Here is a 132,130-nt window from a genome sequence, read left to right as displayed (position 1 = left end):
CACATATGCATGGTCCCCAGATGATAAATCCTACCGACTTTGGTGATCCCTGACTTTTCCTCTAGCGCCACCAGCAGGTCACAGTTTTCACATATTAAGTGAAATATCTCGTCTACTCAGTAACATTATTCTTCGTACACAGAGGATGTACCCTACTGTCTTATGTGGAACTTCTGAGTCTTCCTCAGCACCATCATCAGGTCAGAAATAGTTCGTTCAATACGTTATGTTTTTTGGACAAATACAAGCAAAACTAAAGACATTCCCATCAGCTTCAGCTGTGCTAATTAGAAAATATTAGCATGCTAACACACTAAACTCAGATGGTGAACATGGTAAACAGCAGACCCTGCACTGTTAAACATCAGCTTGTTAGCATTGCGAGCGTGTTAGCGTGCTGACGTTAAGCTCAAGGCGCCGCGTTATTATGAATCCCACTGCGCTTCTGGGCCTGACTCGCCCTGTGCAGCATTCAAGCGCTAGGATTGGCCGGGCGTCCATGCCATGCATAACCTGATATGTTCGGGTCTTTATGCCCTTATCAATACCTAACCTTAACCAACCGTCTCTTCCTTAACCAGCTACACAGGGCAGGTCTTGCTAAGAAGAGCAGTGGGATTCATAATTACGCCAAAGCACCACCTGTGCATTGAGTACAGTTTCACAGAGACACCAGCATGACTGCAGACTCTCAGAATTCAAATTTGTAAAAACTGTGTGGGGGTCGATTCTTCTTTTGGCCTGTGTTTACTGATGAAGAATATTTGAGGTCTTCATCAATCATAGGCTAATTGCCCGCTTCCAGCCGTTGTCTCTGGTTTAATGCACACAATGTAAGAGTTAACAGGAGCATTGTGCCAGTCTGAATTCTACTGTTAGTGGTTTTTAGGGCTGATACAAAGTAAAGGGCAGAAGAAGTTTCAGACTTGGAGACTGGGTTTGATGTTTGTGTGTGTGCTTAGATGTGAGTGCCAGTCACTTCCATCGTGACCTCTCGTGTGTGTGTGTGTGTGTGTGTGTGTGTGTGCGCGTGTGAGTGTTATGGGGGTGGTGTGGGTTCCAGCTCTGCCAGCTTCCTGTCACACAGTGTCACCCAAATCAGATCGACACAGGCAGACACACTGCCACGGGCCCAACATTTCCTATTCCCTTTCCACCCATCCATCAATCTGTATGTGTCAACGGTTGTCTTGCTGGCGTTCGCTGCCGCTCTGTATTTCACTGTCACGTTATGTCTTTCACTCTCTTGCACACATTAATAAATGCAAATGTCTGCATGTGCATCCAAACACGCACCGACTCAGCTGCACGTTGTGTTTCATCGCCATCTGGTCCGCTCTGGTCAGGTACACGCCATAATTGGATGTCGTTCATGTTGATATTACAATCAAAATGCTGTGTTTTTGCGACCATGCATTATAGCTTACACAACATCTCCGGTGTCACACATCTTATACTATGCTGCACTACACAGCGCATGTGATACATGTCAGTGTTGATCTTCAGGAGTTGCATCGAAAAGTCAGGACCTCGTCAGGGAGAGTTCTCATTAAAGCAGCGATTTCCCATTATTATTTTCTGCCATCGTGCCGCTGTGTTATGACACCATTATTTTTGAAATGAGGAAGACCTGGATGAGATTGGTTTGTTTATCACAAACTATTATTAGCCACCATTTCCATTCACTCTGCCTGAGGCGCCTGGTGGCACCGCTGACACGTGATGACACAGTGAACTTAATGGCCAACAGTAATAACGTGGCCTTCAAATCTGGCGGCTGCACTCAATTGACTTTGGTGCTACACTCTGGCAGTCGTCCACCATTGGTAGCGTTTATGATGTACACAGTGGGTGACCCATCCATCACCTCTGACTTCAAGTTGTGTAATGTGATGGAAGCATGAGGGTCTGTCCCGATATTCACATTTGCAGTATTTGCAAAGTAGTTAAGAGCCTACTCGAGTGATGTATTTTCACTATTAGTGCCAGTAACGATTACAAACGTCTGGGAGATTTTCTGAACACATTCGGACACACTTGGTTAATGAGGTCGTCTTATCACAATCTAAAATGACATACCCATGATCCTCAGCTGCATTGCTAATTCGCTAATGTTAGCATTTAACACACTGAAACAAGATGGTGGACATGGTAAATATTAAATCTGCTAAACATCAGCATGTTAGCATTGTTACTGGCTCTAGGTTCTTGATCTTATTAATACTGTACTGTGCATTCCTGCTGAATCCAACATGAATATCACATGTTCAGAAATGATTTGTGTTTGTTGATTGTTAGTTGACAAACCACCTTATAGGTGCATTATTATTCTAAATTATTTCAGAATTGGATTCAAGTAGAAATGTAGAAAAAAAAGAATGGTGTTTTAAATGATCTGCGGCTGTCATAGACATAGAAACAGAGGGAAATGTATAATGTGATGTGGCCTGACACGTGACCTTTGAACACATCCATCCTGGAAGGAATACTCTCTTCTTTTCCCACAAGCCGTGGCTCACAGCTTCCTTCTGTTTGGAAACTTCCACAGCTTGACACTTCACATCTCAATCTTTAATGTTTTTGCAATCTTTGCAGACTTCTTTTTTATTATCAAGTTACATGCAGTGGACTTTGTATGAATATTTCACCAAACTCCCTATTTCTTTTTAATTCCAAGAACTCTAATGGGTCAATGTAGCTTTTTTCAGGGCACATCTATCCGAACTCGAGCTTTGATGAATGAGATCAGACTTCTGCGAGCCGTCGTTGCACCATCCTTTACATCAAGAGACACAAAATGTGTTTTGATGGGTGAAAAACCCAACAGTGTCGTGCATATGCATGTGTGTAATCCTGTATGCAACCTGCAGGCCGCACATGTCCTCATATCATCTGTGGCGTGAGATCGTATTGACGCACCGTTTTGCACATCTGAAAGGCAGCTCGTGCATCATTCATAAGTCATTAAAACCAACTTTTTTATATCTGAGGTGCATCATAGCATAACTCCCCGAGTGGCCCCAGCATTGTATAACAAAAGCATTTCGCTCGAGTCATGTTCGCTGACCCGTGACTTATCTGTGCTCATCACTTAGTAAATGAGAAGGGTCATTTTTCTGCTTTAGATGTCACTTTAATCTACTTTACCTCTGTGCCCTGATAATGCCTCATTCATCATCATATCTACAGAGCATAGGGGAGAGAGAGAGAGAGAGAGAGAGAGAGAGAGAGAGAGAGAGAGAGAGAGAGAAAAAGAGAGAGAGAAAAAGAGAGAGAGAGAGAGAGAGAGAGAGAGAGAGAGAGGGAGAGAGAGAGAGAGAGAGAGAGAGAGAGAGAGAGAAAGAGAGAGAGAGAGAGAGAAGAGAGAGAGAGAGAGAGAGAGAGAGAGAGAGAGGGAAAAGAGTAAAATCCTTCTTTTAACTAAAGCAGCGCTGCAAAGCTCAGTGTTGCCCTGGAAGATTAGGGATGAATGGCTCGGCACAAAAAGGCCATCAGATTATGTGACTGGGTTACGGAGAGCTGTCACATCACAAGCAATGATGGGGGGGGGGGGGGCGGGGAGGGGGGGGGGGGGGCTCATAACTGGGACTAATGAGGTAAAGTTAGGACTCTATTCTACTGTAAGCTCAACTGTACTAAAACCCTCTAAATGTGCAGCAGGGGTGTGCAGCGGGGGGCTGGAGCTCTTTGGGCCAGGACAGGGGTGGGACACTGAGTGAATTATACATATTATTCAGCATATTTAACTGCCTAAATTCACGTCAGCACATTCTTAAAGCTGGCTTTGGTCCCAAGCAGTAAAACATCAGCTGGATCTGGATGCTGTGAATGTTTGGCTCAGAACAGCCTGCCCCCACCCTGCTCTCTTACTCTTTATCGATTCACAAAGATGTAAAGGGATATAAAATGTCATCTTTACGTTTACTTGTAGACAGAGACATTCACTTACTCGAATTTGGTATTCATATTAAATCCTATCCTCATACAAGAGGGAAGTATGTTTGTTACTGTTGCTATAACAAACACACCTCTGCTCAATCCCTCAGGTCTACACACTTGAGAAACATCAACAAATGAGCGCCATCTCCAACTCTCTGAACACAAGACCTTCACCGCCACCCCGCTGCGCTCGACACATCTCTCAGACGTGTGACGTATGGGTCACTGTGTCAGGAGCGCTCCGAGCTGCTCTCTAAAGCTCCTCCCGTCAGCAGGAACCCAGGGGGGATCATCTCCTTTTTTGGACTGGCAGCTGAGCGCAGCTAAGTATCGTTTTTATCTGCATTTCCAGAGCCTTAGGGAGGGGATTGACTGCCTTTGGATGAAGACTGGTAGACATTTGTTTACATAACAAGTGAGACGCTGTGCTTGTTGCCCTGGTTTTCCTTACATAGAAGCTTGCACATACCTACTTCCCAACAAGCCACTTTATTTCACTCTCTGCTTACACGAAAATGTAATTGTAAATGTAACATTTTGTAACATTTTGATGAACATCGATGTTGCATGCAGTTGCATTTATAAGCGTAACAGCATGCAATTACTTTGGAATGCAATAGCCACAAAAGTTATCTCCTCAAAAATGGGTAGCTTCTTAGAATCTGGAGCTTATAAAGGATCAAAACGCCACTTTTCAGCAAGCACTGTGTCATAGCTGATATATACGGACTGGAAATGGAAGCCAGAAATGTACATATTTAAAGCAGCTGTAGGGCAAACACTCAAATTACTCATTTGTAGGGGCAATTATCACCCGCCTTAGCAGTCCTCTCCTCAGCTCTTTAGCGACTTTTAGCGCGTTTGTTTTCGTTTTCTGGCCAGCAACTTTATTCGTTTTTTGACCTTTTGACTTCTTGCACTTTGCAGACACATCAGCAAACCAATGAATGATGACACTTTTGATGAGCTTTTGTTTCATATATGATATTGATAGTTTATTTTCGTATTTAAGCCAGTACATATGTTTCTGTTTGTAGCACACGCATTTAGTTAACTTCTGCACAGTCAACACTTTGTCAGAGCTAAAGCTATCTTAAGATGCTCTCATTTAGCTTATTTTGCGGGTGCTGATGCTGGAGGAACAGCTGCTGCTTGGCAGCCCTCCCGCCAAAGCAAAGCTGTTAAATACAAGGAGGGTTTAAAAAGCAAACGTCACGCGTCACATCATTGGGGTACAACACGTGCGCGGTAAAAACCGGTCTACATTTGCCAGAAGGCTCACCAGCTGGCAAACAAGCTAAAAAGTTCTGTCAGGACAAGCGCAACCAAAGAGCACCTGATTGGACTCCATCCCCTGTATTTCTAGTGCAGCTCCAGTTACACTGTGCATGTGCCAGACTGAGTAGCCCTACTCCTTGTCCCAGCTTTCATTCGAAGCCTCAGGTTAATATAGGAAGTGGACAATCGGACTATACCAGATGCCCGACATTATTTCTGGAGGGCATAATTAGATTTTTGATTGTTTCGATCGATTGTGAAAATATCTAAACGATTCTGTTGTATTTATAGTTCATATTAGAACTTTGTTTTGTGAATTGCTTTCTATAACATTTTGGTTGAATAAAACCCACCTGTGACTCCTCATGCCTGCCAGCTTGGTCCCTCCCTAAAAACACACTGCACACTACCTGCTCAGCATAAAATGACAGGCAGACAAAGTTTGCAACTAGCTAGTAAACATAGCGTAGCATTTAGTAGCTAAAAAAACACGTATTTTTCTCAGGAGTTGGACCAAATACAGAGCTAAAATGAGAGAGAAAATTTGCTAAACGGTCAGAAACTAGATTCCAAATGAAAGCTAATGCTGCTCCATGTCTGGTGTCTGATGTGTAAAGTGTTTGCTTTTATGTTCACCATTTGGACTTTAAAAGTTATATTATGTCAGTGCTCAAAGCATATTTTGGCTGTGCCCACTTCACTGTAAAAATAATCTGTTCCTACAGGTTTAAAGCAAAGAACAAATATCATTCTGACTCTGAAAACTAATTTCCATCCCCTTCTACCAAGACGTAATTATGCATTAAGACCAAGCTGTGCTCCTACTAGAGTTATAGAGCTTTCATCTCTGAATCTTTGGTTTTGAACATCTTAGTCGAGAAGACCCCGGAAAAGGAAGTAAAAAGGAAAGAGCAAAGAGAAGCAGAGATGATGATGATTCGTCATGATTAGCTGGGTACGACTGGGTTAGGTCACGTGTGCCATGCTAAAGCAAAACTGAATAATTCAAAGCAACACAACACAATGTCTGAACAGAGCGGGGGGGCTTTCTTAGTGCTCTTCTATAGACTCCCACGTCAGCTCCGCACCCACACTGCCTGGAATAAAACAGAAGCAAGTCAAGTGGACATTTTAGGGTTAGAGCCCAGCTGTACAAGCTGATGATGAACTCTACATGACAAGTTCCACGTTCTTCTGTGTTTTAAAGGGGAATTGGTGAGGAGCAACCTCAACCATATACTACTGTCATTTAAAAGAAAGTTTTCTGTCTCGTCTGTTAAGCGCCGTAAAAAAAAAACACCCCAAGAGGCATTAATTAATAAATAGACTAAATGAATGGATTGTGAAGAGGACAGTGTGCTGTATTCACAGATGGATGGTTCATGTTCGGACCATATGAACCGCCCAACTCACCCTCTTGCCTTGAGAAACTGCTTTGCGTTTCCTCCTGGTTTCAGTTGTGATAACTTGAAGATGCTCGGCCAGGACGCACGAGATGGCACTCGCTCTCCTCTCCACCTCTTCCCCCTCGCACTCGTTTCTCTGCCTCTTTCGCCATCTGCTCTACGTCGCAGTATGTTTCTATCGAAGCTGGAGAAGACCACGCAGAGAAACCAGGAATTCAGTCGGAAATAATTGAATCGCAAGAGTCGCATGAGCCAATATTTTCAAAGGGGCTGTGTAACATCATCCAATAAAGCGCATGGGTTTTTGTGTGATTACAATCAAAATAGTTTTAATAGATGTTTTCTTCGTCAACAAGGATATCAGTTGAAGTCCTTGGGATACAGTAAGGAAAAGTCTGATCATCACAAACAAAGTGAGAAAAAAAATAAAGTTTTGCACAAAAATGGCACGATTATGTGTCCAAAATATCTGCTGTTGGCCTGTACTTTAAGAAATCAAGTGTACAGATATAGACGTAGATTAGTCAAACAAATATTTGTGCGTTACAAATCAAATTTCACCAGACATTTTGGATATTCTAATATGGATTTTTGTCCACTGTTTGGGTTTACAATCCTGTTAACGTTATTTATTGTCCCATCTGCTAAAATTCTTCTCAGTAGCATGTTTGATTTTTGATTAAATAAGCAATTATCAAAGTTAAAGTTGTATGTATTATTTATTAAGTGTTTGGTACTCAAAACATCAGCTAATGTGCTTCATCATGACTGTGTGGGTGTGGTGAACTGATCGGGGATCATTGCCCTTTGCAGTTGATCATATGTGTAGAATAGAAATTACATTTTCAGTCCCATTTTAGTGTAACATTGGTTGCTGCTGTCACAATGACAGAGGAGGCAGACCATGGATGTGGTACGAAAATGAGTGACAGTGAGTGGCTGTTAGTTACACGAGAGACAGATGCATTTACACCTTTTCAACATCTGCTACGATGCATCTCAAACAATATCCAGAGTTGGTTTGAGCAGTCACATTTCAATCCGTCTTTAATGCGTCTTGCTGTGCATTCACACTTAGCTTTTTTGAGATCATATAGCTGTCTTTAGTGTAAATGCCAATTCACTTTGTAGAAGAAGTGTACTTAAAATGTTTACGGGAATCTCTGAGATTACTGTTGGGCGAGTTTAAATGTTCAGCAGAGGCCCACTTCCCACCCCACCCATCAGCACCGTTGGATGTGGTCAACCGCCAGGAACAGACTGAAACAAAAGGTCAGAGGTCAGAGAAACAATGGGTTTCCGCATGCCGATGAGAATCAAGAGCTTGTTTGATATAGAACTTGCAAATGTATTTACAGTTTTCACATGGGCTGCCAGTACTGACAGACTGTGGAGTAAAATCCCAGTGTCATTGACCTCAAAGCAGCTCTCCAGCAGCCCGTTCTCAGTGTCAGCCTTGAAATACCTGTCATGCTGTCACACAGTGGCTAACAAGGTGGCCATTGTGTCCAGGTGCTCCTTTGTTTGCTTGACCTGGCTGCTGGGTTGCTCGGCATGACGGAAGACCAAAGCACACAATGGGGGGAGAGGGGCGGGAGGTAGTGGCCTTGGCAAATTCCTCCTACTGACTACATTCCCCACCGCTGCTCTGTTTGAAGACGGTGGGAATCATGGGAACTGATAAACACCTTAAAATGCGTTCGCAACATTGTACACCTTTGTCGTCAAGACGTACAGTAACTGCTCTGCTAATTTGTGCTACATTTCTTGCAAAATGTACCCAATATCCTCCTTACGATGAATTTTTAAAATATAAATCTGCTGTTACTGCTGTCCTGTACCCTTTCCTATTTCGCCCAGCCAGTGGACCATTTTTAAAAAGACACGCAAGCACACACACACAAAGCTTTCTCCAGCATCCCTGCAGACCTAACTGGGAAACCAGTGGAATCTGACTGGGATCCTAAGCACACTAAACAGAATGGTCCTCATACGTTCTTCATACAGTATGTTGCTAATGGTAGTTTCCTGTGGCTGGATCCAGAGGCCTTGAATCAGAACTTTCATGGTGATCTGTGCTTGAAACTCGAATGGGGAAAACCTTTGGCTGACAACAATGACAGCAGATAGGCCCATTGTTGTTGTTGTTGTTTTTTATTAGAGTAGACTGATTGGCTGCAAGGACAGGCTCTCAAATGAAAACATTTGTTCTGCTTATAAGGATTCCTAAACTAGAGGGCACAAAGCAGGTTTGCCTGAGTGTGTATTAAACACTAGTGGATGAAGCAAGATATAAGCCCTTCTGTCTGAGTGCAGGTGGTTCCCCTCTCACTAACTCAAGCAGAATGGACCCGCTCCATCAAACAGCCAACAAAGAGCTTTGTTCCGCAGCAGCGGAAACTGATAAAGTCCGGCTACATCTGTTCTGTGCACTGTAAAAGTCACAGGGTTCCTGGTTGATCAGGTGTGCTCCATGTTGGAAGGGTTGATCACAATGTGAGAAGTGACACTGACACCGTGCGTGTCCTTTTTGCACAAAAGTCTTATGTGTATACTGTGAGATTGATTGCACAGTAAAATCACTGATGAATTGTCCCCATAAGATTAGCTAATATGAGATTTAAAGAAGCAGTGTGCAGGATTTAAGGAGATTTATTTGCAGAAATGGAATATAATACTATAACTATGTTTTTAATTAGTGTATAATCGCCTGAAATAAAGAATTGTTGTGTTTACTTTAGCTTAGAAAAAGTTTCTCGCCAGTCGCACGGAAACATGCACCCACTCGCTCGGTGTGAATTCTGCTGCAATGACCGGCTCTATCACCGCATGGGCTCAAACCAGTCCTTGTAGCTGGCAGGGTTTAGTCCGTTTAATGTCCGACCAACCGATTTGGGCATTTGCGTTCTCACATACTGCTCCTCCGGGTAATATCTAGATAAGATCGGGGTTGTATGTGTGAAAGTGACTCAACACACTGGTCCTTAAAGGTATGTGGCTTGTATGCACTCGTGCACTTTCATGCAAACACTTTCTTTAATTTATGGAAGACAATAAAATGAAACTTATGTCTTATTTTCGATTATTTAATGAAAACACAAAAGCACCAGCGGTATAGTCACATACGCCAACACACACATATACAAAAAAACACATAAAATCACACACACACTCATCTTTAAAAATGCTGTCCCTTTACTATCCAACCGGGACACTGACTACAACAGAGCAACACAGAAACGGGCGAGCGAATACACCAACATATTTGCAAACAATAACACACATGGTTAATAAGTGATGAGACAGGAAGCATAAACAGAGACGGACAGATGAACAAATGCATCAACAGACCGACTGGACCCTCGCTACACTCGCAGACAGCTGACCCGCCTGCAGCGGTGTATGGCCCTCTAACCATCCTCTGTCTGCAGTGCAGCACAGAGACCCGCTTTGTGCTTGAACAGAAGCTGATTAGAGGATGGTGGAGTCTCCGTTGTTGTCATGTGTTCACTGTCTAAAGCACAGTGTGTTTGTTGTTATGGCTGGTGATGATTATGAAGCTATGTACCGCTGTCTCTTATTATAATACAGTAAGTGTCTGGGACATGTGTGATGAGGCAGTGTTTTGATATAAGTCACAACAAAATGCTCAGACAGTTTCGGCAATCGGTATCATTTTTGAGTGACCCAAAACATGACCAAACATTAAAACATTGTGCCATACATGAGGAGCTGGACTAAATAACAGGCACATCTTACAACATAATACCGTCAAGCACAAGAGCCTTGTATGTTATCATACCGTAACTTTGTGAAGCATGGAGCTGTTTGTTGAGACTGCAGTAGAGCGGCGCTAATTCAACTCGACTGTTGTTATTTGTGAGGCTAGTTTGTGATTTCGTGAAGATGGTGATTGTCACCTGAAGCAGTTCAAAAATAGACTGTGGCTACGTCAGCAAATGTATACAATAAGTTGTCGTCAGTGAGTGTGCACCTATGTGTCTGTCCACTCCTTATCTCACATTCTGCTGATAATATTTTGGGTGGCCAGTTAAGGCTGCATGCTCAAAGACTTCTCGAGGTTGCGTTGACTCACACTTTCTCAAAACACCTTGTATTGCCTGTTTTTTATTGTTATTGACTCCCTGTTGACTGCTCACTCACGACTCTTAACCGGCACCCAACCGGTAGGAGCCCCTACTCCCAGTCGCTACTCTGCAGCCAGAGACACGGTGAGGGGGAAACCATAGAATGCATGTCTATGGGGAAAACAGTTTGCTCACTTTTATTGTTGTGGACGGTGTGTTTGGCTAACGGAACTACACACACAGCTGACAACATCGCCGTCACCCAACCGCTGCTCTGCAGCCAGAGACTTATTCCGTGCCTTTTTATTGAGACATGCATATTGTCATAAAAAAGACTTGAAGCCAAAACAAAAGTTTCAAGTCGGGGGTTGTGATTGCAGACACACCTGGCGGAGACCTGCACTCTACTGAATGCACCTCTCTAGAACATATTGTACTAGCATAGTTAGCCTAAAACACTACTAGCAAGTGTTGGCATGGATTTCCAGACTGTACAAAATGATATCTGTGTTTTTTGTCTTTTTGTCGTGTCACTTAATGGGTGAAACATGGCGGTCAATAAGTCCAATATTCACTCTCCTATTAGTCGTTTTCTGTTTTATTTTGTGTTCACAGTCTTCAACCTTTGCTCCTCTGTTCTGGTTTAAATCAGTACACGTCTTTCATTTCTGCAAACATATCCAGAGAGAGGTCATGTTTTCATCCGGTCCTTCCACACCAGTAACAGTTTGCCTCTTCTTCTATCCCCTTGTTGAATGAAGCCTTGGCAGAAGTCCAGGATATTTAGGGGGGAGATTGGGCGAATTGTCCCTCTGAGAGAGCGGCTGTGGGCCCATAGGGCGAGGGCCACGGGACCAGGGAGTGCCGTGTTGTTACTATGCTCCAGTTATGTATGTCGAGGCTGTATAAGGTTTCACATGGAGAGGCAGGGGACTAGCCTGGGAGAACATTCAACTGCAGGGAAGTGAGCAGTCAGGAAGTGAACAATAATTCAAAACAGAGCTCCCAACAAAAGGGGGCCCTCAAATGTGTTGACTTTAAACCATATCATATATCCATGCATTCGTGGTATCCCTGTGGAAAATATATAGGCACAAAAACAACATATAGCATGGTCATGCGTGAGGTTTGAGATGGAAACAGTGCACTTAACCATATTTTGAACAAGGAGCTGAGCAGTGGATTACGCTGTTGGAGTGGTTGGAGAAGTTTCTACAGACATTTTAATACTTTTTGTCATGGCGTGAGTAATTGATACTCAAAAGATGGATTATGAGTGAAGTGTCACTTCACACTGATAAAATATCATATCATATTACAGAGGTTCACCTGTTATGTAAATGGATGCGGTGTCTTATCTCACAAATCATTTCCTCCAACGTGGTTGCGTAGAGCATCCCTCTCATTCTCATGTTGGCGGATCAGCCCCTGATCAAATGGCACCGAAACCCCAATTGTTTGGAGCCCCTGACTATGGCAGCCCCATCCCTCCCACATCTCTCCACAACAACAACACATGTCTATAGGTGTGTATTTCAGGCCCTTGTATGTGTGTGTGCCCGTGCATGTAAAAAAACTGACTTTCCCAAAGAGGGGTTAGTAAAGTCTATCTTCATCTCCTTCTACTTTTCTCATGGCACAGTCAAACAACGGCACGAAGGGGCTGCAAGTCCATTCATGTCCACTTTGAGGCAGAGACGTTTGAATATTTCATGTTTTGTTATTTTCAAAAGCATCCAAGTTTATGAGGCTCTGAAATTCTAATCCCGAAACATGCACATGCACACTTGTAGGACCCGCGCGCACCCATAATAGCAAAGCTTGCACGCTAACGACACACACACACACACACACACACACACACAACCTTCTCGTTATGCTTTTTGTGTAACTCTGGAAACAAAGTGATCCATCTCAGCGAGCAGTCAGTTACATGTGAGCAGCTCTGTTGGTTGTTCTCTGTGCTGAGCGACATCCTCTGCGGTCCTCAGCTGGAAGCTGCCTCACTCACTCCGCCATGGGCTCCAAAGCTGCAGGTCATCATTGGCTTTTCATTCTGATCCAATGTGGCACTGCTGCTGCACTGACTCAGGCATATACAGTGTGTGTCTGTGTGTGTGTGTGTGTGTGCTGGTTTCATGGAAAAGGAGAGGATGGCGTGTCATTTCTCATGTGCACAAGGAGAAATTGGAGTCGTATGTGTACTTGCTTGAAAATAAATGTATGCACAGACAGGACGTGTGTGTCTGTGTGAGTGTAACGTGTGCTGATATGTGTGTGTTGCTTAGGTCAAGGTTCGTCTCCATTGCGATGAGAGAGACTGCATTTTCGCTGTGAGGCAAGTTGTCATGACTGTGTCTTTTCCTGGAGGAACGGCACTCTCATTATCAGTCCTTGGATCCTTCGGGGAAGAAGAGACTGGAGCCATGTCAGCCCCAGTGGCACACTAACCCAGAAGACGATGTAGACAATTAGAGTTTTGAAAGGGAAAATCCAAACTTTGATGCTGTCGATCTTTGGAGTTTAAATAGATTCAAATAAAAGTTGTGATTGAAATTTTGGCATGCTCACTTTCCGGGGAAGGGGAGTGAATTTGCTGAAGTCCAGTAAGGAAAAAGTGAGTTACTCAATTAAAGCACAGCGTCTATTGTGTCTGTCTTGTTCACACTACAGGCTTCTGTGAGAGAGGAGCTAGTATCTCTTCCTGTGAATCTTGTTATTTCGTCGGTGCAAAAATAATGAGGCCAGCAAAACGCCACAGCTCTTTGACCCAGAGGGAAGATGTTATGCTGCTAAAGTTCATTTGTAGTTGTGCTGAAAATATTTTTGACATGACCCGAGGTCATCTATGTTTGGCCTGTTATCATGGGGAGCAAGAGAAGTGCTTTATGTGGAATATCATTTATGTCTCACAACTATTGTGCATGCTATGCGAGATATGGAGTTGTCATGTGTGTTGGTAAGTACTCAAAACTGCCTCTGTTGTAGTTCACAAGGTGAAAAGAGTACAACAGTACGCTGTTGTGGCTGGTAAACATTTCTTTAAAAGATGCACTAATATATATATTATTTTATATTTATATTTTTATATCAACAATGGATCAAATAGGCAATTGTTTGCTAACACTTTTGCTATCACAAATTTATGAGGTGATTATATGGCAACGTTTTGTTTGGAGCTTGTTCCTCTGTGTGGCCAAAAAAAGAGAATAAAATACAGCTATTGCAGCTTTGAAGTACCATACGGAATAACTAACTATTAATAACAGCCAAGTGTTGGATAAAGAAAATGATCATATAATTACATGTTTTATTAAAGAGGTACACACAATTAACTGAATGACATGACTGCACTGTGATGAAACACCTCAATGCTGGTGCTGATATTGACATTTCTTACCAAAATTGATAAAAAAAATCTACATTTCATGGGTTCAAAATCAGCCCTGAACTTGCGAGGCCAATGCTGAGATAGAGTCCAGCAGATGGGACTTATCATGAAATATATATAAAAAAAAAAAAAGGAATCATTGAGCACCTGCCCCACCTCCTCAGCCTCTGCCGGCCGCATCCCACCTCCTCAAAAAAACAACAATCTCACTGATGCCTTTGAACTCGGTCCTCCACCACTGCAGCTTACACATATTGATCTCCATAAACATGCCCATAAACTATAGCTTTAACACCTCTCGTCCCCGAGGCTTACATATTGCCACTGGGGCTCAGGACTGGAGATAAGGTGGTTTATCTAATAACTTCTTGGCAGCATCCGTCCCATGTCTCTCTTTGTTTCTAGATGAGTGGTCAGTACTCACACCCCCATAGCGCCTCTTGTCTGATTTACTGCTTCTGTTTCTTCCTCTTTTGAGCCCCGTCCCTCAACATATGGGCAAATAAATGCTCTTTGACGCCATTAACAATATTAATCCCTCTGACACACACACACACACACACACACACACAAACCAACACGCCATCTCACGAACTCTACCCTTGAGTGAACAAGGCAGGGAGGAGTCAGCGAAACACAAACAACATGTAATGGATGTGTGTGTGAAAGGCTGACGTGTTCATTTTATGTCCCGCTGCAAATGTGTGCACCTGCTTTTATGTGTGTGGTGGCTCCCACAAAAGAAATACACCTGCTCACCTCTGAAGAAGCAAATGGAATGCTATGTGTTCTGTGGACTCTGTTCATTAAACTGAATTATTCCATTGGATAGCAGGCCTTAGAAGCGAGTGCAATTGATATTCCCAAAACTGAGTGGAAACTCTAGAGAAGCAGAGTAAATGAGATCCCCGAGGACTGAGTTTACTGTAAGACGGGTCATCTCTGTGGATGCGCACAGTGCAGAGCAATTCCTCTGTGACGTGGAGACGTTTTTAATACAAGGGTTGATAGTGTATCATTCTTTATATGTGGTCAGGTGGAAATGTGAGTGGAAAAAGTGAGGATTTTTACAAGATGTGGACGCCTTTATTCCACTTTATGAACAACCTGACTGTGTAGAGGCCTGAGATCAGACAGGGACCACTCTCACTCCGAGGTAACTTGTTATTTGCACTACAGCTAGTAACATGGTTAATAATAGGTGAGAATAGGATGATGACTGAATTGCATTTGAATAATGAACTGTAATATTTAAATGAGTTTGAGTGTTAAGTAGCGATTTACACATTACTGAATGAAAACGTCTTGCACCACACAGAATTTAACACTAAAAAAGTGAGTTTTTTATGAAATGTTTAAGTTACTAAACTCTTCACACACAAACTTAGGTATGGATTTGCAAATAGCCATTCCTGGTTGTTAAGTCAGTGCAAAATGAGATCCTGCCACACAAAGCACAGTGTGAGAGAGAGAGATATGCTAATATCCCAAAGAAATCACCTCTCTAGCTGAATAACTTTCCAATCCAATAGCTATTATGTTGCCTTATTTTGAAGACAAGTTATCCCAAAGCCCAACAGCACTCTCTCAAGTGGAAATACATTAGTGGATCTGCCTGGGACAATGCAGCTTGACAGATTGTTGAAAGAGGACTACTTTCTCCTCTTTGTTCGCAGCCTTTTGATAGGATTACAATGTGAACGAGGGAGGATCACTGCATATATTTACTATAGAAGTTGTTTAATAAGATTAGCTTTATTGTATCCTATCTGTCTCAGACGTAAAGCTTTACTGGCTCATTCTTTCTACAATCTGATTATCCGCAGATGCAATCTTAACGAGCCAAAGCCCTTGAAATCAAAAGGAGTGAACCATACGGCAAGAGAGCATGAGAAAGTTTTTACCAACACACTTCGCCTTTGAATATTCAAATTAGTTCTTGGAGCATGCAAACATGGATGACCTCGGCAATGAGGTGCTCTCCTCCGTGAGCAATTCCTCCACATGACAGAAGACAACAGTTTCGAAAAGCTACCGCGGAACTCTTCTTTGGATCAGGTTTAGGAAAGCTTTTAGGGATGTCAATGTCAGTCTCAACAACTGGATGGATTGCAATGGCATTTTATGCTGCCATTCAAGTTTCTGTTTGATGTATCCCTAATGACTTTGGTGATTTTTCTTCAGCCCTATCGTCTGGTCAAAACTTCTATTTGTCCAATACTTGCTATACTTACTTGAAAAACAAATTTAGCTAAGTGTTAATCATAGACTGTTTATCAGAAGTGGACGAAGTCACTGTGATGTCCCCCATCGATGTGTGGACTACGGTTTTGAAGCCTTGAGTTTGGCATTTTGTCTATCGCCATCTTGTTTTTTTGCTACCAGAAGTGACACGAGAAAGTGGGACGCAGTGCAACCGAACATTGAACAAAACATTTTGAGGTGGCCAATTAACGGGTCAATTAACTTTCATGAACACATTATGAAAGGGTTACAGTTTTAGGATGAAAACATGGACCATAACCTCGTGTTTACAATGTTTACTGAGTTAATACATCAAGTGAGAAGTAGGGTCATTTTCTCATAGACTTCTATACTGTTTATACTGACTTTCAAATGTTAGCATGCTAACTGGCTAAACTGAGATGGTGAACATGATAAATCTTATACCATAACCCTTTTCAATACCAGCATGTTAGCATTGTCACTGTGCGCACGCTAGCATGCTAACGTTAGCATTCAGCAGCTGTAGCCTGTCAAAGTAATGTTAAGGCCCCACAAAGCTGCTAGCATGGCTTCAGACTTTTGTTGCAAAATTAATGTTGTGGATATCAGCTATCTCAGTGTCCTCATTGGTAATGCTTGTAGCTCATTTTCTGATTTGGACCACAGTTCATAGCGGGCTACAGAGAGCTGCATTGCTTATTCCGGTCAACTGTCAAATGTAAAACAAAGTCCAGGGGTTATTTCAAATATATTTTTTTAAATGTCAGCTATTAAATCAAGCACATCAAACTGCATGACTTTCTTATTACCAAAAGAACAGAGACGTGGAATGCAGCTTAAATATATGAGATACTTTCCACTGAGCAGAACGCCTGAGAGGAAAGTGGATCAGAGATCTTATTAATCTCTTAATAAACTGAAAAATCGCCCAGAATTCATTAGTTTATATGCAGAAGAAAGGCGTGACTATTCCTTCAGTCTCAACATTTAAGCGAGTGCAACATGGAAGCTTTGTGGCTTTCAGGCTTTATTTCAGCGTGTGAACTCTCAAACTGACTCTAAAGCTCAGGAGCAGTATGGTGACCACTCTGTCATGCCGTCAAAAAAGCTTTCCACGTATCCATTCATCTCTCCCTCCTGTCTCTCATTCCTGTCTCTCTTTTACTGTGTCTCTGGGCAGGTAAAAAAAATAAAATAATCCTCATATCCAGCCTATTAGTCACAGAGGATTAGACCCATGGCAGAGATGGGAGGTGAGCTGAGAAAGAGAGACAGATTAAATGCCTACGGTGTTATGAGGAGATATTCAGGGGCCCCAAGGAAAAGTGTCATGCACGAAACTGCCGATACATATAGATACATTTTGATGAATGGAAAACGTTTCCAACACAAAGTTTGTTGCTTTACGCGCAATGAGACGCACTAATACTGCAGGGAAATGACCCTTGCAGTGATACTGTACGTGTTTTTGTTATGCATGCATTCGTATATGAGGCAGAAAGCACATGTTGTGTTTAGACTCCCTGATGAATTGCTGACTAGCGCCAACTTTATTATCAGCGTGGATAGAGATCTCTCCACCTCCAACCCTTTGAGAAGCTCATTTGAAAGTCAAGACTCATTTATCAGCGTTTGATCTAATTAAACAACTTGGAGCTGGGATGAAAAGCAGGGAGCAGCCGTTATCTGACTCCATTAGCTACAGGCACATCCTTCACATCTTAAGGCCTCACTATTCCTGCTCCTGCAGCAGCTATTAAGAAATGTGATTTCATCTCACCTTTTATTACGAGGCTGCTGGCCAGCTCTCCCACTGTTTTCTTCTTCTAACTCTTCTTTTATACCTTTCTCTCCTGAAACGTTTCAGGTTATCCTCACTGACATGTTAAGGCTTTCTTAATTCCTGCTACCTCAGGTCAATTTACGATTATAACATTATCTAGTCCCCTTATGTCAACATGGCAAAGGGCTGTAAATCCTCAGCTCTTATTTGTTACTTTTCCAAACCTTTGTGTGGGATCAGATCAGGGTTTGGCTCATCTCCTCAAACCAGAAAACTAGATCTTCCCACTTCCTACTCATTAGTGATATCATTAGCCTGAGGAAGAACAATTTAGCCTGATGTCAAAGATCCCTCTGTTTTCACATTGGAACAGAATGACATGTGCCTCCTCTGCTGGTAATTTGAGGTATTGCAACATGGCTCATCAAAATACTGAAAATGGATATCTTTTTCTTTTTTTTAAAAGTCCTTTTGCAATAGAAAAATGTCCATTAGTGTTTTACCAAATGACATGACTGCCAGCATTTGTTATTATTGCCACACGTAATTACCCTGCCAACAGCTTTTTCCAATATATTTATAGCCCCTTGTGTTGATTGCTCACATCCAACCACAGAGTGCCGAGCATATTCAGTAATCGTTGAACACATCACAGGAATCATTTCCAGCAGGCCTGCAGGCATCTGGGAACATTACCACTGGGAAAATTAGGGGGCAGCAGTTTCCTAAGATGAGAGAAGTTGAGCAGACCAATTAGGATGGAAAGACACATTCCCTCAGTGAGAAAAGATAACGCTGGAGATGCTGGTGGAGTGTAATTAGCCATGTTTACTGTCCAAGCTATTAACGCTAATTTGTGATGCTTGAAAACAAGGCATTTGAGGTAATGGGCCCTTGCCCTGCTCAGTAGAGTTAATAATACTAGCATCATGTAATTACATGCACAATTCAACAAACTGTGTCTTGACCCGACTCCATGGTTTCACTTTGTGGGAATCAATAACATGAAGAAAAAATAGACTGTCACATCTAGTCAATCCATCATCCGTCCGTTTGGCAGGTTGGTATAAGGTGCAGTGGTGAGAAGATAATTTACTTCAGCAAAAGTACCAATATAAAAGATTAAATGTACTCCATTACAAGTTAAAGTCCTGCACATTAAATCCCGGTTAAGTAAACATTTAGGGCTTGGTGGATAAGACACACAGATGTACCACGCTTACCGTGATCACTGTATTATGCAGACATGCGAGTGTCTTGCATGAATGCATAACGTACAATGATGCTGACAAATAAGAGGAAGGGGTTTACCCACAACGAGACAGTCAGCATGATCACTCTCTGGCTGGTGTTACGTGCAAAACCTGCCACTCCTCAGCTTTACTGATTTAAAACATCAATTAGTATGCAAAGTGCAGGTCAGTACATTTTCAGTGGTTCAGTTTGTCAGCAGAAATCGGATATTAGCCGGCTTCCTCGAATTGATCGCTGGTAATGAGTTGATTGCGAACGATCAAATACCTAAATGAGCTTGAACGGAAGACATGTGTGAGGCTTACCCTTTGTCATCATATTTAATCACTCAACAGATCTATCAGTTAACATGTTGCACGTCTACTAATGATACTGACATGATGGAGGCATGTTCACTACTTACTCAACTTATACTTACGTACCATTCCAGAAATAGATTCCAGATAATGAATTGAAATTATGAATTGAATTTTTCTCACCCTCAAGTGTTGACATCTTATAGCGATACGCAGCTGGGTGGAGGCTCAGACACATGCATCTTGAGTGGACTGCCTCCTTGGACAGCAAGGTTCAATTCCAGGATTTCTGCTCTGATAAGCTCCTGAGCTGCTCTGGAGCCCTCAGGGAGCTGCTCCCTCAACCTCCCTTTGCTCTGCATACTGAGGATTTCCAACACAGCACTGCCTCCATGTTACTGAAGGTACCAACGCTTGACATCCCACAGGTTTCGTTGATTCCAGCTTGTCGTCAGGGAGAGAGGGATTTTGATAATTCTGTTGCGGTGGTGGTGATCTTTCGTCTCTTCTGTAGCAGAGTTTATTGACAATAAAGGATATTTGGGAGTTTTGTCAAGAGGGTTTTGAAGATGTGATCTCAAAAAATCACGCAAAACGGTTGGGAAACTGTGGATGGCGGCTTTCCACTTTCTTTTTATCCATCATCCTGTGTCTTTCTACCTTCAAGTGGAGTTGGCCAGGATTGCATTAGAACAGCAGAAGTTGCAACATGCTTCAGCAAAAGCATGACGCTTTTATAATAATAGTTGTATAAGACTAAAGGCTAAGTTAAATCTCAATAAAGTGGCTGTTTTCATTGACTCTAAAGTGACTCGACTAGGAGACAGGAAGCAGTAATCAAAAAGACGTTGCTATCTAGTGAGGTTTGTTCTGTTCAGGTGCTGCGTGAATGTTGATGGAACAATTTAAAAGAAGTGATGCATACAGTGTATTGAAGCCGGTCAGAGATTATAGAAAAGCCGGCATGATCACTGATTCTCATGAGCTAACACGTGGTGATTAGAGGGGGAGGTCACGTAAACAGGAAAACAAGGAGGCAGAGGACAGCCAGACCTCTCTGTGGGTCACTGACATCCCCAGTGGGTTGCCAGTTATCTCCGCGATGGGTCAAAGATGGTTTATTGCCCCGTTGCTTTGCCATTAATGTAAGAAGCCAGGTCATATGAAAACCAGTCATCACTAATGAAAGCAGTCGTACATTCACACTCCCTCCAAAAAAGAACAAAGACAGTCACCTACATTATGCTGTTTTGCAAGCCACCACCTTTTGCCATCCACTATAAATCAAAATACGGCAGCCATTTAAAAGGTCCAAAACGATGTCCTACAAATGAAGGCTGCACGCTCTCGGTTTATATTGATGGAGGCAATTATGGCAAAGATGAATTGCCAAATTAGCATGTTAATTGGTTATCGTCACACAATCAAGTACATTGGTCCCAAAAGACCTTCTTCCTACCGGTGGCTTGATGGAAGCGTTCTCGAGTGTTGAAGAGGGAAAGGAACAATACGTAATGCTTGACAACTGATAAATTGAATTGAATAATATGAATTATGAATGCATGGTTAATGAAGCCACATACTATTGTCTATAAGACACTTTACTGTCATATTTGTTGTGCAATCACGTTTGCTTTCATATCATTATACAATTATTTTCTCAAAATTTGAGCTGCAATGTGTTCATGAGAGAATAAAATAATAACACAAACTACAGTATCAGTGTATCATTTGGCCACCAGGTGGCACTCTGACACTGCAGTAGAGCAGCTCAAACTGTCCAGATGTTATTCAAATCTAAAGGTTAGCTTTCTCCCCTTGTTCCCCTCTTTGCTGTTTGAAAGGTCAGCATTTTGCAAGCAGAGGACAGTCTGATGTAACATTTATGTGGCTGAATCATAATCGCGGCCTGTGACAGGGTGCGGAGTTGATCACAGTTTGGATGACACTCTAATTTCCAGACCCTCACAACGTTCTCCAACGCAACCTGAAGGTGAATGTGGCGAGAGGAGGGCCATACTAATGTCCACAGTGTCCTCTCTCCTGTTGTGCTCAGGTAATGGGGCGCCATTATTATTCGTTTTCCAACAGCATGAAGAACATTTTTCACATTCACGGGAACAATTTTTTCTTGCTTTCCTGTGACTAAAAGCATCACAAAGTGTCAGTGTGTCACACCGACGCCAGAATGGGGCCAGTGTACCAGCTCGTGAAGGGATGAATCAAATGTCAGTGCGACAGGGAACGCGCGAGACCAGATCCATATTTCTATTAGGCGCCACAGACTGATCAGATAGGACTGGATTGCCAAGCATGTTTGTGCATATTTCACTGTAATGCAGCTCCTCCATCTTTATTGACCTACAGCGAAGGTGATAGAGATGCCCTCATGGACACACACACACACACACACACACACACACACACACACACACACACACACACTCTATCCCCGTCCTCCTCTCCCATTTGATGTGCATGCCCTGAATCGATCCATACAAACCCAATAGATCTGTACATGCTTTTGCCACAAAAGCCACTCCAAGACTTCTCATTCTGTCTGTGACGGGGGGGGGGGGGGGGGGGGGGGGGGGGGTTATTGATCCATCTGCAGGTGCCTGAAGGGAACGACTGACAGCGAAGATGAAATCTACTTGTTCACATCTGGTCCCGGTGCTGCAGAGGCCTTTAGCACAGAGCGGGCTATTGGCAGGCCACACATCAACTGTGAGCTCTCCGGCCCGCATGACAGGTGGATATTGACTTGAGCCGTTCACTCGGAGGTTGTGGTAGTAGAAACTACATTTGGTGCACCAGGGGTGAAGTTTTACCGCTGTGTAGTTCAAAAGAAAAATTATAGGAGGATCATCAATACTGTAGAGTTTTGAGTCAGGGTGGGTTAGTTGAAAGGCAAGCAAGAGGATATGACGACCAAATGTTTCTATATCTGCATCTGGAAGGTTGCAGCGTAGAAAATAGATTAAGATGATGACCAAGCTCTAGTTGAGGACAGTTAACATGGTAATGAAACAGGGGGAGCAGTAGAGTAACAGTAATATAAACTGAATTATGCTTTTGTAGGAGTTTTTTTTATAGTTTTTTCACAATGTACCATGGGTGGGCATTGCACCCCAATATGGCCAATGGGAGATAAAAAAAAAAAAACTATAGCTGCGGTTCTCCCCAACTGGACTAATTGACGCACCTGTTTTACAAGAGAAAAGACTCCAAGATTGATGAGTCATGTTTGGCATTTGCACAGATGTTTAACCTCCACACTTCTGACAAAGTGCACAAACTGTGCATAGTCTCTTCCTGAGACCTTTCAGTGGGACACATTAGGGACTGTTCCAAGCTGTGGATGACAAAGACCCTAACGGGCCAAGTGAATGGTGGTGAAGTGACCCAGACTGAGTATATTTTGATTGGTTTGAAGTTGCATTAGTTTTCAGAGCAAAACATGGATCATGGAGTCATACTAGGCAAAAACAGGAAAGACAGTGTGTGCCAAGTGTTTGTATGAAAGACAAAGTCTTAAAAGAGACAAAGTCATGCATGCTGTTGCACAGGGCTTTGTCAGCGCTGAGGCATCAGCCACTAGGCAATCAGGCTTGGCAGGGACATCTGTCACCGAAGACACAAAGAGAGAAGGGCATTAGCGGAGTCAACGAACGAGGTGTGTGTGACTCACGTCACACAGAAATGTTGGGCATGCAATACAAAGTCAAAGGAAATTTAGATTTTAGTGTTCCAGCTTCATTTTTGTCCTTTAAATTATGTTGTTTTATCAGTCATGCATGAGAACATCCCCCATTCTTCCCCGTCAGACCATCACCTTCTGAATGCGTGTAATCAATAGGGTAGAAAAGTGTGTTTTTAAAATAAAAGGCATGTGGTGAATTATAAAGAAGTGAGACTTGGTGAAGTGATTTATCAAAGGGTACAGGATGCCGCGGACAAAGCTCCCATGATTCATTTTGCAGCTCTTTGTGAAGTGTTGTTGTTTGGGTGCTCTCACCTTCTTCTCCTCAGCACTTAGGCCATGACAAATGCAAGTGCCATCTGTGACTAGGAACCAAAGCAGCGAAAGGCCAGTCACATGATACCAGTGGAGGGAGGAAGTCAGCCACACTAGTTGTGATGAATAGATACCGTATCTCCTTTGAGATCATTTTGTGTAAGTTGCTTTCTGTAAGGAGACTGGCTGTTCATTTCTTCCTGCTTTTGCACCAGTCAGCGCATTTCTTCAGAGAGCATCTGGCCCGTTGGATTGTTTCCGTCTCGGATCACCCTTGCTTCCAGACATATTTTAAATGGAGAGGTTTTGTGAGGCTATAACATTGAGACTGTCACAAATTCCACTATACGTCTGAGATTGTTTTGATCCTGCCTGTTTCTCTAACTCTCCCGTCATTTCAGGTCCTGCCACTCACACCTTGTTATCACTCATTCCCCTCACCTGGTCTTCCCCTCCCCTTCTCACCTGCAGCCCATTCCCTCATTAGTCCCTCACTATTTATATCCCTTCACTTGCGCTTGATCCTCGTTTCCACATCTGATCTGCCTGTTCCGACCCGGCCTGCCGCTTTTTAGAATTGTTTGCCTCCAGTGCGCAAGTACTGGTAATCATTATACACATTAATAAGAAACCATACACACAACGTTAAAAGATTTAAGCAAACTCGTGATAAATCTAAGGCAGGCAGAAAGATCTCAAATCATAACTAATATGGTTAGTTAAACAATGTGTTAAACTTGTATGTAATTGGGACAAGAAAGTACCAAATGAAATGGTTTGGGGATGGCTGAATTCAACCTATGAACATAAGACACTGGGCCTTCACAATGACCATTAATATGTAATACAAGTAAATAAATACATAAATACTAGAATGTATCTAAATGAAATCGACATCTGCCCTGTGACGTATGATATTTAGAGCTTTACTCCAGCATGGGAAAGAGGATCTGACAGCTGATGCCTCTATTGTGGCCTCTGGGCAGCTATAACACAGGGGTGATTACACATGTCCTGACCAATCGGATGCCAACGCAGTTCATCATATGTGACAGCCCGTTCACTCAGCTCACCTGCTCTCACTGAGACGAATCCATCAGCGTGCATTGTGGTCAAATTGATCGCTGCGATCAATACCAAACCGGTGAAGCCATTGGCACGGCTGCTGCTGCTGCTGCAGAGGAGGAGGAGGCATCGGGAGTGCTTTGCCTTGTCTGTGATCTATCTATCTTTAGGCAGGATCCAGGCATGGGATCAATATGCTACAGGCAGCTCATATTTCACTGGTGGCCCAGCAGGGCTGAGAGGGCAGAGGGGGAGAAAGGGGAAGATGGGGATGATGACAAGGCTTCGCAAGGCTCTCGGGAGGTCAATCCAGAGAGCAGATAGCGTGGAGCAGAAACAGGTGATATGGATGCAACCGAAGGTGAGAAGAGGAGAGAAGACGTTCGGTCGTGACGTAGGAGTCAATAGTGCAGCGGAGGCTTATACGCTACATGGACGGCAGCGCAGCCTGACAGCTTGTCGATTCAGTGAATTTATAATGAATGTTCTTTTATTCTCCTCTTTCTCTCTAACCTTTCTCTTCTCCTTTACTCTCTTTATCGCACCCCCTCCCTCCTCCCTCTCCTCCTTCCTCTCCTCCTGTCACCTCCGTCCCCCTCTCTGCGTTTGGAGCATCACTCCCACCCTCCCTTCCCCTCCCTGTCACAGTCTCATGTAGCCTATCATCCTGAGAGTAAAAACAAAGAGTTGTATGAAAGGCGCTTAGTCGCATTTCCTCCCACCCCTGCTGTTGCGGTGTCCTAATGATGCAAATGTTAGGCCGGCTAATGAACGGAAGTTATGTTTCGGCTGAAGTTTACCGCGCTGCTCGACCACCCTGTCTCATGAATAACATCCCCGTGTCAGACTCAAGATGTGTGCTCCTCTCAGCTCACAATTAATGACCATTACAGATGGTGCTTTCTCAAGTTACTCACGAGGAAGAAAAAAAAAGTAAAGACAACTGTTGGTCCATAGCGGTGTCCAAAGGAGCAACTGGGCCTTTTAAAACGAAGATAATGAAAATTCATTTGAAGAATTTAAATGTATGCAATCTGCTCTGTCTGACGTAACACACACATCGTGTACATACACACACACACACACACACACACACACAAGCAAGAGAAAAGGTGTCTTAAAAGCTTCAGGAGGAACTCTGAACACCCTCTCACCTGCGCAAGTCACATGACCTTTTGCCTCTGGAGTTCATTCTGGCTGTCATCTAACACTCCTGCTTCTGAAGGATTGTGAAGCCGATAGATGCTGGCTTCTGTGTTATTACACTAACCCTTATGGCTGCTTACATTTCTCTCCCTCCCCACATCGCCGCTTAATCCGCCGCGCTTTTAACCTTCAGTTTTTCAAAGACAGCCTGCGGGCTAGAATTGCCCTTTGCTGACTTGTTGCTGACAGTGAATAAGTTCCCCTCTCGTCTCCTCCCTTTTATCTCTGATATCATACTCTGAGTGGGTCAAGATCAATGGTTTGCTCCCTGCAAATCTGCCCAGACTCCGGGTGCTTCTCATTGACCTCAAACAGAGCTAACTGAACGACTGCGACTCTCACCCAGCCAGCTTTTGCATTAACTTCTATGGATAACTGCACCCACGGCTCGCAGGGCCTTTCATCAAAAAGTCACAGACCACGTTGGTGCAGACCATTTATGTTCTTCTTGGCCACAAACTACAAGCTTCACTCCTGACACGTAACTGGTTGAAGTAGTGCAGGAACACATTGGGCAAAGCTGTCGAGCATCTTGTAAAAGATTTTCATCACCGCCGAAGAAATGGATAAATGGTTCAGAAGCAAAGGGTTTACCAACCTACTTTCTTATAAGCCCACAGAAGTCTTTCAGAAACATTGAAAAGCTGGGCCAGTCTTGTTCAGAAACTTCTGTGATTTGTACATTTTTAATGCCACCTTAAGGTTTGCGAACAGTCCATCGAGACTTACAGGAATAGAGCATTCGGAGCACAATTGAAAAAAAAAAAAAATCCCAATAACCCAAGGACGTGCGGTGACAGGGTGATGAATGGCTTTACATGATGGAACAGACAGGACTCTGGACGCTGCAAACTTCTCGACAACAACCGAAAGAGGAAGAAAAATCAATTTCAGGTATGGCATAGAATTAATGCGCTGTATTGACTGAACTGAGGGACACAGTCTTCCTTAGGGATGGACTGTAATGTAAAAGCACCAGCATAAAGACAGCGTCACGTTAAATAACCATATGTTCTGTGGAGTAACACATGACTTAATAACATGCCTTAAACTGAAAACAAGCAACAAAGAAATCCTTACACGCGGTGGAATATACTCTGAAGTCTATCAAGTGTCGCATCAAGACAATAAAAGCGTGAGAAGCAGTGTGCAAGTGATGCTACTGCCTTCCTCGGGCCTAACACAGATCAAGAAAACAGAGGCAGCAGCCCGGTCCAGATCCAGCTGGGGCTCTCATCCAATGGGATCCCTGAGAGACTCGCTTCAACAAGATGGATGACGGGCACCGAGCTTCAAACTGGGCGCACTCAGCCCAGACATCATCGGGTCCGGGCTGAATAAAGAGGTGGTGGCCCCTCGCCTGCTCTGCCCTAATAGGAGGCGCTGCCTGGCTGACAGCAGCCCATAAATAACCCAGTCGGCGTGTCACTGGAAAAGAACACACTCACCTGAGCACGCTCACTGGATCACGAGGGAGAGGTGAGACGCAAGAATATAAGGGGCTCACAGTTATGGGACAGCAGCACGAATGTGTGTTAACGTAGGTCACATAAGTACAAGTTTTGGAGTTTTACGCTTCTTTTTTTTCATTACACGAATCAGTAATATCATATTTGTGTTCAAATGAAAATACAAATTTAAGCCTAAATATTATAAGACTAAATATTTCTCTATGTTGACCTCTGAGCATGCTGCGACCACAGCTTAAGCCTTCTTCAGGCTTACTTCATCAACCGCTTTGGGCAATTCATTTTTATACATTTATTTGTTTTAAAGTCCATTTTTATTCGATCCTACATTAAATAACATACATACTGTGGTACATATGTCTTAATTAAACTGACAATCACTATATGACCAGAGCATAACGAGCATACTGTATATATATATATATATATATATATATATATATATATATATATATATATTACATTAGTTTTGGTAATTTCTTGGTTAACTATGTTTCTTTCAAGTGTCTACAATAAACCCCAAATATGCCGGCACGTTGATATCCGAAGTCTTGGTATCATTTAAGCCAGTGAAGCACAGAATTTAACCCGATTTAATGAAGCCACAGAAATCTCCTCTCGTGGCAGCTTTCGAGGTCATGTGATTCGTACGCGTCATGACGTAATGCGGAAGTAACCCAGCCAAGATGGCAGCGTCCTTGACAGGCATGTCGTGATTGTTGTCATCTGTTTAACATGGTCAACAGTTGCACATGTACGGGCTGTACAACTGGCAAGAGACGGTCTTGAGAGCGGAGCATGGAGAGACGAGAGTTCGTCGCGTCGCTGGTGGTAAGTTTGCTATTTTGTACGAATGCTACGTGTTAATATTTATATCAGGCAACCTTTAACGTTACTGTCATTACACATGTTGTCGGTTGCTGGCAGCTGAAGACCGATTTACCACGAGAGCTTACGGTGTGGACATGTCATGTTCGTGTTCTGCTTATAAGACACGAAAAAGTTCATCTTTTTTGCAACGTATAGTAACAGACAAGCCAGAAACATGGCGTACCCAAAGGGACGTGTGTGACCTACTGCAGCCACACAGCTTTTCATGTCATTACGGGAGGTAGTTAGTACTGAGTCATTACAGGCACGATCACAAATAAGATAAACAAAGTGCAGGTTGAACCAGCTCTATGCAACGTTATTTTTTTGTATAGAGTTATGCGTTATTTCTTGATGCCTGAGCTTAACTTTATATATAAAAAGCACAGAATGGAGTTTGTTCATCACAAACGTGCCCTTTTTCAATTGACACATCGATACTTCATTTGTAAGTTCTTCGATGAGGCGAGAGGCTTGTGAAGACAGACATGTGTGTTGGAAAATATTTGTTTGTGTGTGTGATGTGCCCTCTTTTGTTGCATTTATTGCGAATTTATTAAGCTGTTTTAAAATGAAATAAATTAGTAATTCATAGTAAGAACAAATATCCAAGTACTTTTGTTTAGTGTTACTTTAAACTCTGTGTGAAGTATCCACCGCACTCGGAGACATTGGTGGGTTATCCCTGTTATATCGACTAATGAGGTCGGTCACACTCAATGACGATAGGCCACTTTATTTATGTTCTCTTATGAATCATCAGTGTCTGTCCACTGATGGCCGAAAACACGTTGTTTTTGAGGGAAAAAGCTCTGATGAACCTGCTGTACACTACCTGCCCAGCACCAAACAGCAGGCACACCAACTCGGCAAATAGCTGGCGATCACAGTGTAGCCTTTAGAGGCTAGAGAGGCAGATGTGTCCCTCAGAAGTTGTAGAACAAAACACATTCATATGTCAGGAGACCAAAAACATGTCTCCAAATTATCCCTCATCTTACGCCGTGTCTGCAAAATGCGTGTATCCAGCCTGTTGAAAAATGGCCCCCAAAAAAAACCCATTAATTAATTATGTAGAAGATCTGAATATGTGTTCCACCACCGGTGTTACAGCGTGCGTAACGCTGCGTTATGTCTCACAGAGTAATTGTCTCTCCAGGCAGGCGGCTGTGCGGGGATGTGTGTGGATCTGACCCTCTACCCCCTGGACACCGTGAAGACAAGAATGCAGAGTCAGCAGGGCTTCCACAAGGCAGGGGGCTTCAGGGGCATCTACGCCGGAGTCCCATCTGCTGCCGTCGGCTCCTTCCCCAACGGTATGACGCTCGTAGTGAAAGCCGGATATATATGACGCGAAGGTCCACTGCTCATTGTTGTTTTGTAATTGATGTTCTTACTAAACATGGATTAATTTTGCTAGTTCACAGTCAAAGTAGTTTAGTTAATTTGCTTTGTATTGTAGTATAGTGTCAGGCAGGCATTCAGCTGGTAGTCGCATGAAACAATTACAAGCGGTGGCAGAGTCCCTGTTCGCTATTTAGTTCCTGATGAGATCATCCTCACTGGCTCTTTTGGCCGTTGAGGAAATTTACTTATGGTAATATACGATGACAAGAATAACGAGGAGCTGGATTTTTAAGATTGAGTTTTTTGAGGATATCATTTATTAGAGTCAGATTAATACGGTGGGACCTTAAAATGATTGATGTGCCGAGGCTCGTCTTTAAATGGTTTTAGTGTAGCTGCCTAACCGAGATTGCTTCGTGACTAACATGCTCAAAAGCAACATGTTGATGAGCCCTTTGGTGATGGAGCAGATCACCTGCAGGTCTGAAGGAAGCTGCAACACATCCAGCCCTCGAGTCTCAGTTTCTCAACAGCATTGCATCCATAAACCAACTGTTTCCATCTATACTATTGCAAATGCACCAAGTCAATCTTATCAAGTACATTTCCACGTTGACCCTTTGAATGGAAGAAGTTGTAAATACACAAATATTTGAACAAATCACTTTGGATTGATGCTACTCTAAGGCTGCGAATAGAAGCTCTGGTATTTGATAATCAATAGACCATCAATCAACATCTTTTGACTATTAAATGAGTCGGCGTCGCTAAGACCAAGCTCTTATGCTCTTATGATCATATGCATATCAGAGACAGAAGGATAAACATGAGCTGTTCAACTCATATGTTGTTGGTTTGAAAATAATACAATCTGTTTGCTGCAGTTTAAAAAATGAATTCAACACTTTTGCAGGATGAATGTATGAGACGAATGATCAAGAAAGAACTGAACTTTATCCGCAGGACAGACGCATAACTTTCTTCGCTTTTACCCCAATTGACATGCGCACACACACACACACACACACACACACACGCGGACACACACTCACGCCGCGGTTTCTCCCCTGTCAGTGGTAGTGAGGGATATTAATTGCTGTATGCTGGTTGACTAATGGGCCTTAAATGGCTGTGGTTCTGCTTGATTTCAGCCGCTGCTTTCTTTGTCACCTACGAATGCACTAAGTCCCTGCTCGGCGCCAGCGGAGCGCTGTCAGCACCGCACGTGGCACCTGTCACTCACATGCTGGCCGCCTCCCTGGGAGAAATAGTAAGTCCTTCTCCTCCCTCATTCTCCCAACTTTTGCCTCCTTTCATTCGGACTTTCAGTCTGCCAGCACACTGTGAACTCATGTATGTTTGTATTGGCCTAATTCATCCTTTGTTGTCCCAGTCCTAGAAGGCCGGCTGTCTTACGCACATGCCTTACGTCCCTCTTTGTTCCTTCACCACCTCCGGCATGTCCGGTAACGTTATTGCCTTTCACATTTCACAGACCGCTATTAAAGGGGGCAGTAGGAGGGGGGGGGGGGGGGGGGGGGGGGTTTGGCTGTAGGCCACGGGGTCCAGCATGGTGAGTTCAGGAGGCTTCCTCAGGACTGTCCCAGCATTTTCTCCCACTAGCCGGGTAAATAAGATCTCATTACTGCCTATTTACTCATCTACTTTCCCAGCTCAGGCCCACCAGACTGTGCCAGTTTAGTCCGGGGGAATTCAGGCTTGAAACCAACAAGGAGCAGCGCAATTTCCTCAGTCCATCCCGTCCCAATCACTCGCAGCGAGCCACAGAATCTGAGCCCTATGGGGGCCACGAGAACTCACTTTGGCATGAAGGGGGGTAGAGTGATGGGGGGGGTTGGAAAGAGGAATGCCCCCCCCCCCCCCCCCCCCCCCCCCCTGCTATATACCATCATGGCTATCTTCAAAATACTAGGTTTTTAGTATTCATGGCTTTTGGATGGATGTGATTTAGCCAAGTTTTGCATGTTTATGAAATGGGATCATTCCACACGGGAGGGTGTTCACTGGGCCTGACTTTATCCGCGTCTCGGTGTCTCACAGTGTTGAGAAGAGGACACATGTTACTCTTATATCAGCACAGATTCAATAAGAGTTGTATTCGTCAATGCAGATACTGTCGGAGTGCAGCTATTAACACGTTTCGTCTCTACGGCACAGTCGGTGTGAAAGGTGAGGCTGAGGTTGCGGCTTCCTTTAACCCCTTCCCCGCTGTTCTGGATTTGAGCACATCAAAGGCACAAATCCTCGGAGCGGAGGGGGGAGGGGGGGGGGTCGGTATCCCACTGCATCCTGGCAACTTGATACGTCTTGTTCAAATAGAGTAATCTTCAGGCTTAGCCATGAAAGGCCTAACCTAGTGCTGCCCCCGAGTGGTGTGCCGGGCCTAAACACCCGCACTCTGATGCAATCGCCCCCTCAGTCATCGCTAATGATATTTTTCATGAACTGACATCAGCTTGGCTGAGTTTTGACCAGGTTGGCAGCGACATACTTATGTCTAGTTCTGAAAACAAGTAGTTGATTCATTGATTCGTCTATTGATGGAAAAGGAATCGGAGCAGGATGTTCTGTTATATGTCATTATGAATTGAATAGTTTTTAACTTTGTACAGCACATCATGGATTCTGGAAGAAATTGTGGGAGCAATTCTAAAACTGTTTTCTTACATTTTATAGACAAATGATTCTCAAACAGTTGGTAGTTTTGTCTCTTCGTCATACATTTTGAGTCCTTTGTTTTCCTCCATTGTATGTTTTTTTTGTTTGTTTTTGATCGTTTATTAGTTCTGTGTAAGTAGGTTGCTTTATGCTAGAACGTGAATCTCTCATCATCCACATGATCAGCGCTGTAAAGGGCCTTTTAAAAAAAATGGCCACTCCATGCTGCTGAAGTTCAGCGGAGGTCTGACCCTCTATGTAAGGTACCTGCTCAGTTCAGTGTGTTTGTCCTCCAGGTTGAAGCCAACGTTATTCCTTTTAGTCCTTGAATAGCTAAACACAAACCACTTTGTCAACATGAATGCAAAACTCAAAACAGATTTTCATCGCCGTTATATTTCGTCTTCCGCTCTGCATCGTATGTTCCGTTCTGCCAGTGGAAGCTCTCTTGCTCTCTTGTTTTCATCGTGTTTCTCTGCAGCTCTTCCACCTGCGTGTCTCTCTCTTGCTGGGAGCAGCCTGGTGTGGGCACAAACAGGAACCTAAAGAGGAAGATGCAACGTGTTCTCTGGTCCTTGTCTGACTTGCCCGTTCCACCTCTTCATCAGCCCACCATCCTTTCCCCAGGAGTCCACTTAGTGGGGGTGTTTTACCAACTGTTTCCACTCGGCAACATGCACCGCAGAAGCTTTATGGTGCTTATTTCTTTGCTGATCCTATCCCCGAGCCTCCATCTAGCTATGATGTGCTCAACTTGGCACAAACTCACTAGATGTGGACTTCACTCAAAGTGTATTATGGTCGTTCCAGAGGGAGTTGTAGCTCAGCATTTAATACTGCAATAAGTAAGCGAGGGGAATTGAAAGAAAGAAAAGAAAACACTTCTACACACTTGAATCGAAGTAATATTTGTCTTTATAGTCGAGCCTTTGGTTTAACAGATGTTCATCCAGCGGAAGGAGGAATGGTTGAGCATATACAGTATGCTGATGCTCATAGGGAGAATCTCCATATGTGAGAATTATAACCTACAGGAATCATAATCTTTATAGTAAGTTTAAAGTTTAAGACCTAAATGAGTTCCTTCATTAGATTCAGGATCACAGGTGGTGGAAATATATATTTTTAAGAATACAGATATAAAGCAGAAACTGACTACAGCTGTTTGATGGTTACCCTCTTCATAAGAACCGAACTTAACAGGACAGACGGAGACGGGGAGGACAGAGAGGAGGACAGTCATAAGTTGTAGAGAGAAAGAACGAGAGAGGGTCAAGACAATGAGAGAACCCCCCCCCCCCCCCATTGCCAGAAGCATCCTGTTGTTTGTGCGAGTGCGGCGTTGGGACGCGCCCATAAAGAATGTGTAAGCTGATGGCATCTGTCAGGCTCTAGCAGGCTGTTATCCAGCCATTAGATCAGATTTATCTTCATTCCCATTCGCTCGACGTCTGCCCTGAAAGCTCATTTGTCAAGGCCAGGCGGCAGGTTTTTCTCCCATCTATAACCCCCCCCCCCCCCCCCCCCCCACCACCACCACCACTACCACCACCACACATCTGTAGGAGGATGTACTGGAAAATACAGTGTGACATGACAAGAGGGGGGGAGGGGGGGGGGGGGCAGCAGCAGCAGCTAGAAGGAGGGAGCAGGAGGGAGCAGGAGGGAGGGGTTTTGGGGGTAGAAACTGGCAGCCACTTAACTTGGCACTGAGAAATAATCCATGCATCGCCTTCGAGCAGCGCCACGCTCTGTGATTTATTGGCTGTTGTTTCAAAAGTTGGAGACACTCAGTGTCCTCATCTCTTGCCTTTTTCTTCATGACCTTTTTTTTTTTTTTTTCTTCCATCTCTTCCTTCCTTCCTTCCTTCCTTCCTTTTGTCGACCCGTATTTCAGTCGTTCTTGGTACTGTGATGTGTTTCCAGGACTGGGCGTGTGATCAAGAATCCAGAAAAGTCATGGGAATTAGTTCATGTGATGGTTCATACAGTACGGTCTTTCAAGGGCCGACGTGTAGATTTTACACAGGCTTCACTTTACTGTATTTGATATGACATTCAGTGGGAAGGCACTAAATGCAGATTTAACTGAGTTTCAGAGCACGTTTACTTCCACTTCTTGCATCATAATACAAGTTTAGGGACATTTTCTCTGCGTTTTCTTATTTTTTTTTCCTTACCTGCCGTCTCTTTATGGTGCCAAATAGTAATCATGTTCCTGATTGCCTGACCACTGTCATGTAAAATAAAGATGTGGGGGGGGGGGGATGTAATGACTCAATCTGCCGATTGATTGGCTGGAATCTCTGCTAATTTCCCGTTCCTTGCCGGGGTTTCGACCCATGATTGAGTGTCGTCTTCTTACCTTGTTGTTTGGCGGCCCGGTGCTGGAAATTGAAAACACGCTCCGTATTTTGGATTAACAACAACAGAGCGAGGGGAAAACGGAAAGGCTCCAATCACAGGCAGACAGCCTCCTAATTAACACTGCTTGACGAATCCAACAGCTTGTAAATAAAGATGAACGGTTGAAGGAATTTAAAAGACTGCCAGTGGGTTTATTATAAGTTTACTTGCCGAGAACCAGGCGTCTGCCCTAAACATGAGGACATGAGGGACATCTACTGTACCTAAATCTATAATTCTTTCTTTTGTTTTGCTCTTTCTTTTAAAATGTGATGACACACTACCTCTATCTCAACACAGGATATGACTCTATTATCCATTCTAAGCCCCGGTCATATTTTATCACGCACCCCTCAGATTCATCAACAAGTTTCCCCATTTTCTGCCGTTTTCAGAGATCTAAAATGGCCTCAGAGGCAGCACACTTTATCTTCCATCCACTCGACATCATTCTCCCCGCCTCCAGGCGCGCAAATTACTCCCAAATAAACAATGTCCCTAATTTATTTGGTATAATCTTTGGCTCATTCTGCCTTCCTCTCTGCAGTGACAGGAGAGGAAAAGCCGTCTCATCTCCAGGCCCCCCCATCCAATTACGTCAGTAATTACTTGTCATAGCCACTTTCTTTCCATTTAGCTGCTTTATTCTGGCCCTTTGGAGAATTGGTTTGGGGAAAACACGATGTACAATGTATTATAAATGGTAAGTTGACCAAAGGGAGGCAAACGAGATCTCTGAGATGGATGCAGCCAGCTTAGTGATCGCGGCGAGGCGATGCAGGTGGATGTCTGGCCACTTGGTGGTACTGTTGCACCACGGTGAGGTTGCAGCTATACTACGAGTGCTGCTCACCTGAAATACCAATAAGAATCGGCTTGAATTCTTCACAGGCACTCATTCAAGTCTCTTTGTTTTTGCTCTTATGTACAGATAATGAGGTTCATGTGCTCCTTGTGTATTGAAAATAGGAAGAACTGACATTTGCCTGCAGCAGAAGTGATACATTGAAGGTCAAGACAAAGCTGAGAAATGAAGCAAATAAAAAACGATATGAAATAGGAGTTTTAGATTCACAGAGCTAGAACTGTGCCTGTAAGTCTGTAAAGTCTTCTACAGCTCAGTCTGTCATTTCACTTGACTTCCAGGACTGCGGACGTATCTCTTCTCCTTTTGTGCTCCACATATTTTCATGTTCTTGCTCATAAGGTGTCCTTGGTGAGGAGACGAGTGGGTGACAGACATGAGCCCTCTAACAGCTGGCTACTCCCCCCCCCCCCCCCCTCACAGAATACGGCACTAGAGCCTTTACCTCCAGGGCCCAGCACATCTAAAACTCCGGAACGCTAAATCAGTATGGATAGCTGAATGGAGAAGCAGGCAAAACATGACAGGGGAGCATTTTATCTTTCTTGTGGTGCCGCCCCCCCCCCCCCCCCCCCCCCCCACACACACACACACACACACACACACACACACACACAGCGCTGCTGCGGCAGACTGGCATCTGTATGACCGAGGGGAGTCGCAGCAAGGGGGCGGCTCACCAATCGCTCTGTAAGATTGCTTGCCGTTAGCCGGTATTTCCGCTCCGATGCAGGATAAATGGGAAATCAAGTCACCAGGTGGGCAGCTGTGCCACCGCCTGCCTGCCTGCCTGCCTGCCTGCCTGCCTGCCTGCCTGCCTGCCTGCCTTTCAGGCGATGGGAGTTATGAAGCATAAATATTCATGTCTATCTTCACTAGCTGTTGGCAGTCCATATTTTTGTTGACATATGGTGGATGGGTTTGGAACTTGTAGCTGGGAGTGCGGTTACTGAGGTGTGCATGTGAGTCATGCCTGGATCTATCAGTGTGTTTGATGGAAGCGCGTGTTCTTCGGACACAGATACACAGTCAGCCTGCTGACCTTTTTTTTTTTTTACCTGTTGCTCAGGTGTCATGTCTGCCGTGTGTACTGGTTTGTTATTTGGCACCGATTGGACACTCATTGAAGCGCCCGTTAGCCCGCCAGCACCATGGCCACCTGCCACACATTGTGGATATCAAAAGCCCTTTGCAAATGCAGTACTGTAGATTGAGATTGTGCGTGAGGCGACACTGTTGACCCGTGCTCTTTCCGTCCTGTAGGTGGCGTGTCTGATCCGGGTGCCCACGGAGGTGGTCAAACAGAGGACCCAGGCCTCCCCGTCATCCACCACCTACCGCATGCTGCTGGCTACACTCAGAGCAGAGGTACACAGCAATCAGACGCACTTTGTTAGAGGATAAATCTGGTTTATTACCACTTTGATCTTTTTTTTGTTGTTGTTTCTCTGTGGTTTTGGCCATCACTCCTATCAGAAAGGCTTTAAAACCATCATGAGTAAAATGTTATCACGACCTGTAGAAATAAAGGCCGTGTCTATGAAAGTTTTAATAACATGGAATTATTTCTTTTCAAATATTTTGTTTCCCATATTGGGATTTCATGTGGTCGTTGTTGTGAAATATTGAACTCGGCACCATGTAAAATGAGTAAAGTAAATATTCATGATTTCTTACAGAAAAGCATTGTTCCGTTTATTGAATCGTAAAGTTTTGTCTGTGATTGTAATAAAAAGTGTGTTCTGTTCTCTCTGCTCAGGGTGTGCGAGGCTTGTACAGAGGATTCGGTTCGACGGTTCTCAGAGAGGTAGGATTACTTCAAATGTGTTTTTTCTCCCTCACCTCTTCATCCTTTTATCTCAGTTGGTCTGAGTGCCGTCCACCAGTGATATAAGATCGCACGCTTGTTATGTCTTTGGTGAAGTTTAGTTTTAGGTAATTGCGAAGCTCATCTTACAGCTACTGCATCCATTTCCAGAGTTTATTCTAAAGACAATTACTTATATATTGAGGCTTTCCACTCTTCTGACTGAAGACATTTTAATTTCTCTCGGGCTTTATTGAGGTAGGAAATATTGATTTAGTTCATCTCATTCAATTACGTATGCAAGATGCTCTGCCCCCTATTAGAAGTGCATCTGATTAATTAATGCAATTAGTTGCGTTATAAATGCAAAACAAAACGCGGATAAATGAGCATCGGGCTTCGCCCTCGATGGCCGCTCGCCTTTTTGTAAATGAAAAAGCCGCTCTTGTTCTTTGATTCATGATCTTCAGTTTAATTGCACCTGCAGTGCATGATAACACAAAATAATCGGAGCAAACGCCGCGTAGATCTCTGCCTTGTCTCGCCTCGCCTGATGAGTTTCAATAGAAGTGGAAAAGAAAATGAGAAAGGCGGGCAGAGATGGAGAAAGAAGTGTATGAAGGTGACACTTGTCTTTCCATCCTTTTTTCTTTTTTTGGGGGGGGGGGGGGAGGCGGGTGAGGGTGTAATCTAGTCTCCTCCGCTGTGCTAGCCTGTACTTATTTTCTGCCTCACTAAACTGATGTTATTCACGCAAATTCCATCTGGACAGCCGGGGAAAAAAAAAGGACAACAAGACACTGTGATTTCTCCGAGGGGCTCTGAATAAATGAATACATTTGGAGGCTGGCGCACGGCCTGTGTGCATACTAACACTGGCAGATGAAACGCAACGGTGGCGGCAGGGATTTGGGGGCGCGGGGACGGCAAGGGATGCTCCGCGGTGATTGGCTTTGACGTGTGTCAGGAAGGTAATTCATTTTCTCTCGGCCTCCTTCGCTATCCGCCTATCTCCCTGCTTTGGACAAGCGACCCTGTCGAGATAAGTTTATTTACGTGGGACGGCGTCGTGCCGCCCCTCCCTCACCGGCCCACTAATTGGGGTCCTCTCTGTGCTATACATTCATTAGGGCTCAGAAGGCATTTCTGATGGGCATGATATCACATTAGTGCAGGATGTGTGAGGATCGACCACGGCCAGAGAGGGCGGGGGGTGGGGGGGGGGGGGGGGGATCGGAGGCGTGACTGATTTGGTGATCTGGTTCACATCGTAGCAACAGCCCACGAACCCAGATCATCGAGAGCAAGTTATGGTGGATTTTACACGACACACTCCAACAATGCCCTACGTTTTATTTAGACACCAAATCTGAACTATTGACTAATTGACATTCAATTTCTTTTCTTTTCTTTTGCACCACATTAATCTCTGCTGTGGTCTATACCCTCTCCTTAAAATAAACTGTCAAGTCGTCTGCTGAGTCGGCACTTTTTGGGTTCCAGCTGAATAGAGCATGAAATCAATTAGATTCAGATTGCGGTGAATAAAATTGTGCCGTGAAAAATGACTTTATTCAACTTTTACAAAAAAACGCAGGCTTATTAATGAACATCAGCCAGACTTTGTTCAGCATTTTAAAAGTAGAGTACACTTGTTTTAAGTACCAGATTTAAGATGTTCATCTTTTGTTAATCAATTGTTCATTTTATGACAGTACAATTAACCCAGACTCTATCTATATTTAACCATCTGGTGATACCTGTCGTTTTGACAGGATCCACTATTTCCCCAACACTATTGCTCAGGTGTCTCCTGTTGAATAGTACCACCTTCCACCACTAGATGGCATGCTAAGATTATCACTGTTTTAGATGTTTGCGTCTCATTTCACTCCAATCCCCCCCCCCCCCCCCTTCTTTCTGCTCTTCATATTACACCAATCCAGCCTTTCTGGCATTTATGAGCCGCAGTCACTGCACTGAAAATGATGGCCTTTTTTAATGCCGAGCCCTGTATCTTTTTGATCTGAAAGCGCTGTGAGGCGATCCCGGATTTGATCTAAACTGCTCCAGTTTGAGTTTGAGTAATGAGCCTGAGATGGGTTATTAGATAGTGATTTAGGATTGCGGTTGTACGGGGGGCTGCGGAGGGATAGGTGTAAGTGAAGCTGACGGTGTCTGACACAGTCGACTGAAGAGCCTGGAACGTCGGCTGATTGACTGCAGCATACGGCTACGCTAAATGCATCTCTCATACTTGTGCTCTTTCACCGACTCACTCGGAAAGCCACTTTAGTTAAATCCATTTCATATATTTAAGTGGGTAAGCACTCGGACAGGAAGGTAATTGAGCTCTCTAAATGAGACTGAACAGTTTATTAATGAAAAATGTGTCCCCGGTCTTCCTTTTAATGGTGTTATGTATATTTTTTTCTTAGCCAGCCCCTGAATCAGCCTTAACGTTTCTCCACCCCAACAGCTGGGACCTGGCAACCGGAGGTATAAGATCTGGCTGTGGGGCTTATGAAACACCTCTCCATCCAGGTTCCCCCCCACCACATCTCTGCTTCCTCTCTGTCCTTCTCCTCTTCAATCCCCGCTTGATCCCTTCTCTGCTTCCTCCTTTAGAGGGTTTAGCACAAGGAAACATGGCAGAGTTGGATTTTAACTACAGATGGGTGGGTGAGAAAAAAACCCAAGAGAACCAGCACACATCACTCCTGAGCAGTAATATTCATCCCGTTTGAGTCGTTTGCAGGTCGAGCCGACCCTCGTTAGAAGAGTGATGGCCTTCTTAAGCCGCAGGGATCGTTTTCTCTTCGTCACTGGATGATCGTCATCTCTTTACCACACGCTTCACACCGGGGAGTGCCGGTTTACTCCCGCCTGCTGCACCTGTCATTCACATTTGTCTAGCTGTGTAAATGCAATTGTTTCTGCTCTTTCTACTGAGCCTCAGCGTGCATCCATGTTGGCCCGTGCACCTCTATTACATCTCCCTCATACATTCAGTCCCTCTGGGGTGGACATGTGCTCCATGGCTTCGGCTGCAAATCTAACCAAAGCTCAGGAACCTTCCTGAGATCAACATGTGGTGAGAGCTCAGTTGTTGCATTGTGTACATTGAGTTATGATGAGTCCGTGCAGAGCAGCGAGGGGGGGGGGGGGGGGGGGGGGATTGTTTGCTTCCTCTGGTGGGATGCAGAGATTGAAACCGAATCAACAGGCATAGCAGCATAGCAGCACAGAGCCGAGCTGACCCCTGCGTGGCCCTTTTTGGAAAGGAACCACTTTTCACCGTCTGTGACGCAGGTTCAAAAGGGAGAGGTGAGGGGGAATCACTCTCATATCCTGTTCTCTGTGTGCACTGATCCACAGAGGCTCGTGTTTATACACCCTCACATGACTAAGACCGAGCACGGGAGAGACGGAGCAGACAGAGGCAAGAGAGACGTGGCAGGGGAAGCAAAAGGTGTTTATTTTCCTTTACATACGTAAAGGCAGGATTTGTGGGACACGCGTGAAGGAGCGGAGGCTTCCTCCTGCTTTGTGTTCGGAGTCGGACCTCGTCGGAGCAGCTGCCATTAGTCTCTCCGAGCCAGACGGCAAACCAACTCTTCTAGATGGTGTCGACGCCTTAAAAAGCTTAACGGAACTGGAATAAATGAAATGGAAAATGTTACAAGATCACACAGTAAAAAAGAGAAACCAAACCAAGGAAAATATCAAACTGTCAGTTGAAAATGAAGTGCAATGCCTCCCAGCGTGTGATGACTGTGCTTTCTCGTTTCAAAAATGGAGGCGACGGTTTTAAAGACCACCAGCTACTGGTGCTGCCTTATCTGTTTACACTGTGATCAATGAGTAGCTGAAGAGTCCTGAGAGAACCTGTTGACCTCCATAGATCTGACCCTTGACAGGACTTGACCCGTAGAGGGGCGTTCGACCGCTTCTGTGATAAGGAGAAACAAGTGAAGAGGGTTAGGCCACCTGGGTGTGTAGTCCAGTGTAGGACCCACTCACTGCAGATCTAGCATTGGATTAGCAGACTGCACATGTACATACACGCTCCTCAACTTAAAACATCGCTAGAACTGTTTAGAATTCCTTCACGGGAACTCAAAGGCAGTCAATAGAGGGGCCTCCCCCTGATGCGTCTCTTCACATTGTGAGTTTTAACAGTATTCATTGCTCTGATGGATCACTCTCCGTCTACCCTGCTTGAGGTTTGGAATATCAGTCTTGGATTCCGCCCTCGTTTGAGTTGTTTTGCGGGTCGGGCCGACCATTGTTCGGAGAGTGATGGCCCCTGTTACGCTGCGGAGAACGATTCCTCTTCGTCACTGGATGATCACTTTGCCACACACGCCACACCGGGGGAGTGACGCTTTACTCCCACCGCCGCGCTGGTTGACGGATGGATGGACGGGCTTCCGTTCACAGTGACTGGCTCGCACCTGTTGTTCACATTAGTGTGGTTGCGTGAACACAATATGTATCTTCACTGTCGTCTGTGCCTCATCGTACATCCATGCCCCCCCCCCCCCCCCCCATGGGGTGGACATTGGCAGGTGGCTTTTGCTGCCAATCTAACTGAACCTTCCTACGATCAACACCTGGTCTTATTAATGACTTTCTACAGTCGGATGTATTCGAGGAGTTCGCTACCATGCTGTCAGCACCCCCCCCCCCCCCCCCGTGTGCTTTCTGCTCAGTGCATATTTGCCCCGGGGGACGGTGCAGGGCTTTCTGCGGTTCCCGTAGAGGATGATGCATTGGAAGTCTGTGCCACTGAGCGCCATGGATCACACACTTACGTTAAGTACATTTGTCCCCATTGAGCTCTTTAATCCACTCAAAAGAAATCCATCATTGTGGCTGCAATCTGTAATGCAGAGGACCTCTGTGAATTCCTGTGTGGAGAGTTATCACAAATACCTACTGCCAGACACTTTTAACAGCTATAGTTGTTTTTATGCCTCCCCACTCTGCTGAATGTGTGAGTGCTGTGTCCGCGGTGGCCATGTTAGTCTGGGTCTCTGGGTCTCGGGGCTATGTTTGCTTCCCACAACTTAACGCATGTTTGTCTCAATCCGAGCAGAAAACCTTTTGGTGCTGCACATGTGTTTCTAATAACGCACAGCCCCGACGGCCTGGCAAGGGACTGAGTGTGTGTGGTGGGGGGGGGGTAATGGGTCTGCAATGGAGGGAAAAGGGACAGCAGTGGTTTGGATGTCATGTGGAAGGAAATACGTGTCAATGCCCCCTGTATGTTGGAATCTGGTGCCAGTACACAGGATTGAGTGTGAAGCATAATACCCCTGACAGCAATTTTTGCCATGTAGATTTTGTTTGAATTGGACACCTGTTCCACTTTAGTTTCAAAAGGCATTGAAGTGACATAATACCCTATGCTGCCTAAATACTGTAATTCCCTCTCAGCCTGACAGCCTGACTGTAGGAAAACCTTTAAACGAGTTAAACTTTCAATCAGATCCACTCTAAATAACAGAAACGTCTTATTTCCAGTTCATCCTGGAGTGACAGGAGATGGTGAGAGTTAAGGGAGTGGAAGGAGGATAAATCAATGTGGTGCAATAGCCAGACATTTGGAAGCACGCAGTAATTACAGCGGCGCACATCCTTCTCCCTCTCCTTTTCTCCCCCCTTTTCCAAAAACAGCCAGTCTCCTCTCTCGTTTCTGTGCGTTTAGGGCAACTTTTAATTCAATGTAAAGTATGACCCTTTGGTAATTCGATTGGCTTTTTGGAATCTAAATGTTAATACATGATAGACAATGATTTGCCTTTTTAAATCACAATAAGATTTGCAGGACTGTTTTGTAGTTTGCGAGGTTTTCTGTTGGGTAAGTGCCCTTTTTCCCCAGACAGTCACATGAGGCTCTCCAGAAGCAGCGCTCCCCCCCCCCCCCCCCATCCAGCCATGCCTGCCCCCCTTTTCCTCAGTTTCATCATCGTGATAGCAGCAGTGCTTACGACCCAAACGCATCTGGAACAAACCACCTGAATGTCAAGGGGGTTCACGCTGTGATGTCACTGCTTAATGTCTAACGGGGGAAAGAATAAATATAAAGTGTCACTCGCACCACGAGCGTTCACCTCACTAAACCCCGGCAGAGGTGAGGAGTTCAAACCGATTCATAATTAACACTCATCTACATTCACGGCAGTCCAAGCTGGAGCTGCTGTTTATTTGAGCCAAGGGGATTACATGGTTTAATGTTCGTGCTCGATGTACCACAATAGTAATTCAAACCAATGCCAGATTAAAGAGAGTTTTTTTTGTGAGTTTGGTGCCGACCACGAGATGGCCTGCAACAAATTCTTCTCGTAAAAGACCATTGTTGAGTTAACTTCTTCTCTCCAGCACATCTATGCTCATTATCCCCAGTGGCTGGGCTCGAGGAATGGAAACGATCAGTTGGCCCACACGGAAATATTTCAACAACTATCGACTGGCATAGAATATGTAGACTAAAGATTAAATATTGGAGCAAGGGCTGTGTTACTTTCTGTAATGGAAAAAAAAAAATCAGTGACTCGATGACAAGCTGGATAACAAAAGGCATTTCAGATGTCTTACCCATAAAGGGCTAGTGTTTATATATTCATCAATGATGGTGCAGCTCAGTGTTGTGTTGTGCAGCCTTCTGTCGAGGCCTGCGACGGATTGATCAGGTCCATGCATGGTTTTGTTTGACTTACTCATCTATCTGGGTGTGTGTGTGTGTGAGCGTTTTCAAAGTGACTGCGTCACTGCCAGTATACACACTTCCCTCAGAATGGAGATTTTGTTATTTCCAGCTGTGCTGCTGCTGTTCTTATCTGATCCCCAGCTGATAAGATGTGTTTCTGTCAGTGAGAAACATTTCAGTTGGCCTACAGGCAGCGATTGGTTGGCTGAAAGGACTCCGGTCTGTGTTTTATTGCTGTGGGCACTGCTCCCAGAAAGGTGTGTGTGTGTGTGTGTGTGTGTGTGTGTGTGTGTGTGTGTGTGTGTGTGTGTGTGTGTGTGTGTGTGTGTGTGTGTGTGTGTGTGTGTGTGTGTGTGTGTGTGTGTGTGTGTGTGTGTGTGTGTGTGTGTGTCTTCACCTTCACCTCTGCCATATGTTTTCATACGGGCATGTGTGTGTGTTTGTGTGTGCGCCATGCTGGAGATATCAAAGCAAGCAGCCTTATTCTGGACCTTCCTGCCCGCTTTACACTGTTTTACGCTCTTTCCTTTAAAGGAAAACTCTCACGTCATTATTGAGGCTATTTAACGGGCTTGAATGTTAACTGTATTTATGGACACGAATACTTTTCAAATGTATCGCTGGAAAGAAAACATCCAATGCTTTGTGCTTCAGGCCAACTTTTGGCTGCTTTTAACCGTTCATAAAACTCCCAGCATTCATTGCAAATGCTGCACTGGCACGAGGGTGCCCATTTCCAGTAAACCATAATTATCATTCAAATGTTTCGCCTGACAAAACAACCACAATTTTGCATGTGCTGGTAAAATACAGAACAACTAAACTGTATTGACATTTTTGTGTGACTGGGTAGGGCCAGACCAACTGACATTAGCAGCTCATTTATGCTAACATGTTAGCAGCTATATACGCTCAAACAACGACCTTCTTTCACATGGTTGGCCGTATAGAAACGTGTTTGGTGACACACTCAAGTGTTCATACTGGTCGTCTCTTACATTCTTTATCTTTTAGAAAGTCAGAATCCCTTTTTGCTTCTGTCGGCCAGCAGTGGCTTCCACGACACAGCTCGGTAGCCTCAAGCAGCTGTGTAGCTAGGCTAACGCTGCACCTTCAACCTCTCCCATGCTCAGCACCAGCACATTTTCTCTCAGTGCTTTTCTCCCACGTCTCACTAATGGTCCCAGCCAGATCCTCAGGCAGCCATACATCTCTCTTCCTGTCAGCAGCTAATTGGCCGACCCCCTCGGGGCATTCTGTGTCGCACCACACCACCATTCATTGGCTGGCGTGCACTCTGCCACTGATGTCATCTGTCAGTGGCTGTGACAGATCCAAACTGTCCTGTTTTTAAGAAAACAAACAAAAAAAAGCATCACCAGTAAATGATATATTAAACACAGCATGTTTCCCCCTTTGTACAAACACAACCCGTGAGGATGTTTTTAGTATTCAGTCCCAATAATCGTGTTTAGCAGTTTACATTTTACATCCCATGAGAATGCCCCTGCTTCCCTACAGTGTTGCGTTATCAGCTTGCTTTTAAAGGCTGTGGAAAAAAACAGAAGCATCAGGTGTCTGTTGATGAGGAAGCTTGTGCTTTTATCCTGCCGTGCCTTTGCCTGTTCTGCTGTATCAGGTGTCCATTTTGAATCAACAAGCTGCACACAGGTGGGAGGAAGAAAAAGAATCACTTGCGCAACGTAAATATTATTCGGCGTTTCGGGGAAGCATTTCTATCATGTCGATGGAATTGCTCTCTTGAATCTTTGCCAGCACACTGTTTCCCCACCACCACCACCACCACCACCTCTCCTCCCTCTTTTCCTCTGCTCCCTCTCTCTCCCCCTCCTCAGAACAAGTCTTAATTTGTCGGGAATATTACTGCCCTGTGCCGACATTCGCCGGGCTGCGGCGGCTTATGGGAACGGGGGGCCAGGTGCGATTTTCCTTTTTTTCTTTCCTCACGGGAGACGAGCCGCCGCTCAAACCTCTCCCTAGTTTGGCTTGTTCAAACATACACACACACTCTCCGCGCTGCCCTTGGCATTCAAAACTGTCAGATGGAATTCTTCAGCAAGTGCACTCACTCCCGTTCTAGTTTTTACAGCGCCGGGGAGCTGGAAGGGTTGGGATGAGTGATCGCTAGTCGCTTAAAGCAGAACACTCCTCATAGTTCCACGGTATAGGGCCTTAAAGGGACACGCGCTCGTGCTGCGGGGCGCTCGCAACTGCGTGGCCAACGCTCTCTAATCTGTGACAAATTTAGGTTTTGAGGAACTGCACTGAGCCCAGGGGGAGTTATGCTCGCGCGAACTGAGACAGCGTATCAGGGCCTGCTTTCTGTTAAAGGGAGAGCAGGCCTTGGCTTCCACTAACCAGCACTATACAACCACCAAGAGAGAAGTAATCCAACCTTCTCTCTCTCTCTCTCTCTCTTTCTCTCTGGCGCTCTCAGTTTCCCCCTTTTTCCCTTCCCTTTCCCCCCCTCTCTCCCCCAGGCCTCTCTTATGAAGTGAGAGGCCAAACACAGGCCCGGAGTGCCGGATCAGGCTCCCTCTATCGATTGACTTTATTTATGTGTTTGTTTATTTATTTAAAAGGCCCTGAACCCCTCTGTCCCTGAGGTGTACTTAGGTGCCACACACACACACACACACACACACACACACTTACACTCTCTCTGTGTGTCCCTCTTACAGGACTGTACACATACTAATTCCCCCCGTGCTCCTATGTTTAGCTAGGGTTTTTGCAGCGTCACAGCCGGGTGTAACGTGTGCTGTCACTGCAGTAACTAGGTGTGACATTAGCTCATATGTGCACGCATGACTGTCCAGTGTTAAGACAAATAACATAGAGCTGCCCATAATTGGGAGATAATTAACAGCCCCATGTGTAATTAAAGTTGGGTATTAATGCAGCCTAATTCACAGTTGCCAGTTGTGTTTTGAAACTTATCTGTTGTTTGATGACTCAACGATGATAAAATCATATCAAAATATTATTTGTCCAAATTCTGATTCAGAGGAAGTTTTGGTTAACAACTAACTAAATTAGTTTTTTTTGTGGGGGGGGGGGGGGGGTCAACACTTTATTGACCAAAATAAAATGTCCATTTTCCATAACAAACATGTGAATGGAAGGTACAAACAAAACATATACACATACATGTAATTAAGTAAAAACAGTAAAGGAGAGATGTAAATAGACAAACACCGTACAATAAAGGCAGATTCAATAATGTAATTATGACATAATTATTTGTATAATCTTTGCTTTTGTGGAATTTTAGAGTTTATAATATATGTAAGGTCTTCAAGAAAATCAACAAATATGGATATTATTATTGAAAAATAGCAGTTTTTAAATTTGCCATATGTTGATATCAAAATGATTATACTGTATATATAAAATAATTATGATATATATATATATATATATATATATATATCTGTGCTCGTGCTTTCTCTGGCGTGTTTATCATGCTTGTTCTTGTATTTCTGCTTGCTGTGCTCTTGTGTGCGTGTTCTGTCTCCTTGTATACATGAAGGTTGTCCTTTAACTGACAGACAAACAGGTCTGGCTGCTGTGACACACATAGAGGTGTCCAGCACCACCGATCACTCACTGCCATGATTATTTACTTTAGCAGCTTTCAACAAATTCAAATGTGATCTCTGTCTGTTTGTTATCAGCGCGTCACCGCAGTCGGTTCCTCTTCATACTTTAGTGACACACGGCTGATGGAATGTGGGTGTGTCTGAATGTTTTTTCAGTATGACTTTGGCAAGTGAATCCAGCTTACAGCCCTGTTGCATTAGTAGGTAATAAATGTGGGCTTAGACTCGAGGCTTTGCTCCACCTGGCCAGTCTGTAAAAAAATTAATAAATAAATAAAGTTTTTCCCATGTGTACGTGTGTGTCTTTTGGTCGTCACATGGCCCGTAAGGATTCCTCACTTTGAATAAGGCTGCTGTTGATCGTTTCCCCATCTGACTCCCATCTGCTTTCTCTTAAAATATCAGCTCCCCTCCTTCCCTCCCCTCCCCTCCCCTCTCCTCCCCTCCCCTCTCCTCTCCTCTCCAATATAAATGTAATCTCATTTATTCTTTGTCTGATTGTCCGAGGACAGCGTTGGGCACTTTTGCAGACAGAGTTCAGGTCTACAGGGTTTGCATTACTAATACAAAAAGAATTGTCAGCGTCCAGGAGAAATGTTGAGACTGATGGATTGTGATGCAGTGGAGAAGCTGCTGCAGTAAAAGGCCCTGAAGAACAAGAGGGACAATTTAACAGTGATGCTGTAATTTCAACCTGAACTCTTCAGTGACTCACCGTGTCTTAAAATGACTACTTCAACATTTCAAAGGAGCCATTGTTGATTTCATTTTGCGTATTAATTGAATTTGAGAGAGTACACATGGTCTCATTTGAAATGGTACATTTGGTAAACTCCAAATCCACGGCTGTAGGAGGTTTTGCCACATGGATTTGGAATGGCCATTCAGTATCGTATACTAACAGGATCCAGCAGACTCCTCTGGCTCATGAATCATCTGCTCCTTTGCTCATTTGCTCCACATCTGGTGGCAAGAACAGAGCAGAATAAGTTGCAAGTGCGTACGTTTTTGGGGTTCATGATTGCTCCACAAGTTTCTTGACTTGAGTTATAAGCGTGAGTCATGGTTTTCTGAATACTGTTATCTGTGTCTGGGATTTCATAATACAGCAGTAAAATCTGTAATGACGGTAAACAATGTCGTTGACCATAAACTATTGTTGTGAAAAGTGACATGCTTTACAGCATCACGTAAAGAATTGCAAAAACAATTTAAACAAACTGTGTGATCAACTTACCATTTTTTAAGAAATGTTAAACTTTTGTTCACTTGGCACAGTAAATGGTTGGCAGTGTTAAAATCTCAATCCATTTTCAGCCACGCATACGCCGCGGTTCTATGGATGGCTACTTCCCGACTGAAATATCTTCACAACTACTGGACGGATTGCCATGAAATTAGTAACGGATATCCATGGTGCCCAGATGACGAATGCTCGTGATGATCTGCTGACTTTTCCTCTTGCACCTCGAGCAGCTGTTTGTCTTTTGTAGTTTGTGGTTTTGAGTGAAATGTCTCAATAACTTTTATATGGATTGCCAACAGATTTGGTGACAGACGGTCATGCTCCTGAGAGAACGAATTGTAAAAACTTTGGTGATCCCATCATTTTCCATCGAGCACTTTTAATCCGTCCCACGCATTGGTTTATCTGTTGGTATTTTCATCAGCCTCAGCTGTACTCGCAGTACAGTTAGCATTTAGCTCAAAGCATTGCTGTGCCTAAGTACAACATCACAGAGTCACTAGCACGGCTGCACTCTTGGTGAAGAGCGAATCCAACGCAGAGGGCGGCAGCACGACAGCCGAACCGTTGCTGCAATGCATTGCTTTGGCCACATTCCCGGTCGTACTTTCTAACGTACTGTAAAAATTGTTGCCACTTTCTCACCGGTACCTTAAACAACACACCAACGCAGCCCCCTGTGCTGTTTTAATGCCGTCTTCTGTGTATGCAGGGAGAGTATTCCGATAACATAATGTCAAGCGGCAGTCATGCACTGTTTATCAGCAATAAACCACAGTGAAAATTACTCAAATTCAAATGATTGACCTGGTTATGGTTTACGTTGCACTGTTACTGCTTATTTGCCAGTTAGTGACATCATACTATCCTCTTACTGATGATTCAGTATTTCTTTGGCCGTGCTATGAAAGTCTCTAGTGTGCTGATAATGTTAAGCGAAGCTTTATATCATCTCAATGGTACAATACGATGTTTCAGCAGCAGGTAGATGTTGGAAACGATGAATAATGTCCCATCTGTTGGTTTGGCCGTCTATACATTTGTTTGCTTGTCTCCCCATCTTATTATCCGTCTTCCTTACTCGTTCTCGCTCCTTCTAAATGCTCATCAGTATGCCGAGGCAGCAGTATGACCTATTAAATGTCATTTGTCAAATTGCAGCCAACTGGCTTGCCTGCAATCAGGCTCAATGTGAATATATTTTGACATGTGTTTTTCCTGCCCTCCGTTGAGTGCCTAAGGACCTGTGACAGCCCGAAGCCTCTCTGAATGCTAATAAAGTTAGCACTAATACAGTTGGCAAGGACGCATACATACACATACATACACACACACACACACACACACACACATACATACACACACAAACTGGAGCACTGTCAGCAAAGTGACACAGCTAAGGCAATCTCCATATTCTTATTATATCGTACCTGACAGTCACAGCAAGTGGCACTGTCACCTTTGATCAGTGACAAAATGTGTCAGCCAGCTAACATAAATTCCTGCTCTTCAGACACACACACACACAGGAAATATGATTAAGCATGCCGACATATTCGGACAAAAATGCAGACACACACATGCAGGATAGCAGGTCTTTGTGAGAGCTGGTCATGTGTTTCCCAGCAGTGGAATCTGGTCCCTGGAGGCCAGCTGGATGACACAGATGTTTGTGGGCTTTGGGAGCAGATGCTGCTGAGCTCCTGGACCACAGTTTATTTTTTTTTGTTTTACTTCGTGGCCAAGTTGCAGAGTCATACTTTGGCATGATTTGATCAAAAACAAGTATACAATGGTGAATGTAGCTCTGACCTAAGAGGTGACCGATTGGGATCCTTACTGGTTTACTTTGGGATGCCGCAAGACACAACAACACATCAGAAGAAGTGAGTGGTCAGTAGAGTGGAGAAGGTGCATTGGTAGACGGAGAGAGAGAGAAGAGGTTGATGGAGGTTTGAAGTAGAGGGTGAAGAAGAAGATACACAGTAGTTTAGACAGCCAGATGTATTAAAGGGCCAGAAAGCGTAGACACTAGACACAGAGGACCAGACAGTTGTGTGAACAAAGGATTTATCTAAAGCTTTGCTGAATGAATCCACGATACATTTTTTTGTATTTGTAAAGCTCTCTATTCCCTCACTGTAGGAATGATTACTTATGACTCTGTTTACTTGCGTGTGTGTTTTTTGTGTCAAGATTTTCTTATTTCCAGTGATGGGTCATGTTCGCAGACCGTAACAACGTGTTTCTGCCTGGTTATCGTTATGATTCGGTTACCGCTCACACGGCCGTGGAAATGTACTGATTGGCTCAAGCTGGAGTTGAGTGAGCTAGTAAAGTTTTGGCAGGCGGAGGAAAACCTCAGTCGTTTTCAATGGACATAAACATCACTGCTGCTCTGCCTTCAGAGTAGTGATTTCCTCCGCTAACTGATCGTTTGAATAACGGCTACACATTTGGTCCGGGAAATGATACAACTGAAAGGAGATAAAAACATGCTCTCCCTTATTATGCCTTGCAAGTAAACATTTTGACGGCGTAATTGTGCGATCCATTGTTTTTAATGGGATTTGTGTAGTCCCGTCTGTTAACATAAGGACTGAATTGTGTGGCCATCATCCACACGCATACGTAGCGAGTTTGGCTTGGCTTTATGGCGCTGAATAGGCCATGGTAGCTGAGGCATTATACTAGGCAGGGGGAGGAGACGGAGTCGGCGGTTAGCAGCATGAAGCGGTGTGGATTTTATGCCGCCTGGCTGCCTTCATGCTAGCCTAGTGTGGCTGTGTGCTAGTCTACCGTGACATATAGCTCAGGTCTAAATGTGCCCGCGACACTTGTGGCAGACCTCTTTGTAACTCTAGAATATCAAAACCATGCGGTTCACCCACTGGCCCAATGTGTAAGAGAAAATGTCCCCTTTTGACTTCAAGTTCAGCACCTGCAACCATTTACAACCAGGTGGTCCCTCACAGTGTCCTCAAGCGGTACACTGAGCCGCTCAGTCACAAGCTGCACAGGATAGCAGTGTACCTGCATGCTGAAAGCTCGCTGGCCCACCGTTTACGGACTTTCATATTGATTTAATTGCATATATTGTCATTGCTAAATGTCACAATATATGATATGTACTTAACCCTAACATTGAATTGAAACATTCTGTGCTTCAGTGTTGTAAAAAATTAGGTCATGAAACAATTTTCCAGGTGTCAAATTCACAATATGAATATCTTTACAATAGACTCACAGGTTGAAACAACTTATTGAAACATAACTGTCACGTCATAAACACCTGAGATAATTTATTCAATAGCTGTTCAAAACAAAAAACACCATTTTGATGAGACAAACAATCCGTAGAATATAATAGAAACAAAATAATTATAAAACACTGGGGCGATTCAAAATTAATTTGATCAAAGAGAGAAGTAAGTAAGTAACTTGTAACACAAAAAACTATTTGTCTTAATTTAGGTAATCATTTGGGGAATTTTCTTGGTGATACGTATTTGTTCAACTTTTTCTTTTTTTTTTACCCTGTTCTTGTGTCTCCCCTTAAGGCTCTTGCACAATAATCCAAAGGAATAATAACTGTCACACATCAGATCCCTGATATCGAGGAGAGGTTAGCTGTTTTCCCTGAGGAGTCGGACACAAATCAAACATCTCAGTTCCCACAGAGTCTGTATCTGTGCATTAGATCATTACAGTGACGTTGTTGAAATGGCTGCTTATAGAGTTAATTTGCATTTCTGTCATGTTGTGCGAGGGTTTGCCTTTTATCTTCTTATGAGCCCATTACGTCCACACAGTTTATAGAAAATGGTAATTTCAACGTCCTTTGGACATCTCTATGGAAGCCCATTTCCGTAATCCAAAAAAACTAAATATTACAAAAAAAACGAATTATGAAATATAAAGTTGAAATTATTTATACCTCATGATTTCGATTTCTCAGAATGGATTTTTTTATTTTTTTTGATGCGGACCTGGGCTTCCATACCTCTCTGCTCATAACCTTCCCGTCCCTGTAGTTTTAAATGAAACAAGATCGCTTGAACTCAGTGTTCTGTCTTTCAGGTGCAATGATGATGCACGTCTGTCTCCAAGGTTACCCCACCTCAATAAACAAAAACAAAACAAAACAAAAACGTGCTCCCTGTTTTGAGATATCTTGCTTGTGTTCTTAGAGCATGTCAGAGCGGTGACACACGGATTGGAGTTGTGGTGAAATTCATTCAACAGCCTGTAACACACTGCACGCATTTCTCAGCTGGAATGAAAACAGAAAGACTTGATTTCGGATGTTCACGGCGGTGTAATGCACTGGGTTAAGAAAGGAAAAAATCCCCTTTCTTCACCACTTCTCTTTCTCTACCTTTTACTCCATTTCTCATTCAGCTGAGAGATTTATTGCGTCTGTCATCTCCTGCCATCACTGCACCAACATCAGGTCAAAGTACTGCATTGGTTGTTCAGAGCTTGTTGACGTGAGATGAGTAGAAAGCGATTAGAACTGGAAAGAAAATAGCACGACAGTGATTCGCTCCCATGTCCTCCTCCCTGTAGATTTGTGTGATGTGTGTGAGTCTCTTAACTATAAATGGCTTATCAATTTTAATCAGGCCACATGTGGTTTTCAGATGTTCCATTTCTGCCAGGCAACACACACACACACACACACACACACACACACACACACACACACACACACACACACACACACACACACACACCTCACGTTCAGTGTGCCAGGGGTGTCAAACCAAGTCATAAATCATTGGTGGATCAGTCTTTCCATCTGTCCTTGTGTTTTTCTCTTTTGGCTATTTCAGCTACATTTCAAGCTGATGTAAAATAATACAACATTATTAAATATTGTGAAAAATTACTTTCAAAGATTTTATGTAACGTTTAAAAACTCTAAAAACAGTATCCAGTACTACAAAGGTTATGTATACATATGAAATGAGTTTCCACATCAAGTTCACCAACGTTCTCTATTCATTTGCTTCCAATTATACAAGTACAACATGTTCTACTTACATTTAGTAATAGTGGCTGTAACTCCAGCATCCCCCTGCAGTCTCTCTCTCTCTCTGCAGGCCGTCTCGCTCTCTTCCTGGCCTGTAAAAAGAGAAGCAGGATTCATCAGGGTGGTAATAAAAGACAGGTGCACTTTGATTCCTCTTTGAAAGCTCTCTCGTCTCACCACAGTTAGAAAACGGAGGCATTCTCACTATACATGGTAAAACACAAGACCTACATCAGATACTGTTTTCAGACTGAGAGCATTTGCTTCTGTATGGTCAGATAGACCAGATCTCCAGTGGAACGATTCGGAATACTCCACGGACCAAGCCTGCAATCAATCAAGCAACAATCAAATGTTCGATTCGATCCTTATCGCTGACGACCCAAGGAAGTGCAGTGTCGAGTGCGAGCTCCTTTTTATCAATTAGAGGGAGTTATTTATTAATAGTGCGCTATGTACACGCTAGTGTACTGAGAGAGGACCCCTATTAATTGGCACAGCTCGCTCATGACGTAGAGATGCAACTACGTCATGGTGGCTGTGTTGCTCAGGGCCCAAGGAAGCTCATTGTGGAGTGTGAAGTTGTTTGGATGAGCGGCACTACGGGATGTCACGCAATCGGCCCGTTCCGATCAGGCACTACTACAATCAATCATTCATGTTTCTGTATGCAGTATTTGTAGACTGTGATTGTTGACCTGCTCTAACGGCCTCTGCAAAGTACCCGTTCAGGACCACAACGTCCCCCGTGTGGAAGCCTGAATTCAGAGTAACGATAGTAGCTCTTTCCTACTCTTTATTTGGTTTAATGGAGGCACAAACACTAAAGCATCTGACCCTCCGTCTTTCTTGTCCGAGTATATGTTTCTGTAGTAAACATCCAAACCATTCAAGGGTTACGTTAGAACAAGTAACATTTAGATTGCTAAACTATGCTAACTAGCCCTAACTACCCTGTAGTACATGATATTGTCAGATAATGAAAATGCTGACTTTTTGCAACATAATTTGCTGTGCTCTGCTGAATTAATACTCGTTTGGACAGCTTTATGTCTTTACTTTTGTTTTTAAAATGGCCAAGTCATTGCTGAGATCTTTAAAGTTTTATGTCCAGCTCTCAGAGAGCAGATGCAGCACACGGGCATACAAGTTAATCTCCTTCAGAGTGTTTATATGAGGTCAGCTCGTCTGCACTAAGTGCTTAATAAGCACATTAAGAGGCATAAACACAGTTTGTGTATTGTCTTTGTGCTGCGGCCGAGTCGGAGTTGAATTGTTCCAGCTTTTGCCGACGTGCTAACGTAGTCTGATGGAACATGTCGGAGGAGGAGGCGGCGGCGCAGATGGATGAATGATGCTCTTGTTGCTGTGATCAAAGACCGATGACACAGCTCAGTGTCACTTTATTTATTTCTCTCTTTGGTTTTTGTTTTTGTTCTCTCTCTCTTCCTTCCTGTCTCGCTAAGATGACAGGATACGTACGTGTGTGTGTGTGTGTGTGTGTGTGTGTGTGTGTGTGTGTGTGTGTGTGTGTGTGTGTGTGTGTGTGTGTGTGTGTGTGTGTGTGTGTGTGTGTGTGTGTGTGTGTGTGTGTGTGTGTGTGTGTGTGTGTGTGTGTGTGTGTGTGTGTGTGTGTGGTCTGACTGTGTCATATGCCCGTTGCCTTGGCACTGCCGTTGATTTCCTCCCGCTGTAACTTCCTGCCTAAACCGGTTATGTGTTTTGTGGCAACACTTGCACTCCAACCATCACTTCAGAGCCCCCCCCCCCCCCCCTCCATCCCTCTGTTCCTCCTTTCAAGTTTGCTCCATCTATCTATCTATCCATCCATCCATCTATCCATTCAGGACCGCCAGACCACAGCCTGTCTCATTCATTAATCATCAGCAGTGAGAAGGATCAAGGGAGCAGTCAGATGAGAAAGAGGAAACAGAGAAAGGTGGCAGGAATGACAAGAGCAGGAGATTAGAGGTTAAAGATGAAACTTGAACCTCCAGAAAATCAGAAAAAAAAAAAGGAAAGCTGAGATAATCCTGATGATTAAAACTCTACTTGTTTTTCAGATCCCGTTCTCTCTGGTGCAGTTTCCACTTTGGGAATACTTAAAGGTACGTATCAGACTCTTCCATAAATGTGTCTAACTGACTCTAGTCCCTCTCTTTCTTTACTATCCATCTGCTTCATCCCTCCACTCTCCACCATTGCTCTGTACCATCATTTACAGTAATTATTCTCAGTAATAAATCCGTAGTAAAGTTCTAATAGTGTGCTTACGCTCTGACACATTTACAGCAGGCTCACCCTCTGCGTTCCCCTGTATCATTGTGGCTGGCCAAAATGAGACTTTACGCCCCACTTTAATGGGTTGTCACGACTATCATCAAACCAGCTTTTAATTTATCCCGAAAATATCCTGCATATCTGTCTCGTTCTAGCTTTTTTTTGAATCTTTATTTTTATGTCTCTTCCTCTCTCTTTTGATGGCCTTTCTCTCTCTCATGTGCCTCTCCTCTCTCCTTGCCCCCTCTCTCCTTTCCACTGTGTGGCCCGAATCACATAAAAAGGCTGTTTCTCTTTGAAAAGACGTTTCGTTGGAGTGACATCATGTCTCAAGGGCGCGAGAGGCGGACAGTCAAACATTCCATCAATGTTAGGAGCTAACGGCCGAGCTAAGACGAACAATACACTTCACAGCTGTGTGTATGTATGTGTGTGTGTGTGTGTGTGTGTGTGTGTGTGTGTGTGTGTGTGTGTGTGTGTGTGCGCATTTGTGAGAGTTAGACTTGGTCGTTCACAAGTGTCTCTTTGTCCCTCGGTCAAAGGCCCTCTCTCTCTCCGGGCCATCTGGACACGTCCGTTGGCGGAGAGCTGAACTGCTGGAATCTGGACCTCTCTTCCCCTCTCCTCTTTCTCCTTGCCCTCTTCTCCATTGGCTCCCTACTCCCAGTCCTCCCACGTGTATCCTCTGCACTAACATGGTGCTCTGTATAGCTAATGAGGCGTTTCCTCGGTCACAATAGCAGCGACTGGCCGACTAGTCGAGCGAGGAGAAGTAAAAACAACTTCCCGCAACAAGAACTGATTTTTACTGCCATTCCTTTCAGAGCGACCACCAAGATGTTGAGAGGCTTTCACTGTCAAGAATAACGTGATTTAGCTTTCAAAATGCCAGCGAGAAGGAATCTTGAGAGTGCACGTGTGTGCGGCAAGATCGGCCATCTACTCTGTGGGATAGTAATGTGCTGCGTTATGGTCTTTTTATTTTTATTTCACGCCGAGCCAGCACAGCTGTCGGTAAGAGAATCGGAGAGAGGGAAAAGGGAGAAAAAAACAACAACCAATTGCAATGGGTCTGTTGGAAGAGGAGTAAGAAATCCTTTCGTAGAGTGCATTAAGTTCAACTCGTCCGAGATGGTCTGTCATATCATGGAGAGGCTTATCCAGGCAGGAACATATTATAATTCACGAGGCAAGTCCCACAATATAAAGAAATGTTACACATTGGTCACTGCAAAGAGATTTATATTTTCTCACCAGACTTATGTGCATAATTCTCACTGTTCTTTCAGACATTAATTCCTCAATATTGTGGTTTTGTTGTTTTTCCCAACAGCATCTGTAGAATAAGACTTACAGTTTACCCCATCTGTTGCGACCTCAACAACAACATTAGCAAAACAGGAGGGTGTAACACTTTTAGGTTATGACTTGAACACCAAGCGAGAGCCGCGGAACATTCAAGGGATTTTGTGTCAAAGGCACGATGGGAACTCCAATTTAACCAATGAGATGCACTTACAAGTGGCGTCTCACTACACATACGCGATGCACCGACACACTCGCGTGCTGAAGGACCTACCGCCTCTTTCCTGTGGGAAGTCGTCCAGGTGCAAACTGGCCCTGACACAAGGGTTCAGAGGTCAGAAAGTTTGTTTTCCCAGGTTTACCCCTTATTATTTATTCATGAGAGACTCGGAGAGGGAGAGAGACGGAGAGGAATCCCCCAGCGCGAGGCCTTTGATGTGGAAAACAAAATCTCCTTTTTAATCTATCCTCTAATGGAATACACATGACACATCCTGAGCTCGTTCACGCTGCCTGCCGGTTCTTCTCCTTTCTGTGTTTTTTGTTTTGTTTTCTGGTGTGTTTACTTGTTTGTGTTTGCATGTGCTGTGCAAGCACACAGGGTTTTTTAGTGATGTCCACATGTGTGAGAGATAGAAGGAGATAACATGTCGCCGATTAAACTCGCGGGGTGGGGGGGGCAAAGAAAGTATTAGTAATCGCTCCATGCTGTTGCTCAATTGCTCTCCCTGAGAAGTAATCATACCCCGCAACGCCCGAGGCAGCCGAGCTGTCCACATGCATTTTAATACGAAGACGAACCTTGCGTCTCCGCACCGCTTTGCTGAAACTAGTCGGGGGAGGAAGAGGGACCAAAGAGCTCCTCCGCAAAACAAAAACATCAGGTGGTTTCGGTCAGTAGCCGGTTGCATTTGGGCAAGCAGTCCTGTGATGTGAGCGTTTTTTACACACACAAAGGCTTTTCAAATGCACTTGAACTTTAATGTCACTTTTATTGACAAAATCCTAATAAACTGGCAACCTTCTGTTTAGCAGGTGTACCACACTACCAGACCGGATGCGACTGCATGGGAATTTCATTATCCACCCTCCACTTCTCAAGTTGTCAATATAAAGGCTTTGAACCAAACAGAGAAGTTGACCTGGAGGCACAGATAGTTTCAAGATAATAGTTTTATGTGTAAGTTACTGCCACTTCTAGCTTGTCGTTCTCCAGGAATACAATCGCAAGCATCATTACTCTACTAAACATGCGTAACAGTATGCTGAAGGAAAGGAGAAGGAAACACCAGTTGCTCCGCTCCCGAGTGTGTATTGTTGCAGTTTTGCAGCTTTTTTCTTTCTATGGGGTGTTCAAGTGGCCGACAGGACGACCTGGCCAGTGGCCCCAATGTAATTTGAGTTTCACACCCCTGTGTATGTTTTTACGGCTCTACCAACAAAATTAGTTGAGCTAAATGTTAACAAAAATAAGAGATTGTGTTGATATGTGATATGTGAATGTGCGTAGACACTCTGTACTTCAACGCGATGGCATCTGGACAAAATGTGTAAAGATGACGGAGTGGGGCCGCTGCAGCATATATTCTCATGCCTCCCTCTTGTCCCGTCCCGGTTCTTGGGAAACGAGTAGCATGACATCACTGGGGAGAAAAGGCTACACAAAAATAGCCGGACAGCCCGGTTCCCAGCTGCGTGCCCCGGACCCCAGAGCAGACCAAGGTTCACAATGTGTTTTCAATGCGTCTGATATCTCCACTAACTACAATCTTCTCTCTCTCTCTCTCTTTGTTTCCCTCCCTCTTTCTCCCTCTTTCATCATCCTCCTCTATCGACAACCCTCTCTTTCTCTCTCTCCACATTTCCCTCTCTTTCTCCCAGACTCTGTGGTCACGGAGGCAAGGTCACACGCTCTACTCTTGGCAGGCTGCAGTGTGCGGAGCTTTTGCAGGTGCAGGGGATTATTTGCTGCTTTGGGAAAGAAGCGGAGAAGGAAGAGAGAGAGGGAGGAGGGGGGGGGGGGGGGTGGAAGAGGGAGGGAGGGGAAGGGAGGGATGGGTGGATTGGTGAATAGATGGCTAGGAGGGCAGGACAACTTTACCCAAAGCCACATTCTTGTCAGATTCCACAAAGGTGAGCTCAGCTGGCAAATCACATCCTCACCTGCTCAGCAGATCAGAGCAGAAAAAAGAACCGAGTAGAGAAGAATGGATGAAAGCAAATCCAGCCAATTCCTTAGACATTGCTCAGCGCTAAATGAGCACATTTTACTGCAGGGATTTTGCATTGTTGTCTCAGAAAATGCCTCATTATCATAGTTCTCAAGATACTCAGCAAAAAAAAAAAAATCAACCAAAGCAGGCCGAGTCTGAATGGGTATCAGGGGAGAGACAGACAACGAAGGGAGGAGACAGCGGGGATGAGAGGGGCCGGTTCCTGGGTATGGGCCCCTGCAGCTGTGTGACCTCCTGAGCACTGGGGCCTGAAGTGGTTTAATAGAGAGGGAGAGAGAGAAAGGCGCAGGAAAGGAGTGAATGAGGGGAAGTAGAGTGGACTAAAAACAAGATGAATAGGGGAAAGGACCAGACAGAAACTAGAGACTGTACATCAGACTGTAAAATACTAGGTAGGGGCTAGAAGCACAAGTCAAAGAGATTCAGTGATTGTCAATGTTTCAAATGTTGAATTTGAGCATAGTTCTGTGTTTGATGATCTTGTTTGAGTTCCATGTCAAGATAAAGGTCTCACATACCAAAGACAGATGTCACAGCCCAGTGTCAGCCTTATCAAGGATATGGTTTAACTGACTATGCAGGGAATCTGTCTGTCTGACTGTCCGGGATTGAAGTATTGTGTCGAATTTGGTGCAATTTGGACACGCGAGACTTTCAATATTAATAAACTGTTAATAAACACGCGAACAGTCCTCTGTCCCGCAGCGGGAACGGAGCTTCAGGGCTCCGCAGGCTGGAGCTTTTTCATTTACAATGTAATGCTGGGCACTTTAATACCTGATCATTAATTGTATTTTGATTCATAATATTTAGGAGTAAAATCTGAATCTATAGTATAACCTGTACCATCTCTCTATCGGGTAAATGTACTAGCACAATGTTTTCCTCTGAAGTAGAAGTTGTATACAGTTGAGTTGCAGATGTCCGGGGGTACAATGATTTGATAGAGAGGCATTGGCAGGGAAAAAAATATATTAAATGGCCAGATACTGACATGAAGGCACACAAAAAAACAAACTTGTCTTGTGCAGTAGGCTACAGTTTCACTGTAACCAGAGAGAGTGATATAAATCCAGACGGGCCAGACCAGTCTACTGTTTGAAAGCTGGAACGCAGACCCATGCATAACCGAGAATTGATGGACCCGAACCCTGATTGGCAATGATTTCACAGCTGATTGCTATTATGTAGTTGATTTACAAGTTGTCAAAACAAAACTTTGCGTCCAACCTAATGTGTCTAATGTATGTGTTAGTAGCCTTATACCCTCCTTAATCCGTCCTCCTTGCCAAGAAAGCTGGCAAAACAAAGGTTTTCTGTTACTCCTCTAGCTGATTGGAACAGCATGGCAAATCCACTCATTATTTCAACTTGAAAGGCCACTTCGCTGTCAAGATAACTGATGACAAATGCTATTCTTTTAGAATCAGCTTTGTCATTTTCTTGACTCCTGATCAGCGCTGTCTGATCACGGCAGGGTCTTCTCGGATCCGATGTTAAACAGACCAGGGACCTATGCTAATAGAACTGTACTGGACCTGGACCCGATTGACCGCATAAAACGGTGGATTCAAACCTGTACAGGTCCCGGGTCTTGTCTTGCGTCCCATCATCTATCTTTTTTTCCTCAGTCTTCACTTTTATCATGATGAAAAAGGCAGAACCACAAACAAAATGCATATTTTCAGAAGAACACTTCTGCAGACCCGTCCGTGGAGCAGTTGTTGGACGCTTTCAGTCCATAACTCTTGCGACGCCGCAACACGCCAGACAGGAAAGGAAGGTCGAGGTTAGCTTCTCCAGGGGCGATGGAGACATGGAGGTGAAGGACAGAAGAGGGGATGAGGAAACGGCACCCCAAGGAGCTGAGACGTGGCCCTGCGCCACCCCACCTGGACACGGTCCACGCTGGGAGGAAGAGGAGAAAGAAATCAGAATAGAATAAGAGAAAGAGGAGACTGGCGATATGGATTAGTTGGTGTCAGACAGACATGCAGAGGGAAAAAGATGTCGGATAAGGAACTGACTGCGTCATTTTGATACGAGTCCTAAAAACTTGTGTTGAGTTGTCAGAAAAAAAGAGTATTTCTTCTGTAGTATTATAGTATTCAGCTTAGAACAGACTACATTTCCAGTACATTGACAAAATTGTTAATACGTTACAGGAAAAATGATTGAACAATATCTAATTGGGAGGATAAAAGGCAATCTGTGCCGAAGGGAGTAGAGAAAGAAAGCGGTGGAAGGGGGTAGTGGGGTGGCAGTATGGGGGGGGGGGGGGGGGGGTCCAGCACAGGAATCAAGTTCACGTCCCTCTGCGACTGAGCTGCTGTCCAAGAGGGATCCTCAGGTTTCAGTCACTTCCCCTTACATCGCGCTTCACACTCTCTCTTTCAATCATACATAATCTGTTTGACACTGGAAATGCTCACACGGGCGCCTTTAGTCATCCTGAATATCTCCACTTGTAAGCTGCCTTCACTTACGACGCACTTGACCCCATTTGAGCCACCTAGAAGAAAAAAAAAGACCTCGCCAGAGACGAGGTTACATCACCGTCTGATTTGCGTCTTAACTTTCATCACATGGATTTTCCAGCCAAATTTAGATCCTCCACATTAGCGCTCCGTGTTGTAAGTCCTTCTTTTACTGCTGTCCAATAACGCTGCAGTACAGGCTGTATGTTTTTTATCCTCGCTGAACTTTTTTTCCAACCAAGTAGGAAAAAGAAACTAAAAATTGAAATCCTCAAATCTGTTAATGAGCCAGCATTAACTAGTAAAAGGTAACGGTGTGTTGCACCACACTGGTCCTAATGCTTTCCTGTATCCTCAGCTCACTTACAGTCACATTGCTCCTCGGTGGCCCATATGGAAATGTTTACCCGAGAGCAGTTGCTATGTTTGTGGCGGAGTGACACGCACACTCACACAGCGTTTCTCACTTTCACACACTGCGGCTCAGAGGGGACACCTCTGGATCGTGCCGCCCATCCAGCTTCCAACTTGGAGGGAAGTTGGGGTGTAACTGCTCGATAAAACTAATTGGAGGTAGTGTGTGTGTGTGTGTGTGCATTTGTGGGCCTGAACATGTACATATGTGTGTGTGTGTGTGTGAGACTTTTGTGTTTGTGTGGTGGGAATAGAAGTGTGTCCGTCTGGTTTTTGTGGTCTAATAGCAGGGAAGGTCTCAGATGGTGAATATTATCATTTTTATGAAGTAAATGGAGCAGAGGGCCAAGAGTTAATATGTTACTGTATCTGTGGTTAAGTAATTGGACTTTTTTTATGGGTTTATTTTCAATATTTAAAGGCTCTTCTAAGAGCAAAGAGAGGCCCTTTTATGTCAGCACTTTGCTAAGTGTGTGTGTGTGTGTCTTTTTTTAGGTGCAGTAGCGGCATTTGTTACCACCCCTCTTGACGTTGCGAAGACCAGGATAATTCTCGCAAAGGTACACACGCACACACACACACACACACACACACACACACACTGAGACCACACCACCTCCTCTGGCAGTGACTTCTAAACACCGCTGTCGGGTGATGCCTCGCAGGCAGAGAGCTGAGAGGGACTGCAGCCCGAGCAAATCTCAACAGTGTCCGCACACAGGACAAAGCAGGCTGTGGTAGCACCGGGACAGTAGTGAGACATACACACACATCTATCATCTGACCTGCACTATGGACAGTGTCGGTGAGACATGTTTGGGTACATGGTTAGTGTTAGAGCGAGGACTTGTTGCTGCTCCAGAGGAATTTCCATCTCAAGGCTGCTTGTCACTGAGAGGTGAACCAGGAGGCCAGTGTCCCTCCTGTTAACTCCTCCACTCTGTCCTCTCTCTCTCTCTCCCTCTGTGTAGTGGTGTCCCTCCTCTTCCTCACTCCATCCACCTCCTCTTTCACTTCTGGCTCACTCTAACTGTATGTCTGGCTTCCCTCACTGTGTGTGTGTGTGTGTAAAGGGTAGTGAGTTCAGAGTTACCCCCAGTCAGCCCCCCCACAATCACACACACAAACACACACACAGACTGTCCTTGGAGAAGACGCAGTGTTCCGTTCCTGCCCCCCCCCCCCCCCCCCCCCCCACCCCTCCCCAACCCAACAACCAAACTAATTAATGAGATACTTGAATTAACGAAACAGTCAGACAGTATTGATCTCTTGCGAGAAGCCGTTGGCTGTAGGTGGAACTGCACGGAACAAAAGCTTCCTGTAAACATTGTTTGAAATGCAGCTGCTGTAATTCACCACCAAGCAAAGGACTTGGCCTGCGCTGCCTCAACAAAGCTCGCTTATAACTTTATAAGGCCAAGTTTTTGATTCCCTTAAGTCGGCTGATAAAACCCCAGCGCTATGTATTCACTAGGTATTCAACGAAATGGAAGCCAATATGATACATTGTATCTATTCAAACTGGAGGTTTCTGTGTTCACAGTCCATCCAGCGTGGGTTTCCTGTTTCAATCTGTGGAATAGTTTAGTAGTTTGTAAATGTTTTTTCTTTTTCTTTTCTTTGATTTTCTACACTTTTACGTGTTAGCTTTCTTTTTAAACATGGAAACGTAGTCCATTAGATAGACATGACAAAAGAAACATCCTTTGTGCACCTTTCAGGCTTTTTTAGTCTTTCGTCATGGACAAAAGCGGCACGCTAATAAATTTGGTGGATTTGGATTTAGTCGTCAAGTTCAAAAAGAATGGCAATATGTCACTGAGCCATTTATATTTGACCCAGCCAGCACAAAAATGAGTGCTGCAAAAAAGTATTATTTTCATTTTTGATCCGTAAATAGTTTTCTCACTCCATTGATCGCTTTGTCTCGATAATATCACAAAATAGTGAAACCTGCCCATCGTTATTTCCTAAAACCAAAGACGATGTCTTATTTTCACCAACTTAAATTCAGAGACATGAGTTTACGATCACATATGACAAAGAAACGCAGCAAATGTTTGGCATCTTTGCTTGTAAAATGATGGATTGATTACTAAGACGGTGTCGATTCATTTTCTGTCAATCAAATAATTGACAGATTAGTTTCAGCTCTAATAAAAATGTACGAAAAGATACAATTGTAAATGTGCTTTGTGTAAGTTATGAGGCCATGAAATATCTTCAAAGCAGCATAATTCAAAATGGACTTTGTAGTTCAAATTTCCATTTCCACCTGAAGTGCCTCACCTTAAAAGGTAACATGTCCTTTTTTTTTTAAAAACTGTGTCAGACTTTAGTTTGGTTTCTATCTTCAAATTCCCACAGCAGCAAGGGAGGACAAGTCCAGGCAGGAGAGTGTTTGGATACAGAGAGAGAGAGAGAGAGAGAGAGAGTAAGGCTGGTGTTGATGGGTATGGATAGTTTGGCTTGGACGAAGGGGAGGAAATGTGGGTGTTGGAACTTGTCACATTACTTTCCGTCACCACAGTAGCAGAGGAGAAGGTTCTTTCTCTCCTGCGCCGGACAGCATGAAAGAATCGTGTTGTGCAGTAGGCAGCCTGGCGCAGGCGAGGTCAAAGCGGGCGGATGTCCAGGACACAGCTGGACTTGCAAAGCCCCCCCCCCCCCCCCCCCCCCCCCCTGCCCACACGGCCCTGGCGGCAGCACCAGAAACATCCCTGGCACACCACGCTGCTGCTGCCCGCCTCCTACGCCGCTACCGTACAACACTGCTCTTCTCCTCAGGCTGGCATGGTTCCTGCCAGTGCACCACACTGCTGCCATCAATGTCATGTTCGCTTCGCTACACTCCACTGCAGCCAATTGTGGCAAACACAGGAGTCGGTGTCGGGCTGGCATGGTCCAACACCTTGTTGAACACTCGTCGCTGTTGTTTAATTTCATTGCATGCATCACTGTGGATGCCGAGAATGCGGAGAAGGTCAGCATCAAGCGCGTGTCTTTACTCGCACATGATTGTGATAAACTCGGATAACAAAGCAGGAAGCCAACTTAAGCAAAAATAAATGTATATATTGAGCTGCCTGAAGATGTTTTTGTATGTCAGCATAAGGTACACAGGTGTGTGTGTGTGCGTGTGTGTGTGTGTTTGTGTGTTTTGGACACCCTCTTCCTCCATTCCCCCCTTCCACCGCTCCACAGCGGTGAAGGAAAAGAAAACTTGTCAGATGAGTCAAATCTCAGCCACCTGTCTCCAACAGAAACATGAGGAATAGGGGTGTTTTCTTTTTTTCTCCTCCTCACATGAATGAAATGTGGGAATCTTCTTCTCGTTCCAGCAGATCTGGGAGTCGCAATTTTCGGCGGACGCCGCAAATTGTTTCCAACACGCTCAGTGAGCTGTAGCCGCACGCACATGCACTCCTACTCGCTTCTTTCTCATTCTACTGTGCCCTCCGCTGTCTCTTTCTGTTTCTGCCACCACCCACCCTCACTTAACCCCGACTGGCCCCATCCTGCAGCTCTCGTCCCCCTCTGCCACTCCACAGTGATGGATTAAAAACTCCCTGGCCGGCTAAGCCGTATTGTGTAAATATAAGTTCCAGACTGACGGGCGTGGAGGGAGACGGGGAGGACTTGTTGAGTGTGTTTTTGGGTGGGCAAATGGCAGGTGCCTGGGTGGGTGTTGGAGGTGTCACCTTCGCTGACACAGCTGTCCATGAGGAGAAACAGAGGGAGACACAGAGGAATGAAAAGAGGGAGAGGGGGGAGTCGAAGGAAGCTCAGCTGAGGAAGACTAAACAGGGTGTCTGTTGGAGAAGCAGGAAGTGAAGGAGACGATCCATCCGTCATCACGCCTCTATTTTCCTCTCTCTCCCTCTCCCTCTCCAGGCCGGATCGACCACAGCGAGGGGCAACATCCCGCTAGTGCTCCACGAGGTGTGGAAGAGCCAAGGCCTTTCAGGGTGAGTGTGCGTCTTCATGTTAGAGATATGTTCAAAGGCCATCGTGATCGTTTAACACAGAACACAACCTGTTTTATCCCAGCCCAGTTAAAAGACCTTCTATTTCACATGATTTGATTTGACTCCGCCTGATCCCTCACGTAATCAAGTTTGATGATAGAGTTGCTCTTCTGGGGGGGGAGGACATGAATTTATAGCCTCGGCTGAAAAATGACATGTTTAAAAGCTTTTCCTGCCCGCTTGCTGCACTGTCCTATTGATTAAGGTGTTTCAGGGGCCAAGAGGACGGGTTTATTTGAGTGTTTTGATGTGTTTATGATGCCCACCGGACAAAAGGCCAGGTCTAATGGGGCCGCAGAGGGCTGCCAGCACTAAAACAAACCCTCAGCCGCGGTGAATAATTCGCCCGCTTGTGCACAAGCCGCCATCATTTAGTTAAGATGCACCTCGGCTTAATGCCCGTTGCAGATTTGGTTTGGGGCCGAGCCAAACACCGGTGGGACATCTCTCTCCGGCTCTCTGTCTCACAAACACACTCGTAAACACTGTGTTGTTGTTTTCTTTGTGTAGACTGCAGTGCTGGAATCTAATCAAAGACAAATTGCATTTCAGCTTTTGTATTTAATATGAGCCAAGGGTGATTCCCTACAAACTGCTTTCAGAATTCAGTAATAAGCCAGCCTTCAATTTGAATGAAGCTCATGTTAGAGACGACTGCACGATCTCAATGAGCTGATAGTTGGCGGGCCCTCGATGCAAAACCCTAAATCCCTCTCTCCCAGCTGCAACAGTGACCAAGTGGTAACGTACAGGGGAGCTCTTTGATGCCCGTCTCCCACCTCCGCACCACACGGCAACCTTTGATGTTGTTCTTTCTCTCCATCCTCCTCTATCTCTCCCAACTGTCCTCCGGGGCCAGCTGTAGAACTCACTCACATTGTGCAGCCCAGAGAGCATGCACCGTGAGCTCTACAACATGATGAACTCCTGGAAAAATAATCATTCTCTCTCCTGATATCGATGTAACCGGAGAAGGTGGAGAATGAGGGGGAAAAAAAAGCAACGAAGAGAATGAGAGTAGAGAATGAAACGCAGAGACAAAAGAGAGTGTGTAGAGAGCAAAAGGAGGGGGGGGGGGGGCCAAAGGCCCGGTGGTTGCGCTGGTGCATGCCTGATACAAATTGCCGGGGCTTTAAAGCTGTAATTATGGTAATGGGCCCAATTGCAGTGTAGTGAAGCTCTAAAGTGCTTCCATGTGTGCGCCATGCCCCAGAGACCCCGGGTTAGCAGAGAGCAGTGTGGAGCTCACACACCGGCCTCCCCCAGTTACCAAACTGCACCGGGAATCGTGTCAAAACAAAAGACTAATAAGCGGCGTGTCCTCCGGGCTGTGTCTGCTTTGTGCCTCATGTGAAGCAGGAAAAGTAAACAAATGACATGTTTGCGCCGCATCCACACAACAAAGCAGAGGCTCTGGAAATCTGTGGTGAGCCTTATTTGTACTTTTATGGCATCGGGACTCTTTGTTCTTTGCCGTAACAAATTAAGTTGAACAAGTTGAGCACTTTTGATAATTGGGAAACTATAGAGTATTACTAGACTTATGAAGGTGTGTTGTTGGCACAGATGTGCAATGCGCTCCTTTCCCAGAGAACAGCCCTAAAGCCACAGACACAGTCTGTCTCCTTCACTGTGTATGTGGTGTTTGGAAGGACAAATTGGTGTTTTGTGCTTTTTGGGGAAACTGCTGTAACATCTTTGTTTTTGACTTGACTTTTGTTATTAATATCCATCTTTTGTCCCAGAAATTCAAGTACTACTGAAGGACTGTGTGTAACATCCAGCTGATGTATCGTTCTCTGTTTTGATGAAGACCCACAGAGGTTAAAACTGGTCTCTTTCTTCTGATTTTTCCTAATGAAAAAGTTGCATTACCCCAGAATTTGTTCCTGCTCCTACACAAGTGGCAGAAATGTGGTCCCACATTCATTTGAGGATTTCCACCCTTGTCTTTTTCACGAGTGCCAGCATTTGTTTCTCAACTGCAAGCCACGACGAGTTCACCGCTGCTCTTCTGAAGTCTCCTGTCGGGCCTCGACACTATATTTAGTCCCGATTCCTCAGGAGAGGTGATTGACCCGACAATAGGGAGATGACACCTCTCAGTGGCTGGCCAGGCTGTGATGTCAAGAGTGAGTCAGGGCACCCGGGAGAGCCGAGAGGGGGGGGGGGGGGATATTTGAGCTCTGGCTCTGCTCTGACGTCTCAGAGTCCACAGGTGGGTCTGATCCCAGACAGGAAATGTAACAGTAGTCAAGAGAGCTGAGACAAAACAAGAGCGTTGAGTTTAAAATTAGTTCATTCCTCACACTGGTGGCAATCAGGCCCATCACATGAGAAGATGTTGCGTCTACTGTGTTGTTTAGCTGTCTGTCTGCTCAGTGTACACGTTTTTTGTGTCTTTGTACTTTGATTCGCTTTGGATATCATGTATAATATCCTTGTGTGAGTAATGCTAAGTAATTTCCTGCTGCGGGTCTGTGACTTACGTTTCAGCAGATGGTGATGGAAAGCTGTGTTGAGATGGAAAGAGCATGCTGACGGGCACGACAACAACGTCTGACTAATGTCTCTGCGTGTATTTGCAGCCTTTACACCAGTCGTCCGTGCTTACACAAACGCACTCAGATTCTCCGTCTCACGCATACGCTCTCTTTTAGGCTATCCCTTCACGGGCTGACTTTTAAAAACACCCGATCTGGGCCGGGGCATTCTGAAACGTGGAGTTGTGTGAATAGTTGGGATGGCTGAGAGATCCCTGACACGCTGTCCAGTCACCCAAATCTCATATTTACAGTGAAAGCTGCACTTTAAGTGTCAAAGCACTAAATCAAGGTCCACTTTCTAGCTTTATTTTTCTGGAGCAATGGAAACTTCTTTATTGATTGTCAGCATAGAAGTGAATGCATCATTGCAAAAGATCATGGAGTGTAATGCTATGAGCTCTAGATCAATCCATGACGGCAAAATGTGATGAGAGAGTGGAAAGACTAACCAAGGTCAAAACGTCTGCCCTAAAAAACGGCCTATTAGAGAACCTTCTTTACAGTATCTGCTGAAGCGCACCTGATAGAAACCAAACTGAACTTTCAGATGATGAATGCAGACAGAGATTTTGTGTGCGTAGACGTTTCTCCTCACGCAGTCTCACAGGCACACATCCACAAACACGCAATACTCTTCATCCGTTACATCTGGCTTGGATAGGGCCCGACCATGTGAGCGTGGGGGCGGATTGGCAGGCGGAAGGTGTTGGTAGGCAAATTCACGGCGAGGGAGAGAGACAGGCAGAGAGGAATGGGGAAATAAAAACGCAGAGAGAGAGTAACGAAAAGGCAGAGAAACAGACGAAGTGAGCGCGTGTCTGAGAAGTGGATGACACAGCAAGAAAAGGGAAAACGGAGGAGAAATCCCCCAACAACTGAGCCAGCTGAGGGGGCCGTCGCTGGACAGATAGACGGGGAGAAGTGGATGGACAGCAGAGGGACATGTGTGGATGTGATTCGGCCATCAGTCATGCACAGAGAGAGAAGGAAGGGGGAATAAGAGCTCCAGGGAGGCCTCGGGGTGAGGGCTTGAAGCCTAATCCCAAAAACAGCTGTGTGTAGCAGGAAGGGTGGGAGAGGGGGGGATGGTTGCTGGGCTCTCTCACGGCAGATCACATCCTCTGACCCCCGCAACGTCAACGGCTTCTTGTTGGGCCTCCGTCGCCGTAACTTGTTGCCCTTTCTGTAAAGTGGCTCCACCAACAAGGCCTCACGCCTGACCCGCTCCCATGGAGCCTCTGCACCCGAACACGAGGCCCTGCTTCCACGCAGGCACCGTAAATCACTCACAGATACTTTCTATCGGTGGAGTGATACCCGATACGGCCTGAGCTGCCCTCGGCTCTGTTCACAGGGTTTTTTTTCTGTTCGTGGGGATAATTAAAGTTGCAGCAGGCGAACTTTGGCGAAGTACAACAGAAAAACCTACTTCCTTCTGCAACTGTTTCTGCTAGATGAGGTTCAGGTGTGTGCAAATATATTATGTGGCAAACATAAGAAAATGCAAACATTTTGGGCAAAATAAACAAATATTTTTCAGCATTGACACATTTCTCTTTGTGGCTTTAGTAAGAACCTTGTAAAACTAGCTCAAACTAGTCATACATTTAGCTATAAGTCTTTTTCGAGTTAACACAGTTAAAAATGTCACAAAAATATAATGAACCTTTAGTTTCAATCAGTATTAATTATCTATATATCTATACAGTGTATGAACATTGAAATTAAATGATGAAAACAGTGAATGAAAGAGTGATCTTTACTGCTATAATAGTACTGTTTATCATATAACGGTTGCATGCATTGGTTAGTGTGTCAATCATAAGTCATATACAACTTAAACACTATACTGTATCTCACTAACACAACTTTTATAATTTATGTCATGTTATTGCAGTACACGGTGATTGATTTCAGTGTTTTTTTCAGCAAAATCCAAATATCTCTTAGATACCGATTTGCTTTGAATTTGCATCAATAATAGTGATTTCAGAATTCATATATCCTGCATCGCTTGTTCCCTTCTTCCTCTGCAGTCTGTTTGCGGGCGGCATACCGAGGACGGCCTTCATCAGCGTGGGAGGTTTCATCTTCCTGGGAGCCTACGAGAAGGTGCGCCGCTCTCTGCTGTAGCAGCTCGTCCTCTGCGACTGTCCCCGAGTCCCGACTTGGTGGACGGGACAGCAGGTGGAAGCGACTCCGGAAGCAGCGACCTCGTCCCCTGGAGGAGTCGTCCACAGGCCTGGGGGCATTACCCAGGGTGCTGCATTCCTGCTCATCAGTGCCCTGAGTTTAACGGGCTGAGCGCACACAGTTCTGTCACAACACCAGTGGTTTGGTTAAATGGAGCCACGCCCTGTCACATGAGCCATCTTTACTGTTAAACATGTATGTGTGTGTGAATCAATGAGTTGTGGTATTAAAGACGGTCTCTTTTTATGATTTGAGGTGAGGTTTGGTGATTCGGTCCGCTGTAAGCTACCCTGGAAATCTCCCTCTACTTGGTTTCATGATCTTTTTAATGTTTTATCCATATTTTTCTCTCTGCTGAGCCAGACCACCTTTATTAAGAGACCCACCGGGGAAGGGACACCATTGTTAAATCCCCTCCGGAGCACAACTGAGCTCATCCACCTGCAGGAGCTTTAATTTAACACGTAAGAAGCATTTTTTTATTAGTTTGGGGTATATCTGTCGTGCTTATTGTGAAATATTTGTATTAGTTGGCTTGATTGGAGCTCTTGTCGAAATAATTAGTATACAGGGTGGCTTCTTAATCTCAAACCTGTGAAACTGCAGGCTTATCCACAATGTGTTAATCAATAGAGCAATGGTGTAACATAAGTAGCTATAGTTTTGTGAGGAAATGTGTTAACTCCTCTATCCAATGAAGGTACTTATAGTACGCGTTGAAAAGATGGATTTTCACTGTAAAAAGTTATTTGTTTATTTGCTTTCTTTCTGAGAGCTATAGGTTGATACTGCTATTGTGTCCGTGCTTTAAACAGGTAGCCACAGCCAGCATCCTGTTAGCTTAGCTTAGCACAAAGACTGGCAGCAGGGGGAAACAGCTAGCCTGGCTCCGTCTAATAGTAAAAGCCACCTACCAGCACCTCTACAAATTGAACACGCAGTGACTGCAGCTACAGTTCTACTTTTAATGTATTTAAGTCCGTTTCTTAAATCATTTAAGGGTTAGACAGATTACTTAGGAGTCGCCCATGTAAACAAAGGGGCAGTTCACCCAAATCTGGTTTTCTCAGGGATTCATTCAATGGTCGACATGTTTAAGAAGCATGTTCTCATTTGTAACTTTTTTTTTTTCAAATTTAGAGCACACAGCTATCCAAAATAATGTATTACACGACTAGAAGATCCCTCCTCTGCGTGTCAGTGAAGGATTATTTAAATGATATATGCAGGAACGGTTCGTGTCGGTGTGTTTTCCCTTCTTGTATTGACTGAATGAGCTGTGTGGTCCTTGTAGTCACCACAGAGGTAAAGCTGAAGAGCTGGTAAAGGAGACGGACGGCCTCACAGGTGGGGAGTGTTCGCCATGCTGCTCGTCCCTGGGCTGTTGGGACAACAATAGTCGGCGTGTGATTGGTGGAAGCCACGGGCCGGTAGCGCGTCAATCATCCCGTGACACACATCCATCGGGAATGCAAAGTCTGGTCAGCAACTGACCCTCAATCAGCCCGACTTGATGGCAAATATTTTAAACAGCCCGCAGAAGGAAAATAAATGCCTGCTGTCTTTGGAGCTCCAGGATTTTGTGTGTGTGTGTGTGTGTGTGTGTGTGTGTGTGTGTGTGTGTGTGTGTGTGTGTGTGTGTGTGTGTGTGTGTGTGTGTGTGTGTGTGTGTGTGTGTGTGTGTGTGTGTGTGTGTGTGTGTGTGTGTGTGTGTGTGTGTGTGTGTGTGTGTGTGGCTTTGAGGATCAAGGTCTCTGGATTTCACATCTGTGAATTGATGGCTTCTCCATAACCTCTCTCACATGTGAGCAGGGCTAAATGCTGCCTCAGCTCTTTTGGACTATTGTTTAACACTCCTTTCATTCTGTTTATATATAGAGGAAAGAAAAACGGGCAAAACGCTCCCAATAATAGCAAAATGTGATTTTTTTATTAGACACTTCAATGCCATGTTAGACACTTCACGGTTTCAGCTTTGACATTGGTACAACGGTTTTCAATAAATTACTCAGAACGCGAACTGCACCTCTCTCTCTCTCTCTCTCTCCCTCTCTTGTCCCTTTCACCTGCTCCACTGGGATTGGTTTTCCCAGCAGTGATCTCTGACCATCTCTTGATAGGTGCTGTCAGGTGTAACCAGAGGAGCGTGTCCTCCGGTTTACCTCGATAAGGCCACTGGTAACGGAACACAGTTCAGACGAGTGGCACGCTGGAGAAAACGCACGCATGCATTAGGCAATGTAACTATACTTTTGACTGAGTTCTGACCCTGTGTGTCCAGGGACTGTGACAGTCCTGCGTTTAACCTCCCAAGTTTTGTTAGAGCACATTTCACAAGCTTTTCCCAACTGTTCACAGCATAAACCTTTAGCTACCTCCAACGTTATCGGACTGTAGCGACGATGAGAAAGTTATTGTCCCATTGCGGTGATGCGACAGAGGCAGAGCACCCCCGCCGCTCACCTGTGAATGCACGACGGTGGATGTTGAGGCACATTACAGCACTAACAACAACAACAAAACAGGCCGTCAGCCTAAGTTTGGGTGCAAAAGTCACTTTCTGAGACACTAATCAAGAGTCAGAGACGAATGTTTTCTCAGAGCAGCTTCTCGGTTACTTAGTAGTATTGTGAAACAGGTGGAAGAGCCTCAATGGAACGGTATGTACTGTCGACTTTCACCGTGACAAAATAAGAATGTCTCCTCACAGGTTTTACTTTCCGGTCGGCCGATAACAATCTACTCGTTTATGACGGGAATACAAAAAAAAAGTGCTTTAACCTGACGGCCCACAAATATCCCGGCATGAACCACCTGACGTACCAAAAATAAATTGACATCAAAGCTCTTCCTTCATACAATAACAATGGATGTGAACTGTGTTTCTGTAAGGCCATGGTCGGCAGCGTTTGTCCAAAACAGAAAAAAAACAACATTCAAGTGCAATCAAGTGTTTGTTTTGTTTGCGATAAAGAGCGTACCAGTATCTCTCTTGATATATGCGATTACAAGTTGGGTTTTCTTTGATCATGCATTAAGGCACCGCAGCTGAATGTTGGTAAAAGCTGAAAAAGGCTGTTTGTGTTTTTGAATAAAAATAAAAATACCATCACTCCTTTCTTTGTCATGCACATAAATTCAAATACTCTTTTGTAAAAGTTATATAATATATAATATAAGAAAACTCTTATGTACAGTCAAATGTCCAAAGGCATATTTCTCTTCCCCCCCCTTGCACAAACATACACTGTACAAGATTCCCTACATTTACATGCTTCAAATGCAAGTCACATTTTTTTGGAGCTAGAATTTTTATTGGTCACCTCCCAAAAAGGAAGGTTTTTAAACTATGTACAGCTGATACGCTCAGATGGGACGCCACCCACACAAGCTCCGCCTTCAAAACTCCGGATGCCCCCCCCTCGCTCTTCACTCTCCTGGTGCTCCCTTTTCAGTCCAGATCCAGGAGGGCTCAGGATCAAATACGCCTCGATATGAGGTAGCAGTTTATTTCCCAGTGCAAAAAAAAAAATGAAAAGTCCTCTCGGCTACTGCGAGTCAGCTTTTCGGGCTGGATGGAGCGCCTGCTAGTCGCTGGTTCTCCTTAGGGGGGCGCTGTCATTCTGAGAGACTGAGGGTGTGTCCGTTGGACAGCAGAGTCTGCCTGAGCTCAGACTCGCAGTCACTGTCGAGACCGCCGCCGCGGCTCGTCACGCCGGGCAGTTTCACCGGCTTGTGGAAGGAGTCCTCCAGCGACGGGGCGCACGCCGGCGTCTGTCCCGCTCTGCTCACTGACCGACAAAGAAAGAGAAGGCGGGAGGGAGGGAGGGAGGAAGGGAGAAGTCAGTGACGAAGGCATGTGTGCGGACAAATATGCATTCAGCTTTAGGATACAGAGGGAGTGGAATGTATGCATAAGGCTGCCGCGTTGACATGTGAAGGTGAGAATTGATATTTGGAGGCCAATTCCACGGGTATTACTGCTTGCCAAAGAGGCTGAATCCCAGAACAGGCCCAGACGTGCAACTGCAGGAGAACTCGGTGCTTCTCTGCTATATCTCAGAGAGATATCCAGAGCGGCTCTGGGCGTGCAACTATGATACTGTGTCAAATTCTGTTAGGAGCCAACCCGTCAGTATCATGTTCAAGGGAATTTGCTTCGACAACGGTTCCTAAATTCCTCATAATTTCATAACATGAAATATATTCTTAGAAAAGCAACTTTAAAAAGCCTCCTGGACGAGTGTTTTTGTCTTTGGGAGAAGTCTGTTGGCAGTCGTAGTGCAGGTCCTGCGAGCTACTCTTCTAAACTCGCTGCACTCTGATCCCCTTACCTTTTTTATCCTGTTGGTTCAGCTGTAACGTATTGTGGTTTTTTGGAAACGTGGATCCTTGAATGTCCTTCCGGATCCCGTTGGGTGTCCCGTTGCAGAGCGGGCTCGAGTGTGGCCCTGCGTCGTGCAGCTCCCCTGGATAACAGTGGGAGTAAGGCGGGGGGACGGAGTACTGTTGGTACTCCGAGCCTCCGGGAGGGCCGAACCCGTGCGTCAGGTAGTCGGAATCTTTGGAGTAGCTGCTGCCGCTCTCCATGCAATCTGTGCACGCTACTGCGCCGTCGAAACCTGCAGGCAGGCGGGGGGGGGAGGGAAAATAAATGACTGTGGAAACAGAAAAATCAACAACTGGATGTCGACACTGCGGTTACGGGGTGTCTGCGGTAATTATTTCTGATGCCGAGCAGGCCTTCAACGGAAGGCGGTGCTCCTTTCATCGTTACGCAACACGCCGACTCGGGGGGCAGAGACTGAGCTGTCGGGTACCTGTGGGGTCCACAATGTGTCCGTTGGGCTGAGGTCCACCGCCGGCCTCCACTCGGATGCACACATCCTGCCGCTCGGACAGCGTGCCCTGGGAGGAGAGGTAGCTGGGTACGTCTGGAGGAACTGTCGTCTCATCTGGAAGAAATGAGAGAGCCCAACACAAGACATTACAACCAGGGCTGTGGATACCGTGACGCAATTAGTCAATATATATATGTTTTCTCTTAGATAGATCCTCCTAGTTTGCTATTTCTACCCGTGATAAAGGGGCAGCATAGATCCCAGCTCACCTGTGTTGGTGACGCTGCACTCCTCGCTCTTCTTCCTGGTCTGGTAGATGATGCAAACCCACACCAGCGACGTCACCACGATGCTCGTCACAACGGTGATGACCACGATCCCTATGGTGACCGAGCTGGGCCCCGCCGCCGGTTGGCAGGGGCCGCGGCGCTGGTTCACCACCAGCTGGCTGTGAGCGCGCTCCGTGCCCAGGGTGTTGGACATGAGGCAGGTGTAGCGGCCGGCGTCCTCCAGCGAGGCGGAGCCGATGACGAGCAGCTGGTTCCCCGGCGTGAAGTGGTGTCTGTCGGAGGGGCGCAGCGGCTGGTCGTTGCGCAGCCAGGTGATGCGGGGCGGCGGGCTGCCCAGGGCCTTGCACTGCAGGGCCACCGTGTCGCCGACCACCACGCTGCGGTCCTCCAGGTCCTGGGCCAGGTGTGGCGTTTCTGTGTAAGGAGAGGAGCGGTTAGGATTCCTGAGGTACGCCATTCCTATTTTTCTATTGTTATTCTCTCGCAGTTTTCGGTGTCCGTTCTCGGGTTTCCGCCTGTTCACGGTATTGATTACTGCGAGGTGAGTCAGCTTGATAGGCCGAGCACAAAGTGTGATGCTCTGACTTTGATATTCCGACCACTGAAAGCTTATCTCATAATGACGGTCTCATCTAACAATCCTATTTATACATCTCAGGTCATATCTGTATTGCTGACAGATTCTGGAATCACTTCACTTGGTCATACGTTTTAATTACAGCACACAAACAAGACTTCTCTCGGGACAGGATCCTCCTCAGAACAATGTTTTCAGTGTTTCCCTGGAAACCTCACATTCTGCTGAATGGAGCACATTGAACCGAGTGTGTGTGTGTGTGTGTGTGTGTGTGTGTGTGTGTGTGTGTGTGTGTGTGTGTGAAGGTAGGCCTCTCCTCTCAGACTGAGCACTTCCCCTCACAGTGGGACATACACAGATTAAGAGATCTCACTTAACCCACTTCAGTCGCCCCTCTCTCTTCTATCAATACTTTCTACCTCTCCATCAATCCCCCCCCTCTCTACTACGCCTCCCCCCTTTCTTTTCTCTAAATCCCATTTACCTTCCCCCCACAAACTGACTCCACCATTCCAGTTCTTCTTTGGCTCCCATTTTTCTCCCCCGCCACTCTTTTCCAGACAGGGGCCCCTCGACTGCAGTCATCCCCCCGTCCCCCTCTCCTTCCTCAAACCCAAACATCACCACTTCAGTCCAGAGGCATGGTCGCTTGCTTCAATATTTTACATTGTCGGGTGGATTAGCGCTCAGACTTCACAGCGGTTTAAGCTCCCAAGTCTCTCTCAAGCTGCACAATATGCAAATGTCTCCCCTAAAATACCGCCGCTACCAGTCGGACCACATTAAAAATAGAAACAGTTGCTTCTGAGCTCTTTCAGGGAAGTTTAAGGCTTGTGAATATTATGTGTTCGCAAAGAAACCCCCCATCTTTGTTTCTTAAGCTCTGTTTAACAAGGGACTGCTTTGCTCCGCTCAAAGACAAAGGACAAAGATGATCTATGTCCTGAGATGGTTATAGGAGAGCAGCTCTGTTTTGTTTGATTTAACGGTGTAAAACAGCCAATAAACTGGGAGCACTGAGGCCTGCAGTGAAGCAGCCATGACTGTCTCTCCCACCGAGAGAGGAGAAGGTGGGAGGGTGGGTGGGAATGCCTAACAAACACCCCTCTGTGAGTCCCCGCTTTTGCTTCCCCCACCATCCCCCCTTTGACCCCCCAACTGTGACCTTTGGCCATTGACCTGCAGCAAGGCCACAGCTGCCGAGAAAAGAAAAAGAAAAAGCCTCTCATTCTGCGCCCTCTGACTGACCAACTCCCAACTGAGCGCCAAGCTTTTTACTAAGTGCGGGAAAACTGTAGCCAAAAGTCAAATAATGTGCCGATATTAGCTGGAGGCGCCTTACCCAGCACGGTGAGGCTGGCGTTGGCGGACACGGTGCCCGCCGTGTTTTTGGCGGTGCAGCTGTACACGCCCATGTCCTCCGGCTTGACGTCCATGATGAAGAACACGTCGTCGTCGGGCATGACGTGCATCCGGCGCTCCCGGGCGGCGGGGAAGTCCGTGCCGCCGTCCTTCTGCCAGGCGATCTGCGGCGCCGGGTGGCCCTCCGCGGCACACTCCAGCCTCGCTGTGTGGCCCGTCCGGATGGTGCTGTCCCGGGGAGTCTTCACGAAGGATGGGAGAACTGTGGACAGAGGAGAGACACCGCTTGCGTCAGTATCGTCCGTGCGGTTTCGGGTTAAGAGCGTTGACGGCAGTGGTTCGGGATTACAGAGCGCAGAGCGCTCAGTTTCGCGACCCGCGCTTTTCACAGCTGGTGCTGGCATCCAAACCAGTGAACTTCTGGGCAAGTGCCCATGATTGAAACCTCTATAGGTAACTCTTACATTACGCCACAAAGACAAGAAGCAGCTACAGGTCTGATGCAGACTCGGGCAGGCAACCAAAACCCAAGATTAATACTCTCCACTCGCCGAAAAAGCCGAGTGACAGAGCGCAGAGGAGATGGCCCCTGTTAGCGCTGACATGCAGATAAATCAATTTGTTCCGAATACCATCCTAGGAGAGATGGAGGCCTGGCGAGTGAGAGTGAAGACTTTATTCAAGTGAAAGAGAAGAACTCAGCATGGCCACTAATCTCAATCGCTCCACTGTCAAACGGGACAATTGAAACTCATGAGGAACATAAACAGGCATCGTATCTGTTGGACATTATGTAATCGCACACATATCAGCAGATATTGGAGTGTTTTGTCTCTGTTTATCTTCTCTTAGCTTGACACTGGACCACTTATATTCCTCCATGTTCCTCCCACATCTTCACTGCCATCTTACCTTTTACAACCAGAATGAAAGCAGTTCTCCTCCTCCATGATAATAATATAGTCCATCTTAACAAAGAGGCTCTAGTCCTTTTACACAATGTCCTTTAAAAAAGAAAGAAAACCTACCGTTGACGATGAGGCGGGCCTTGCTGGAGTAGGTGGAGCCGAAGTGGTTGGTGATGATGCACTGGTATCGGCCCTCGTGGGCGAAGGTGACGTGCCGCAGGTGCAGGATGGTGGTGTACTCCATCACGCCTCCAGCTGCGCCCGGCACGTCGGACGTGGCGCCCTGGTCGTGAGCGCGCACGTGGGCATAGTTCTCCGTCTCCGCGTGGCGAAGCAGCTCCTGGTCCTTGCGCCACGCAAAGCTCATCGGGGAGCTGCTGCTGCTCGCGGCCGTACAGGTGAGACGCACGTCGCTGCCGAGGACCGTCACAGACGTTTCCGGCTGCACGGTGATCTGGGGCTTCGGGAGATCGTCTGAGAAGAGGCAAAAGACAGCACGTGAGAAGGAGGACAAGGAGTCCCAGAGTGAGGACAGTTATTGGAAGGACGAGATAAAAAGGAAAAAGACAAAGTGAGTTGAACGACAAAGTGAGTTGAACGACAAAGTGAGTTGAACGTTCCCTCGTGAACAACACCCCCGCCCACATCAACAAAGATTAAACACACGCATAACTCACCACACACAAAGCTGTTGGACGGAGCCTGGAAGATGCTCGTGCCCTTAAGGCTCTCCGGGTGGGCACAGGTGGCATTGACCCCGGCCTGCAGACCACGCGTCGCCAACCAGTCGGGCAGCCATTGCAGCTGGCAGTCACACAGGAAGCTGTCGCTCTGAATGTCACTGTAGAAGGGAGGAGTAAGTACATGTGGTATATATCACGTCCATTGCACCCTGTAACTGAATATGTGTTTCTGATACTGTGTGAAAGGATGCCAAAAGCGCTGAGGTTTCAATCCCGTTTGAGGCCGCTGGCCTGAGTCGTGCACATGAATGATGTGTATTTGTGCGAACGCATCAACAGTACTCACAGGGTTTTGAGGTTCTTCATTTTGCTGAAGGCATCAGACTGGATGGAACGAATGGCATTCTCTCCCAGGACCCTGTTGGGACATCGCACATGTTAACTGTATACACATTCCAGCCACACACGGGGTTTCATTAGCGAGGATCTGACTTTCAACCGAGGTGGAAATATCCAGGCCTGCCTGTCTGAGTGTGCTACATGCCAGCTTTTCCATCCCTCCCTGCCCTCGTTCGAAGAAGGCCTGTGAAAGAGCTTATCGGAATTCCATTTCTTCTGCGGAGCTCGCCATATGCTCAATAACTTTGTTCCTGCGCAGAGGCAGGAAGAGAAAAAAAAAAGGCCAAAGTTGAGCTCGAGCTAGGCTAACGAGAAAGAAGCAGCTGGGCGCTCGCAAAAAGCCTCTGTCTTCTCCTTTTACAAAGACGCTATTAAATTGCTAGCAGTCTGCTTTCTGCCAGCAACTTTTGGCAATCCCTCCCCCCAACCACCCTACACTCCACCCTCTCTTCCTCACTCTCACTCCGGCGGGGAGGAGGGGCAGCCAAGCATTGTGGGATACTCACAGGTGTTCCAGGGTTTCCAGGCCAGAGAAGGCTTTCTTGGCCACCGACTTGATCTTGTTTCCAAACAGAGTTCTGCCGTTTCCAAACATGAAGGGTGTCGATAGATGAAGAGAGAGAGAGAGAGAGAGAGAGAGAGAGAGAGGGGAGGAAGGGGGTGAGAAGAGGGAAGGTGAAAAGAGAAGAGGGAGAGAAGCACAATTAGCAAGGCTGAATCTGATAAGAGTGGGGGGGGGGGGGATTGAGATATTGGAAATCCGAACTGTGTGGAGATTAGCCAGGAGGAAGGGTGGGGGGAGATTGGACGGGGTTGGGGGGGGGTCGGGGGACTCTGCGCTGCTCTTCAAAGACCACTTTTATCTTTATTAGAATTAAACAGCAATGAGCGGGCGGGGCTGCGTGTTTCACAGAGCTTGTGCGTCCACATACGTGCCACCATGTGAGTGTATGCGTCCGTGCCTGTCGAGTCTGGTTTTGAGCCAAGACGTCAGTTGCTGCTCCCTCTGATTTCTGGTCCTAATCCCCCCCCCACACACACACTACTATCCCTCACTTGTTCTTCTCCTGTTGTCGCCCTCACTTCACAGGAAGAGGAGACACGGCTGGCCGGTTCACAATGAAGACCCCGGTGTTAGAGCCCAACCACATGTACACACAAACAAACGGCTGTCTTGTCCCAGGGAAGACAAGAACCCTACTTTGCCAGAATTTATGTTAGGCTATCAAAGAATATGAAAATCGGAATAAAATGGAAGATCTACTCATCATTTTATTTGGCTTAGATCTGTAAGACCCACTTCCCTCCCATGTGGTGGCATTCACAAGCTGCTTTAGGAAAACCCAGTGTGTGTGGTGGACACTTTGATGTTTCACGCCTTTCCTTCTCTTTCCTGCATCTCTCTTTCCCATGGCCCTCTCTGCCATCGTCGGGATTGCGGCGGGCCGCTTCCGCCAACGCCGTGACAAAAGGGGGCAGGGTCAGAGGGCGGGGCGTACGCGGCGTTTGATGTTGATGACTGAATGCAGCCCTCGATTTTACCCTCTCTCAGTTCCAAACAACAGGGACTGGGAAAGAGGGGACGAGAGGAGCAGAGGCTTGGAGGAGAAATAGAAAGTAAGCCTATTGGGGAGCGAACCCCTGCCAGCTCGAAGAAAAGCCCTTTCTCCCGTTCCTTCTCTTTTCAGCGGTGCTCACACTGGGAACCATCTTGGCTGGACATCATCTTTTCATGTTGATGATTGCCCATCAGTGCCAGAAATTCCTCGTCCGTAGTCATTTCTCAAGTTGCCAACTCTCGATATTGAACTTTTTTTACTAGCTGCCTTTAAGGAAAACATTGCTGAGTAATTGTGAAAAGAAATGAGTCACTCCGTCTTCTTCTTGAACCATTAACAGCAAAGAGACTCCAGTTTGGCCACGAAGCTACAGTGAAACAATGAAATGGTGAGATGAAAGCCAGATTGAACTGGCCTAAGCTTCCACAGGATGACAGGAGTACAATAGTACAATATTGCCTTCGATGTTTTATGAACACGCCTTGTAAAAGAGGGAAGAGGGGCCCTATATGTCTTTGGTCAGTGCGCATACTTCCCTACTAAATGAAGTGTGGGGGTCCAAAGGGGACAGATAACTCAAACTCTGCAGCCTTAAACTGAACTCAGCTGAACTTAGCTGGCAATGGAGGGTGAGTCGGGATTTGGAGGGAAACTTTTGGATGCAAACTAAGAAAAAGCTCCCTTCTGTTTCTGTTTTTGAAGAACAGCAGAGAGGATCCCTGACTCAGTGGAAGAGCGGGACAGAGGGATGAAAAGGAGAGGCGGAGGGAACTAAAAGAAAGAACTAGAGGAGACACTCACAGCTTGTTGAGGCTGTCCAATCCAGAGAAGGCCCCGTTGGTGTCCTCTATTGTGCCCGAGATGTCATTATGGTCCAGCTCCCTGTGGAGAGTGAGAGAAAAGAAGGGGGGATAAGAAAGATGCAAGGAGGGAGGGAACGGGGAGAACAGGGGACAGGGTCTGGCAGCGCTGGAGCGTTTCACAGCCCTGGCAGAGGCTGGTCTGGAAGTCACGGGTTACCCCTTTCGCCCACACTCCCTCCCCACATCATCCTCCCCCCCTTTGCACCTGGCCTTAAGAGCCCCTCTGCCGCTCTGCTCTGCCAACCAAGCGCATTCTTTCCTTAGAGGGGTGGAGAAGGAGTGTGTGCGTGCAAGTACATGTGTGTTGGTGTGTCAAAGCAGAGATCATCACTGGGAAACACATGTATAATTCATGACGGCATGGAGAGATTGGCGGCAGCCCAACGCCTCATGAGAGGCCAAACAGTTGGGTCCATTCGTCCGACGGTGGCAGGTACGGCACGGCCAAAACTAAAGCCAAGAGTCTTAATAAGGTTAGCAGCCATCGCCGGGCAAAGACCAAATGGATTCAATGAAAACAAAGAAAACTAAAAAAAGGGGCTTCTATTAGAGCGTTTGGGGGTTTCCAAACACTTGTTGAATGCACACCGCTTCCCCTCGCTAAAGGCCTAAAGAGCTATCTCTGTAGGTGAAGTCATAGCTGCAGAGGAGCCACCAAAAGAAAAAAGATATGAGCCGTTAAAAGACTTTCTTTCAAACTTGAGAAAGGCCTTTGAGGTTGATGGTCAGCCACACCCTCGCAACATCTCCACAATAGCACCCTCCGCCCCTCCTCCTCCCCTCTTTGCCTTCCAAGCGTCCCTCATCCCCCTCTGGTTCTTTTCAGTCCCCATTGGCCTCTGTCTTAGTCGGCCTGGACAAGGGGCTGCCAATTTCCTACTCTTTCTGGCTGGCTGGACGTGAATGGCCGTTGCCTTGTTAAAGCAAGGCCAGCGGTGGGGGCCGTGGAGCAGGGAGGCCGTAGGCATGGAGAAGGGGGAGGGGGGGGGGGGGGGGGGGATGAGCCAACGACCCCTGTGGCCGAATTAGAGGGCAGGCTGGCTTGTTTGGAGCTTTCACACCCCGATGCGGGCTCCGGCCACATGCCAGCACGACCAGCAGCGCGGGCCCAATTAAATCTCCCCCGGCTCCTTTTCAGGGCCCGGCCGCCTCCCCTCCGCTGATTAGATTAGGCTCGCCTCAAAGACACCGAGCGCAGGACTGATACAAGGGGAAAGAAGAGATCGTGCCAAAATCAAGACAGAGATAGTGTGTGCATTGGGGGGGGGGGGGGGGGGGCTAGCCTGAGGAGATGACAGAATACACTTGGGAAGAAATGGGCAACTAAGTGTGCTTAAACATGGTAAAGCCAAAAGAAACAAAAGTGAGCCATTAATGACAGAAGAAAGGAAAACATGAGAAAGGGCCTGAGATATGGCCGTCACAAGCTCAGCTCCCTATCCCTCCCTCTATTTCCCTCTGTAGCTAGTTATCCAGCACCCAGTGTGCCAGCAGAGAGAGGCCTTATGTGCCTTGGCTCATCACCCCTGTTGAGGGAGAGAGCTTCTCTAGCGAGCTCTGGCACATCTCCCCTTCTCTGGCTCTCTCACTGGGAAGAGGGACAGCCAAGAGGACCTTGGTGCGGAACCAAGACCCCCAGGTCTTTCTCCTGGATTTATCCCCTGACTTTCTCCCTTTTTCATTCCTTCGTTTTCTTTCATTAAGGCCTGTTTGGGCTTTTTGTGCAAAAGGTGGATCGGCGGGAAAGGAGACCTCTTGTCTTTAGTCGTGGCTTCTGAAAGCGGGGGAGGGTCTCGAGGGAGGCGAGGGACACAGAACACTTTTAGATCCGAGTTTAGTTGGGAGCCAGTGTTCAAAAGGCCCAAAACAAAACCACACAAAAGGAACAAAGTGGCAAAAGACACAAGGAAAATAAGGAGTTGCCACAGAAACCCCCCCCCCGAAAAAAGTGACGCATGAACGCCTAAATGGAAATGTAAAAAAAAAAAAGCTCATGAATGCAAATGAGATCAAAACCAGTCCTGAAAAGTAAACAACTCCTCCTTTCTGGAGTCAAATGAAGGGATTACGTAAGCCTAAATATCAAATATCACACGGGCGAAACCCATATTAAACATCTCAGCTTTCACAGCTCCCAAGTGGCACATCTTAGCCTTATCGTCAGCAGGGGCCAAACCGTAATGAGGGTGTTGTTGGGGGGGCTTGGTAATGGGGGTTTGGGGTGGGTGGGTGTGTACTTACAGGACGCGTATGGCCTTCAGGCCTCTGAAGGCTCCCTCGGTGATGTGGCTGATGGAGTTGTGGCCCAGACGGAGAGAGTGGAGTTCCCCCAGCACAGCCAGACTGCCTTCATCCAGACGAGTCAAGTTGTTGTACGACAGATTCCTGGAGAGAGAGAGACGGAGCGCGAGACAGACAGAGGAGGACGACAGAGGCCAGACAGAGAGACGGGAGAGAAAAGAGAGAGGGAGAAATGTTCTGTGTGAGGTCTAGAAGGAGACGACAGGTTGGCAGAACGCTGATGCAGCTCGCGACATCATAATACTTGAATTTCATGGCTGATTCGAAATCTATTTGCCAGTCTGCGATGTGTTTTTCCATCGTGCCTTTTTTTTCCACCGCAAGACGTTAACAGAGAACGGGCTCAGCAGACCTTAGAGCTCAACTGAGGTCTTAACCGTTTGACAGGGAAGAAAAAGGCATTCTTGGTTGAAACTTTACATGTCTACAAAACCTCCATTTATAAGCCGACTTGAGCGTGTGGTAAACCCCGGGGGAATATACTGTCACTCATGTGTACGACAGCCAGTTTTTCGGACACGATGATCGAAATCGGATGTGAACGGTGGATTTTCGAGCAGCTTCACTTGTTTCAGAAATAACATGAAGTTGATTTACTTGGCAAATAAGACTCAAAACGTCTTGTAAGAATGTTGCAATCTTGATAAACCCTGATTATAAAAGACAATAAGTCCTGTACGGGTATCTTTTTCAGACAGTAGTCAAAGGCAGTATTGTGCCTTTCATTGCCCTCGCTGTGGCCCTCGCTGTCTGTCTCTGTGGCCGGGCCTCAGCTTTGCTTGAGCGGTCATGTGTGCAGAGATTCTCCCTGATGACCAGCTCAGCCCGGCCCATTGGGAATGCAATAACAAGGCTCCTCATAAAGACGAGTCACTCTCCTCTATTGGCCGTGGGGGTTATCATAACTGTGGATCGTAAAAAAGAAAAGAAAAAGAAAATCATATAACCGCCGACTGGTGCAGCGCCAGGGAGGATGATTTGGAGATGGCGCTGGGAGCAATCTGTCTTTCGCAGACGTGTGCACAGGAAACGGCATTGAGATACACAGAGCAAACTGACACGAACGCCATCTAGCTCTTTATCCCACGCGACTGTTACATGTAAACAAACACAGGCGCCACAGATAACCCGGGCTACCTCGCAGTTAGCAACGCCTCAGCTGAGCAAAGCACTTTAGCGCAGCAATACGGCGGTCATGTCAGCGGAACAGAAAAGCCTCTCTCGATAATAACTCCTCGTTTGGTAGACAAAGGCCGTGAAGGCGATCCTTCAGTGTAATTACCACAAGACAACCGGTGGAGGATTACACGCCGGTTTGACAAACCCCGCCCCCCCCCCGCGGGTTCAGAACCGAGTACAACAACTCTCGTCGAAGGGCTTGAGTGCTGTTGATCCCAGCTCTAATTATAGGATAAACAGGCTTATTCTGGGAATAGCGTAGCGTATTGAGTGTTAAAGCACAATGTCATTTAACCCCGGGGGAAGGTAGATGGGTGATACGGTTGGGGGAGGGGAGTGTTGAATTCTCAGGCTATAGGACTTAAATCCCCAGAGACAGACAGAAAAGATTTTAAAGCAAACTCTGCAGTTGGTGCCGAGTTTTAAATATACATCTTTTATTTATTTATTTTAATTGAACTATGTTGAACTTATGCTCTGTGACTCCAACTCTCGACGACTGCAGTCATCATTCCAGGTTTAGAAACTTTAACCTCTACTGAAGGTTTCGTAGCGAGAGGACATATGGCACGAGGGTTTTTAGTGCACGGGTACTAAATGCTCGTACTCACAGCTCCCTCAGCTTCTGGCAGAACTTCCATCCGTCAGGGTAGATGCGGGCTATGTAGTTGTTACTGAGGAATAGCTGCTGGAGGGAGGTCAGGCCGTACAGGGAGCCACTGTTCACCTCTGACAGGCTGTTGTAGTCCAGGTGACTGCAAGAGACAACAATGAGCAAAATAAGTATCATCAGGAAGCGGGATACATTAGTAGGATGGTGACAGAATGGCTTACAGGCAAACAGGAAGTCAGGAGTTTGGTGGTAATTGAAATGAGTAAATTTGCAGCAGCATTTCTGAAAAATTGCAATGCAATTTGTGACCATTACTGTTTTACTTTGCATGTAACTGAAGTAATGCGTATAAATTGCAGGTCAGTATGAAAATGTGTGATGGATGTGATGCCGGGCATGTTCCAGTAAGTACTAACATATGTTGTTCTTATAAGGTTAGGTGGGTGAGTATTTGAATTATAGTCAGTAACTGGTGCAAATAGGATTAGCCAGTTGTCATCAGGTGGTGCAACCAAAATATGCAGGTGTCAGATATTTGGTTAGATATTATATGTTATGTACAAAATCAGTCACATAATATATAATAATTGGCTATGTAAATGTATTATTGATAGTTTCAGGGTTGCTTTGTTGTTGTTGTTTTTTTACATACAGGACTTTCATCTTGGCCAGGTCCCAGAAGGCCCCGTCAGTCAGTTTGGTGATGCTGTTCCTTTGCAGCTTGAGCACCTCCAGGCTGGACAGACCCTGAAAGGTCAGACCCTCCACCTGACGAATACGGTTCCTGTTCAGCTCACTGCATGGGTGGACAGACAAACAAAACAATTGTGGCAACTGATCATGGCAAGAAAAAAAAAAGAAAAAATCAGTACTTAATCATACTTTGTAAGCTCTGTCAAAATATTCCCCACATTTCAAAGCAAGAAAACCATATGTTTCTTCCCCTTTCGCAATGTTTTGCCCTCATTCTACATTAGCGTCCGTCACGCTGAAGTCAAATCCAAAGGATCCTGTAGCCTGCACGCTTCAGTTGGAGCATTTTGTCGTTAACAAACCCCCAGCTTAACAGGCTTTCCTCAGCGGTGTCCTTTCCGGCTGTGGCATGAGGCCAGCGCTGTATACCCCCAGCCTTTAACTTACAAACAAGGGCTAAGTTATGACCCTATGAAGTTACACGACAAGAAGGTATAAGATGTTAACCACTGGTGTCTTTTTTATTTTGCATACGAGACCTGAGACATCTCTTCGTGTCACGCTGAACCTGTACAGTTGGTACGCGTCTGTGTGTGTGTGTGTGTGTGTGTGTGTGAAGGCTGTAAAAGCCCTCAGGTTGGCAAAGATAAACATCCTCATAGTTCTTTTGAGTCTGATGCGCATCACCACTAGCATGTGTAGATACAGTGTCACTCGGGCTACCTGTTCCAACAATAGGCACCACCTGGGGGAAACTACCGGAGCCGCGGGGGAGGGAAGAGTCCCATTACGAGAGTCCCTCCCCTCTCCAGAATGGGGGCGTCGAGCTACAAATTGGTTAAAACCTCTCTGTTACGCTGGAGGGAGGTTTGACAGAAAGATAATGGAGCCCGGTGTGGGGAATAAACGAACCACTTTGGGGATGTGGAAGAAGGCAATAAATCAGCGGTAATATGGCTTTGGTGTTTACCGAGTCAGACCGTATCCGTCCCTTGAGGTATAGCTCACACTAATGGCGTTCCCGATGTTAAACACGCAGGGCTCGATCAACACGCAAAACAAACTCCTCTTCATTTAAACTCACTGTCTGAAAAGGCTTCAACTGGGAGACTCGTTCGTTTTCAGCCGAAGCCGAAATGTCAGAAACTTATTGTTTTTGCAAGTCTAACTGTTCCGACAGATCAAAACACAACCCTGACGGTGAAATCCAAGCGGTACTCACAGCTGGGTGAGCCTCGGGAGCTGGAAGGCTTTCACGGGGATCTGGCTGATGCGGTTTCGGCTCAGTCTCAGGAGCTGCAGAGTCGAACCGAGATGGTCCAGAGCTCCGAGCTCCAGCGCGCTGATCTTGTTGTTGCTCAGGTACCTGGATGCAGAAACGGCACATTTATTTCAGAACTTTTTTCAAAAAAGAAAAAAGAAAAAAGCTGAGTCATGTGCCACCGTTAAATACAGAGATTGTACTCACAGGTCTTTGATTTGGAGGCCTGCAGGAAAGCAGTGCCCTCGGAGCTCAGTGAGGTCATTGTTGCTCAGGTCCAGGGTTTCCACCGAAGATAGCTCTCTGGTCCGCCGGCCGTCTATACTGCGGATCCTATTATGATGTCTGGAAAATGAAAAAAAAACACATTAAAAAAGGCATTTAGGTGTGGCTGACTACTGCAGCTCCACCCCACGAAGCATCCACCATCTCGAAATACATCACCCTGCTCAACTTCAGTTTCCCTTTTGTCATCACTCACAGAAGACACTCCAAATCCCCCCCCCCCCCCCCCGCCTTCTCTAAACCCACTCTCAGGCACAAAGAGAGCCGAGTACACAGAACAAAGTGGTCTTCATCTGCCACAAAATGTGTACTTTGAGAGCTTCCAAGCCTTCTTTAAACAATTCCAAGGACACCCGTGCTTCTCCACAGAGCTTATACGCAAAACCTGTGAGATAGATGAGGCCTCGGTGATCAACCAGAGGCACTTGAAGAAGGATTTCGGACTACTTCAGTGTGTGATGGAATGGGGAGATGGCTGCGTTACATTAAGCCCCAGCTCGGTTTTGGCCTCCTGTCATACAAAGAAGATGAGGAGAAAAAGTAAAAGACACAACCCGAGTCATTACCCTTCAACTTGGAGGAGAAGAGGATTCTGGGAAGACACAAAACATCAGGTGTCATAGGAGCTCAAGGAAGGAACTCAATCACAGCCCTGCTCTACTGCAAACACACACACAGACAAATGTATACAGTAGATATAGAATTAGGTGAAGCAGACACACGGCTCTACGTGTGTGTGTAGGTATGCGTGTGTTCGTCCGTATGTGTGAGCGTGTTAGGAGCATGCTGGCGGGTGTTATCCGAGCATACATGAAAGCCTTTGCTGGGTGACACATTCGACACATGCCTGGGTGCTAACTAGGGGTGGGAATTTCATTTGGTATCACTTTCATTCACCCGACTGGTCAAAAAAAAAAAAGCTTTCCATTGATTGAGTGAAAAGACAAGACAGAGGTAAAATAAAGTCCCTTTAGAAAGCACACACAGAGGACACCAGCCACAGCGTCATGCACTGGGGGTTCTTCTCTTAACCATCCCACTGAAAGCTACATCACCACAGAGTTCTGTTCACGAGGTCTCCCTTTACAAGCAAATTCTGAATGCAGCATTTTATTCTCTCTTTATTTCCAAAGAAAGGACCCGTGTTCAAGCCCCCGTTTTCCAAAATGGAGCCGACCGAGCCATTAAGGCAAGATGCAGGTAGGAGACACATCAGGCACAGCACCACGCCAGTCACAAACAGACATTTCTCCCCTTAAACACAAGTAGAAATTTCAACTAAATCATAGATCTTAAGATCAATGACAGCATGTTATTATGGCTGCTTAACTTTTTAGGAAGGTGTGTGTGTGTACGAGTGTGTTTGACAGAAAGATCACGACAGAGAGCAGGTGTCCCACAAACGAGTCAAACTCGTCAAAACAAGGTCAGTCCCTCCTTCCTGCTTCATTTCTAGCCACACACACAGATATTTATTGGTGTCTAAGAGGAGGAGGGGTCACACCACAGTGGCCCACCTGAATAAACAGTGGCAGAAATGGTTAAGGATGAGCCGTGCAAGCACGCCTGGGCGAGCGCACACACACACACACACACACACACACACACACACACACACACACACACACACACACACACACACACACACACACACACACACACACACACACACACACACACACACACACACACACACACACACACACACACACACACACACACACACACACACACACACACACACACACACACACACACACGGGACAGAGCAGCAGACAGTGGCTACAGTGAGCCAGAGCAAAGCAGGGAGGGAAAGAATGGGGGAGGAGAAAGGGAGGGGGGGGAGAATGAAGGGGTGAGGTGGGGTCAACAGCTGGTGACCTTTTGATGGGAAAAACAGATCAGTCTCAAACTGGTGGGAGAGGTTGACCTCTCTCACTCGTTCTCCTTCCACCACTCAAACTGAATTCCCTTTCCTCTCCCCCTCCCTCCCTCCCTCCCCCCCTCTCCCGTAGTCAGAGCCCAGCTGCGTGTGAGAGACAGATAAAGCCCCGACGCGTTTGAAGTCCACACATACAATAGTGGCGTTTAGAAAAACTGATTGTCATATGGCCGGTGACGTTCATGATAAAGGAGGAGCTCTCGTTCCCTTTGATGTCCGGGCGGCCTTATTCACCTTGATTCCACTTAATTCCAAATCTCATTACCCTGCCCCATTGGCCATCTGATTATGGTGAGCCTGGCTCATTTTGACACTTCTTTTGATGTACGGAAAGTGCATCAGCGGTTTACACCGGCGAGCCCATTCTACCGTTTCCAGTGTCATCTTTGGGAAGGCGATTCTTTGGCCTGTCCCTTGTGTGTTTGAAGCTGGCGGGTCGGGACAAAAGGAGTTATTTCAAAATCAGATCCTCCAGCGGGCCGTATGATTTCTATCCCGAGCTGTTTTAAAAAGGGTCGCTTTGATGTGGAGCGGGCAGGCCATGAGCACAATGGGAAAGTTTGTGCTGCTCTGCTGTCACTTTTTCACTGCGTTTTTAAAACTTTCTGTCGCTTCTTCTTCTTCTTCTTCTTTTTTTTTGCCATCCTGCTGTGGCATTCTGGGAGTCTGCGGGATGCCCGTGGGCTCGCCGAGTGCATTGTGGGGACGGTGGGAGCCTGGAATATAGTCTTTGGTTGGTTCATGATGCGCTCCTACTTGATGGTGTGACTTTTATTTTAATTCAAAAAATGATCTCGATAAAAATGCATCCGTTGTAATTGCTTGATAATGATTGGACCAGAGAAACGTTTGAACTGCGGCACTACAAACATACGTTCAGGCTAATGCATCGAGATGAATCGAGAGCGGCAGCGATAAAAAAAAGAACTGTCAGACACGTCGGTGAAAGGAAAAGGAAGGGGATGAAAGCTACCGGAAGCAGAGAAGAGACAAAAGAGAAGTCACCTCTCAACCGAGCAGAAGATGAAGAACAGAAAGAGAAAAGAAAAAAACCTCGAGCCCACTCACTTATCTTTTCTTAGTCCACCCGTTCCTTTCATATTGTAATACTACTGTACTTCTTTATAAGTCAGTACATTGTGCTCCCACAGGAGTAGGACATCAACTTCCTTGTAAGTGCAAACTTTCAAAGATTCTGAATCAGATCAGATTCCAAATAGCCGTGTGCGGATAAGAATACAGTCAGATGATTATCTTGGGAAAAGTCATCCGATAGCTGCTGAATTAACATAAAACATCATCAATGACCAAAGATGTGTTTAAATCACATCCACGATGAAAACAGCCTACGTCTAAAATGTCTTTACATAAATCAGATTTTGTGTTTCTGCTGACTAAACATTTGATAAATATATATATATTTTTTGCCATGCTGCTTGACTCAGTCCAGTGTGTGGCATCGGAGGATGAAGGGCAGCAATTAAAACCAAAAACGTACCGTAAATGTTCCCAAGTTCCCTCGTACCAAGTGTGCCCGACACCGCAGCAATTCAAACTGAATTGAAACTTGCCGGTTATATTAGCAACTCAATGGGAGCAATTCTACAACAACAATTCACTAACCTGAGCAACTGGCAAACTCGGAGGTCAGACAGTAGCAACCACATATAATGGGCAGTTGAGAGTTTACTATTGGATGAGGGGCCGAAGACAGATTCTCAGTCAATTTGCTTATGCGTGTGTGTGTGTGTGTGTGTTTGTGTGCTAGTGTGTATTTGTGTGTATGTGTGTGTTTGTGTGTGTTTGTGTGTGCGTGCAAACCACTGTCTCACACTGACGTGTAGTCAGACGACATTCCAGACGATCCCAACCAATGGCACAGGAACACTGCCCTGCCGTCTGTACTGCTGCCTCTGCCAGGGCTCTCACACAGACGCTCTCACACTGTAGAGCGCTGGGTGGCCTTTCCTTTGCCTCTACCCTGCTGCCTACTCCGCAACTTCTCCTCAACCACACCTCTTTCGACATGCGGTGATGTCACCCTGATCCGACACTATTCACACCCCCTCATCCCTCCCTCCCTCCCTCCCTATTTTCTCATCCTTCCTCCCCTTCTCACTGTCACCCATTTTACTGTAAGCCATGTGACTGACAGCTGCAAGTGCTTCGGGGGGCCTTCGCTTCAGCTGTGTGGCTTTGTAAAGATCCGACCCTCCCTCCAGCCTTCCACTCCCACCAGGCCTACAGGCCCCCCCCCCCCCCCCCCCCCCCTAGCAACAGACTTCAAGTCAGGCCAAAAAAAGACACCCCCGATCATTCGGAGGGGCTGCGACTCGGCACAGTTTGCGAAAGTAAAAGGTGAACTTGCTCCGATCGGTTTTGTTCTAAACTCTATAGATCCAGACTGATAGAAAACACATTAATAACAATAGCTCCAAACGTACGGAAATAGACAGATGTCACAGTTGCCTAATCAAACCTCAGATTCCCTACAGCTTACAGTAATCGTCTGACCACATGAGTGCATCAGGATCAATTCTGAGAAGCAGGCAGATGACACACAGGGAGTGGCGAAGGTGTGACTCCCACAGAGCTCACCACCAAAAAAAAAATGATATGACCACGACCAAAATTACAGGAACCGGCAGCTGCGTACTTCACTACCAGGCAGTCGGCCGACAGGCTAGCAAGGTGTGAGAGCATAGAGCGCAGAGGGAAGCTAAGCTAACGGCTAGCACTAGACTAGCTTAGAGGGGTTTAACTCGTTTCAGGTTGAGTGCGATGTAAGAATGTTCCCTGCTCACACAAAAGGGAGAAAACTACGGCAAGCAGGAAAACAACAGTCCGCCCTACAGATGACACAGGCCAACGCTGTGTGTGTGTGTGTGTGTGTGTGTGTGTGTGTGTGTGTGTGTGTCGAACCGGAAACCAAGAGGCATTGCCATTTATCTTGTTACAATAATTGTAGTAAGCTTTCATATCAGCTTCAGCCTTTTGATTCTTATCTTAGGCGTATTTTGGTGTAACCTCAGAAAGCCTTTCATTGAACTGTTTGTTTTGTGTGCCTGTTGATTGGCTACCGAGCTCACGTTTGTGACACACACACACACACACACACACACACAAGTGCACACACGCCCTACCCAAATAGGGCAGTAAATCTCCAGTGAGATGCCAGTGCAGGCAGTCCCCGCAGGCACAGTTTCACAACCGAGGTGGAACTATATACGAGCCGGCACTAGTCGGTTACTTGACCACGCGCTAAACGCTAAAGACAGAGCTCCATATTTACACCGACAGAGCTTAAGTGTAGGGGGGGGGGGGGATTATTTAAATGTAATGGAGTTTCTTTCACATTAATGCATTACTTCTGAGATGCAGAGGCATATGCATCCTCCACAGACGGAGGCAGACTATTTCAGGAGCATTTCAAAGAGGCCACTGACCTCAGAATACAGTGACGGGGAGTCAGATAATTCTGGCACCGTGTTCGGCAGCAAAGGGGGGGGGGGGGGGTCAGTACTCACAGGTAGAGAGAGACAATCTTGGAAGCGGCCTGTCCTAAATCTGGTATGGAGGTCAGCTCATTGTGGTCCAGCCGCCTGAAAGTAAACAAACACAGATAGTAGTGGGTTAGAGAAGAAAAAGACAAGAATGACTTGTTGTTATGAGGACTTAAGAGGCATTTTCACAGGTATAACAGACTTCCAAACTAAAATAAATTATTATTCTAAATCTGAAATTTAGACACAAAATCAGAGCGTGTGTCAGGCTAAAGCTAAACCCAACGTTTGTGAAGTTGTACAACGTTTTACATGCTAGCTGAGATGCCGCTGTGTCATCGGCTGTACTATCCCACGTGGTCCATCACACGAAGTTCAATTAAACCTCGTACAAATCAAAAGATTTAAAACACGGCGTGTCATGTCCTCCGCAGAGCAAGTAGCAAGTCAACCTTTTAAAAAAACAAAAATAACACGGGAGTAAAACGGATGTCGGGGGAGCGTATGACTGGCCGGGTCGGCCTGCCAGAGATGTCACCAGTGTGTGTATCACCGGTTAGCTCATGTGCACGTGTCTTTTGTACTGGCGCTGAGTGACACAGAGCCAGGCCCTCTCCTCACCATATAAAATATTTACAAGGCCAGCGTTGGCCACAGTATCAGGTGGTGGAGCGGAGGCTTAATATAGAAAACCACCACTTTATTCTCAATTGGACTTAGTTCAAAGAAACACATACGAGGACGCGACTTGGAAGCAGAGCGGCAATCGCGTACGTTAGTCAGAATTAAGTCATTGATAAAAAAAAATGATAAGTTTAACACTTAAAACGCTCACAACAGAGGAAAACAGGGCCATACACACACTTTAGGAAGTCCATTAGAAAGTGTGCAGTGTGTGTGTGACTACTTACAGCTCTCTCAAGTTGGGAAGGGAGTCAAAAGCTTCAGCGTTGATGGAGGTCAGCTTGTTGTGGCCAAGGTTTCTGAAAAAGAAGAAGAAGATGTCAATTTAAAAAAGGAGTTCAAATGCTCATTTGCCAAACAGTAGACGGGGGAGGACAATTAAAAAGATCTAAATATCTAAATATCTTTATTGTATTTGTCATTCAGTAGTTCAAATACAATTATTTCTCTCACTTGACAAACGGCCCGTATTAAGTATGCCTGAAAACACAGCAGTGCATCCATTCAGCCGGCCTTCACGGAGGGCCGGATCAATACTATATCGATAGAGCGCGTCTCTCTCTCTCTCTCTCTCTGGCTCACTTTCTAAAACATAACCCACAGGCCATTCATCTGCTGCAGTCAATTTTCACTTTAGGCGCAACGGTGTATTTAATAGCTGGCACTCGACTCGTACAGAGGCTTATTACGGAGCGATTTGTCCAGCGATATATAGCGTTACCGCCGCCGGGGACCGAGTGACAAGGAAAGGAGGTCATGTGTGTGTGTGTGTGTGTGCTCACCTATAACACACGCATCTGCCTTTCAGATCGAGCTTCCCACGCCGTATGAATCTAATTGACGTCGCGCAATAAACAAGTGACATCTCTGTCAGACACCTCCCCGCCTGGCTGGCACGCGGCCTGAGCCGTTGGCAGAGGAGGAGGCCGCAGTGAGAGTGCCGCTTGTGTGTTTTTTTTTTTTGTGTGTGTGGCGAGGTCTGGCCAGACGAGACAAAGGGAGCCCACAGCTCCGAGGCCGCCCGCGATCCGCCCCTCCGTCCCTCCGTCCAGACGTGAGAGACGGCCCAGGAATGTTTCACAGGCCCGCCGAGAGATGGCTGCTTGTTCCCAGACACTGGGGACACTTTCACCTGATGCAAGACATTCCTCACCCTCTCTGGGTTTAGGGGCTGTTAATTCATGTCATTCTGCATGTTTAGAGAAAGTAGGAATGGCTATTATGAAAGCTAGTGTGAGGAGGCTGGGACAATACAAGAGCAAAAGGTTTTAATAGTATTTACACCCATAAATCTTAGTCTCCGTCTCACTTGACAAGATTTCCCTTTCTTGCCTTGTGTGCTCAATTGCAGATAATGACAGTCTCCCTCCCCAAATCTCTTTTTGTGTGTGTGTGTGTGACGAGATAATAGCAGAGCATGCGTCTGCCTTCCAGGCACAGGCCTGACAGGGAGGCCTGTCGTTTTCCCCCAACCAAGATTAAGCCACGCCCACTTTCGTATGACAAAAAAAATTTGACGGCTGCGTGCACCTGGAAACCACAAGGTGTGACAGCTATAGTAGCTTGTTAAAAATAAGTGATATGGGAAATGAATTTGATAATTTACCGTTTATCAGACCACAAATGAGACAAGTATTACCTAGTGTGCTATTCTCTAAATGTTCAGTGGGTGTCTGGTGTTGAGTAATGGGAAACATGTCAATCACAGACATGTCTTCATGATAATTTGACTTTATCCCCCACCCTACGGGGCCGCCGCCTCTGCCTGGAGATACAGATATTCAGTCAAAAAAAAATCAAGTCACGTTTGAGAGCCAAAGCTGCAGTGCTGGTGCTAAAGGCCACAGCAACAAACAGAACGGCTCCTTTGTGTGAGCGCTCAGCCTCTCTCCGAGTCGCCGACGGTGTTTACACAACTGAGCCTTTTTTTCCTGTCCCGTCTCATTCTCAGCCAGATTTATTCTCTCGCCTATCAGATGAGATAAGTTTCACAGCATTTTAACACCTACTGCATGAAGCGATGGTGATAAGGCTGGTTCCCCCCCCTCTCTCTCTCTCCCATGGAAGGAGGAGGAGGGTGGTGGCGGGGGCCACCGGTGCTAAGCGCGGCTAATGCTTTCCAGAAAGTAGACTTTACAATCGGGCCGTTTCTGGAAGAAGCCTTGAAGCCATTTAGAGGTATTTTTGGGACTTTGAGAGATGCAGCCACCGACACCGGCAGAAACAAACGTACCGAGGGGAACGAGAAACTTTTTAACTGAATAATTCAACAAGCCAGAAAAAGGGGATGTATAGTAGAGATGGGAGCAGTCGCTGTGATTTACCACCTCAAACACTACAAAAGCAGTTTGCCTTAACGCTTCAAACACAGCATTCCATTGTATGGCACAACTAGTTTATACTAATGGGCAGGACTGTTTGACATTAGTCAGCAGGATCACAATCTAAAGCTCTCTGTGCCGGGTACTGAACCAAAAGTACAGCGTGGGACGATTCAAGGCTGCGTGTTGAGCCAAATACTTTCCCACTCAATTCAAGCTGTTCCCATTGGTGCACAGCAGCCAGGTGAGCACTGTGAACGCCCATTTACAATCTTATTAAACTATTCACCTGTTTCAAGAGACAATTAAATAGAATACAAATTAACGAGCATGTTATCAGCAGTTATTTTACGAGTATAATTTAAATTGAATTTATCACTTAATCAAAAACTAACTCCTGACCACAGAATACGTTATTAATCTGGCGGCACACTCTGGCCTCCATTCGGCACAAAGTTCCCCTGAAGTCGTCATAGTCAAGTCAAAACAGCTTGATGTCACAAAACATTCACAAATAAATAAAAACACACCGGCTGCGTGTAGCTCCGTGTCTGTTCTAAGCTGCACCGGCCAACACGTCACCGGTGTTCTAGTCTACGCTGCTGGCCGTCCATCAGTGAGCACGGGTCACCGTAACCTCTCTTCTCGTCAGCCGAACTGGAGACGGGAAACAAGAGGGCTGGGCCACCACACAAACCCAAACACCTCCCGACGCATTATAAACGGTAATTAAGAGACTGTTAAATATCAGGAGGGTGAAGCTTCCCCGTGGAGCACAGCAGACATTTAAAAACACACAAGGCCACCAGATGCCCTGAAGTAGTGTAATTTTCGAAACAGTCAGTTAATTAATCAATACAACATTAACTGATGAGTATTTAGATCACTGAAGAACTCATCCGTCAAGAATTTTCAGACATGAGGTCACTCCCTCGTGAATATATATATATATATATATAACTTTGGGTTTTTGGACTGTTTGTCTAACAAATGCTACTTATGACCACAGTAACTTTATCTTCTGTTGAAAAACTTTTTATAGGCTTAACAAAAATAAGAGATCAGCTGATAATAAGCCAACTACTGGAAGGATACGAAAGCAATCTGGAGCATTAGCTTCAATCTGCCCCCCCCCCCCCCCCCCCACTCCCCCATCTTGAAAAGACGAGCAAACTGTCTCAGGAAGAAAGATGGGGCTCAGCGCCTGCAGCAGCCCGTCATTGCTGGACCAGCGTAGCTGATCTGACATGCAGAGCTCATTAAACGACCTTAAAAAAAATATCTGCGCTACGTGTGCTGTGGGAGTCGAGGAAAGCTGGGAGTACAGGAGTGATGTCATGGCGTATGACACTATGCTTGTAGGTCAGCACACAGTGTGTGTGTGTGGGAGAGAGAGGAGATATGGGGGGAGGAGGAGGAGGGAGAAACGGAGCAGCCAGGGACTTGCACATACAGAGATACATCATCATTATCTTTCCCATCGCTATCGCGGACAAATGCAGCGTGAACTTTGCTCGCCTGAAAGTGTGAAGTGATGTCAGTGATGAGCCTTCTGTGGTCCAGCTGGGAGACAAAGGCCCTTTAATGTGGTCGATTTCACAGCATCATAAAAACTAGTCAAATAATAACCTGAGGGACACACACACACACACACACACACACACACACACACACACACACACACACACGCACACGCACACGCACACGCACACACACACACACACACACACACACCTTGTCATTAAGGGCCAGTTTATAGCCAGGCAACTGCAGTGAGAGTGTACACAAAGCCAACACCAGCTCGAGGCCAACATTCTGCACACCAGTCAAACAGAGGAAGGAAAGCGGTGGAACAATATCTTATCAACTCTGACAAGGTTAAAAGCATTAAGCCAGCCAACGAGATTTGCAATAATAACAATCATGATAAATGCGACGAGTAAAACACCAGTAAGTGCAAGATCTGGGGAGCGTGAGATCAGAGAAGTGTAGCACTGATGGGATCAACATATTTCACAATTTGCATTACAGATCCCCCCCACACACACACACACACACACACACACACAACTCAACAAAGGAGCTGCTCCAGCCTTTGAGATCAGTGAGGCTGGGAGTGTGACTCAGTTTGTGAAGTTTTTTTTCCGAGGCAGCAAGGCGGGCCACATCTTGGGGCCAGGTGCACCGCCATTCTTCACGCTGCCGGCTTGAGGCCGATGCAGGGCACTCCAAACAAATAGGGAGAAGATTTCGGGGGGGGGGGGGGGGGGGGGGGGGGGGGAAGGGGGTCTTGCACTAGCCCGGGGCACCGCATGAACCCACGGTCGAGGCCCAGACGACGCCAGCCCCGGAACACTCCGGATGAGAAGCACAAGAACACTCGCGGCGCCGAACTGCATATGTGTTGTCCACAAACACACACAGGGTCGCCCTCCTGCATTTAATAACTGGATTCTAGCGCAATAACAATATAATTTGTTACAAATGGCGCCAGATTACTTCATTATGAGTAAAAGGAAATGAGTGTCCCCCAATTAATCTGAAAGAATAACAGAAATGCTATTGTTTTAGTACCGTGCAGACAGCTGACCTCGCAAACTTCAAAGCGTAGAACAATACAGGATCATTAGTCAATTTTACCCTAGTTATTGTTTATTATACCAGCAGAGCAAAATTTGGCAATAATTACACTCCAGCCGGTGTTGAAATATGTTTCTAAACGGCGGACTCCAAGTACATGTGAATACGTGGGTGTCTAGACAGTGGAGCTCTGATGCTCATTTCCTTCCTGCAGTATCAGAAAGTGCAGAGGCTAACAAACGTGAGGCCCAACTGAGCACTCAGAGCTCCGCTCGCTTCTCCAAGGACTGCCTGTTTTCTGGGGAGAAGCTGCTTCGCTTGCCCAGTGCCTCTCTCTGTCCAAGTCACGCTTTTTTTTTTTTTTTTTTCCTTTCTCTAACATCTTCTCCAGATTTTTCAAACTCTTACCAGATGTAGAGAATTCACAGATGATTCATCCATCAAGCCCACTTTGTAGACACCGACTTCGGGGGAGAGGAAAAGGTGGAGGGGAAAAAAAACAAAAAAGAACTTGGCGCCCTTAAGGGTCTTCACTAAAGGGCCATCTATTCTGCCGACTGGATTCCTGTAAAAAAATGACTTGAGGCAGCAGCTGTTTGATTGTCATTGTGAAGCCAGTGAGAGGCCGTGAGCTCACTTCCATATCTCCGTGTTAATGTGAGACTTTATCCGTTACGAGCGTAACGGCTCAACCGTAGCTGTTCCTTCCTAATTCGTTCACAGCTAAAGATTTGCATGAATCATCTCAAAATCGGTTAAAAAAAAGAGGATCATTTACAATATAAAATAGATCGCTTGCTTGATTAAATTTGCATACAGGAACTCCCTGTACTTTCAGGATCCAGCGTAACACCAAACAGCCCGATAAGGGTTGAAAAAAGGGAAGAGCAGCTGATAAAAAAAAAAAGATCTGTGCCAACGATAATATCATCTTAAACCCTTCCAAGCAGTTTGACTTTAAAATATCCTCATGTGGATACGAGAGTCACAAGGGTAAAGAAACTATGACAATAAACAAACCCGGTATACTCCCAGTACAAGATTACGAGGCCGTGTAGCGAGAAATACCCTCGAAACCACAAGCATGCTCACAGTAGATATGACCATGATAGGTTAGACAAAGTAAAACACTACTTCAAATAAAAAGAGTTCTGTCTGACAGTCTGTGACACACAGGCAGACAGTTCTGTAATGCTCCGTGTCCTCTGGGTTTACTGGGTGTGTTGCAACATGTGTGACAGTGGTTGAGGTTTCTGACCACCGACAGGACTTTCACCAACTAGTGGAACCGGCCCGAAGGCAGCGGCAGCAGCAGCAGCAGACCGCGACATTGACAAAACACTTCCATGCAGTGGGTGGAAAAAAAAATGTCCGCCCACCTCCCCACATATATTGCCCCCCCGAGCCAGGTAATCTGCGGCCCCGCCCGCTGCAGACCAGTTCCGCGAGCAGCCGGCCAAAGAGCCCGCCCGGCCCCTGTCAGGAAACCACCGACACAAACCCATTTCCTGAGGGGAAGAGCCAAAAGCAACTGTTCGGGGGTGGTGTTTACCAATAAGGCTGTGCTGTGAACTTTAGGGCTACGGCTTGGGGTTGGAGATGCGGAAGGACGTCTGGTGTACACCACGCATTGTGGCCAACGCACTGGGAAACCGCTTGGGGAAATGCTGGGTTACAATCGGGACCATTCAAGATCCGGCTTCTTCTTGCTTTTCACCGGAGTTACTGCAAGTAAACTCAACTCAACTTTAAGGAATAAATATGACAAAAAAAAAGGATTTTACAATCTCGCATGAGACAAAAACGTAAAGACGCTGGCAGACAGACGCCGCGTATCTGCTTCATCTCCATCCAACCACGGCAATCTCAGCCAGCACAATTAGTCATGTTCGTGATTTTATTTACTTGCAAAAATCCCATTACGCCGGTGGCACTGTGGGCAAAAATGCTTTTTATGCACATTACCCTTGGCCGCAAATGAGATAAGGCACCACTCCTGAGAGGGAATATGTGACTGTGTGAGAGCAAACTTGCTTTGAATGTTATTAGGCTATTCATCAATCAGAAACAATGGACAGGCATCGGAGACTGCTGGTCAGTTTGTTAAATGTTAGAAGGACTGATGTAAAACAGCAAAGGATATGTTTGACAAACACAGTTATGACTTTAAAACCCTGTGTGGCCAATCACAGGGAGGCATGGGGCTTAATAAATAATTGATAAAGCAATGTACAATTTTCTATTGTCATACCTAATCAATCACACAACCCCTCAACCCCTCACTGCGTCTCCTTGTTAGCTCGGTCTGCTCCAACATCTTTGTTTCCTTGATTCCTCGTCAAGGCCACTTTCTCACAGGGGACTGTTAAAACCAGGGTCCTGAAGGAAGGAGCTACAGCCACGGGTCTTCTAGGACTGCTACTGGTGGATGAACTGCCGACACCTAGCCTCTATCTAGCCACGCATCTCCCCATAACACATATTCATCAAGGTTCCCAGAACTACTCCTACAAAGTGCTCTGAAAGTGACTAAAACAGTGCTTCCTCAGAGAAGGAGGCGAGAGTGCATAACGAGGGGCCCCGACGCACACTTGATTCAAAAACTAATCATAATGCATTGTAGTTTATAAAGCTGTGCATTCAACACATTCAAGGGAGTAAAAAGAAAAACTTGAGGCAGCACAGAAGCTGTGTAAATGCAGCTCCTGAGGTGCTACTGCTGTGGTCATTACTGTAATCCCAATTTAAGAGCCTGTGTAAAGATAATTGCAGCAAATACATGACAGCTCAATCCTTCTTCACCCACACAAAAGGGTGGGACGGCTCCATTAGCTTTAAATCGCTGTAAGTCTATAGACAGCGCAGCAGAACATAGAGGCCGCTGAACGTCTGTAAGTAGGTGTACAAAGCACGTGTAATTGTACAACGGGGGGGGGGGGGGGTAACAACTGCAGTCGCATGTGTTCAAGCTACTTGCTTCAGGCAGATCCTACAGGTGTATGAGGTTATTGAGGTGTTCTTGTAAGCCTTTACGTCCACACTATGCAGAAGAGAGAAAGAGGAACGCTGGCCTATAGGTGACTTGTGCTTACTGACACCCACCAATGCTGTCCTCCCTCCCACTACCACCTCCCTGGGGTAAACACAACAGACAGTCGATTCCACACTGATTTCCCTCAGCTCAGATGCCTGAAGGTAGCGATGGACATTGTGCAAACCGTCCCGGAAAGCTCTATTGACGAGACGAAGCCATTATTGATGCACTGTGCTATAACTTGCTATATCAACAACACACACACACACACACACACACACACACACACACACACACACACACACACACACACACACACACACACACACACACACACACACAAGTTCAACCTGCAACACAAAAAGTAATTTCATCCACTCAGGTGGACGGGACTTGTACCTTTATACTGGGATCAAACTGGGGCCACAGGTGAAATTGTCCGTACTTGTCTCTTTGGGTTTGCAGTAATCATCTGCTAATCTTTACAGACCCCGGAGGAACAGAGCTGGTTCCCCTTTGAGTCACCTGCCAGCATAATGTGACTATCTCTAAGTGGTGTGGAAATATGCAACCTAGGTGTTTTTAAAAAAAGATTATCCAAAGCCATAAAGCCATTCCCTTTGAAAGCAACAAGATTGCGGGTTCTTAAATCTTGACCGATAAGGTTTGTGCCGAGATAACAGAAGTAGACTTGGAGCGGGACGGGGGGGGGGGGGGGGGCTCGCGGGGCACCACATCTTTACGGAAACCGAAAAAAAAAAGGTTTGTTTCAGATGGGACGTTTGTCCCGCTGTAGTTGTCCTTTGTCCACGAGGACAGGAGGAGCAGTGTGCGTCTGCGTACTTGCATGATAAACAGCGTCGGCACTCGAACTTGGCTAAGTGGTGCTTCAGGGCAACGAGGCTACCCGGGCACAAGTGCCGTTATTCATGTTTTTAGAGGACTTTTTCTTTTTTTTTTAAGTTGCATTCCTTACTTCCCAGGGGAAGATAAACTGCCGAACACAGGAACCTGGGAGCCAGAGAAGTCTCTGGGTGTTTGGTCTTTAACCCCACGTTCCCAGCAACACACACACACACACGTAGATGCTAAAGTTCCATAACAAGATGCCCCATTGTCAGTGACAGTGGCTGCGGTACACCGAGGCGAGAGCCACAATGTTGATTGGGAGGACGGAGAGCTGTGTTGTCTGCAAATAAATTGTGTCATTGAGCTTCATAAGTGCCAAAGTCTCCTAATCATTAGGGGGGGGGGGGGGGGGGGGGGGGGGTTCCATTAACAAATCTCCCAAATTGGCTCATTTCCTAAATGAACTGTTGTCAGCCTCATTCTGAGGAACCAAGGCTTCATTTACAAGAAATGCAATTTGTGAAGTTTGGCTATAAACACAGAAACAGGAATTGTGGTAATAACCATCATGAACACAGCAGAGGTTCATTTGTTATGACACCTTTGAGTCTTTTTGTTTACTCACCCTGAGGGGGCCGTTTGTTTCTCCATAGCATTTTTTAAAGATGAATACATTAAAATGTACAGACTGGAAAAGATAGAGAGCTGTAGCCTCTAATATTCCCGGAAGTTAATCCAATTACAAAAAAGATAAAGCAACTTAACATAAGAGTATACGAGGAGTTTGATAAACAGGCCACAGGGAATTGTTTTAAGATTTTTAAGTCTGAGAAATAAAAAATAAAAAAGAGTTTTCAAACTAACAGGATGTTAAGGACAATATATAGGTATTCTATTATGTTTATTAGGTATCTCAATGTGCTCTTGAGCAAGGCATTTCACCCCTAAATAAACGGTTTGTGTACGTCCCTGTTCCTGCAGGTACCATTACACCTGTGACAAACTCTAAAGACCCCCCCCCCCCCCCTGTTGTCCTGGTGTGAACGATGTGGTGAAAACTGAATTCATTCGCCGCATAAACAATCTTAATCAAGTTACAACGCGATGCGTCGGGGCTGTCTTGAGCCAAACGCGCTGCTGGTTTGTTGTTCCAGTTTCCAGAGTAGGGGGGGGGGCAGGGACCTCCGGAGGACTTTTAATTGGTTAACTGGGACATGAGGAGAAGTTTAACTTTACTACTGGAGACCTACTCGTTTAAAAGTCACTGTGGCGAAGGAGGAACACACACGACAGCTCGCTATTACTATCAAGTTAGCAGTTTAAAGACACACGTGTATTTTGGCAACTCAAAGAACTAAACGTATTGTCGGAGGGTTTTAATTAAGAGCACCAGCAGGGGTCCACTGCTATTTATTTGCGCCTATGCACATACAGTACGTGCCTCTGCTGTTAAGGCACTTTACTCGTCTTTTACAAACGGGGTCACCCCGTTATGGGCCGGTCAATAAATAGGCTCGGTGCAACCAAGCGCTTTTAGTTTTTACTTACAAGGAGACAGTCCGGACTGGAAGGTCCAGAGGCGTAGCCGTCAGCTCCAGGTTACTACAGTCCACCGAGTCTCCGTCGCAGGTACAGTTCTGGGCACACGGCAGATCTGAACTCGACCCACGACTGATGAGCAGTTGGACCGACAGAATTAAATAAAACACACAAGGAGAAACATATCCAAATCGTCCCAGGGACGCCGCCATTTTGTATCCAGTTTTAATAGCGCGGCCGCTTGTGCTCGCTCGCTCTCTCTCTCTCCTCGTACCCACACAACCGGGATATTAACGTCGCTTCGGAGAGGCTGAACGCCCCTGAAAGCACGTTAAATTGTCTTGTTGTACGAGAGAGGCTAGCGATAGCAACCGTGGTGATGTGAGACGTCTTCCATCCCGGTAACAGTCATTTAGGACACTTCCAAGTCCCAACTTTCTCCTCCCGGTGTCCGACGCGGGCTCAAAAAAAAGAGAAAGAAATCAAAGGTGAACCGCAGATTAAGCAGCAAAACTAGGCTGCAGCGAACTTGTGTGTCGCCCGAAACTTAACATGTGGGTGTTCATGTGAAGGTAAAACTACTTTATCGACAGGATGACTGCGTCTTTTGGTGACATGTCGGAGGAAAACATGCACCAGCGCAACGTTAAAAGGACAAAGTGCGCCTCTCAAAGTAACTGTTGATCAACAGAGAAGAGAAACGTAACGGGGGGGGGGGGGGGCTTCTCGTGGGGTTGTTAACGAAGTTGAAGATAAGTTAGGACCCTCCGGAATAGTGTTCCTAAAACTCCAGCGTTGATCTCTCAAGCCGCGCGCTGCACGTCGTCCCAAAGATCTCACGAGCGCTTCTTCGCGGCTGTGGTCGAATAAATCCAACTTTTTTTGCTTTTACGCGCAGGTCCGTTCCGACAGTTTATCAGGTGCAGTCTGCGGTCACACAATCTCAAACGATCCGGTTAAGAGCAAAATAGGGTCTCCCCTCCCTCCCTCCTTCCGATCGTGTACCGCCACCGGGACTTTTTTCCTTTCTTGAGTTACTTTTCCTTTTTCCTTTTTTTCTTTCTCTCTCCCCGTAGTCCCACGTTGGATGCACAACGGCGATCCCGGGCTCCTCCCACGGCTCGCCGCGATTGGTTGTTGCGATTCGATGGGCGGGTCGAGCCCCTCATCTCATTGGTCGTCGCGGGTGTTGGAGCGCCTTTGAGCGGCTGTCAGTCGGCGGTGGCGGGCCCCGCCTGTGTTTCTCACCCGGGGGGTGTGAAACCGCACCACCTCCTCCTCTCGCACTCTCACTGCTTCTTAAAGAGACAATCAGTGTGATCGTGGCTCTGTAATCGCATTATAACAAGCTGTAATAACGTAATTGGTTCGAATGCCATAACAATTCAATTTAAAGTGTTTGTTGGCGAAGTCGAGGTTTACATGTAAAAGAAGAACGCTGTATTTCCTCCACCGGTCAGCAGATTTGAAGGAGAAAGCAAGCAACTGGTGTCACTTGGCTTATTCTGCTTACACTATGATTATTATTATTATTACTACCATCAAAGACTACAGTATTGGGGCTAATTGTGCCTTCACAAATTGATTTTTACCTCTCTGTAAACAATTAACTGTTGCATGCAAAGTATTTTAAGGAGTGCCCACCAACTTTGACATGTTTTGAGGAAATTGCTTCTAGTTCAAATGTTTTATTAAGAAGTTGAGCTGGTCAGGTGTGAGAGAGTAACTGTTTTATATCTTTGAAATCCACCTCAACAACTCAAACTGCATGCATAAATGTACCATTCCTCTTTTAAGGAACTTGTACTTTACTTGAGTATTACTTGAGTAAGACAGTTTAATTTGTCACTTCAACTCTACAACATGTTGCGTACATCATACTTTTTACTCCACTTTATTTATGTGAGCTAGTTAATTACTTTTTTTTATACAAAGCATATATTTCACCTCCCAGCAGCACACATTCTGATCTTTTACTTAAAAGTAACAACATCACAGTATAGAAATCCTATAAATAGAAGTCCTGCAATTAAAATGTACCTAAGCCAAAGTACTCAAATTAAATTATACTTAAAATCCAAGAAGTGAAATTACTCACTATGCAGAATAATTTATATTATATTAATAGATTATAATCATTGCATTAATGTATGAGAATTGCTAATTTTGCAGCTGGTAAAGGTGGGGCTAACTTTATATACTGCTGGGTATTGTGATGTATATTATTGATACATCATCATTTTTGAGTTTCTTATATTTTGTATTGATAATCTATAACTTCAAAGTAACTATAGCTGTCAGATAAATGTATTAGAGTATCAAGAATATTTTCCTCCAAAATGTAGTTGAGTATTAAGTGCCTTAAAATGAAAAGAACTCAAGTACAAGTACCTTTAAAGTGCACTTAAGGACAGTTGAGTAAGTATATTTTTGTTCCATTCTCACACTGTCCAGAAGTAGTTAACTTGGCTCCATGGGGCCTTTCACCGTAATGAGTGCTTTTACTTTTGAATACTTTGATATATTTTACTGATAATACTTTTACTGAAGTAAAACGTTGAATGCCCGGCTTTTACTTGTGATGGGGGCAATTTTTTTTTTATGTTGGCAATGCAATTTTACTTAATTAATAAGATCCAAGTGCTTCTTTCACAACTGTCTGTGAATATTACGCAAAAGTCGCTGTCTTTGCCAGGTGTGTCGGAGCATCTGTGTGCACCATTGTGTGCTAACTGTGTGTGTGTGTGTGTACACTTTGATGTGCAGGCACACCCATGCATGCCTGAGTGACTTGTGCATCCACACTGATCTTTTTACCATTTGAGCGTGCCCCTGTAATGGCCACAATGATAATTCTTCCCAAATGTTGAAGTCTTGCTCGCCCGTTGCCTCAGAAATGCACATCTGTGATAAATCAGTCGTCCTGTCAGCCTCCTGGCCCCACCAACACTTTTTTCTCATCGCATTTTTTTGTTCCTGGCACTGACAGACCGTATTGATTGACTTTGTCAGAGCCATTGTGATCGCTTGGTGTTTGGTAGATTTCATTGCTATTAATCACAGTGGCGAGGACACCGATATTCACACCTGCAGCACTGCAGGCAGTTCACTGGCACAGTTCCTCGTTCCTTTTCCAGTGAATTGGCAAAGGTTTCACATTGCATCATGCGTGTGAGTGAGCACAGTAGCCTACAGGTGAGGCCTCCCGCTCTTAGAAGCGAGGGAAATATCTGAGAAATGAGTCCCTGTTAAAACATGACTCCATTGGTGATGGAAAACTGAGTAATGGAGGATAACAAGCAATTCCTAAAACTCTGTCCTGAAATCCTATTAGTTTGAGACGTGAGATTCATTTTGAAATATATATTAAGTTTCTTAAGGCAACTTATCTTGAAGCATGATTTGATTGATGAGCTGTATGCACTGAGATAAACTACTAGTCCCAGGTTTTGTACATAGCATTGGATTCCACACCTCATAATAAGACAGAATTTTCATTTCACTGTTTTATATTTCTTCTATTTCAGGCCCTGTGTGCAGATCTTCAGTACAAGCCTCCAAGTGACGGGAGGTCTACAAATGCAGCTATCTCGAGTATGCTCAGCCCTGCATTTTGATGTTCCTTCGACAGAGAGGGTATGTGGACCAGGTACTTTGTGGGCCTATTTTGAGAGGGCCGTTGACACGTCTTTTAATGTGATTTATTTGCTGGATGACCTGCTCTGGATGACTTGGCACACAAATAACTTTACTAATGCAGCAGGCAAATACCAGGTCAGAATTTTGACCGATACACCAAGCTCGGGTTTGCATTAAACAAAGCTTGTACCAATGTATGTGTGTTGTCACAGCAAAATAACGGTTGAGAATTTATTTTTATTTTTACATAACGAATTAATTGATTTTTTTACTTACCGAAAATGCACATTTTCATTCTATCTCTTTTTTTTTTAAGTTAAATCATAATTCATTCATTTATGGCACTGGGCAGCACAAGTGTGCAAAGCCACACCTTGGTTTCTTTGTTGAGAGCGCAGACATCTGACATGGCACCGTCCTGAGAGTACGGATTGATTTATAAACTGAGAAATGGAGAAGCCTGCGAAGAATTCACATAGTAAGGAAAGCATTAACGGCTTCTGCTACCATAACTGGTCCGCACTTCATACTCGCCCCGCACCCATTCTCCTGTGATCTGCTGTGTGAAGTCGTGACTGATGAGAAGGGTGGACGTGGGTCTGTCATGAGAGTGCATTTTAAAGAGGATAATGACTACACCAGATGAGCCCATGTCTTTTGTATGGACGTTTTTAACACCAACCATATTGGCGTTTACACAGCTGGAATGGAGCGGAAGTGTCAATGCGGACATGTCTAAAGATTTTTGGGGGCTGGCATGAGAAAAGTGAAAGCAGTAGCTTTATATTTCTACTCGAGGAGTCGACTGCATATTGTTCACATTTCACCTTTTTTTTTTCTTCTCTTGCTGGAAGGGGTAGCGCGATGGCGTCGGCGGTGGGGATGGCGAGAGGGCCGATGCATGCGCAAGGCCTGGTGCGATTCATCACGCTCCTCTTCCTGGTATCTTCAAAGATAAGGAACCATCTGCTGCGGCTATTCATCAACTATAAAATGGAGAGGCGTGAAACCCGGCCAACTCATTATACTGGGACTGGATGGCTAACGGGTGTTGCAGGAGCGTGGAGATGCTTTGCTAATAGGAAGCAGGAGCGGTTTGGGAATTTCTGTCGATACCAGGCGGCCTGCTAAGTGGCGTCATGCTGCATCGGGGAGGTAGGGGGGCACAGCAAGACAGATGCAGAGAGAGAGACATAGCATAAAGTGGGGGGCCAATGCTCTCACTTCCTACCCCCTTTACTTCCAGCACCCTCGCTCGGGCCAAATCCATCTTAGAACTCGGCCTTCAATGTAATCTCAACTATACGCCGGTAAAGTTTTGCGGCTACATCTTGCACGGTTGTGACTCTTTCACAGTGACAAAATCTGTCCACGGACAGACAAACAGACATATAAACCCCTGGCAAAGTACTCAAAACCACTTCTGTGGTCGTTCCTACGGTAAATGTCTCAAGGATCACATTTAACCATGGTGGCACGCACACACTGACTCACAAGGTGAAAACAATACCAGCATTGCTGTCGCAGCTGGTAAATACTTCAGAGAAGAGTGTTGTCATTATTTGTCCGTCGTGGGCTGCGCTCTGTTACAACACCTCCTCTGTTCTTCCTTTATACTCTCTCTTCTTTTTTTTTTGGCATCTGCTCTCCGACAGGCGCATAAGACCCTCCATCTTGAAGTTTGGCAACCAATCCAGATGACAAATAACAACCGTTGGCCGTGACACAGTCTGGCTTGCTAACCAGTCCATCGTTGTGGGATCACATGGTTTTGTTCAGAGTTGGAGGATGTGTAAAGCCCGCCGCAGCTTCACTGTGAGGACATCTGAAACGTTGCGTGCAGCCACCAGGGCTAACGTTAAGCTAGCTGCTGATAAACCACAATTGCTCATTTTCTATCTAATTTAAGCGTCTGTTGAGTGGATTCGGAGTTGTGTAAGGCACCTTTTGAGCTGACGGCTGAGTAACGATAGTAATAAAACCATATAGAGGAAATAATTTAGCTGTTGAGTGATTGATAACCTAATAACTTTTGAGTGAGTAATCTTGGTGAGGAATTGATTACATTATTATAGTCGCTTGGTGAACAGGTATCTTACCCAGGTCATGAACTAAACAGCTGTTATCAGAGGTGAAAACAAAACGATGTCTGGATAAAAGAAGGCTCAGCTGTGGAGTTGCTGTTGGTGTTCAACACAGCCACGTGATTTGCAGGTGTCCAAACACCGCAGCTCTGGCTTTTCTTCACCTTGTATTCTTTTTTTCTAATCTTTTATTCAAAGTGTGTGCTAACGTTGACATTTCTCATCAATGTTTGTCTAATGAGGACAGTGAATCAGGCTTCGCTGTGCCAAGTTGCTGTCAGTAAGGCTTGCAGCTCGGCGACCCAATGGCAAGCGATTAGAGACGAACCATACCAGCTTCCTAACCTGTTCCATCACGAGGTAGGCGTGGTCAGAGGTGCTCGCCCTGTCTGTTATGCTTACGCTTCAAGTGACAGTGTCGGCTGCAATGAAGGTATGCATTGTTGAAAAGTTGGGGCGAAAATGGCAGTTAGTTTCCAGGTCCTTTCAACAGGTGTTTACTTGTGTCTACATTGCTCACATCCTCACCCGGCAAAGACAAAGTTGAAGCCGTGGCTTGTTGGTTTACAGCTTCTTTTGACAGGCGGGTTGGGAAAGGGTGACTCTCTTGTGTATTTGGCTATGGTTGTTTTAATAAGCCTCGTCAATAGAATATTTCATAAAAGAAGCGATGGTCTGGAACAGTTTTTGTTCTGTGCAAGACGAGGAATGTGTTTGTTTCACTCTTTGAAAGGTGACTTCTGTGTTGCACGGCTGCGGCGGCCAAACAGCTTTTTGTCTGCCAGCACTCTTTTGTTTCTGTGTTTTTAGTGTGAATGAGTTTGCAAAAAGAAGGAATCTCCCTCTCTCTTTTCTCTTTGTCTCTCTCTTCAGTGTCTTAAACACAGCATTGATTGTCCTATAGAATATAATTATCGCTCCTAGAATGATTGAACCCAGTGCCCTTTCTGCATTCGACCATGCATGTCTTCCTCTAAAAGCTTACATTAGGACTGCCATTTTCTAGTGTTTCACATTGAACTCTTAAAATCGCTTAATTTAAACCTGTGAAATATAAAATCACTCGACCTGACCCGTCACATTTCATGGTTGGTTACACATAGGCACAGTGTTTAGACATCCACCGAGTGCTTTAATTTGCCAGCTAAATCAGAACGGTCCGCCAGTCGAAATTCAATTAGGTCTTCAAACACACTCAATGGCACCACAGGCCAGAGGTAGAAAATCCAATTTATTTGAAGTAACCGGATACCCATTAACTGCATGGTAGACCATATGGCCTCCCCCTTGGTGTGCGTCGTATATGTTTACGAGCAATTCATTCAGTATCATTACATTATCTTAAGTACATTATTAACTGTGGAGAAATGGCAATTAGATGGTGGGTTAACTGATGCTGCAAAGTGTGTGTGTGTGTGTGTGTGTGTGTGTGTGTGTGTGTGTGTGTGTGTTTACCAGCTACTGGAAAAAGAGGAAAGGTTCAGTGAAACACATTTTCTTTTTTTTTCAAGAACTGCTTGGAAAAACGTTTTCGCTCTGAACCACACAAATTACAGTGATTCAATATAACAGCTCACTGCATTTGCACTTGGACATTAAATAGAAAAAAAAAGTTTAATTGCTGAGCTCCCCCTATAAATATTCTGAAGCAGGCATGCACAACACAAAACGTGCTTTAAAAGAAAAACCACCCAGTAGGCTAATGAACACAAGACTGACGTTCCATCCGTGAGGAGAATGAACCCATATTAATCAAAACCTTTTCTCTTTCACAAACCTGCTTCTCTCTCCACTCACAACACTGCGGAGGCCAACTCATTAGCGGAGGCTTTGGGGACGCTTGTATAGCTATGTGGAGTACAAAGAGAGAAAAGGCTGATCCCTCCTTTTTTCTCTGTGCTCCCTTGCTCCTGACAAAGTAGGGCCTCGGTCAAAAGCGGAGCTGAATGGAGCTGGAGGAGTGGGGCTCGCTCATGCAGAGAGGTCCCAGCTCCTCTATACCTGCCCTGGAGAAAAGAGTGGCCAGCTGCTGCTGCTGAGCCTTTTCCCCTGGCTTCAATAGAGACTTTGTAAAAAAAAAAAAAAGGGCCTGGACAGGGTGGCTGAATACAGAGAGAGAAAGTGAGGAATGGAAGTTAGGGAGGGAAGGACGGAAGGAAGGAAAGAAGGAAGAAAAAGTGTGGGGGGGGTTGGAGGAGAAATTTGGTGGAGACAGGGTACAGAGTTTGCATAAGCCCATCGTTATGCCCCCACTGTGCACAGATCTCATGTGGTTGGTCTGTGACAGAGAAGCAGAGCAGTTAAATCAATCATCATGGAAATAAGGCATGTTATTTGGGCAGTTCAAAGGGGAGATTGACTTTGGAGCTGATCTGAGGATGCTGGCTAATTCAAGCTTCGCAGGGCCTTTGCTAATGCTCCAACTTAAAATAAGTTAAGAGCTTTCAAATGCACGTCAAGTGCAGTACTGATGATATTCAAGGAGCAGGTCTCCCTGTGCATTTATCCATGTGGCTATTTGGAGATTTTTGTGGGCATATCCCGGGTGTGGTTTATTCATTTCCATGCCATCTCTTCGCGTCTCTTTTCTTACACACCTCCATCCATAATCCGACTCTTGGTCCTTCTCCACGATTCTATCGGTATTACTGCACCGCTGTAGCCACAACTGACAAGCTTACGTCAGCTTGTTTTCCTCCCTTTTGCTCTTCTTATTCCTTCCTCTCCACCTCCCTTAACAATATCTGACTGCCTCCCTCCTTTCACCCATGGGCTGTCGCTTTACCTCCTGCTGTTGACTGTACCTCCTTTTTTTTCCGCTCTTTCTTCCCCCTGCCTGCCCCGAGGCCTCTGCCGCTGCTAATAGGATAATGGCTGCCATGTTATGCACACTTAAGACCTACAGAGCAGCGCTGAGAGCCATGTGCATGTGTGAATTTGAATGTGTGTGTGTGTGTGTGTGCCTGTCCTCTCCATTGGGCTGTGGGGAATGCAGGATGTGTTTAAAGGTAAAATCTTTGCAGGGAGTGAATTTCTACATCACCTCCAAGGTAAAAATTAAGGAAATTACACACACTTTGCTTTTACATTCAGGATTCCACGGGTCATTAAACATTTCAAATCCCCAGAGACAACTTTTTCACCATTACTTATGTTACCATTCTTTATTAGAAGGCCGTATACTATAACACGTATACTGTGTAAGTGGGAAGTTCCTGTCTTCACTGTGTAAACTGACTGAATAGAGTTTATTTAAACTTTATCAAACACGAAATGTAACAAACAGGATTTAATCAAAATATATCTGGAATATATAACAAGTTCGATTTTCTAATTGTGACACCAAATTATATTTCTTAGTTATTGATCCCTCATTAAGTAGAAAGAAACCTGGATGGATGACAAATTGCACTTTTACAGACTCTCCAAGTATTAAGTGCTGAAGTAGGTGAGATAAGGAGTGATTTATAGTGTATTGAAAATATACTCTGCATCTGTTTATTGGATAAACAAGTACACAATAACAACAAGGCCTTTTCAGCTTTCCTGAGTTTCCGCCAGATTTAAACTACCGAGCAGATGTTCACTGCTTCTGATGTACGTCCAGTTCCTTTACAGCGCAGGGGACTTCTCGCTACACATCTGAGCTTCGGGATCCTGCAAGCCCTTCGTGTTGGTCCCTGAAACACTGTCAACAACAGAGGGAGAGAGACTCGCAGAATGAGTGAACGGGAAAGTGAGATTTCACCTCCGCTAATGTTCTCTCCCCCGTAGAAGAGCAAGCGCTGGAGATAAAGGGGAGCGAAAACAGAGCGAGAAACTGTCAGGGTTTTGCATCCAGCTGGAAAAGCTCCCGATGGACGTTCATAACATTGTAGCATGCGCCTCCAAGTATATTCGTTTGGAGCTGGAGGAATGCTGGAGAAATCAAACACAGGGTAAACTCGTAAAGTTCACATGTAGAGCCAAAGTATATACACGCTCATAGATTAATAGACACGTGTAATGTGCCTGGATGAACATACTCTCTCTTACACATTCACACACACACACACACACACACACACACACACACACACACACACACACACACACACACACACACACATACAGATATAAGCACCATGTGCACTTCATTGGACAGGTCAAATTCAAAAACTCATTAGAGTGAATCATAAAACTGTTATCCAACAAACAAAAAAAGAATCAGCCATGCGGTGTTTATTAACATTCCTCAGCTTTCCTCAAATTTGAAAAGCTATGCAAAACACGTTTACAAAATCCTATTTGCCATGCCATCGAATTTGATAATTTGGCATCTAGCATTGCACAATATCTTGACAATGTCTTCCATATGTCAGACTCCAAACCTGAATCCTCCACTGGCTGGTAGCATTTGGCGTGATTCAATAAGGAACCAAAACACCCACGAATTAGAAGTTTCTTGGTGGTTTAGGGTTGCTCAATACGTACTGTAGCTATGAACACACAGCAAGCAGATGTCTGGATTTGTGGCGAAGGAGAGGCACCGAAATCAAGTTAATAATGAGATATAGACATCTGAGACCCATGGTGTTATAATCATCACTTTATTTCACCGCTGAAGTCATTCAACAGGTTGCATTTATTCCTCATTAGCTCATTACAGCCGCTGACAGCAACGGATTGTCAATCACACTTCTCTGGATCTTTGCCATCTTGACTGAACTGCTGCAGATCAATTTAACCTTTTGTGCTCCATATGACAAGGTGATTAGTTTTGCCGGTAAGGTGCTGCTACGTGTCAAACTTCCCTGATGTTCCCCTCCAAGCACACACACACACACACACACACACACACACACACACACACACACACCCACACCCCTCCTGTGCTTAATTTGTTGTGCATATGTGCGTGGGCACCTCAGGCAGTTTGAGGCCAGGAGCGTGACACGGCAGATGCACCTCAGTTCCGCATGTCTAACTCCAACCAGACTCTCACAATTTGTCTCACTCGCTCTCTCTCAGTCTCTTGCTGTATCTCTCTTTCTTTAAATCTCTCTTCTTGTATGTTTAGACTGATAGCAAAAGTCTAAAATATGTCTAAAATGCACTATGATCAAAACAATAAAATGTCACAATAATAATATAATAACAATATGCAAAACAGATGTAAAACAGAACAACACAGCAGAACAATGCTCAGCACACAGGTGCATTTTGTTCACCAGTCCTGTGAAATCATCAAACATTTCGAGCGTGTCAGCCTCTGCCGGATAGTTCACCTCATGCAGGGAGAAGTCAGACTGCGTCCTCAGAATAATCCATTTTTTGACACCTGTGAGGAGCCTCCAAGTCAGACACACCAGGGTTGATTAAAACATGACCATAACAGGAAATTTGCAGTGGAAATCAAACTCTGGGCTGAGGTGAGATGCAGAGCGCTGAAGTCTGGCAGTCATTAAGGGGAGAAGATTGATTGTCTTGGATTAAACTCACTCATCTCAGATTTCATCTTGGACCTGTTTGGAATAGGGCCTCCACTACGTTAAAATGTCAGAGTGAGCTTGAATGAATAACATGGAGGTACAATTAATTAAAATAGACATTTATTTGTGGTTTATTTTATATTGTTTAAAAGTACGATGCCAAAGTGAGCGCTCTGTCTTTTTACTTTAGCTGTCTTTCAGGTTTCTGTGGACATGCATGCTTGCCATATTGTGTGTCTCCACATGCCCTACCCGTTATGTCTGTGTATATGTCAACATGCATGAAAGCATATACATGCAGGCATGTGAATGAACATTTGGTCTGCAGATTACGGACCCATTTGCAGGTTTGAAAATGTGTGTGTGCGTGCCTGCAGACACGGTCAGTCCACTGCAGGAATGACAGCAACGTTTTCTGTAAGGTTTTCTCCACCCCCTCTCTATCAGCAGCTCTACTCCTCTTCCCTCTCTTTTTGACAGATCGGACAGGAAATGCCTGCCTGATTGGAAAGATTAGTGAAGCTTCTGCCAGCTGTTGAAGAAATGTGTGAAGAAGGTTAGGAGATCTACAGTCCCTTTCTGCATGGATCCTCCTAGAGTTTTAATGGCTCTGCAAAAAAAATGCCTTGGGTATCTACTGCTGCAGGTCATCAAACAACTGTTAGCCAAAATTACAACAAGTCCCAGAGTCTACAGCCATGCTAGTAGCTCTGTGAGGAGCTTTGAGCTAAATGTGAGGACATGGCAACATGTGTACAGTGACAATACTAACATGCTGATGTTTAGCAGGTATCATTTTTACTGTATTATTCTTTTCCCAAGAGTGTTCCACCTATTCCTGCCCTACTTTGCTGTGATTGGCTAGTACTTGTTGCCCTGTTGACTGTTTTGCTTTCAGGAGAAGTTTGCCTCCAGGTCTTTCTACCAGAAATAGTTTTACAGTTCAGAAAGGGGACACTCACCCGAGAGTCAGTTTTCTTAACTTTGTTCGTAATTGTCTCTGTTTCAGACACACTCTCGCGAGATCTGGCAATTACGTTTGCGAACTCCCAAGCTAACTCATTTTCGTAATGCTAAATATTCATCCACACAACGTTAACATTTCCAAACGAGGTTAGGCGGATGTGGGAGAGAGGCAATCAGGCCAGGACCACGCCCACTTATGAGACAGGACGTGTACACAATTTCAAACCATTGGTGGAGCTTGTAATGTGTCGTCTTTGTTATGGAGCATCTTTGTTTTAACCCTAACCATGATTACTTCCTAAACATAACCAAGTAGGTTGACTGCCCAAACAAAAAGAGTTTTCTGGAAGAGGCAAACTTCTCTCACGTGTACTCAATTTCTTTAACCAGTATAGCATGAAAGTGAGCTATAGCTATCTAGAGATGAAAAGCTTAGGTATCAAAAAGTTATTCAAATTCCTTCTCAAATTTCATCGCAAACCTGTTGAGATATTGTAACTCACTCAAAACAACCAAACAACCAACCTCGTGGGGGTGGAAGAGCATAAGTTGGAGGATCTCCAAAGTCAATAGGAATCATTGTCTGGCAACCAACATTTTTTACCAATTCATCTAGTAGATATAGATTAAAAAAAGACGTCAGAAGATCACAAAAGTCAGTAGGATGTGAAGGCATTTCAGGGGTAAATTTCAGGGCAATCCGACTTGTTGATATATTACAGTCTGTCTGTCCAAAGTGGTGGACAGACAGACGCTGGCTCAAAATGACGATGTTAATTTTAAAAGGCATGTGGCAGGAAATTTGTCCATTAAGCCACAAAACGTTTGCTTCACCTGAGAATTTATGAAGGACATTACCTTTTACTGTTCCTTGTTAAACAGAGTTATTCCTCATAAGGCCAGTTTGTCATCATAACTCCACAGGGTATAATGAAAACTCTGCATCTGGTGACAGTTATATGGGCTCTTGTGGAAGACACTGTCAGAAGGGAGTCTGTGTGTCTATGCCAAGCTTACCCCTTCGATCTATTTCCTCCTCAGAAGATGATCAGTCACAGAGTGGTCTGCTCCTCTAAATGCAGGTCAGGCTCAACGGACAAAAAAAGCTGCCCATCATTCTCTGTGCACATATTTCCCCTAAATTCACCAAATTCCAATTTTGTCTGCTTTCCAATTGCATGCCCAGTGAAATAAAAGGTTTTGATATGGTGTCACCTCCGCCACAAACAGTGGGCGATAACAAACTTAATTGACTTATTATTTTTCCAAACTGATTTTACAACCTTGTCAAGAAATCTTTGAAGTCTCCGTATCATATGACATAAACAACCGATGTGTCAAATGTTCAAACCTGCGCTTCAGTGCTTGACTTTTTCAAACAGTTAGAACGAAGCCGATGGGTTAATAATGCATTGGAATGTGGAAATGCAATGCAGCGTTCGTCATAGCAGAAACATTTGATCTGCACCTGGGATAAGTTGCTTACACAACCTTCACACCTGCGCGCCCGAGACTTGTTTGGTGTGTATGTGTGCGTCTGTGTGCACATGTTAGTCTGCATGACAAGAAGAGAAATAAAAACGCAGAAAAGGAGAAAGAGAAGGCAGGCAAATATTTCGATTAAACAGACAATAAAAGAAATGAAACCAAGAAAAACAAAAAAAGAATAACGCATGCGGCGGCTGAGGCTCCATACGGCCATTTTCTCCCACGCTGTTCCTGAGAGAAGCTGTCAAATTTCCGTTGGAGTGCGTGCAGGATGTTTTTCAGGGACCCATCGAACGGCCTGGGACCCTCTTTTGTTTTCCCTCTGCACAGTTGCTTTTTCACTCACCCAAGGCATTGAGTCGTCCCTAATCACTCTGATTTGCTGTTGTGATAACAAAGATCCATCCATTCTGGTTTTCACTTGTGCTTACTCCAAATTATTTAGCATATAACTCTTTTTCTGTCACGGTGTGATTTTTCTAGAAGCAGTTTGAATGGTTTTGTGGGTGCAACCGCCTCTGAACTGCTAGATGTTACAGACGTGTAGAGGGTGAGATAAATTGAGGCTCTGAAGCTGTGCATTCAGAACACTGTTGTTCATTCACAAGGCTCAGCTGCTGAGTGATGCACAGACAGATGGGAAATAAGCCATCATTACTTACTATTGCTCATTTATCTTTAAATGGCTGCATTTAAACATAATTATCTCCATTGCAGAGCCCATCAAGACGGGACAACATAGGACATCTGTGTGTGTGTGTGTGTGTGTGTGTGTTTGCTTGCATATGTGCCGCTGAGCCTGGGGATGGCTGGAAAATTGAGACGATGACGTTCCATGTATTTTTCTTCGTCGGAAATTGCTATATTTTTCACTCTCTCTCTCACTGACACACACACACACAACAGATGTTTTTTATGTGTACCACCTTGTTTTTACAGATTTGAAATAGTCTGATAATTCATCTAATGTGCTGTCGTGTTCGGCTTCGAACTGTAACTTCATGCTTGTCAGTAGTCTGAACCGCTGTCTGAAAGAACAAGCTAACCATTAGGCGTCTTGGTGTCTAAATATACATTCTTAGCTGGTAGTCAGTGGTGGAACAAGTACTCAGATCATTGATTTAAGTTATAGCAGCAATTGTACAATGTTAAAATACACAATTACAATATCAAATGAAATGTACTATAAAAGTGCAGTTGAGTTTAACAGTTCAGTCTTCACCTTGAAAACATCATTTGAAAAGTCAAGGTCCACTGAACAACACCAAACAGTAGACTATGTACACACACAGTAATCTCTATAAACAGATATCTACATATGAATGCAGAATATGTTGGCGACAGGGAAACATTTTGGTGTCGGAAGCGTTCTTGTTTCCCTTTGTAGTCCATTGGTAGTCTTAGTGGTGTCGACCAATCAAGTTTAAGCAGACTTTGATTGCATGCAGGTCACGTTGTGATAGTCCGTGTGGAGAGCAAAAGAGCCAGAACGCGTTGGTCAAATGCAATCTCAGAACCCATCGACAAGTATCTGATGACATTAAAGCTTTTTATTAGCTTTTTAAAAATGTGTTTTTATCTGCAGGGAAACAATCCCGTCGTAAATTGCTAATCAGCCCGTTAACAATGAGCACCGCACAAAAGAGAAAGTCTTGGCCCGGATATATCCGCTGGCTTCACCAGAGACCCAGAAATATTATCGAAATCATCGTCAGATATATCCGATGCATGAAGCTACATTAGCATTTTTTTGGAGTTCTGTTCTTGGTCACTTGATAAATGTTTGGCCTTCACCAACTTCTACGGAGTAATATCTTTAGCTTCTAAATGCTCTATTATGTTAACCAGCTAGTTGCTAACTTTGTCTATCTTCTTTGCTGAAAACAGCTGCCTGTTGACCCTGGAAATGAGGTTGATGAGAACAGTGACACTGAACCAAAACAGTAAAGTTGTGAGCCCTAAATGTAATACAATGAGCTGAAAATCTCTAAAATGCTCAGAACTCAGGGGTGAGTCAGTTTGTAACATGTGGGTTTGTTGATACAGGCGACGCCTTTCACATTACACACACTCGTTAAATCTATTGGTAATATAAAAATCATGATTAGTGCAGCTTTAAGTATTTAAAGTAAAAGTGTTTATTACGCATCATTCATTGTTATTGATGCAGTAACATGAAAGTGGTATTTTAACAATATAATTATTAAGTACTTTATATACTGTTGAACTGTTTAATCTATCACAATGCACCATATTTTATTAACAAATTAAATTGCTTGTGAGTAAACTCCTAATAACTTAAGTGCCCCTTTATATTTACATTCACAGTAAATCATTTGCCCATAAATGTCGGACATCATTTATAATTATTTTTACATGACTTGCGGCCGAGCCAACGAGCAATCAGGCTTTATTGTGAAGATATGGAAGTCACCCAAAAGCTGTATTAAATGAGCTGAGGAGCTTCTATAGAAAATGCTTCACTGGCTACACAGTTTGTACAACAGACTAAAGGGAGGAGGAATGTGTGCAGCAACACGTCCAATGTGATGATTAGGCTGGATCCTATATAAAACAACCCAGCTGGAGGGTAGCTACCAGTCCGGAGGCACTTGTAGCACAGGTGCAGCTCTGGTGTCTCCCTCAACTGGAAAAAAAAAAACCAAAAAAAACTCGACCCTGTGACATTCAAACAAAAACAAACACTGAGCTGTGCACCGATGGTGGCCAAGGTTTTTCTTTCCATTTTTCTTCTTCTTTCTGCTTCAGCATTTTTTCGGGCCAGCCTCCCTTCACAAAGCTACAAAGCAAACAGAGTAGTGTGAACACGGGGTGGAATAAGGGTAAACACGGGTTGTTGTGACGTGTGTGGTGAGTGAGTGACCGTGTGTGGTGGACATTCCTGATATTGAGCCTGTGGTGCTATTTTTTTTCTTGCCGGGTGAGATGTTTTGAGAAGCCTCGTCCCCCACCCAGGGCTCACCTGTTGAGCCATGACAACTAAACAAATGGCTTCCATCGCTGCTCACGGTGACCTGTGACCCCTGGGCTTTGAGTTGCCCTGCAGAGAGGGGGCTGTTTAAGAAGCCTTCCTGGTTCAATAACATCTTTCCCCCCGGAGCAGCTAAAGCGCTTAGCTGTTTAACACCTGTGGCTCCATCCGTTGAGCTCCAACACAACTGCTCATATCTTTCCTATATCCTCACTCAATGTGCAGTCGTTTGTCATGCTTGTTAGTTAGACACCTGAATGCGGCGACAATTTGTTCGATTTTTGTGGGACTGACAAGCTGCATGAGAGGATTTTCAGATTTAATAAGAAAGAACACCAGAAATGAAACACGTGCGCAAGTACACTTGCCTTTTTGTAAGCCTCAAAAATGTGAATGAATTGCACATAGATTGCATGCACCAGCTAGCCATGTCTGTGTTTTACAAATCTCTTTGTGTGGGTGCTTGTTGGTTTGTGTATTCATCAAGCCAATCAATATAACTGTGTCATCTCCAGCAGGGTTCCAAATAGCAAACAAAATAAATCATCAGCTAAGTAATCTAATATTTCTCATTCATTAATCTGACTAATTAATGTGACAAAGTTACAGAGATGCAAATCATATGACCTGCGTATAAAATGACAGCACATTCAATCACACTGTGCCACATCCATATTGCAAAGTAACATCAACCTAACACTTGTTAAACTAGTTTGTAACACAAATCTCCAAATGGAAGGTGTGAACAGAGCTGTTTTTGGTGATAATGTGGAGGATTACAATCCCTCACGCAAAAATACACAATTTAGAGAGCTCAAAGGTATTAAAGCTCTACAGATGTGTGCCCAAGAGGTTTATTGAGGTAGGCTGTGTTTGTGAACACGAAACATCTGGACTAAGTATACTCTCTTCTCTCTTTCCCCCCCCCCCCCCCCGCAAACCCACTTTCACTCCTTGGCACTCCACCAGCTGTGTCATTGTGGACACCTCCGATGTGCACGCCTCTAGTTAAACATCTGCAGCTCAACAGCCTCTAACTGGTAGGACATTGCTCCACACTCACGCATGAGTACACTCAATCTGAGGCCGATATTCACTCACCTACTGCATGATGAACAATCCCTGTCTTACCTCATGAATAAAATTAATAATCAACTTTGTAATTTACAGTGGAAATGTCTTACCTACAGACTATGATAGCTAGGGAGATGCACACACAACTACTACAATCTTTACACATTTTATTTCATTTTATTCTATTTTCCCTCACACCTAGGTGGTGTGGCACAGTGACCACAGGAACAACCACGCACACTCTATGTTCACTCACAACAGTACACGTATGCTTACACAAGTGCACACACAATGATATTGCATGCAGCTAGATAACCATTCTGTCATGTGCAAGCAGTCATTCTTTTAAGAGGCATAACACATTCATAGACTCCCCATTCAGATTGAGAAACCGTGCACTGGAACAGTAAGGCCCTGTGAGTTAGGTCTGCAGCATACCACTAGGAACACGTAATTACTCGTATCAAGCTGATACAGATGCACCAAAAATGCGGCAATCCAAGACTGTACTGCCAAGTGCTCCGACAAACAACAGCAGCACCTGCCTGAAATCTGGGAGTGTGTGGAGCGTAATGCCTTGGCTTCAGAGAGAGGATTTGTATTTCAGTGTGTGTGTCTGTGTGTGTGTGTGTATAGTCCTTCAGGAGTGATCATGATGAAGCAGGACTAGCATTAGGTCATCAGTTCTGCTGGCGTCTCTGAAGCTGCTGGGCTTGACTGGTGGAGACATGTCCACATATGGAGGTTCTTGCTGCTCTCAAAATGTTTCCTATGAGCAGCACTTTGCTCCGAATTGGAACTATGAAATGTGACTTTCTAGGCTGTAATTGATCAAATGATCGACTGCAGCTTATACTTTCAATAACATATTTTATACGTTGCTGATGTGGCTTTTGGACTCTCCCATGAGAGACGGTGAGAGTAATCGTCTGGAAGTCCCTGCAGCTGTTGTATCAAAGCTTAGCAGTTGTAGAGCAAATAGCCACAGTTGGAGTCTTGCTTTATAGTAGAGTGGCAGTCAATTTTGAAAAAAAAAATTTTTTATGAAAAGTTAGGGACACATCACTTTATATTGCTATTACTGCTCTAGCATTCACACAAGCTAATTTGAAAGCAAGGCACAGCTCCAGGCTGATGGAAACAGACTGGCGGGCGTGCGTCAGCTAGGAAATGGACCAGGGAGAGATTGTCATGGGACTGAGATGATGTTTCTTGAAAAGCTGGAGGAGGAACAGTCTCTTTGCAACCAGTGACGCCGTTCTCGAGTCCATGTTTCACAAATTCTCTACATAAGGAGGCAGTGATTATACTGTTAATGATCAATAGTGACAATGGGAAGAAAAATATGAGAAAAATAAGCAGATTGACAAACAAAATTTCCCTTTCAGTATGTGCAATTTCATTGATTGTAGTACTCTGCAATTGCAGAAAATCCGGATTTGCAGCATTGTAATGTCGAGCGTTGGTGCATTCAGTGCTATTTCCATCTGGCTATTCAATTAACACAGGATTACACACTGGCTCATCAGCAGTTACGTCTGCTCACTGACTCATAATCCATATGCTCACTAAGCAAAACAACCCACCCACAGACACAGACACACACACACACACACACACACACACAAAACCTCTCCTTTGTACCCCACTTCCACAACCAGCAACCCTCACACGCAGTCAAACAGTATCAGTGCCGTTGCCATCCCGCTGAACTTGCTGGGTGCGAATCTGTGCTGTGTTTAGCGAAGAGAGATTGTGTATTTTGAGATTGTATTGGGAGTACAGCAGGTCAATAAATATTTGATGACAGTGCCACCTCTCCTCAATGCCCAAGCCCAAGCAGATGATCTCCTGACCTTCACACACCCAGGGCCAGATGAATTATTAAGAGCAGAGCTGTCAGTCAGGAGCGCCGGGCCAGCTCCAGGTGGAATAGAGAGGGAGGGCTATCTGTGATCACATCTCGCTCAGATGTCAATCGCCAGACCACCACCTGCTGATTGGACACTTTGACCCAGAGGAAAAGTTTCTGTCGGCTCAGCAGGATTATCTTTGTGACAAATGCACAATGTAAGTGCTAAAGCTGATTCAGTACGGAGAGATGGATGAAAGAGTGATCGATGTACAGATTAATTAGAAAGTGTCCTTTTCATCTTTTGGCATGATGATGGATGCCTATGTCCTGACATCCAAGATTAACGGGATTCTTTGATCTTTGTAGCGTTAGTAATGCATCCTGCCTCATATGGAATTATCTTGTGATATGCCAAATGTTTCAATTGTCTTCTACGAGACTTCTGCTTTATATTATCTTAATATTTCCTGCTTAAATATGTTCTCAGAAGTCTAATGTCTGATGAGATTGTAAAGAATTGTTTTGGATTTTGCGCATGGTGCGGAGTTTCTGTGGTCTCAAGGCCCTGCGAGGGACAGCAGACTATTGAATTGATTGTGACCTGTTTAGCTTTGTTTGGGTGGAGCCCTCCGATTTCACCACTCAGCTGTTAGAAGCTGTTGTGTTTGTGCTAGCCCATATGGATTAATCAATGAGTGTGTGTGTGCTGGCAAACGAGCCTTCTGCTGAGAATGTGCTTTGGTGCCTGCTTTCATCTTTGAATATTTGTGTGTGTATGTGAGCAGAGAGTGGTTATGTGTGTGTGTGTGTGCGTGTGTGTGCGTATCCGTCAGCTTTTCCCAAAGCCTGTGGTCCAGGAGGCTGGCTCAGCCTGGAGTAACCTTCTTGCATGAAGGTGTCGCATATGATACTTCCTCAGGCCTTGGCCAAACATCACCCGATCCCTCGTCCAACACTTCAGCCTGATCCCCTCCATCCCCTGTATTCCCTTTCTGCCCTCCCATCGCTGCCGCCACCTCACCGCCGCCCCTTTCCCTTCTCCCCGCACTGGACATTTAGTCCCCACCCGGCGCTCTGCTCCATGTGTCCCGGCCCCAGCAACAGCTGGGCTCAACTTGCAGCTGATCGGCACTTTTGCTTTTGTTTGGCTGTGGCTGGATGCTGTAGCTGGGTGACAGGGGACCGAGGCCAGCTTCTCTGACCAGACAAAGTTGTGTCTCAGGCTGAGACGTGACACAAGCAAAGGGCTCATTTTCCAAGTTATGTTATTTACCTTACTTTTATTTATTTTATTTTGCAATAGTCAGTATTATTTCTTTTACACTTAATAATTATATTGTTCATATATGTTTATATTTTTATTCTATTGTTTTTGCTATTCTTCTATTGTAATCTTTAATGAAACTCTGGCACAAGAATTTCCTTCTGGATTAATAAAGTTATATCTTATCTTATCTTATCTTCTCACCAGAAACAAGAATAATGATACTGAATTAGAGAGCAAATCGTTTTACCATCAAGTAAATACAATAATTTCTCATTTCAGACAACTTACTGCACAACTTAACAAAACCACATACATTTCAGAATGTGCATCTATGAAACAATTCTATCAGACCACGTCTCGACCTGCAGACTTCCTATCCATCTTGTCTTTCTGGCCAACTTCTGTGTGCTGTTGACTGCATGGTTTAAACCACGATAAGCAGGGACAACAGCAGGGCATTTCATTTTCTTAGTGAGTTAAATGCTGGCGGGCCCACCTAATCAGATCTCCTGGGGGCCTGAATGGTTTAATGGCGCTCCTGAGTGACAGGTGACATTGTCGTCTCTTGAAGGCAGATGCCCGTGAGAAGAAGTGGCTTGGCATGGTGGATACACAGCAGATTGCCCCCAGCTGTCATTGTGCGGTTAGAAATGAAAGGCTAAGGATGTTCCTCTTCTTGGATCTGACAAACAACATTAGAGTGAAGTGCGCTGAGCCTTATGGATTGGACTTCAAAAGAAGCAGATTGCTATGTCTATCTCAAAATGAAAGGGGGAGTTTTTTCTCCTTCATGCTGAAAGAGAAGGTTGGAGTGAGGGTATCATATTAATATGATGTGTCCTTGAACGAGAAAGCTCTTATGCATCTTTCACATGTGGACTTTGATTTGCAGGAAACCTCAGACACACATAGCACACGCACACACCAGCCCATTCTCACTCCCAACTCGTCAAATACCGACGGTTGGTCAGTTCCTCGCAACACTGGAGATCAACGGTCAGAGGCCCCCTTTAACGGCTGTATGCGACGCACCGGGCTTTCAACTAACTCCAATGTAAACCCTCCCGCTGCATAAGTGGACAGTGAGAGAATGTGACTTAGTATAAAATCCATAAGAATCTGTCCAGGGTGAGTGGGTCAGACAATTGCAGGACTTTTGTCCAGGAGATCGGGGGTTTGTGTCCCGTGTATATCTAAAAATATAATTTGACATTTTCTCATCTCTAGCAGCTAGTAACGTGGGTTAGTTAGTAAGCTAACGTCAACCACGCTCTTCTTCTTAACCTATCTAAGTGGTTTGTTGCTTAAACCTATCTGCCTGTGAAGACGGAGGTTTATTTGGAAAGGAAACTATGCATGTAACGAGCGTGTATTGACACACTAGAGGGGTACCTCTGGGTCGATAAGCAATGCAAAGGGGCACTGACCAACCGTCTGTGTTTCACACACACACACACACACACACACACACACTTGTTTGCAATGTAAAGAACGTATATTCTCTTGTTGCCATGAGAGTGATTAAGCCAGCATCAGTTTTATTGTGCCCTGTGGACGCAGGCTTGTGTTTATTTCAAACACAGTGGCCCTACTGCCGTCATTTGCTATCTCAGCTATGGGCGTCAGGGGAGGCATTCTGCTCAGGGCTTGGATTCTTATGGGTTTTCTAAGTGAAAAGACAGGCCCTGCCAGGATTACTCCTCCACTTTCCTGCAATGGCTTTTCCAGTGACTGGACACTTGCATACAGTAAAGCTCTTTCATAGGGGGGTTGTTTCTGTGCTGTCAGCGCTTTTTTTGGACAATGCCTCCACAAAAGTTCAAGCTCAACACGGGTCTGTCTGCTTTTTAGATCTATTGTATCTGGCAGAGAAAAGCAAGACGGATTTCATGTAACTTCCTACACCAGCTGGGACAACGGTACGATTTTTCTGCGTCTGATGTCTTGAGCAGCGCATTGCTTTACAAGGTCAGCAAAAAAGAACAAGCCTCATCGTTTTACCTCCATCAACACTCCGCCAGTGAAATATTATCTAGTTAAAAACACAGGTGCTGAATATGACTGATATTCATAATCCGACGTGTGTCCAGTTTCATAACCTGTGAGGAAGACATACGGCTGGTATCACCCCTACTCTATTTCTTGCTTGATTTTCAATTTCATATTTCTCACTTTCTTGGTGTCTCTTTAACACGTATCCCTATCTATCACCCCCCCCCCCCCCCCCCTTCACCTTTACCATTTCTCATCTTCTCCCGTCGCTTTGCTTTTTTTTCTCTTCCCCTCCTCTGTGTCACTACCTCTGCATCCTCTCTCTGTTGCTGTGTGACTCGTCATCATGTCACGATCAAGCTTCGTGTGTGATGGTGTGTGTCTCGCAGTCGCACCTGCGGGGTTTTGGATTCCTGCCTGTGCGTGGAGAAACACTTATTTCACAATTAAACCTATTAGCACAAAGTCCCGTGGGCGCATCCAGGGGGAGGCGGTGACAAATTGCTATATGAATGGAGGAGGACCAATTATGAACATCTTCTGTGTTTGTTTATCTGTGACTGCGGTCTGGGGACAAGGAGGTACAGCCTTCTCCTCAAATATATTACCGAATAAATTCTCCATACACTGCTTGGAATTATACTTGAGACAAAAGAATTCTCCACTTAACTCATTTCATCACCCAATCAACAATGTCCAACTCCTGATGAATCAGTAATTTTTCTTTTCCAAAGGCCCCCTGAGGTCTATTTCCTATCAGGATAGTCATGAGAATACCAGAGAATTACAGTAGACGAATCCAAGGAACATATACTTCATCTTGTATTTCCGTGGGAGGCCCTAAGAGAGAAACAGAGATGGAGAGAGAGAGAGAGAGAGTCAAAAAGAGTTTGACGGCTGTGATGGTGAACTTTTCCCCAGTTCCACCTGGCTGCGGTGGAGGGCTTTTCAGCCACGACGGGCCCCTGGGATCTGGTGCTCAGCAGAGCGGACCATGCATATGGGCTGTGATCCTGAGTGTGTGTGTTTATATGTGTGTCTGGAGGGACAGCTGTCCAGCTCATCTTCCCCCCTTGCGGCCTGCTACATTTATAATTAACCCAGATGACCAGGTGGCTATGTCCCTCTGTCCCTGCCAAGGCATGCTTCGTTCTGACCTCTGAACTTCTATCAGACATTCCTCGGCTCATGTTTACCGCTCATGTACTGCTTGGTTGACTAGACATCCCTGCCCTGGTTTTGGAACAGTACAGTAGATACAAAAGTTCTACACGATAGAGTAAGGGCATCAGTTAGCTTTAACTGAGGTGCTTGTCACCCCACAATCAGACAATCGCTGCCACTTCATGCAGCAATTTGCTGCAAGCTCTCTTTTTACATTCTTCACACATTTATATCCGTCACTTTACTGTACAAACTTTGCTCTACAAACGAGTGCATCATTATGAATGCCTTTGAGGAAAGGTTGTATGGAAGTCTCTCTCTATAACAGCAGACAGGTAAAAAAAAAAGTTTTACTGGTGTAGGAGGCTCTCTGAGATCCATGGTCAGGTCAAGGCAACAGGAAGTTATATTGCCACCTGCTACTCTCTTTCTTGTTTACCCTTGGGATGACTGCCCTTGCAATTGTGCTCAACCAGTAGAGAACACATTGCATTTCCACCAGGCCCACTGTCAAAAGCAAGGCAATAGGTCCTTAGATCTGCCTGATCAAAATAACAGCCTGCAGTCTAACCTTTGGCTTCTCTACTGCTCTTGCTCCTCTCCCGGCCATCACCAACTCAACGCCCTATCCTCCTGCATGTCGTTTCCTTGGTAACATTGAAAACTTTTCCAGATGTGTCTTGGACCTTCGGCTGACAATGCAAACTCTCTACAGTCTCCATGCAACCTTTCGTCCACAAAATATGTCCTTACAGCCAATGGAGCTGCCCACCAGTGTTCAGTCAAGAACGGGTTGAAGCGCACACATTCTGTGGGCCCTTCTTTCGTCGCCCTCGCTGAAGGTCCAAGGGGGGCTGAGGGCAGGACAGGGACCCAAGGTTAGCGAACAAGGCGTATCCGGTTTCTGTTGTGTAACAGCAATACCTCCAGGCTTCCTGTGCACATGTTCTGTGAAATGCTCATGTCCTGGTGATTAGATGGGCCATTAGAGGACATGAAGCAAGTGAAACTCCACCTGATCCATACTTCCTCCCACTGCTGCTGCTGCTGCAAGTTGGAGCTGGACTGAAAGTTGTCTTACAAGTGCAAGTAGATGAAAAGTAGATTGCCCTTCAAGCACTGCCTTTTGTTGGGCAGAGAAATGAAAGCTGACTTGGACATTTTTCATTTTCTGTCTTGCATTATTTCATACTGAACTCTGTTCTGAGGTCATTCATTCGGCACCTTGCTTGAAAACACAAAGGCATGATGCAGCAGAATGTGACCCTGTGCCCTGACACCTCTCTTTTTTACTGTGCTCCCTCCCCTTCTCCTCTCTCTAAAGGGCAGGGCCATGGCACACTAATCTCCCCATACCCGCTTTACCCTTCTGACTGCCCCACCCTGACCCCACCTCGCCTCCCTGTGTTTGCTTTGGCACTCCACGGGACATCCGTCACAGCACCTGCCACTGCGGCCCGCAGCCTGCCTTCACCCATACTCCCTCAAGCGTGCTAAAGGGTGAGCCACGTGTCTCCGGCACCCTCTAAATGGGTGACAATACCACTGTCCTCGCCCGTCTGGATTAAGCACCGGTACAATCCACTCTCCATACCCATGTGGCTGCTCCAAGGGGAGGGAGTGGGGAAGGCGTTAAAAGGGGGGTAACAGGTGTGTGTTGTTTTTCCTTAGCTGTCCCCTAGGCCCCCATACAAAAACATTTCTCTGTGTCCCAGCAAAGTAGCACCGGGGTTACTGGGAAGGGGACAAACTAATGGGCTGGTTTAGTCAAGGCTGAAATGAATTTGAATGTGGTAAACATTTTTGTGGCTATTACACATGCTTTCCTATGGCTACAGCAAATGCTGAATGTCAGAAGATATCAGGATCTAAAAAAATATCTAAATTCCGATATACCACCCACCTTACATGTAGGGTTGTCTGCGTAGAAATGTCTTTTGAATGGACAAGGTAGAAGAAGGCCTGGCCTTTCGGGGCCTCTGTCGCTTTGTCCCTTTGAGTAAAAAGTAACCTAAAACAAGGGTTGAACTCAACACACCGACCAGTCAAAATGACTGGCACCTCTTGACACCTGTATCAAGGCGTCTTTGTGTAGGTACCCATATGTGGAGCGTAGTGGCCCTGCATTGGCCACAACTAGGCCAGACTGAAAGGGAGAGAAGCTGCTTTTGTCCTCGGGGGTCTGTAATGGACTGATAGCATCGTGCTGGCCTCCCTCCTTCCCCACCTGCTTCTTTTCCTCTCTTTAGTCTGCTGGCTGTTAAAGGCCCTATTTAGGGCCGCTGATACTCTCAACCTTTGGCTATCAGCGACTGAGGGCCAGTGAGAGGTGCAGATTGTGTGCTGCGATAGATGAGGTAAGTGAATGGGCAGAATACAA

General features: G+C 45.3%; 2 protein-coding genes across 5 annotated transcripts; one reads left to right on the top strand and one right to left on the bottom strand.

Moving 5' to 3' along the window:
• Positions 1-28,095: 28,095 nt before the first annotated feature.
• On the top strand, positions 28,096-73,512 carry slc25a26 (solute carrier family 25 member 26). 4 transcript variants are annotated; one of them, XR_012955747.1, is made up of 12 exons: positions 28,096-28,250; positions 29,449-29,605; positions 30,788-30,906; positions 36,850-36,954; positions 37,346-37,393; positions 56,076-56,120; positions 59,479-59,548; positions 63,218-63,282; positions 66,620-66,693; positions 68,499-68,576; positions 68,722-68,885; positions 71,336-73,512. XR_012955747.1 is itself a non-coding variant. In XM_076095762.1 (10 exons), exons 1-10 carry the CDS (start codon positions 28,218-28,220, stop codon positions 71,430-71,432), a joined length of 813 nt encoding a protein of 270 aa, XP_075951877.1. In that variant the 5' UTR covers positions 28,096-28,217; the 3' UTR covers positions 71,433-73,512. The 4 variants fall into 4 exon arrangements, 1 of the variants encoding a protein (XP_075951877.1); XR_012955745.1 differs by lacking the exons at positions 68,499-68,576; positions 68,722-68,885 and having other exon boundaries at positions 71,336-71,956; positions 72,796-73,512; XR_012955746.1 differs by having other exon boundaries at positions 68,499-68,885.
• Positions 73,386-106,664, bottom strand: lrig1 (leucine-rich repeats and immunoglobulin-like domains 1). Its single transcript, XM_076095761.1, has 18 exons — positions 105,768-106,664; positions 95,663-95,734; positions 94,776-94,850; positions 89,229-89,366; positions 88,983-89,126; positions 87,720-87,863; positions 87,066-87,209; positions 85,216-85,359; positions 82,913-82,993; positions 81,059-81,130; positions 80,500-80,571; positions 80,148-80,311; positions 79,591-79,944; positions 78,543-78,824; positions 76,603-77,037; positions 76,313-76,447; positions 75,827-76,114; positions 73,386-75,283 (listed from the first exon to the last, which is right to left on the bottom strand). Exons 1-18 carry the CDS (start codon positions 105,968-105,970, stop codon positions 75,111-75,113), a joined length of 3,120 nt encoding a protein of 1,039 aa, XP_075951876.1. The 5' UTR covers positions 105,971-106,664; the 3' UTR covers positions 73,386-75,110.
• Between the last annotated feature and the right edge of the window lie 25,466 nt (positions 106,665-132,130).

The sequence above is a fragment of the Anarhichas minor genome, unplaced genomic scaffold (genome assembly GCF_050575085.1).
Source record: "Anarhichas minor isolate MPS153535 unplaced genomic scaffold, ASM5057508v1 ptg000021l, whole genome shotgun sequence".
NCBI lineage: Eukaryota > Metazoa > Chordata > Actinopteri > Perciformes > Anarhichadidae > Anarhichas > Anarhichas minor.
The sequence above is the reverse complement of the archived record's forward strand: the minus strand, read 5'-3'. Positions and strand labels throughout refer to the sequence as shown.

Coding starts and splice junctions, on each gene's coding strand:
- slc25a26 (XM_076095762.1), top strand. CDS start 28,218: ATGGAGAGACGAGAGTTCGTCGCGTCGCTGGTG. Junction 28,251..29,448: donor AGTTCGTCGCGTCGCTGGTG/GTAAGTTTGCTA, acceptor TTGTCTCTCCAG/GCAGGCGGCTGTGCGGGGAT. Junction 63,283..66,619: donor CCAGGATAATTCTCGCAAAG/GTACACACGCAC, acceptor CTCCCTCTCCAG/GCCGGATCGACCACAGCGAG.
- lrig1 (XM_076095761.1), bottom strand. CDS start 105,970: ATGGCGGCGTCCCTGGGACGATTTGGATATGTTTCTCCTTGTGTGTTT. Junction 89,367..94,775: donor AAGATTGTCTCTCTCTACCT/GTGAGTACTGAC, acceptor TTCATTTTCCAG/ACATCATAATAGGATCCGCA. Junction 85,360..87,065: donor TGCCAGAAGCTGAGGGAGCT/GTGAGTACGAGC, acceptor CTCTCTCTCCAG/GAATCTGTCGTACAACAACT.